Source organism: Eucalyptus grandis, chromosome 10 (assembly GCF_016545825.1).
Source record: "Eucalyptus grandis isolate ANBG69807.140 chromosome 10, ASM1654582v1, whole genome shotgun sequence".
Classification (NCBI taxonomy): Eukaryota; Viridiplantae; Streptophyta; class Magnoliopsida; order Myrtales; family Myrtaceae; genus Eucalyptus; species Eucalyptus grandis.
Window position 1 is genome coordinate 32,727,786 of NC_052621.1, and position 144,179 is coordinate 32,871,964.

Consider the following 144,179-nt stretch of genomic DNA (forward strand, 5'->3'; position numbering starts at 1 on the left):
ATGATGCTGCTTCTTTCCAAATAATCAACTGTGGGGTAGAGAGGAATAAAAAAATGGAAACATAACATGGAACATCACGGACTAATCAAGTTGATTCTCCAAACACGAGGGACGGTTTCTTTGTGCTCCGTGGAAGTTACTCGAGAACAAACAATGTTTACCATAACTTCACGTTCCGATCCATTGTCCATACAATCTACCATGCGAAACATGGAGAAAAGCTAATCAATCTGATGTGATCAAATTGGTGGGTTGTCATCGAGTTAGTGCTGATAAACTCATTTCAGTAATAGATCAGTCATAAAACTACTGAATGAATATAGTGACGTTTAATTCTATATCAATATGAACCGCTTGGTTGGCAAACTTAAGCATGGACAACATCGTAATATGAACTGTCATCCTAAAAGGAAAATTTGCTGTGAGTATCTACGTTTACAAAAAGAAAGAGACAAGCGTCACAAGAATCACGAAGAAACAAACACAAGCAATTTAATATAGGCGGAGCAAGCATAGTCTCAGTTATATCCTAGGCAGATGTCTCCTTGGATTTAGCTCCTAACAAGGTTTTTACCCTGTCTTTCTAATCCTTCCTTGCGTTGTTTTCCTCTTCTCTTCATCACATTCACACACATCTCTCTCTCATTATCATTGATCTTTCCATGCTCTCAACCTCTCCCTCCTCCACCCCCAACAATGGCTGACTCATCCTTCGACTTCGACTGCTCCTCCTTCTCCTCCCCCATCAACTCTCGTCGCCGACGCCATGTCACTCCAGCCACGTCGCGCCATGCATCCCGCACCTTCACGTCTCTCAGCTCGCGTCAGACGTCACACAGCCACACCCCGAGGCGGTTTCCCCACCCTTCGCCTGCCACACCGTTTGGGACGGATGACGACAGGTCATGGCAGGGCGAGCTGTCCTGGCAGTTTGAGCCGACAGGGTGGCGGGATGGCCAGAATCTTGGTGTGGCCCTAAGCCCCTGGGCTGCAACCACGCCGTCCCAAAGCCGAGTTTTTCGGCGGACGGCGAATGACTACTACCTCTCTCGCACAAGTGGTGGGTTTCGGAGCTTCACAAATCCTTACTTCGAGTATTCAGGGCACGGTGCTCTTGCTGGGGGGAGGCTTGAGCTGCAAAGTTTTGTGGACAGAGATACTAATGAGAGTGCATTCTTTGGAAGGAGTTATGCTGCTGGTGAGAATGCTAAGATCAAGAAGGGTCATTCAACCTTAGAAGTGATTAAGGAAGGAAGTAACGATGGCCGGTTTGGTCATAAGGATGAGCTCAAACTTATTGGCTACAACAAAAATGATGATTTTGAGAGGAAAGTGAGCTCTTTAAGTCCTCTTAGATATCATCGTCATGTGAATACTGATTACAACGATGACGCTGATAATGACAGTCGTGGTCATCGTCATCATAACATATTGCGTAGTGGACATGATTATGGTCACGGCACATCACATGGTCGACATGATCGTCGTGGACATGGACATTCAAGGTACAAGGAAGAAGACACGGATCATGGTCGTGATCGGCATGATCATGGCGAATGGGATTCAGGAATGCAATCTCACGGTCATGGAAATAGATATAATGTCATTGAAATATTACCTCCTGGTGACAATGAGTTCGATGAGGAAGAAGAGGATGAAGAAGAGCCAGTGAAGCCTATTGGGCTATTCGGCTTGTTCAAGTACTCGACCAAGTGGGATTTTGTTCTTGTGATCTTGGGGTGCTTGGGATCTCTGATTAATGGAGGTTCTCTTCCTTTGTATTCTTATCTTTTTGGAAAATTTGTGAACAAGATTGCTCTAGAATCGAAAACTGACAAACACCTGATGATGAAGCATGTCGACGAGGTATTAAAAATCTTCCCACTCTGTGGCCTTTCCTTCACCTTAACATGAATACCCAGGCTATGTTGGCGACCAGACCACAATTGTCCATCTCTTGTAGTTAGTGATGAAGCACGATAAATTGTCTCTGATTTCAGTATACTCTTCACCCGCAGTAAAGTGATTGATCCGGCACCTTATAGTCGATAGTGAATTAAAGTTCATATCATACATTGTGTGCGCATTTTGAGACTGCATTCTTTATGTGATTATTGCTACATGGTCAATAAATATGTTCAAATTTCTGGTGTTGATTTCATTTCAGGTATGTCTGCTTATGACTGGACTAGCAGCGGTAGTGGTGGTTGGAGCTTACATGCGTAAGAAAAAAATCTATATAAATGCATTTTCTGTTATTTTATTGGCGTCAAAATTTTAATATTAGGACCTTCTCTCCTATAGCTAAGTGGCGTCTGGTTCGTGTGCTGCCTTCATATTGTCTTCTATATTGCTTTGGAAAGAATTTAACCGCTTCAATTCTCTTTTTCTCCAAAGTTTGCAATTATACGTCCCTTGGCAATAGTTAAGTGAAGAGGCGTGGCAAAATTTTGCAGAAATAACGTGTTGGAGATTGGTAGGGGATAGAGCAGCTCAAAGGATAAGAACTAATTACCTGAGAGCAGTTCTGCGACAGGACATTGGCTTTTTCGACACACAAGTTAGCACCGGTGATATCATGCATGGAATCTCAAGTGATGTTGCGCAAACCAAGAAGTAATGGGTGAAAAGGTGCACTCTTTATGCTATTGCTCTCAGTTTCTCAATCTTTTGACACCCTTTTCCCATGTTATCAGGACCAGCCAAGCAGCGCATCTATTTCTTTTTCATAGACATCTCAATTCTTTTTTCTGTAATTTACAGATGGCGTACTTTGTTTATCATATTTTCGCTTTCATCTGTGGATATGCGGTTGGGTTCTTTCAATCGTGGAAAGTATCTCTAGCAGTATTTGCTGTCACCCCATTGACGATGTTCTGTGGCATTGCTTACAAGGCTGTCTATGTTGGTCTAGCTTCAAAGGAAGAGGTAATGAGGTACCAAATACGCTTGACATTGAAGGATCTTAATATGGGAGGTTTTCTAACTCCTTTCTTGTCCTTTTCTTCTTGATACAATATAGGTTTCTTATCGAAGAGCTGGCAGCGTTGCTGAGCAAGCTGTCAGCTCCATTAGAACGGTGTTTTCGTTTGTCGCGGAAGATAATTTGGCTGCAAGATATGCTGAATTGCTGTCAAGTTTAATTCCCATAGGAGCCAAGGTTGGGTTCGCAAGGGTGCAGGAATTGGAGTCATCTACTTGGTTACGTACTCAACATGGGCATTGGCCTTTTGGTACGGTTCTATATTGGTTGCTCGTGGCGAGCTCAGTGGAGGTCAAGCGATCGCTTGTTTCTTTGGTGTCAATCTCGGTGGAAGGTACTTAATTTCCATCATCATACATGTTGAATGACCTCAAGATGAATTATTCAATAAAAGAGAACTTAATGATTTTTTTAATGAACATTAGTAATACTATGCTACTCGGAGATGCATGAGGTTTCTGGTATGATGCATTGCAAATGCATATAAAGCTCTTGGCCAGAAGAAACTTGATTCACCTTCCTCATACTACAGGGGCTTGGCATTGTCGTTGTCCTACTTTGCTCAATTCGGGCAAGGCACTGTAGCAGCGACCCGGGTGTTCGAAGTAATAGACCGAGTCCCAGAAATAGATCCCTACGATCCTAGTGGGAGGATGCTCTCACATGTTCGAGGAAAGATAGAGTTCAGAGGAGTTAGTTTTGCATACCCAGCTCGTCCAGATGCTCCAATCCTCCGCTCCTTGAGCCTGGTGATTCCCTCTTCAAAGACTCTCGCATTGGTGGGTGTTAGTGGAGGTGGCAAATCCACCATATTCGCTCTGATAGAGAGGTTTTTTGATCCTATAAAGGGTAAGCTCATATGTACTTACAGTTATTTAAATGCAGATTGTTGCGCATTCTATTGACAGTCCCACAGGCAAATATAGTCGATAATGAGGGCTAATCTTAAGTGAAGCGTTGGATATTTATCTAGTTCTCCACTAACGTTTAGAAACGGCAGGCACAATTGCCTTGGACGGTCACGATATAAGGTCACTGCAGGTCAAGTGGCTAAGAAGTCAGATAGGCATGCTAGGCCAGGAGCCAGTTCTCTTTGCTGTAAGCATTATCGAAAATGTGATGATGGGCAAGGAGAACGCAACAAGGAAGGAAGCAATGGCTGCTTGTGTCGCAGCAAATGCCAGCAACTTCATCTTGGGCCTCCCACAAGGCTATGATACACAGGTGATACTGCTGAAATACTCGGTATTGGTATATACAAGGAACCAAACTGTCTATTTATATCTATTATGGAATTTAACAGTTTTTCTCAATTTGTGATCTCAAATTCTGGCTCTGACGCCTGACTAACTTCTGCCAGTCAATACTAGCCTCAAATGCATGAGTTGTCGCAAAACACTGACTCCTATGCAGGTCGGGGACAGAGGAACACTACTCTCAGGGAGGTCAAAAGCAACGGATTGCACTAGCCCGAGCCATGATCAAAGATCCTAGAATCCTTCTACTAGATGAGCCAACTAGTGCCTTAGACCCCGAGTCTGAAATTATAGTTCAAGAGGCAATCGACAAAATCTCCACTAACAGAACAGCCATTGTCATCGCCCACAGGCTTGCGACAGTAAGAAATGCTCATACAATTGCTGTGCTTGATCAAGGGTCTGTTGTTGAGATTGGTGACCATCGTCAGCTCATGGAAAAGGGCGGCGCCTACTATGACCTTGTCAAGCTAGCTTCTGAAGCAGTTTCCAAGCCTCCAGCAAAACAATTTGACATTGTTCAGAAGGTTGCTGACTCTGTCATAAATGATAAATCAGCGCACAATTTATCAGGTTCAAAGTATGACCATGAAGTCTCAAGATCAGACTACTATAAATCCCCGCATGACAACCAACTAGAGGATGGAGAACCACAAAAGCCAGTGCAAAGAAACTTTCAACTCTCTGAGATATGGAGCTTACAGAGGCCAGAGCTTTTTGTGCTGGTAGTAGGATTTCTCTTTGGTATGGTTGCGGGTGCAATTCTTTCAGTCTTCCCCTTGATACTTGGAGATGCCCTTGACATTTACTTTGATCCAGACAAGACAAACATAAAAAAAGGAGTCGGTCATCTTTGTTTGGTTCTAGTTGGTCTTGGCTTAGGGTGTATAATATCCATAACTGGGCAACAAGGTTTCTGCGGTTGGGCTGGAACAAAGCTCACGACAAGAGTTAGAAGCCTTCTATTCCATTCAATATTAAAGCAAGAACCAGGGTGGTTCGATTTCGAAGAGAATTCCACTGGAATACTTGTTTCAAGGTTGTCATCAGATTGTATCAGTTTTCGGTCAGTCCTAGGAGATCGATTTTCTGTCTTGTTCATGGGTCTAAGTGCAGCAGCCGCTGGGCTAGGTGTATCGTTCTACCTCCAATGGAGATTATCCCTAGTGGCAACAGCTGTTACCCCAATCACCCTTGGCGCAAGTTATTTGAGCTTGATCATAGGTATTGGACCGAAACTAGATAACCAGGCTTATGGCGTAGCAAGCAACATAGCTGCTGGGGCAATCTCAAACATTAGAACGGTAACGACATTCTCAGCTCAAGAACAGTTGATTGAATCCTTTGACCGTGCTTTATCTGAACCCAAGAAGAAGTCTGTGAGGAGGTCGCAGGTTTTAGGCTTAACCTCGGATTTGCTCAAGGTGCCATGTATGGTGCATATACTCTCACTCTCTGGTTCGGGAGCGTACCTTGTCAAAGAAGACAAGGCCAAGTTCGGTGACGTTTCCAAAATATTTCTCATTTTAGTACTCAGCTCATTCTCAGTCGGGCAACTAGCAGGTCTGGCCCCGGACACTTCAATGGCGGCGACAGCTGTTCCAGCTGTTCTTGAAATCATTAACAGGAGGCCTCAAATTGGCAATGACAAAGAGAGAGGAAGGAAACTCGAAAGGTCAAAACCTTGGGATATTGAGCTAAAAAAGGTAAATTTTGCATATCCATCGAGGCCGGAGGTGACTGTTCTGAGAGACTTCTATCTTAAGGTAAAAGCTGGCAGTAAGGTGGCTCTGGTGGGATCTAGCGGGTCAGGGAAATCAACGGTCATATGGTTGGTACAGAGATTTTATGACCCAAACCAGGGGAAGGTCCTGATGGGAGGGGTTGATCTGAGGGAGATGAATGTGAAATGGCTAAGGAGGCAGACGGCATTGGTAAGCCAAGAACCTGCACTTTTCGGAGGGAGTATCAGGGAGAACATAGCATTTGGAAATCCGAACGCTTCGTGGGCTGAGATCGAGGAAGCTGCAAAAGAAGCTTATATTCACAAGTTCATTAGTGCTCTTCCTCAAGGCTATGAAACCGAGGTACATTTTTTTTACATTGCTTTCCTCAGTTCTTTTACTGGCAAGCAAAGCGTTATACGTTGTCTGTTTGCCATGAGCTTAGTCCTATTCTATGATGGCTTTCTAAAACCTCATCTATTGGGTCCCTATGAATTAGTTTACTGTAAGTGATGGAGTACCGAAGTAGTTTAAGAGTAAGAGAAAAAATACAGTATAGCAAATAGGTTAACCTAAGAATTCTCTGCTGTTGCAGGTTGGCGAGAGTGGTGTCCAATTGTCTGGAGGTCAAAAGCAAAGGATTGCCATAGCAAGAGCCATGCTAAAAAATCGAGAGTGCTTCTACTAGACGAGGCCAGTAGTGCTTTGGACTTGGAATCTGAAAGACATGTTCAAGATGCGTTGAGGACGGCATCGAAACGAGCGACTACCATCGTTGTGGCGCATAGAATGTCTACCATTAGGGAAGCCGATATGATCGCTGTTGTCAAAGAAGGCAAGGTCACAGAGTACGGAAGCCATGATACGCTCATGGCCTCCCATGTTAATGGCCTCTACGCTAGTCTAGTTCGCGCCGAGAGCGAAGCTGTTGCATTCTCCTGAGCCTCTTTGTCTAACATTTACCAGTGGCTATAATAACTCCCTCTCCCTCTCCTGTCTCTGATACTGGCAAACAGAAACTGTGGTATCAATCTTTTTGTATAATAGACAGTTTGATGACCTCACAGAGCGGAAGTGTTGGTTCTTGGGATTGCTACAGGCATAGTGACTGAAACATTGTTAAAAGGATACGAAAATTAAAAAATTCAGAACATCATGCACCATTTCTGTATTTAACCTTTCTAGTCCTATATGCTAGGCCATGAAATCCGTCAATTCGTGTTATAGCACGGGTCAACTGATTCAAGGATGTCAGAATGACTAAGCGCAGGTATAAGAAAGTTGAGAGAGCTAATATACAAGCTGGCACAAATGTCCATATGTACGACATAAAAGATAATGGAAGAGTTGTATTACCTCTGATATTTCTGGTGCAGCTGACGCTGCTAAACACTAGCAAGTCGGCCAAAGATTAACACTAAGAGAGAGGAACCAAGATGGAGAGCCAGGGCACACGCTCAATTTGTGATCAACCTGCATAGGCATTACAAAACTAAATTCAGCATGTGCCCTGCTTCTCCAGCCTGGTTTTATCCTCTCCCTGACTTCCTTACACTTTCTGGTAATTAGCCTGCAAGAACTTACGGGGATGATTTCTTACCAAAAAAAAAAAAACTTACGGGGATGACTTTCAGGGACTAAGGCAAGCACAAGTTAGAATTCCGTTCCAACTAGTGGCAGACATAAGGGTCTTAAAAAAGATAAGGGATTTTGCATACGATTAACACTTGCAGTGATGGGACTAACGGGCCATTTTGTTGGTTGGTGGGTGGTTGATCTTTTCTGCAGGTTGGTTTAATGTGAATAAGCATTTACATGCATTGTTCTGTGAGCAAAATCCAGGAAGCATGTTGACCAACCAAGTTATGGTTTTCCGACTGTTGAGGTTTGGCTGCCAAAAGGTCAAGTTTGATGAAAATTGCTGTTCTGCTCTCAAATACTTTTCCTCGTCATACTCGAAGGCTAAAGCTTCATAAATTCTCTTATGCGATAAATTCAACTAATAGACAATATACACATTCTATCTTTTCTTTTCTTTTTCTTTGAAATTTAGCTTTCTTGGGTTCTCCATTTTACCCACAGAAGTCTTTGGTAAATCATAACCATGACCAATGCTAAAGAGGGCCTCGTATCATCACTTTAATAAGAGAAACTCGTTTAATGATTATATCAGGAATCTTTGTGCAGTTCTGACTTTACCCATGCTGACTAACCCTGAACAACTTCAAAACAAAAATAGCTCCAGCTAACCTATCACGGAAAAATCATCTACCACAATAACTAATTCAATGTACTCAAACAAATAGTAATAAGAAAAAAAAACTAAATAAAAATATAGCCTCAATTAGAAAGATCGAAACTTAAAAGTCATCCTCTTGGTTCTTACACCACATTCTGTCTTATGTATACCAGACAGGGAAAAGAGAACTGATATTTCTAAAATGAGAAGCTTAGCAACTGTCTTCCGATTCCAATCATGGTTAATATCGACAAAACCACTACAAACCAAATTTTTATATATGAAACCAATTAACAGCTTCTTGCACCTAATACTATGATATCAGTACTCTCGAAAAGTTAAATTCAGACGGCCACTTCGAAGCCTTGATTGTTCCAACAAAGTCTTGGGTGCAGAGTCCTGGACAATCGAAGGTACCCCATGAAAATATGTCTAGATTTTCCACCAAATATCAAGACGTCTCCTGATTCCAGTAAAACCTTTTCAGCTTTAACAATGTCTCTTTGATCTCCGTATAAAAATTCTGCCGAGTCTCCAATGGAGAAAGACACCACAGGTAATCCTTTGCGAAGACTTTCTTCACTCTCATCCCGATCCTGCATTTTGACAATGTCACAAAATTCTGTATCCAGCAAACCCAAACCTGACTGTCAATAGTGACGCTGTGTGAACCAAGACTCCTATTTCTATATACTATATAGAAAGACAGTAGAAATTTGCATCTACTCTGCAGCTCAAACAGACTAGAAGGGGTTAATGCTGTTTTTCCTTCGGAGGAGAGAGGTGATAGATCACATCTACCTCACAATTTACATGTTGCTTGGAGAAAAATAGCAGTAATAAAACCACGACTTTACTAGACTTGACTCCTTTAAGGAGCCATATCATATCAAAGACTTCAGTCAAAGAATTTCTGACAAAAGAATGTCGTACTTCGTCAGTACTCAAGGTAGAGGGGTTTCTACTGTTCAGAGGATAGATGAGCAGATAAGACATCCATCCTATAAAGATGGAACTTGAAAGTAAAGAGAATAATCAATTACAAAATATTAGCATCCAAGAAAGAACAATCTTCGATTAATGTATTTGGGCCTCCAAATTCAGCCTTACTACATCTGCCAGAACTATTCTGACAATGCAGTTCCTTGTGTAGGATATATCTACTCAGTAACAAATTTATATAAAACAGCCTAAATAAAGACCAACTAATTTATCCGATTAATTGCTACAAACCTGATGGAGACCAAGTCGGCCACTGGCAGTATAAAAGTTCACAATGCAAACGTTTGGGGTCATCAGTGGAAATTTTTCCTGCACATCGTTTTTCTTGACATTTTTACCCATAAGAGCATGAGAATCTTTGAGAGCTTTTGCAACCAAGTTACAAAATTCTTCCGGGATCCTTGGTGGTTTGGCTCCATCGATTGGCCGATGCTCTCCATACTTGCTTGTCTCAGGGTCCCAGTTTTTACCAAGGCACATCATTTTCAGATGCAACTTTGCACCATCCCGATAACCAGGTTGGTAGAAACCCCCAGCTCCAAGACCAAGGTCACGGCACAGCTTTACAATTTTAACCTAGCATCAGACAAGACAAGCATAAGATGCAGTTCCTAAACAGCTATAGATAGTAGGATTACACTGAGCAGACTCCATTCAAATACCACTGTAAGTAACTGAATATGCCAGTTATTATTTGTTGAAAAGCATATTTTAAGACAGCCAGGGAGAAGGTATCCATCATAATAGCAAACTGGTAACACCAAAATGGGGCTACTCATTCATACTGAGTAGTGCTAAGACTAACAAGTAATAGTCCTATGCTGCTTTCATTTTTATTTTTCTTTAATCATACCATGGGCTTGAACGTGATACAAATTTGCAAATCAATAGGCACAGATGTTACAAGTCAAAATTTTCAATCAAGAAGGACGCTTCTGTTCTTCTTCTCCCCCAAAATTTCCATTTCAAGAAAAGGTAGTGTTTGGAGAGGGATGTAACCGTATACCTGATCACCTACGGAGAGATAGCTTTTAAGAAGAACCATTCCAGGTCTCAATATCCTCCAATTATGTTCTTCCAGTGACCGTTTCTCTTCATTACGCTTTTCTCTATTCTTTACGAGCAACGACGGCTTCAGCATTACAGGTGTACCAACTTGGGGCACACAGATATCAAATCTTCCAGCCCCTGTGAACTCCTCAGCAGGCACCGAATCTTCAAAGCCAGCAATACTTTTCGTTTCCTCGCTTTTACCACTATTGGAATGTGAAGGTTGCTGAAGCTCACTTGGCGGAAAGTAACTATTTTTGTTGGGTGAAAGAGAATCATTCTCTGTTTCCTTGCTGTGAGTTTCATCAATTTGGATTCTGTTCATGCCCAAATTAAGTTCCGGGTCTGCAGGCTGAGAAGACAAGCAACATAATGGTTTCAATCTACTTAATACCTGAGCCACAGTGATTCAAGTCAAAGGCCCCCCGGAACTAAAATGGTTTCTAATTTGTTGCGAAAAAGAAGTCACATTGAGAGATAGATGATACCACGGACTTCAGTTTACTATAATAAACTAAAAGAACTTACAAGTGCATAAATACAGTAGACATGAAGCTGAATTGTTACATCAGCACTAATCTTTTACCGATGAAATAAACAAGCAGCGATGTCTGCTATCAATTTTGTCCATAGATTTCCATCATCCGTCTTACGCATAAATTAATAATGCTCATTCATCCCATATTAATCACACTTCCGATTTTCACCGACAGATAAATCCTTTTTTCACTTTCAGTCCAACAGTGAGGGGTCGGTTCTTTTTCTTGCAAACTTTCAAATTGCACAATTGTTTCTCCGTGTATTCTTCCATTAAGGGACATGCATCGGGCGGTGCATCATTTCTAGTTCACCTAAAAATAAACTCACTACCATAACGCCACAAACACCCCCATCATATCTACTAGCCAAAAAGCAGACTTTACAGAAACCCATTGCAACAAAGAGATGAACTTATCTACCCCCAACATCAAACCCAGAAAAACAAGAGCAAAACGACGCAGACCCACGAGAGGAGGGACAAAGATAAAACGATACAACGACCGGACAAATAACAAGTGCATAAGAGAAGAGAGAGGGGACACGAGGAGATTACAGAGGAGCGACGATGCGCAGGACCACCCACCGGACGCCAAGCTCGGCCTCCCGGCGGGGCGGAGCTCGATCCCACGTCGCGTGCTCTCCTGCCGCGGTTCATCTGCTCCGATTTTCGAAACTTGGGCCGTCGCAAAGGTCGGGTTTTTCCTCTTGTAGCGAGAGAAAGTCCGAGGACGAGAACGGCTTACATGCGTATATGTGTATGTGTGTACGGCTTTTCGTCTTCCGCCTGCGATGGAATTCGCTTCGAAAATCGAAACTGCTTTAAATGCTTCGCGAAGTCTCGCCTTTTCCGACGTCGAAGATTCAGGTTTCGAGGATGACGGTAGTAATAAGAGGGGAGTGATCGAAAATGTTGTTGTCGACCAGTGCCCAGGCATTTCTAGGCCGAAGCCCAAAAAGAAAATGAAAAAAAAAAAAAAAGAGCAAGCGCCGAGGAGTACATAATTGTCTAAATAATTATTAGGATAAAAATTGCAAAAATTTCCAAACTTTATCTATTGTAACACATTTATCATGATTTATTTATGTGATACATTTACTCTAGATTTATACAACGTAACACATTTATCTCAAGCTTATTTTTTGTAACACCAAAAGTCACGAACTTTTTTCAGTGACATCAAAAGATCCCAAATTTATATGTGTGTAACATATTTACATGAAAAATTTAGTGTTACAAAAAAAAATTGAGAATTTTTGATGTCACAAAAAATAAATTTAAAATATATGTCACGGTTTTTGGCATCAAAGAAGAAAATTGGATTGAATGTGTCAAAGTGAGCAAGGTTTGGGATTTTGGTGTCAAAAAATAATTTAGGGTGAATGTATCGCTTTAGATAAAGTATGAAATTTTTGTGTAGCTTTCTCCCTAATTATTAGAAAAACATGGGGGAGATAGTATATAATATAAAGTTTTCACTTATTCTACAGCAATATAAATCTGGCAACTTGTAAACTAATGAAAATCATACCTTCCAGACTCAATAAATTGAAATCACCTTCTTGAACAAATGAGCAGTAGCTTCGCAAATCGAGCAAGATATTTATGATCACGCGTCATGTCGCGCAAGACTTTCACAAGCCTACTTGGAACGAAGAACTGTCAAAATGCTAGTAACGAGGACACGAAATCGCTTTAAGAAGTTAAAAAATCAGTCTGGCCAGAGAATGAAGAAAGGATCTGGCAGGATCCACGGGGACATGTACATGATATCTTCATGAATATTTGACATGAACTTGTTTCTGATTATTATTTCTAACTACTATAGACTACATGATTACAGGGATTGCAGAGTAGATGTCTTCACCACAAAGTCAGCCAAAACAGAAAAACCCAGAAGGAAAATAAAATGGGAAAGGAAGTAGACAGTCTTGACATGCTCACTGCTCCGGCTCAACTGATTGAAAATTCACATACATCATTCCGTTTCATCCTTCAACCTTGTACATCGCAATTTTCGCATCTCAGAATCCAAGATCTCATTCTCCTCTGCAGTTTGCGAGTTTCTTTCTTTCCCCTTACTGTCCTCTTACGCCGCCGTGAGTTCCATGCTATTGTATGGGAAATCCACCTCGGACATCAAAACAAGAGACATATCACAGTGCAGGTGTCCTGCTTTTAATCAACTTATTGGTGATTTCCAGCATCGAGATCAATTGAGTCTAAAAAGCAGCCCTTTCCTAGAGAGCCAAGGGGAAAATTTGTGCCTTGCCCCCTCCTCAAAGCCCCGGTGTCGATTATACTGGCACTTTTATCAACAACTACCTCTTCCGCTCCATCTTATATAAACAAAAACCTCTAAAAAATTCCTTCGACTTCTCTGCTAAGTTAAGAAACGATTCAGAAGCGCATAGGACAGGACTTCATTATGCACTGCTCAAGTTGCTTTTATTAACACCTTGTAGCTCCATAGGAGAATTGTTTATACTGTCAACTGAGCCAAGGGTCTGAGAACTCAACTGTGGACTAGCGGGACAAGCTTCTGGATTACCAGCACTCATGCCATGCATAGTCCCAGAGCTGATCTGTTGTGGGCTTACTGGGGTTCTTTGGCTCATTTGCTGGGGACTAGACTGCTGTTGCTGCTGTTGGGATTGTGAACTCAATTGTGGAATTGCCATGTTTGAAGGTGAACTTATTTGTGGTGGTGACATAACAGCTTGCAAGGGTGAGGTTGTTTCAAGCTGCTGCTGCTGCTGCTGCATCTGTTGCTGCTGCATCTGTTGCTGCTGCAATTGGAGTTGCTGCTGTGGTTGCTGCTGCAATTGCATCTGCTGCTGCTGGTGCTGCAGCTGCATTGGCTGCTGCTGCTGCTGATTCATATACGGATTCATCCCTGTCAACTTTGGTGGGCCCATTGCCCCCATTGCTGCACGCTGCATGTTAGCTCGATTTGAGGCCAACATTTGCAGGCCAGCAGGGCCCGGAAGCATCGGTCGAGGTCCAGAGACACCACCCATGCCAGACTGAGTGCCCCCTAACACAGCTTGACTCTGCCTCGCCCCCTGAAATCTTGGCAAATTAGCAGGTTGCATCAGTCGCTGGTTGCCAATGTGAGAGGCCTGACCAATGTTTGGCATTTGGCCCATGGATGCTGAAATTCCAGGCCCTCCCATCCCCTTTGCGCCTGCCATATTTATGGTGTTACTGATGCTACTAAGCCCAGCCAAGTTACCACCCATGTTTCCCATGCCCATAGCAGCTCCTATCACCATTTGTCTTTGCAACATCGATTGTCGTTGCTGCTGCTGCTGCTGTTGCGCTTGCTGTGGCTGTTGCTGCTGTAAAATCTGAAGATGCGGAGGTGGTGGCTTATTTGCCATGTGATTGCCCAACTGAATACTGGCATTCAACTGTGAGAGGGGATTTGTAGCAAGCGTCATTGGGGATCTTGCAAACTGAGCAAGATGCTGTTGAACCATAGGATTTTGGTGGTGCTGCTGCAGCTGCTGAGCCTGTTGCTGCAGTGAGGACTGTGAATCTAGCTGTTGTGGCCGTCCAGGCACAGAGACTCCCGGAGCTATTTGTGAGGCATGAGGGTTTCCAGGAGGCAGCATCCTTGCATGTGGAGGAATATTCACAGATGAACTAAGAGATACATTGCCACTATTAGAGGTAGGCAACACTTCACTGGACAATTGACCTGAAACTCCTTCAGGACAGCGCGGGATATCGGCAATGGAATTATTATGAGGAATTCCAGGAGCATTAGGTTGATTGCTTGGAGCAAGATTCATGCGGGTCGGTTTTGGTTGGACCTGATCTTCCACATGAAATCCTTCGCGTGTCATCTGCAGAAACATTCAATATCATTTGATTGAAATGTAAATCGATATCGGATAGATTTAAGCACTTAAGCTTGACCTATTTTCATAAACCTACCAATGAGCATAACTGGGCTCCAAGCAAATCTGCCAAATGCTGTATCAGAAATTCAATCACAGATGTTAGCCATAATGTTGAAAGAAAAACATACTTTCTTGTGAGGCAAGGTAAGAATAAGGCCACATAGTGCATATGATAAACAGGAAACCACTTTTTGCAACTATGAAGTAGGTGAACACACTGAAATGCCATTTGACATAAGAAAGATTTATAGGTAAGACTCCTACGGTATTTGGTAGTGTCGGAAGATGCTCCTCTGAAGCCAGAATATCACCCTCTTCCAAATCTCCATAGTGCATAGCAACAGTACCATCGCTTGATTTCTCTGACATGATCATCTTGGTCTGAGGCCAGGAGACAACAGTCCCTATACAAACAGGAGAAAGCCCATGTTAATCGAAAGAAAGTTCATGCAAGTGATGTTGCTTTTGTCTTTCATTACATTATCCTCTCTACAACATTAAAATTAGCATCTCATCCTTCCAAAATCATTCAAGTTGGGTGTTGTTTATCAAACCAAAAGACATTCTTTTCTACGGGTGTCTTTTCTACAGGTGGTACCGTATGTGACAGACTTTTAACACATCAAGATTGGGCAAGTACAAGTAACAGGAATTTAACTCCACGCCACATGAGATTGGGTACTTTGCATTGTGGCCAATATAATGGTAAATACTGCAAAATTCTAGCAGCCAGCAGCAATTTTAAGTCAGCATAAAATGAGAAGGACAGTTGTAGCAAAGTCCAAGGTACGATTAATATCAGACCGGAGAAATCAATTTTATGCTGCCATAGATCATCTCCACATGAAAGATGCAACAAACCTTGAAGATTTTGCTCTAGCTGCGAAAACTTAAGGACTCTAGTCTTGCAAATATTCGTGCTGCCTCCTACCAGTGACTTCAAGAGTGGTCTGGCACATGAGTCATCCTTAAAATTCATATCGTTGGAAACATTGTGTAGACATACCAAAAGATTCTCAGTCAGGAAGGCACCGGGCTTTGTGGCTGGGTAACCTGCCTTGTTCTTTTTGTGGTCTATTTGGTGCCTGAAGCATCATTGGATGAGGGACAGTACTCAGAATGAAATGAATTATATATTTGATATTTATATCAGAAAACAGATGCCAATAATTGCTTGAGAAAAATAATGTAACAATGCTTCTGGATGCACATGTAAAGCACGTGGACTAAGAATATTTCAAGCTTACGTTTTCAAGATTTACTGTACTTCATATTACTTAACTCAATTACGAGTCAAAGTCAAGCAGCAAGCACAATAGCAACATATAAGTTGTCATGGTTGCAGCATGGTAATTAGAGCATCCTATGCTTTAAAGAAGGACAAAGCTTACTGATATAATCCACATCTAAATGCCATCTAGATCAGCCTCATGATCAAGAACGCAATTAGATCATTTTTCAAACTATTGTCTCACTGGGAGGTAGAAATTTAAAACTCATGACAACAAATAAATGTTGTAGACATCTATCCTTAATCTACATTTCCATCAGAGGTAGATGTTCGCTAAAAAGCTTTTAATTTAATAGGAATACATCCTGAAAACAGATCAAAGTTCCTGATTGCTCTGAAAATCATTAGCCAACCACCATAAATACTCCAACTGGCTTTGCCTATAATCATGTAAATTGGTGCTTTACATAGAAAAAATAAGATTGATATCCCGATTTTTCAAGTTCTAGACAACCAGCTTTGCTGCATTGCTGATGCGGCTAACTAAAATTTTTCTCATCCTCGATATTATCATTAAGACTCTGTATTAACAAACTCCGGGCAAGTAAATTACTGAAGAGAAAGTATAAACTATAAAACTGAAAAATGTCTGACTAGCAGAAATACAGGAGGGAAAACAAGACAGAGCAACAGGCTTCAGAGCTCAATCAACCTCATACCTCATCATAATTGTATCAATCTTTAAAAACCTCTTAAGCATTTTTTGATCAACCAGAGGTGGGGTTCCAACAGAAGGACTGCTTGCATTTAATGCAACACTAATGTTGCCCACGCTAGCAGGAGAGCCAACACCACTGATTACTGGCGTCTTTGGAAGTGAATTCAGTCTTTGTTTTGCAGCAGCCTGAGCCTGGTTCTGTCGTAGTGTTGAATCATTGGCACTAGATGTTAAAGATCCTGTCGCTCCAACAGGAGGAACTGAGGTTATTCCAGCCCTTTCCTTGGGCAACAATCCAGGCACAGGAGTTGCTGCAGCTGCCCCATACTGTGGTCCAACTGAACTGCTAGAAAATTCCCCTGATTTTGATGACAAGGGAGATTGAGCCAAGGTTCCACCAGATAGGCGTGGGCTTTGCACTGCTTTCCTTTTTTGTATCTGTTCCTCCTCTTTCAAATTACTATCAATCTGCTGATTGACGTTACTATCAAATCTTCCATCCCCTGTGAAGTCCTCAGCAGGCACCGAATCTTCAAAGCCAGCAATACTCTTCGTTTCCTCGCTTTTACCACTATTGGAATGTGAAGGTTGCTGAAGCTCACTTGGCAGAAAGTAACTATTTTTGTTGGGTGAAAGAGAATCATTCTCTGTTTCCTCGCTGTGAGTTTCGTCAATTTGGATTCTGTTCATGCCCAAATTAAGTTCCGGGTCTGCAGGCTGAGAAGACAAGCAACATAATGATTTCAATCTACTTAATACCTCAGCAGCAGTGATTCAAGTCAAAGGCCCCCCGGAACTAAAATGGTTTCTAATTTGTTGCGAAAAAGAAGTCACATTGAGAGATAGATGATACCACGGACTTCAGTTTACTATAATAAACTAAAGGAACTTACAAGTGCAGAAATACAGTAGACATGAAGCTGAATTGTTACATCAGCACTAATCTTTTACCGATGAAACAAACAAGCAGCGATGTCTGCTATCAATTTTGTCCATAGATTTCCATCATCTGTCTTACGCATGCATTAATAATGCTCATTCATCCCATGTTAATCACACTTCCGATTTTCGCCGACAGATAAATCCTTTTTTCTCTTTCAGTCCAACAGTGAGGGTTCGGTTCTTTTTCTTGCAAACTTTAAAATTATGCAATTGTTTCTCCATGTATTCTTTCATCAAGGGACGTGCATCGCGCGGTGCATCATTTCTAGTTCACCTAAAAATAAAAAGGTCATTGTCATTACCATAACGTCACAAACAGCCCCATCATATCTACTAGCCAAAAAGCAGACTTTACAGAAACCCATTGCAACAGAGAGATGAACTTATCTACTCCCAAAATCAAACCCAGAAAAACAAGAGCAAAACGACGCACACCCACGAGAGGAGGGACAAAGATAAAACGATACAACGACCGGACAAATAACAAGTGCATAAGAGAAGAGAGAGGGGACACGAGGAGATTACAGAGGAGCGACGATGCGCAGGATCACCCACCGGACGCCAAGCTCGACCTCCCGGCGGGGCGGAGCTCGATCCCACGTCGCTTGCTCTCCTGCCGCGATTCATCTGCTCCGGAATTCGGAACTTGGGCCGTCGCAAAGATCGGGTTTTTCCTCTTGTAGCGAGAGAAAGTCCGAGGACGAGAACGGCTTACATACGTATATGTGCATGCGTGTACGGCTTTTCGTCTTCCGCCTGCGATGGATTTCGCTGCGAAAATCGAAACTGCTTTAAATGCTTCGCGAAGTCTCGCTTTATCCGATGTCGAAGATTCAGGTTTCGAGGATGATGGTAGTAATGAGAGGGGAGTGATTGAAAATGTTGTTGTCGACCAGTGCCTAACCATTTCTAGGCGAATGCCCGAAAAAAAAAAAAAAAAAGAGCATGCGCCGAGGAGTACATATAATTGTCTAAATAATTATTAGGATAAAAACCGCAAAAAATTCTAAACTTTGCCCACCGGGTCATATGATATATTTACTCAATACTTATGACAAATTTATCTCAAATGTATTTTTTGTGACACCAAAAAATCATAATTTTTTTTCGGTAACATCAAAAGACCCCAAACTTGTATGTGTATGACATATTCACAAAAAAAGTTTGAGAATTTTGTGTAACAAAAAAAAAATTGAGATAAATAGGTCACAGTTTTTGACATCAAAGAAAAAAATTGTGTTAAATGTGTCAGCAAGATTTGAGATTTTTGATGTCAAAAAATAATTTAGGGTAAATGTATTACTATGGATAAAATTTGAAATTTTTGTGTAGCTTTCTCCCTCATTATTAGGAAAACATGGGCAAAGATAGTACACAATACAAGTTTTCACTTATTCTACAGCAATATAAATCTTGCATCTTGTAAACTAATGACAATTGTACCTTCCAGACTCAATAAATTGAAATCACCTTCTTGAACATATGAGCAGTAGCTTCGTCAATCGAGCAAGATATTTATGATCACGCGTCATGTCGCGCAAGACTTTCACAAGCCTACTTGGAACGAACAACTGTCAAAATGCTAGTAACGAGGACACGAAATCGCTTTAAGAAGTTAAAAAAACAGTCTGGCCAGAGAATGAAGAAAGGATCTGGCAGGATCCACGGGGTAATGTACATGTACATGATATCTCCATGAATATTTGGCATGGACTTTTTTCTGATTATTATTTCTAACTACTATAGACAACATGATTACAGGGATTGCAGAGTAAATGTCTTCACCACAAAGTCAGCCAAAACAGAAAAACCCAGAAGGAAAAGAAAAAGGGAAAGGAAGTAGACACTCTTGACATGCTCACTGCTCCGGCTCAACTGTTTGAAAATTCACATACATCATTCCGTTTCATCCTTCAACCTTGTACATCGCAAATTTCGCATCTCAGAATCCAAGATCTGATTCTCCTCTGCGGTTTGCGAGTTTCTTCCTTTCCCCTTACTGTCCTCTTATGCCGCCGTGAGTTCCATGCTATTGTATGCAAAATCCACCTCGGACATCAAAACAAGAGACGGATCACAGTGCAGGTGTCCTGCTTTTAATCAACTTATTGGTGATTTCCAGCATCGAGATCAATTGAGTCTAAAAAGCAGCCCTTTCCTAGAGAGCCAAGGTGAAAATTTGTGCCTTGCCCCGTCCTCAAAGCCCCGGTGTCGATTATACTGGCACTTTTATCAACAACTACCTCTTCCGCTCCATCTTATAAAAACAAAAACCTCTAAAAAATTCCTTCGACTTCTCTTCTAAGTTAAGAAACGATTCAGAAGCGCATAGGACAGGACTTCATTATGCACTGCTCAAGTTGCTTTTATTAACACCTTGTAGCTCCATAGGAGAATTGTTTATAGTGCCAACTGAGCCAAGGGTCTGAGAACTCAACTGTGGACTAGCGGGACAAGCTTCTGGATTACCAGCACTCATGCCATGCATTGTCCCAGAGCTGATCTGTTGTGGGCTCACTGGGGTTCTTTGGCTCATTTGCTGGGGACTAGACTGCTGTTGCTGCTGTTGGGATTGTGAACTCAATTGTGGAATTGCCATGTTTGAAGGTGAACTTATTTGTGGTGGTGACATAACAGCTTGCAAGGGTGAGGTTGTTTCAAGCTGATGCAGCTGCTGCTGCTGCTGCTGCTGCTGCATCTGTTGCTGCTGCAATTGGAGTTGCTGCTGTGGTTGCTGCTGCAATTGCTGTTGCTGTTGTTGCAATTGCATCTGCTGCTGCTGGTGCTGCAGCTGCATTGGCTGCTGCTGCTGCTGCTGATTCATATACTGATTCATCCCTGTCCACTTTGATGGGCCCATTGCCCCCATTGCTCCACGTGGCATGTTAGCTCGATTTGAGGCCAACATTTGCAGGCCAGCAGGGCCCGGAAGCATCGATCGAGGTCCAGAGACACCACCCATGCCAGACTGAGTGCCCCCTAACACAGCTTGACTCTGCCTCGCCCCCTGAAATCTTGGCAAATTAGCGGGTTGCATCAGTCGCTGGTTGCCAATGTGAGAGGCCTGACCAATGTTTGGCATTTGGCCCATGGATGCTGACATTCCAGGCCCTCCCATCCCCTTTGCGCCTGCCATATTTATGGTGTTACTGATGCTACTAAGCCCAGCCAAGTTACCACCCATGTTTCCCATGCCCATAGCAGCTCCTATCACCATTTGTCTTTGCAACATCGATTGTCGTTGCTGCTGCTGCTGCTGTTGCGCTTGCTGTGGCTGTTGCTGCTGTAAAATCTGAAGATGCGGAGGTGGTGGCTTATTTGCCATGTGATTGCCCAACTGAATACTAGTATTCTGGCTGGCATTCAAGTGCAAGAGGGGATTTGTACCAGGCATCGTTGTGGATCTTGGAAACTGAGCAAGATGTTGAACCATAGGATTTTGGTTATGTTGTTGCTGCAGCTGCTGAGTCTGTTGCTGCAATAAGGACTGTGAATCTAGCTGTTGTGACCGTCCAGGCACAGAGACTCCCGAAGCTATTTGTGAGGCATGAGAGCTTCCAGGAGGCAGCAGCCTTGCATGTGGAGAAATATTCACAGATGAACTAAGAGATACATTGCCACTATTAGAGGTAGGCAACACTTCACTGGACGATTGACCTGAAACTCCTTCAGGACAGCGCGGGATATCAGCACCGGAATTATTTTGAGGAGTTCCAGGAGCATTAGGTTGACTGCTTGGGGCAAAATTCATGCGGGTCAGTTTTGGTTGGACCTGATCTCCTTCCACATGAAATCCTTCGCGTGTCACCTGCAGAAACATTCAATATCATTTGATTGAAATGTAAATCGATATCGGATAGATTTAAGCACTTAAGCTTGACCTGTTTTCATAAACCTACCAATGAGCATAACTGGTCTGCAAGCAAATCTGCCAAATGCTGTATCAGAAATTCAATCACAGATGTTAGCCATAATGTTGAAAGAAAAACATACTTTCTTGTGAGGCAAGGTAAGAATAAGGCCACATAGTGCATATGATAAACAGGAAACCACATCTTCCAACTATGAAGTAGGTGAACACACTGAAATGCCATTTGACATTAGAAAGATTTATAGGCAAGACTCTTACGGTATTTGGTAGTGTCGGAAGATGCTCCTCTGAAGCCAGAATATCACCCTCTTCCAAATCTCCATAGTGCATAGCAATGGTACCATCACTTGATTTCTCTGACATGATCATCTTGGTCTGAGGCCGGGAGACAACAGTCCCTACACAAACAGGAGAAAGCCCATGTTAATCGAAAGAAAGTTCATGCAAGTGATGTTGCTTTTGTCTTTCATTACATTATCCTCTCTACAACATCAAAATTAGCATCTCATCCTTCCAAAATCATTCAAGTTGGGTGTTGTTTCTTAAACCAAAAGACATTCTTTTCTACGGGTGGTACCATATGATGGCAGACTTTAACCATCAAGATCGGGCAAGTACAAGTAACAGAAATTTAACTCCACGCCACATGTGATTGGATACTTTGCACTGTAGCCAATATAATGGTAAATACTGCAAAATTCTAGAGCCAGCAGCAATTTTAAGTCAGCATAAAATGAGAAGGAAAGGTGTAGCAAAGTCCAAGGTACAATTAATATCAGACTGGAGAAATCAATTTTATGCTGCCGTAGGCCATCTCCACATGAAAGATGTAACAAACCTTGAAGATTTCGCTCTAGCTGCGAAAACTTAAGGACTCTAGTCTTGCAAATATTTGTGCTGCCTCCAACCAGTGACTTCGAGAGTGATCTGGTACATGAGTCATCCTTAAAATTCACATCGTTGGAAACATTGTGTAGACATACTGAAAGATGCTCAGTGAGGAAGGCACCGGGCTTCATGGCTGGGTAATCTACCTTGTTCTTTTTGTGGCCTATTTGGTACCTGAAGCATCATTGGATGAGGGACAATACTCAGAATGTAATGAATTATATATTTGATATTTATATCAGAAAACAGATGCCAATAATTGCTTGAGAAAAATATGTAATATGCTTCTGGATGCCCATGTAAAGCAGGTGGACTAAGAATATTTCGAGCTCATGTTTTCAAGATTTACTGTACAGTCTGTACTTCATATTGCTTAACTCAATTACAAGTCAAAGTCAAGCAGCAAGCACAATAGCAACATATAAGTTGTCATGGTTGCAGCATGGTAATTAGAGCATCCTATGCTTTAAAGAAGGACAAAGCTTACTGATATAATCCACATCTAAATGCCATCTAGATCAGCCTCATGATCAAGAACGCAATTAGATCATTTTTCAAACTATTGTCTCACTGGGAGCTAGAAATTTAAACCTCATGACAACAGATAAATGTTGTAGACATCTATCCTTAATCTACATTTCCATCAGAGGTAGATGTTCGCTAAAAAGCTATTAATATAATAGGAATACATCCTGAAAACAGATCAAAGTTCCTGATTGCTCTGAAAATCATTAGCCAACCACCATAAATACTCCAACTGGCTTCGCCTATAATCATGTAAATTGGTGCTTTACATAGAAAAATAAGATTGGTATCCCAATTTTTCAAGTTCTAGACAACCAGCTTTGCTGCATTGCTGATGCGGCTAACTAAACTTTTTCTCATCCTAGATATTATTGTTAAGACTCTGTATTAACAAACTCCAGGCAAGTAAATTACTGAAGAGAAATTATAAACTATAAAACTGAAAATGTCTGACTAGCAGAAATACAGGAGGGAAAACAAGACAGAGCAACAGGCTTCAGAGCTCAATCAACCTCATACCTCGTCATAATTGTATCAATCTTTAAAAACCTCTCAAGCATTGTCTGATCAACCAGAGGTGGGGTTCCAACAGAAGGACTGCTCGCATTTAATGCAACACCAATGTTGCTCACGCTAGCAGGAGAGCCAACACCGCTGATTATTGGCGTCTTTGGAAGTGAATTCTGTCTTCGTTTTGCAGCAGCCTGGGCCTGGTTCTGTCGTAGTGTTGAATCATTGGCACTAGATGTTAAAGATCCTGTCGCTCCAACAGGAGGAACTGAGGTTATTCCAGCCCTTTCCTTGGGCAACAATCCAGGCACAGGAGTTGCTGCAGCTGCCCCATACTGTGGTCCAACTGAACCGCTAGAAAATTCCCCAGATTTTGATGACAAAGGAGATTGAGCCAAGGTTCCACCAGATACGCGTGGGCTTTGCACTGATTTCCTTTTTTGTATCTGTTCCTCCTTTTTCAAATTAGTATCAATCTGCTGATTGACATTACTCCAAGATGCCTGAGAGAAACCAGGTCTCAGGAATGGATGATGTGGCAACCTTTGTTGAAGTTGTGGTTGCTGAGGATCCATGCGGTCCTTTTCAGTCTCCGCCGTCTGGATGTCAGACTTACTCCGATTTACTTCTGTAGCCTCCATCTGTGTATCTAGTTGTTCTTCCTTTGCACGATGCCCCATGCCCAGTGGTAGGGATGCTGCTGCAACCTCCGGATTCTGGACACCTTCAAGTGTGTGCTGGGGGAACTTTTGCATGATTGCATTACCAAATTGAATTCCTCTAGATATTGCTTGCTGCTGCAAAGGGTATTCTTGAGATTTAAGTCTGATGTATGGAAGTTCTCCATCTGCTGCTGCTGATTGCCGTCAGGTCCATGTGCCAGTCTTGGCCTCTTATTAAAGCTAGACCTGGGCGATGATTGCCCATCTTGAGTCTCTCTCTTTCCCTGAAGGGAAATAGAAGAGTTATTATCCAAGTATGAAATCATCATGTCCTGCCCACCAGGGGAAGCTCCACGATCCTGCATGCCTCTAGCATTCCCAACCAACATTTGATACCTCGGGGACATCATTGGTAGTGTTGAAAAAGATGCATCTGCTATATAGCCTTTTGGTCTTAGAGGTGGTGTGTTGCCAGCTCCAGCACATTGGGCACTCAGATTCTCATGGACATGTTGCGGCAATAGATTCCCTTGGATAATTCCCGAATCAGACCTTTCTGGAACTCTGTCTATGCAGACTTTCTTCCCGTGGATTTTGTTACTAGAAGTCACAGAGGTTTCTGGCACATGTCTCAATCTCTTCTTTTGTAGACTAGATAAAGTCATATGTAGCTGAAAAAAAAAAAAACCAACAAAACCATAAAGTTAATGCTCAGGATCTACAAGATATAGATATGATGACCGTGAAATAACTACCTTTTCTGGAACTGGACTATTGGAGAGCCTATCCAGCTTGGGAGTAGGATCCAAACACAGTTGTGGCTGTAATGTCTTCAGTATCCTGGATTCTACTTCCTATTTTAAAAAATCAAACACAAACATTAAGCTCATGTCTCAAACACAAAATAAAGTTCACAGTTCATCCATGGAGATGCTGCAAGCCCCAGCCCCGACTCCCGAAAAAAAAAAATCTTTAGAAAGAAGAATAAAAGAAATGGAAAAAGAAAATGGCAGAGAATCTCCAACCCCTCAAGAAAGAGGGGCAAGAAACTCCATGTGCAGTGCCTTACCATCAGATCACCATAAGTCCAAGAACTACAAATAGGTGGTATATCCTTAACGATGTTCTCCAAGGAAATTTTCAGCCACACTTTAGTAACAACGGGCAAATCAACCACATCTGGAAGATTGGGCCCTCTATTAGATGCATATTTTTCGGTAGTCCCGCACCTGCATCATTTGTGAATAGTCAGCGATTAATGTTAATCATACTATCTGTGAAGAATAAGTAAGACGAAGAATGATAAAATAAAGTTAAAAAAAAAGTAATTTTGATTAAAGCTCAAATGTATATAGCTATGTGCTCGTTGCAGATTAATTTGTCTTGGTAAATGCAGACTAGATGGATGGAAGAGTGACTATAGTTACAATTAAGACTGGTCCATTTCATAAGAAAAGGCACATGAAAGCTGAGAATTTCTGAACACCGTCCATCCAAAGTATAAGCTAAAATGAGTACTAAATTTACCATTGCCACTGGTATCCTAGGGACACACCCACAAATGAAGAGCTGCTAAACTAAGCAAGTTGCATCAACATGCAACAATATGCAAAGCCAGAATGAAAAGAGTTGCCATAGAACTCTTGGGATAGTCATCAAAATGCAAAACCGAAATAACTTGAACAAAAGATTGGGAGGATGATGTTGTTTCATCATAAATGCGTGATATTAAAAATGATTTGAAACTTAAGCGAAAAGATCGTGACTTTTATCAAGTCAAAAATAGGATCTGAAGACTGCATTCATATAAACCTATTAATGGGACATTCACTCTGTCTCTCTCGGAGATCTGTTTCGTAAAAATTAAAAAAATTTAAAAAAAAAAAAAAAAAAAAAAAAAAAAAAAAAAGGAGAACACACACACACACACGAGAATTATCTCGAATACTCACCTCACAGATAAGTGAACCTTCAATGTATTTGCAAGGTAAATCGTCAAGGAGATCTCCAGGCAACCGACCACATTCAATTGCCTTCAAAGAACATGACATTTAAGAAATGTAAGAATTGAACATGTAATAGAGAGATTTGAGATAAATAGCAAGGACATCGAACATGAATCAAGATTTTGACGAAAAACTTAAGAACAAACAAGAGATATTATCCTCTTAAAATTCAGTGTATGAAGTTTCACCTCATAGTCCTAGATCGTTTGACATGTCCCAATGTAAAGACGGGCAAAATAGGAAGAAGAGTATCTCAAGTTCTCACACATATCAAATAAGTTCCACATTGCTAGCAATGGATGTTGACATGTAAAGTTTTCTGAGCAATTTTATAATTTATCTTCAAAATGTTGAACTTTTCCCTTTCAGTAGCATAACTAGTATAATACCAAAACGTTGATCTGGGGGGTTCACTGTTGACACCAAATACGAGTATGGATACCATAGCTATAACCATGTCATTCAGTAGAGTACAGGTAAATTAACCTTCAGAAGAGTCAAAGGTAAACAAGCAGATAGAATGTAAATGTCAAGTCCAATTGACTCAGTATATGTCATTTTCCTCTCACAAAGAATGGATAAAATGAGAAGGGATACTTGCAGAAAAGGAAGAGAAAAAATAGGGTCAGACGATCACCGAGAAGAGACTTTCAGATGTCCTGTTGTAGGGACGTAAGAACTTGAAGCATGCTGCAATGCGTCACTCTGGCAAGATAAAGAGAGAAAATTGGAAACAAGAGAAGGGATGTAAGTAAATGAGAAACTTTTGTTGATTAACTTCCTAAGGTCAAGAGTTCTTCATAACAAACCTCCAAAGGTTTTCCAATAGAGTATCCATCAGGGAAAAGGTTCAATGTGAAGGAAACTTCGTCCCCTGGCATTTCAACAATCACAGATGTACTTATTTAGTTATAGGAAAGCCAACATATTCAACATGCAATGGAAGCATAAGCAAGAATTACCTGCAGAAATAGGGTTTTCATCGGTAGAGAAGAATGATGCAGACCCCCCAGAAGCCTCTGTACCCACCTGAGTTTTATTATCCTAAGTCAACAGATAGTTCCCATCACCATAGAATCTTTCCAACAGCGCACATGTGAAATGCCCAGAAAAGCAAAAGAAACCACACACACACACACACACACACACACACACACACCCCAATGCTTCCCATCCTTTAGAAGCCAGAAACCCACTAGCTTAATCTCACTCACAGAAATACCCACATAATTATATTCCAACACAAACATCCCACTCTTTCTCTTTAGTTTCAATTCTCCCCCATCCCCGATATATTCTCGACGAGGTACAGCGCCAAGCATGACGAGCAGCACGACCGCGGCCACTAATAACCCTCATCAATTGCCAGGTCCCACCCATCCTAAAAGCAGCCAATGGCGAGGGCAGCAGAAATTCTGAGTCCCAGATCCAATGGTCCAGTCGAGATTTCCCAATTTCAGGCAAGCGACACGCGAGAATCAATTTCAACACAGTCCATCGAACGCGGTAAGCCAAGATAAAGCATCGAAGACCGAGCGCAATACAGCAACCCCCCCAGACGAAGAAGCCGATCAGAACTATCGGCGGCTCCGCCCACATCTAAAAAAGAAAACTTTTCCCCTCCACACTCACCTCCGCTCCGCCCCGTTCCAATCGCATCATGCCCAAAACACAGAAGAAGAAGAGTAAAAAAAAGCCACGCGGAGCAAAATCGCAAGCAACCGAGCTAAGCAACGCGCGACCAGGTAGCCGCTCAGCACCACACGCGCACGCACACGCACACGCACGGCGAGCGTTACCTCGGGGTTCCGACCGGTGGAGCGAGACGTGACCTTCGGATTTTGCGGCGCGTCGTCCTCCCCGGCGTCCGGCGGGATCGGGGGAGGTTTCGGGGAGAACCTCCGGCCGGTCTTCGAGAGCTTGAACGAGACGCCCATCGGCTAGGGCTTTCGGGGCGAATTGGGGTTGGGCGGGTTTTCTCTCCGGCGCTTGGATCATGAGAAAGTAGAGCTGAAGGAAAAAGTAGTTTTCCGGGAAAATTCCCGCAGAGAGGAAGAGGCTCTTTTAAGAGAACGATATGGAAAAAGCAGTCGAAGCAAGGGCGGTCTAGAACGGACGGGACGGGCCGCCCGAGTTGAAAATCGTCCAATTTGGTCCGATTCCTGAAAATGAGATTGGTATATGGATATTCTGATCCTCAACTCCAAAAGAATATCGGACCGGAGCGATTATATATATTTTTATTATTTTTTAAAAAATGAAAAGAAATTAGTTTTTTTTTTTTTTTTAATTTCTTCATAATATATAGCGGAAAAACGAAGTCCGGTCAACTCCCAGATCGAACCGGGAATCGGAATCGGAATCAACCGGTTGGACCGAACCGGACGAGGTGGACCGAACCCCTTTTAATGACTCATTGGGCGGACTCGGCTGGGGTTTTTGGGCCATTGGGCTGGCCTGGGAAAAATTTCCAGGCCCAGTAAGTGGTGGGCTAGGCCTGGAAAGGGCCTTTGAGGCTCCGCCGGTCCCGGGCCGGCCTGCTTATTCTTCGAAGGATGTAATGTGTGGTTCATTAGTTATTCAACCTCGGCAGCTAAAATTTATAAACATCGATAGAATATAATTAGTCCGAATTTCTAATACTGGATATCATAATACCTATAGGTAAGTAGCAGAACGATATAATATGATGTAATGCCTATATATTATTTTTGATATATTCTTCCTTTAAGATGAAACTTTCACACATAAAAAAAATAATATGGTGGCTTTGTGGGTGAGCCAAGCCGCCCATATCTTCCCTCGGGCGAGCCTAGGCAGTTGCCCACGCGTGATAGTTGGGCCTAATAAACTCATTTTAATCTATATTTCTTGGGTTAAGTCAATATATAGATTAGTTGTGTTCCGTGGATAGATTACAAATGGGTTTAAGATAGAAAAACTTGAAAAAAATACGAGTGTTACACTTTTATGACTCTCTTCACATTTTATGAGAAAATAATGAACTCCTTGAATTGTTCCAAGTTCATAAAAGTTTTAGTGGGCTGGACTTCACCCTTATTAAAATGTCAAGTTGGCTTCTTTTTTTTTCTCAATTATTTTATTTATCTTTATTAATCTTGTAAGTTTTATCTATTAGATATTGAAGTATATCTTTCTTGGTTGCATTAGACAATGTTATTTTACACAATATTTTAATCTTAGTTCTTATCATTGCAATCGATTGTCAGTATCTTCTTCATATCTTACCTTCCATTTAATTAACATTTTCTACGTTGATTGTTGTTGTGTGTGTGTGTGTGTGTTTTTATAGGTAAATTCAGTATCAAGTAGTTGCGTGAATTGAGTTCTAAATTTTTTGATAATTTGCTAATATGGTCAATTTGATTAATTTGGGCCAGCAGAGGCCAACTATCCCTACATGATGTGGCAATACCGATGTGACAAATTTTAAATTATTCATTATTTTATTTTATTTTTCTTCTTTTATTTCTCATTTATTTCCTTAACCTTTTCTTGGTTTAAGCAAAAGCGATGCATCCATCGCCAGCCAAAGGTGAGGGCGTTAGGTCCTTGCCTAGATCCAAGTGAGGGTCACGATGCCCTCACTTGCCACATGTGAGAGTTGCAAGCCCCTTGCTTGTGGTCAACAAGGGCACAAAGGCTGTTGCTCATGGTTGGAGAGGAGTTGAAAAAGAAAAAGAAAAGGAAAGAAAAGAAAAGGGAAAGGAAGAGAAAAGAAAAAAAAGATTTTTTTAACATATTAAAAAATATAAATTTTGTTTACATATGTGCTAGTCATGCTATATAGGACGGCCGGTATTCCATGTCAGTGATTTCCTACCAAAATTAGTTGGATTAACAATGTTGGCAAATTACCGACCAAAAAAAAAAAAAACTATGTTGGCAAATAATTAAAATGTTTAGAGCACAATTGGTATAATTAAAAAGTTTATGATTAAATTGTAACATGTGCAATAGATTGAGCACTTTTTTGATACCTTTCCCCTGTATAGGGCAATGCATAAGATACCTAACTCTTGAGTTCCAAAATTTGCAAATTGGTTTAAGCTCCAGGTGATTAGCAGGTCTTGTTTGCCACATTGAGTGATTAGTGTTTGCAATTAACGAAAGTTGAATGCAATGAAATTGTATACCATCATTCAACGTTCTACTCAATCTTTGATAACGCTTCATGATTAGTGTGATTTTTGGCAACTACATTCGTAAGACCGGTACGATTATCTTGATTTTGCATGTAAATAGGTAACGTGTATCTACATGTGGACATCCCTAGCTGCAAGGTCAATTTTTTTTTTTTTTGTTCACTTACTGACATAACGCAGGAGAGAGAAAACATTATAAAGAAAATATACATTGCTACGCTCTATTATCAAATCGAGAGAGTTAGCAAGATGACTTGATTATACAAATTCGAAAAATTTTAAAATTTGATGGCATTTTTTAAAAGTCTTAAGTCTCAATCATATTTTCGGGACAAGTTTTAGGATTTACGACACACTTATCTCTAAGTTAAATATCTATGGAATTCATCTAGGTTTTAATTTGCCTTGCGTTGAAATTCACAAGATCGCACACCCCTACCTTGGATTTTCTTCCTTTTTATCTTGTCCTTTTCATATAGCATGATAAATAAGAGATAGCATGCGGAAAATACCAATGCTCTACGCGCGGGTACGATCACTTTTGCTTTCTTCGAGAGTGTATAGATGAAGGATAAACATGTTGCCTCACGAACGATTATGTAGGGTTAATCGGTTGATCAAAGAGCACACGACGTAAGAGATAAATAGATGCCATATATGCTGCTAACCTCTCGGGGAAATGACTATGAACAGTCAATTAAGTAACCGGCAAAAGGTTGGGATTTTGGACCGACCATTGCCTTGCTCCATTTCATTTAACAAGACTCATGCAATACATAGAAAAACATATAAATAAGTGGATTTTGCAATATGAAAGATTGATGTTTGGAGCAACTTATCAAAGACAAAGCAAAAGGGGATGAACGTGCAGATGATGGAAGAAGAGCAGTGGAGTGGCAGAAGGTGGATAATTAAATTTTTCGATTTTGGATGATGTTTTTTATAGGTGAAAAACTTAGGTAATTTGCATTAAGTAAAGTGCATATAGAAATTCAGAACATTCCAAAAGAAGAGGTCCAGAGGCCCCTTTTTTTTTATAAATAAAATAATAAATAAATAAATTAAAATAAATATAATTAGATAAAAAAGAATAAACTATAAATAAATTCTAAAAAAATTGGTGAGGCCGACTCAGAGGTTTAAGGGATAAAGGTGCAATGCATCTAGAAGTCCAAGGCATGCCAAAAAGGGAGGCCTGGACGGCCTCACATTCTGCGGAATTCGGCATAATCCAACCGATACGAGACTCTGATTTTCATGAGTCTGTGTGTGCAGTGAAAATTGGTTGAGAAATTAATATGAAACTGAGCATGTATTTAAATATTCCTTTCTTTCGCTTTAGATCTTTCTTTAACTTGACCACAAGTTTGGAATGAAGTTTAATAAAAGCGAGGCCAAAACCCGGCTTCCAATATTGTATAGAAGATATGTCATTCGTATTGAACAATTTATCAAGCCACGTCAAATATTTAATCGATCTTTTTAGCTTATATGGAAAAAGCAGCCATGACTTCTATTTTTGACTTTTTATCTTTTGACATTCGAAATTTGACCGATCTAGAAACCTATACATAGGAATATTAAGGTCATTTGCAATTGTAATCATGCCATTTTGTTTATAAATTTTTGGAAATCAAATTATCAATATGATAGGAATTTTCGCTAGAATAACGGAATAATAAAGGGAAGGTTCAAGTATGCACTTGGCATTTTCTAAATAAAGTCAACCTAAATTTTGAAGGTTTGGCACGTAGGGGTAATGATGACATCAGTGTCATAATTATTATAAGGCGCTTATTTTAGTACTAATTTAATTGATCATTTAAGTACCGTATTTTTTAAAGAGCAATATTTAAATGAATTTGGTGATGAAAAAAATTGATGTGGCTCATTGAGGCTAACTGGACAATTTAAAAAGAAGTGACACTAAAATGATCATTCCTAAAATTTTGCACTAAAAGTAATCTTTCTTAAAGTTTTGGCATACGAAGTTTTAAAATTCTGTGATGCGTAATTTATAAACCAATCAACATTGCTTAATGCATTTATTTTTCACGAATTAAGAAATTTGGGTTAGATTGGTTTCCAAATGTTCTTTAGTATCGATCCTGGGAGTTGATAAAAAGAAGTGTGTTTGGTTCAGCTCAAGTGACTCTGGACCTCTAAAATCTCCTGGGAAAAGTTATGGCATTTGGTAAATTTTTACGGAGAGCATTGTACGAAAATTAGCATTGGCAAAACTGAAAGTTTAAGGCAGGTGAAGACTGCTTTGAACATTTTTGGAATGTTATATGGGGTTTAATTTAATGTTTTATATTCTTCCAATCTTGCCCTCAATTATAATTTTGTTTATCACTTTTGCCTCTAAAAACATTGTTCATTGTCTTCTCATGCACTCTTTTTGTGCTTGCTAGTTTCGACGTTTGCAAAGGTTGAGGCTCGCCTAAGGTTGTGCAACCTCAATAGTGGTTGCTTGTGGTCGCATGACCTTGGCGACAGGTTGTCATCTCTCTTTTAGGCTTCGCCTAAGGTGCCATCTTCATCTATCTATGCTTACATTTTTTTTTCTTAATTTACAAGTTTGTGGCAAATAGTGTTTTGCATTTTGTAAAACCCTTTTAATCTAAGATCCTTTCCGTCTATGCAAAGTTAATTCACAAAAGTGAAGCAAAGGTACTGTAATCCATTTCCACAATGCTTCAAGCTTTGTTGTTCAATCTAAGAATACAACAAGGTTAGAGAAGAAATAAAGACGAACTTGGTAGAGGTGTAGAAAAATTTGCTTATGTTCCCTTTTGTTAGGAAAATATGATTTTAAATGAAATTATTTTAAGAGAATGTTTGCTCAATGATTTTACTCTTGAGTCTAACAAAACAAAGAAAAATAGTGTCAAAGTTAGAATATTTGCTTTGTAATTTTTGCTTTTGGCTCACTATCTCGTTTTGTCCATTTCTAATTTATAAAACATTAGAGCCACCATTTTAATAATGATCAATTTAATCTCAAAACTTTTTGAATAATCACTTTAGCATCAAAACTTCGTAAAGCAACCATACAAGTGACTTTGGCGAGCCACACCGGATTTTTGACAAACTAAGTCACCGTACTCACCTAGGTGATCGTTCTCTAAAAGTTGTGGTAATTAAAATAATTGTTTGAAAATTTTTAATACTAAATTAAGTGCATTTTAAAAGTTATGGCACTAATGACACCCTTTCCATCGTTCGGAAAAAAACATAACTTATTTTGAGGTTATGCATTTTTGGACTTAGAGGTTTTCATAAGTTCTTAATCGATGTATCTAGCCTTGATTTGCAATGTTAAGGGTTTGATTAAGTTAAGCTAGAAGTGCATTAGTCGTGTGTCCTTTGCGGGACAGTATGTGGAGGATGAAAATGCGACCGTGATAAACCACGTGCCTTGGAGAAAATGTTCCGTGAGTGTCGCACACCACGTGCCAGTAGATTGGGCACGGATGACAAGTCGCGAACACGGTGGTCAAAGAACACATCGACTTACGGCAATGTGGTGCGCGACGTACGCTTTTGCGCAATGTTCTGTCACAGTGCCAACTTCATTCATGGATTTACTACAGAGATCAGTGTCCAAGGACTTATGCTGTCCAGGGATCGAAGCAATCACCTCAATGCATTGGAATCCCTTCAATTTGGAGTAAGCATTTAGCACCATCTTTTTGGTCATTTTGCGTATCTTTACTCCTTGTTATAGCAACCCAAACGGGTGATTTCGATATTCTACTCGAATCACGTTGGGTTGGTGGAGTGTGCTAGACAAAATGTTAAAATCACAATGATTATAGTGAAGTTCACATGATTCAAAACTATGAGAGGTGATTGAGAAATCTAACTTAAATTTAGGCCTATATGCTGATCTTCTCAATTAAAGCAGATTATGCTTATGCTAGTGCGAAAGTCAGAATCTGATTTTGTCACTTTACTTCCTCTCCAGGAAAATGTAGAGATTTGCTTGAAAATTATACATTCAAAAGTGGTGTTGCGAATGTTGTGTCACACAGGTATTTTGAAAAATGTATTACTTTTTCAGTCTTGTAATGTTTATGCGGGGCATAGAGGTGATCTGTATTTGTTCCTATATTCAAGCTCTTGGTTATAAATAGAGGCCATTCTGAGGATGTTGCTAAGGTAAATTCAAGGCTAACACTGTTTTGCCTTGCTTTCCCTCTCCATTTATAAACCTAAGTTTGATTGGTCTTTGAGACGGCGCCTGATCGTTGCGCCTTACGGTGCTGACATCGAGTTCAACCATGGGGTTTTCACTGCTCCCCCAAAACTATCGAGAATTGTGGAAAGAGTGGGAGCTGCGGTTTCTTGTCCTCCTCAGCTTGTTCCTCCAATTGACCCTTGCGACTCAGGGCTTCCGGAGGAAATCCATTTACAGGTACTGGATCCGAATCGTCGTCTGGACGACATACCTATCGGCCGACTCCATTGCGACCCTTACGCTCGGTGTCATCTCGAACCGCCTGGCCAACATCAAGGAAGAGAAGGGGATGATCGATCCGAGGAGCCAGATCACTGCTTTCTGGGCACCGTTTCTTCTCCTCCACTTGGGCGGGCCCGACGCAATCACCGCCTATGCCCTGGAGGACAATGAGCTATGGTTGAGGCAGTTGGCGCGACTTTGCGTCCAGGCAGGACTAGCTTGTTACATCTACTTCATGGCCTTGTCGGGGTCTACACTGTCGATATTAGCGGTTGGCGTGATCCTTGTGGGGTTCGTCAAATATGCGGAGAGGACATTGTGTCAGTACTTGGCAAGCGAAGGTCGACTTCGAGATTCGATGCTTTCGCTTTCCGATTTTGGTCCCATATACCCCAGGATAATGGAGCAATACAATCTGAAGAAAGAGGAGGGATACCGAGTCAGCATTGACGAGGTCGTGGAGGTTCCGGCTCCAGAGGATCTCTCAGCGATCGGCGGCCAAGGCAGGGACGGAGAGAATGCCATGACTCTGGCCAAAGCCTATGAGTTGTTCAAGATCTTCAAGCTTCTCTTCGTGGGCCTTATCCTCAACTTTAGCGACCTCGAGGCCAGTAAGCGCATGTTCTTGAACCCTGCCATGACCTCGGAGACGGCTTTTAAGATAGTGGAGATCGAGCTCGGGTTCATGTACGATCTGCTCTACACCAAGGCATTATTGCTGAACCGTGCTTGGGGCATCGTTCGTTGCGCCATCAGTCTCTCGGTGCCTTGTGCTGTGTTGGTATTCTTCCTCTTACAGGATAGGAAGGATTACCCCAAAGTCGACGTCTGTATCACCTTCTTGCTGATAAGCGCGGCTATACTTTTAGAGGTTTACTCGGTTCTTCTAGCAATTTCATCCGACTGGGTTGACCACTGGCGGCTTCAGAGACCCGAGAGATCCGCAATTTCATCAGCCGTGGCTTTTCTCCGGACCTGCCCGCAACAAAGATGGTCAAATTCCGTGGCCCAGTTCAGCCTCTTGGGATTATCTATCAAGAAAAGAAACAGGATCTTCAGCAAGTATCCAGGGCTCGCCAAGTTAGACGAGAAGTTGGAGAAGAACTTCTGCATCAATTACAAAGATTTCAAGAACAACATCAAAGATTGGATCTTCCGTCACTCTAGGGATACGGTCGAAAAGCTGGCAGGGGACAACAAATTGAAGAGTGGGCTGACGAGTCTTAAGGAGGAGGCTGACGAAGTACTGAAAAAGTCAAACCAGAGTCGCCTGGACTGGAGTGTGAAAGGCATGGACTTCGACCAGAGCATCCTCATCTGGCACATCGCCACTGAGCTCTGCCACTACAAGGACCTTGTCGAGAGGGAAGGAAAAGGCTCAGAAGAGGTCACAAACTTCAAGATGAGTAAGTTGGTCTCTCGGTACATGCTCTATCTTTTAGTACTCTATCCTTCCATGTTGCCAACAGGGATAGGGGTGCTCCGATATGAAGATACTTCCATCGACGCTCAGAAGTTTTTCGAGGACAAGCTAGCGGTGTCGTCAAAGAAAGACACCAGCATCGTGAAGTGGGCGCAGAAATTCAAGAAAGGGGAGCATGCCCACGCCAGTGGTCATAGCTGCAAAAAGAAGCACAAGTCAGCAGAGTCGCACGATCTGTGCGAAGTCTGCCATCTTCTACTCCAAGTGGGAACTCAGCTGCCCGCCATGAAAATACGCGGCGGCAAAAGTAGGTCGGTGCTGTTTGACGCGTGCCGTCTCGCATCTCAGTTGAATGACTCCGAGATGGGTAACTTCAGCTATAAATGGGAGTTGATCAGCAAGGTCTGGGCGAAGTTTCTGATATACGCAGCCTGCCAAAGCAAAGGCTACGAGCACTCCGAGAGCCTGAGCAGAGGCGGAGAGCTTCTAAGCCATGTTTGGCTTCTCATGGGGCATCTTGGCATAGCGGATCCGGTACAGACTTCTGAAGTACAATGCATTACCAAACTGATCATGAACTAGAACTTCCAGGTGGAATGTGTCTTTTTCTTAACCTACTGTCACTTGAGTAAAGTGAATAAGTTGAGCTCATCATCTTGAGATGGTGAGGGAGTTATTGCAATATTTGTTGTGCTTGAGGAGTCAGTAAATAAATTGAGACTATGCATCAGTTGCTATTGCCATTCACCAGAGGCATTACCCCGGCTAGAACACTTCTAACTATGGGGAAAGCGAGTGTTTACCTATATGCGTGACCAACTTTTTTAGAGTGATTCGTAAGTTTCATTGAAAAGAGAGAGGAGCTTTTAGCCTATTGTGAATTGGTAGCTAGCTTGCTTACGTGGTTAATAACGTTTTACTTGGAAAAATCCATCTTGGGGCCTGAATTGGTAGCTAGCTTGCTTACGTGGTTAATAACGTTTTACTTGGAAACATCCATCTTGGGGCCTGTTTTTGCCTATTTATCACTTGTAGGCATGACTTTCCCTAAAACATTTTAAAAAGGGAAAAAATAATTTAAGTTTCGAAAAAGTGATTAGAAACTCGTTTTATGTGGTTCTGCATGACGATATTCGAATATTTAGGACAGTTTCAAGTGTTTCATAATATATAAATGTCAAAGTACAAATTCATGGAAAATTAAAGAGTAACTCTTTATTCCTTAAAGTGGCTAGTAAATCTCACATTCAAATTTTAAAAGGTTTCATTTTTATTTTTATTTTTATTTTTATTTCCACAATATTATGCAGCAACTTCTCCATCTGCACTTACGTCATTAAAGATACGTTATGGTTCTCGCTCGCGACTGACAATTCCTTTCTAATTCTTATTTTACGAAATTTTAATTCAACGGTCGTTCATAATCCAATAGGAACCTGAAGACGCTAGGAATTTCTCAAATAATTCTTTTACATGATTTGAAAGTTGCCATAATAGTTTCGTCGAGCGAAATATTGTCCTTAACAATATTGTTATCTGACTTTGGTCAAATTTATTTTCTAGTTTCGATTTTTTAATAATTTCATATTTATTCCACATCATGTTTATAACAACTAAATGATCGTTTTAGTATCCGTGCAAAATCAACTGTTTTCTCTACCCTTTGATGATCTATAGATTGTTCCGAAAAACACATTTCATTACTTGACTCCTTTCAGGTTAGTCTTTCCTATCCATTTTTCACAGTAAAAGCATCGAGATTCACAGCTAATGCAATGTCACAACTAATTCCTTGAGTTTAATCTTTAATCCTTTTACTAGCCATACTTTTTTGGTTTGACAACTTTATAAAAGTTCCATGGAAACGAGCTTCACTTTCAATTTACTTAGGCATCGATACTTGACTTAGCAATAACAAAAGTTCAGCAGATAAGAAATCAATTATTTTGACGATTGTCATGAAATATTTTCTTATATACGGAATTTTGAAATAATACGTAATCGTTTATTTGATGACTATTTCATGCCTCTCCAAATAAAGGAAATAATTCAAGAAAGCATATGTCAGAATCGGAAGACAACTAAAAAATGTCTTATGAATACATTATTATGTTTTGCCATGTACCCAAACATATATTATTTACATGCGTTACTAAACTTCAATATACCACTGAATAGAATAATTTGTCAAAGATCTCCAAGATAATTTGCTAATCTTTAAAAAAGAAAAAAAAGGAAACCAGTGAGTACGGATCCAAAGGTTTAATACAACTAACCTAAATAAACTAACTAGTCTTCTGTTTATTTTATTTTTTCAACAACTCTTTTGTTTAAGTAAATATAAAATTAAAGAAATCTTTAAATCATTCTGGCATTCTCAGGATATCACTAAACAATAGTCAATCTCAATTCACTATACATTTAAGTAGTTTCCACTAAATCTAGAAAACATTATATTATAAAGGAATGAGCTTGCTTGCATAGTAAGTGATCCTCTACCTCTAGTAGTGATTAGACAGAGGCATTCACTAAAAGTTCAAGAGCACTTTAGGGTACAAATGAAAACTATTTTGTTTCTCTATTGCTTTGTTTTTATGTTCCCGGAACAAGTTTAGAACATAAATCAGTTTGATAACATGATTTTATTTTTCTATTTTTGAAATAGATTTCTATTTTAGAAATAAATTTGGAACATAAATCAGAAATTAAATTTTTTAGCTTTTCTTTTCTGAAACAAAAGTAAGAAATAAAAACTCTTTTCATCGTTTACTCTCTTCATCGTCCGCTACCCACCCACCGCTTGTTGGATGCCAACTGTTGGCCACCCACTTTCGGATGCCGGACACCGGACACTAGCCACTGGACGCGTGGCCGCCGGTTGCTAGATGCCGACACCTCTCAAAGATCACTCGGGAGGAGAAATTTTGTATCGTTATTGAACGGATTTCTATTTCAAGAACAAAATGCATATTTTTGTTCAGAAATTCGTTTGGAGAATAGAAATAGAAAAATCAATTTTTAACTAGAAATTAATTTTTGGAACAGAATGGTTATCATTTGTGCCCTTAACGTCCTAAGTTAATGAAAATAATTCTTGGGTTTTAGCAATACATATACATGAAATATTACGGTAGCCCACAGTTTAATCACCACATGGCAAGCATAATACACCAATTCGTCAATGCAGCCAGGCAGACATAATTTCCAGTCGCAAATTATGAAAATCTCAATAATGGACACAAGCTTGCAGGCATAACCTCAAAGAGAAATAGTGGTGTCACAGCACGATTGCGAGCAACTGTGGATAAACCAGTACAAGAACTAAATCCAAATTTATTAATTCACCAGTCATTAAAAAGCATCTCTGTCTGATCCAATGTTGATGCATAAAAACATGTTTTTGGCTGTAAATATGCTACTGTAGAAATTCCCAGCGGAGGCAGCATGCTACTTACTTGAAGTCCAGCTATCCTGAAGGCACATACTTTCATAAAGTAGTATCTCATACCACCGAGGAATGGTGCATTTGTTTTGTGAAAATAAAATGATTTGTAAAACATTTAAAAAAATTTAATAATCTATATTACTTATGAAAATGAATGAACGAAAATATTTTTATTGTCAATGATAATATTTAGATATAAATTGTTATCGAATGATAACAATATTTTTCATTGATTAAATATTTCAATCAATATAAATGATTATTTAAAAAAATATTTTTCAAATCATTCATATTCTACAAAATAAACGGAGTTAAGTGACATCTCTAATATTTCTAAGTAAAAAATTACTATAATACCCATAAGGGTTTCTAGGCCGACACAGACATTAGTGATCTAAAATCCACTAATCGGGCTCCGAAGTAAGTCGGTCGTGGTTTGAGTTGCAGCCTTCGCAATCAACGCTGTTGAACTCATTTCTCCTTGACCGTGCAGTCAAATCTCATGAAGTTAGCGGCTTTTGAACCGTAACTCAACAATGCATCAAAATACATAGACAGTTCTGTCAGAGACTACAAAAAATCGCGGTACTTGACCAAAGTTTTTGCTTCTCCTAGAACCGACATAATATAAAAACTAAAACATTTGTGATGTCGGAATCTTACCCGACGAATTTGCACGGTGTTTCTTGAGAACAATTGATCCAAACACTATCGCTTTTTCCTTTTTTTTTTTTTTTTTTTATGATACTAAATGTGAAGTGAATAAATAATACGCAAATGACATTTACATATAAAAATGGAAAAGTTTAAATCAAACTACGTTTGAGTTACAGTTTTATTTACTTCTCATGAACAGGTAGTAATCTAAGATAGATAGATAAATAGATTAACAAATAAATATCATGGATATGAGAACGACATCCGCAAATAGAAGGACATTCTTACACATGAGTGATCGAGTTTTCATTTATTTATTACTAGCTAAAAAAGGGCACACAAACATGCGCGCTTGACCATACACATGTATCACTATAGTCTATATTCACTTCCATCAAGGCAATTCCTCTGTAATTGCTCTTATTGTCTATATAACTGCTTGTGATCACACGGCCTTGATCTCAACGCACTTTATCACGACCCCTGTCCTCCATCTTCGGAGCAATTGCCCCATGGCAAATTCCATCTTGCCCACATTCTGCGCCGTCATGAAGAACCGTCCGACATCCAGTTCGTGTCACGAATCTTTGCCCGGCAAAGGGACTCCGGAGACTCCGCTTGCTTCTCTTGGTTGGTCCCCTTTGGGAGAGTAAGTCTTAGGCTCCCCCGTCTGTCCCGCGGTGCTGCTAGAGGGCATCGCCGTCCTTGTCTGAAACGACACTTTGTACCAAACGTTCAGCGAAAGATTCATTTTCCAAAACGAATCTCTGACTTCTAGCCACCTCGTCTTCACCACTTTTGCAATTTCGATGCCATCCCTGAAGTAAGGAGTAGCTTGGTTTAAACGATATTGATTAGGATAATTATTTTGTTTATTGTTAGTATACATTTTCTTTTTTTTTACACATTCATCGTTGAATAGGTGACATGTAGATAAATTTGATTATACAACTATGAGTATCTAGAAAGTACTGTGCATTGATGATAGACTTGATAAAAATCTCTACTATAACAATTTGGAGATTGATATTAGACAAACTCTATATGTTGATGATAAGCGGAAATCAAAAGTAAAAACAATATTAATAAATAAATAAATAAACTCGACCATTACTTATTAATTAGTTACCAGAAATTGACTAAAAATATAAAAATAAAAAATACGACTTCTCCTGATTAATGGAGTTTAGTAGGTATTTGGTAAGAAGGTAAGTTTGCAATTTACCATACACTATTTTTCTTTGGTATGTGTAATCAACACTTCGTAACTCAAAGTATTCCATATTTAGTATATTTAGCAAGTGCCTCGAAAGACTCATGAAAAAGACCTGTTTACTGATGATCCGTATTAGCTGTACAAAAAACCTTTAAAAAAAGTCAACTTGGATGCCACATCAATGAGGTACTTCGCGTGAAATTAAGAATTACTATAACAAAAAAGCATGTGATTATACTAAAAATGATAGATAGGAATAATGGCCAGGTCAGTATCTATCACTCCATAATAATAAATAATAAAAGGATATCCCCTATATAATGCGGATTCTTAGAGGGAAAAAGTATTAGGAAAGTTCTAAATCTATTGCATTTGTGCCAAATTTAATCATAAACCTTTTGACCTAAAATCAATTCAATCATTTTGATTAGTTTTGGCTGAATATTGTTAACATGCGTTTCGGTTGTCCTATGTGACATGATTTTACGACGCGGATATTTTAAAAATATTTTAATGATTTTTTTAAATTTTTTCCTTTTTTTTTTCCTCTTCTTTCCATTAGTGCTCGGTGAGGGTTGGCCTCGCCTGAGCGAGGGTTGTCCTCGTTGCCATAGGCAAGGATTAGCCTGGCCCGCGCTTGCCTTCACCTTGGTGTGGTCGACCCTTGCCAGCTTGGTCGTGCTAGATATTGACATAAGAGGAGGAAAAAAAGTAATGAAAAAAGAAAAAAAATTGAAAATTATTAAAATTTTATTAAAAAAATGTCTACATTAGCATTGGTTATGTTATGTAAGACGGTCGATATCTACGTTAGCAATCTCTGCTCAAAATTGCCCAAAATAACTGAATTAGCTATAGGTTAGGTCTAAGACTAAATTGACATAATTAAAAGATTTATGATTAAATTGACACAAATATAAGTTTAGAATTTTTTAACACTTTTCTCATTCTTAGAGATGCTCAACGGGCTTTTCTTCCTATTTACCTCCCAATCTCCTCTTCCTCCTTTGTCATTATTCTTAATTTGGCCAACTATATATAACTATGTGTACTTATTTATATATTTATTCACCAAAGACAAAATAGCATCTCCACTCTCTCAAAATTTTTCCAAACCACTGTAAAGCTTACCGCCTCTAGAAACTCATCATACTTTCTCCTTATTTTTCTTGGGAAATTGTTCAAAAAATCGTAAACCTATTGTACTATTATCAATTAAGTCCTACATTTTTCAATTTTGCTAATTGAGTTCTGAATCTTTTTATCTTTTGCCAATTAAGTTCATCGGGTCAATTTTAGCCAGAATTTGCTAACATGGATGGCCAGCGCCGATGTGACACTTTTTAAATAATATTTTAATAATATTTTTAATTTTTACATTTTTTCTTTATTCTTTATACTTTTCTTTGCCTTTTTTTTTTTTTGGGAGATAGGGCTGGCGAGGGTGGCTAGTTGACTTTTGCTAGCCATAGGACTCTTGCCCAAAATTGATGAGGGCTGCAACACTCTCACTAGATCTGGCTAGGCAAGGTTGCGCCCCTCGCCAAGACCAGCGAGGGCTCGCGTGCCCTCAATTTGGCGACAAGGGTTAGTTGGCTCTCACTTGTGGTTGGTAAAGCTCACCGGCCTTGCCAGTGGACGGAGAGGGTCAATTGGCCACCCTTGCCAACCCTATCTCCAAAGCCCCCCCCAAAAGGAATAAAAAGAGCAAAGTAAAAAAGAAGAAAAAATCATTAAAATATTATTAAAAAGTGCCACATTAGTGCTGGCTTCTCATGCCAACGAATTTCAAACAAAATTGGTTGGATGTACTCAATTGGATAAATGTGAAAATGTTTAGGACTTGATTAGCAAAATTGAAGGTTTAAAACTGAATTAACAAAAGTGCAACATATTTATGACTTTTTAGATAATTTTATCTATTTTTCATCAACTAAAAAAAAAAATTATAATGAAAAGCAGAAAATAGGAGAAAAGCTCCAGTAGATTGCAATTGCATTTCATGAAATTATAACTTGGTTGGGTTTTGATCAATTAAGTAAAAATGATAAAAGCGAGAACTACTACTACACTATTATGACGAATACATTGAAGTAAATAGTACAATTAAAATTTAATAAGATTAGAGAGATTAAAATAGGTTTGATTTTCTGATATTTAAGCAAGTCAAATAGGTCATAGTATATAGTTCTTAGTATATAATGAACTTACTAATTTTGACAGCGATATTTGAAGATGAAACTAAAATTTTATTCATTAAAAATATCTTGCGCTCTTAATTTAATGGCTCACCGCGCCCTTATGAAGGCAAAAATCAAAATTTAGATACCAAGACCGAAGAACGGTTCATTCTTTGCTAGGGATATTCATAAAATTTTCCCTAAATGGTGGAAATAAATCGAAGAGTTACAAATTTACCTCTACCTTGAAAGCACACGTATAAACCAATAGGGAGACTTCAATACCATAATTTGTTTGAGTTTGAAATTGTCTAATCATATTATAAAGTAATGATTCAATGATTTGGGACTATGATGGACATATCACTTTTGTATTTCGAGTTTACTATTCACATTTTTTCAATGGTTAATTCTTGATTCATCCATAATCTCGAAATATTTATGCAAATAAATAAGACGCATGGGTACAAATGGAACCAAATTATCCCGAGAAGGTGAAAAGAAACAGCCCTAACCATCTATGTAGCACAAGAGAGGCAAACATCAACAACATTATGCGAAAAAGAATAATTCCAAGAATGATCAATTATAAGAGAGGAGATAAAAATCAATATTATGTATACTTGCATTAATACCCTCAAAAAACAAATTTCTGTCTCTTGCTATGGTTTCTCCTTCTAGATTTTCCCTAAAGAAATCCCATGAAATGCCTTCCTTTATCACTTTTATATTCCCCGTTATCCAATGTCGTTCATTCTTCACCAATGGTCCATTCATTTTGTGGAAAATGTGACGTTTCTGGAAAATATTTTATAAGAAGTCATTTTCCGGGAAAATGTAATTATTTTACTATGTTCGGATGAAACCTGAAAATGAAGTGGAATATATTTTTCATTATTTGGTAAGGAAAATCTTTTCCTTCATATACTCTTTTTCATCTATTTTATTCTTTAAAATGGATTTTAAAAAATTTCGTTGTTCGGTGATGGCTTGGGATCGCCCATTGGCGAGCCTCGAGCTCGCCGACGAGCATGAGGCTTGCCACTCACCGATTGGAGAGCACAACGTTGAGCTCAAGGCTCGCTAGATTGATGAGAGCGAGCTTGATATTGACAAGCTTGAGGTTCACTTGGTGACGACGGACGACTAGCCAAGAAAGAAGAAGATGAGAAACAAAGAAAAGAAAAAAAAAAAAAGAAATAGAAAAGGAAAAGGAAATTAAAAATAATTCGAATTAAAAAAGAAAAAGAAAAATAAAAAATAATTTGAATAAAAAAATAAAAGAAGAAGAAGAAATAGGAGGAGGAAGTTAGGATTTGTAGAGGTGTAAGATAAGAGAGATCAAGTGAGGAAAATGTTTTACACTTTTGAAAAGTGGAATTCATTTTCCATGAAATGATCGCCGAAAAATCCGAAAAACGTTTTCTCAGAAATTATTTTCTGCAAAATGAACAGAGCATAAAATGCTAAAAACCTTTGTTAGACTCGAAGTGTAAGGCAAGGTGCGATTTATGATAAAAGATACCTACCCGTCAGGCTTCCACTGCCAATATATGCAATGTTGAGTCCCCCGGCATAGATTGCGAAGCAGTCCCGTTCTTCTTTGCCATCAACCCAATACCTCTGCCACAATCGGCATTTTGAAATATGAGCAGAGAAACATTAATCAATGCGTGCGTGCACTCAACATTATTAGGGTTTTGAAATATGAGTAGGAGGAGGAAAAACTTTATAAGCAAAGTTACTATTGACCCATTCGAATTGACATTTCAAGTGATATTATACATGTGCACACGTTTAACATTATTACCGAAACACAATACCGTTTTCTAGAGCAATGTTTTAAGTGAGTGAGAACGCTATTTGTGAATAGACCTATCACGTCCAATGGGTAAAATATAAGAAATTGGTGAAAAGTAATAAGAAAGAGAAGCCGATGCCATCGAGTTTGAATTAATCAACATCCACATCTTTTTGGCACGTAAATTACTCTCTTACATAGCAAATGAAGAAAAAGGGAACATACATGTATATACACATACGGACATTCAGATATAAAGAAGAATTTGCGCGTTTTTCTGATAGTGCTCTCTGCACTTTTCGCGAAAATGGACGTACACCTACAATACTCAACTCTATCGACATACAAGTATATCTTACCTGAGAGAGAGAGAGAGACAGAGAGACAGAGAGAGAGAGAGAGGAGGAGGAGGAGGAGGAGGAGGAGAAGGATTTGCCTTCTTCTTGCCTTCTTCTTATCTTTGTATATAACACTGTCGCAAAGAAGAACGCCGTCGTGGAGAAGTTTGTTGATCCTACCTGGGTTGGTTTGGCACTATTAGGATCGACGTCTACGCCAGCTTCCATCAAGAAGCCGATTTGCCTCTACTGGCTCATCGCCCAAGGCGCTGCTGCCATTTTGTTCTTCAGTAATGTTTGATGCCGATCAATCCATATGGAGAAAGGCTTATATATATACTGTATAGCTTTCACTCATCAGATTTAGTTCGGTCTTTTCATTGTTCATCACGGGAATGATTAACCCACCTTTCTTTTTTCCTTTCATTTTCTTTTCTTGTCTATGCAAACACGCCCCAGTCTAAATAAGTATTTATTACTTGTTTCATATCTGTCTAAATCCGAATCATCCAAAAAGTTCATAGATTAATGCCTTGTTTGGTAACCGACCAAACAGTGACTATTTTTGTTCTTTTGTTCTTGGGTACAAATTTATCCCGGGAATTCATTTAAAACATAATTAAGAAGAAAAAAGTTACTTCTTTATCTTCGTGAACAACTCAAGAACCAAACTCAAATTATTCTCTTTTTCTTTTCTTTCTTTTCCCTTCCTCTTCTTCTTCCTCTAGTTGGTCGTTGGCTATGTCGAAGGCCAACAACCGGCCAGACGAGGTCTAACAACCTTGCCATGGCTAGACAAGGCTGACCTTGTGGCGGCTAGGCAAGGTTCCCTTGAGGCCGACGGTATTGCCGGCTCTCGTTTGGCCAGCGATCGGCTAGAAAAAGAAGAAGAGGAGGAAAAAACAGAAAAGAAAAGAAAATTTTCATAAATCATTGAAAAATTAAAGAAATACTATGTCACAAAAAAATTTGATGTTCGTATCAATGCAATTATGTTTTTTTTTTCTATTTCAGAAATAAAAATTTTGTATAATTACCAAATGCCTTCGAATGCTTTAAAACTTGTTAAGGAAATAGAATTAGAAAAATCTATTTTTGAGCAGATTTTGTTTTTGAGAGTAGAATGATTATCAATTGCATCCTAAGTATGTTGGGGTCACACAAGGTTTGAAATACCAATCCAATTTGCCTATGCTTATGACAATACACTCATCTTGTCCAATTTGATCGTCTGCTTTGCTGGAGGAATATTGTACCAAGAACCACACACATGTTGTACGAGATCTTTTTATTCTTTATCTTAATTCAACACATGTCTCCTTTTAAATGTAAAGAATAAAGCTTTAGATTCCAAAGCTGACGGTGGAAGAAGAAGGTCACATGAGATAAGTATTAGATTTCTCGTAAATCTCTTGTGATCGTCAATTTCTTGTTAGAAGAATGATTATGCAGAGAAGAATTTAAATTTCATAGTTAGAAGGTCAAAACGAGACAATATGTGTGTGAAATCGACGAGGTCTCCACATACAAAATGATTGGTTGACAAATGGAGCAAAGAGAAAATGGCTCAAGACTCTGAACCCGTGATAGGGGATAGTCGATGCAAAAACTGAAATTACTGCGTGTAAAGAAGAAAAACATGTGTATAATACTTATTAAAATTACATATTTAGGCTCTATTTTTTTTTTTTTGCGGTAAATGTAACATTTAGAAAATATTTTCTTAAAATTGATCGCTTGTATCGCTTATAAATTGAATGAATGAAAAATTTAAAATATCATCCACGGAAATGTTTAAACATATATTATTGTCGATAATGAAAATATTTTTGATTAATTATTTCAAGCGATGTAATCATTTTTAGTAAAATATTCTTTAAATTATTCATTTTTGACAAAAAAATGGAGTTTTAAATCGGTAGTCTCATGAAATTTTCACTATAAGCAAAAGTACCTCTTTCACAGTGAAAGAGTTACTTTTGCTAAAATTGGTGTAGCTTATGAAGTCTTGTTAAATGTAGTTCGATCCATCCACTAGAGAACTCAATCATGAGATGTAAAGTTTGGATGGCGAAAATGAAAAATGATTTTTTCATGGTCGATGTACAACTCGAATTATTATGCTTCGCTGTCCAAATTACATCTTGAGGAAAAAAGAAAGATCCCAATTCTTTTATAAAAAAAGCATGCACGAAATGTTCCGATTTGATGCCATTTGACTATGCAAATGGTGTCGAAGTAGCAATCAAGCCTGGTTTTTTTTTTTTTTTTAATTGAAAGGGGATTGTATTCATTGCTCAAAATAATACATGAAAAGTACATAAACTTCATGACAAATCAAATCGAAGTAAAGTAAAACCTAGAATACTGCAAAAAAAGAAGAAGCCAAATCTAGAAAACAAAAAGTTTCAACGGGGTTAAATACACGCCCTGATCCACAAGGATGGATCTATCAAGCCAAATAATCTATGGCCAATAATGGATCTCGTATTTTCATCAATGATGAGCATACAGGAAGTTTCTTTTCCAGTAATTATGTCGTTACTTGTTGGCGGTGCACGTCTAGGTGTAGTGAGACATTATCTAACATTTGGGATAGTAAATTTTCGTGCTTCAGTGAGACATTAGAGCTCATACGATCATAATTGAAATTGGATGCAAATTACTCTCCATTTGTCACATGTGTACCAATTTATAGTTTTTTAATGGTATTGAACCAATTTAATGGAAACTAAGCATAGGTAAATTTATCACAAATGTATTAATTTAGGGTTTTTGGTGGTCACAAAATTAGTTTGGGATAAATTTTTCATAAGTATGCCAATTTGAGGTTTTTTAGTGGTAAATAAATTAGTTTGGGGTAAATTTATTACATGTGTACCGGTTTGAGATTTTTCATGATATTAACCCATTTATAAATATTTTTCGGTTTTATTTTCATCGAAAATAGAGGAATAAAAAACTTATGCTTTTATTTTTTTTTTTAAAGTCGTGTTTGATCAGTAGAAACAACTGCTCTCAATATATGAGAAAATATTATGAAAACTTGATATTAGAAGCAACTTTTAATATATCAAAAACATGTTCTCAGTGCAGCCTTTATTAGATAATTGGATTGGTCTTCTTAACAACGCTAAGGAACTGATTCCATTAGTTTAACAGAAAATTGAAAATATAAGTCGCTTGTTTCTAATAAGGTTCAAATTATTAATCGCCAAGAGAAGGAAGGAATTATTCCAAAAGTGTTATCTCACGTTAACTTATCATATACATGTAAAAGAAAGGATGAGAATAATATTTGGCCAACCGAAATAATATAAAGGCCTAGATATCATTTCTGATTTATTCTTTATTTTTTAAAGCTGAAATTTTCGCTCATTGAAATTAAAAACATGGCTCGGTGTCCCTAGGGCGAGCTTGCCTAGGTGCGCAAATTTGGGCCCGGCAATGCCATTTTTCATAAATTTTTGGAAATCAAATTATACATGAAATAACGAAAAAATAGAGGGACAGTTCAAATATGCACTTGCTATTTTCTATACAAGGTCGACCTAAATTTTGAAGTTTTGGCAGGTAGGGATAAAGATGACATCAATGCCATAATTATTGTAAGGATTTATTTTTGTGACGAAGTTTTTTTTAAACGATCCTTTTTTTTTTTTTGGGTGGAAAAACATCGTTTAAGAGCCGCATTTTTTAAGCAATATTTAAGTGACTTCGGTGATGTAAAAAACTAACGTGGCTCATTGAGGTCACTTAAATTGATACACCAAAATGGTTGTTCATAAAATTTCAGCACTATAAAAATTGTGGCATTGATGACGTCCTATCTGCCATAGGAAAAAAAAATTGAACTGATTTTGAGATTATGAAAATTTTGGGTCGAAAAACATCGTTTAGCCTTGATTTGCAATGTTAAGGGTTTAATTAAGCCAATCTAGAGGTTGGTGCATCGGCTGTATGTCACTCGCGGGACAGGTTTTTTTTTGGACCACGGAAATGTTCGGCGACCATCATACATCTCGTGCCTAGGAGAAAATTGTTCAGCGAGTGTCGCCCACCGCATGCCAATTTGTAGATGTGGATACAAGTTGCGATCATGGTGGTTATAAAGCACATTAGCAACCAGTGATGTGGTGCAAGATGCACCCTCGTGCGATGTTCTATTGTAGTGACGATTTCACTCGAGGATTTAATACGAAGATTGACAATAATATGCTGTCTGGGGATCGAAGCAATAACTTCAATGCATTGGAATTGCTTCAGCTTGGAGTTAGCATTTATCACCCTCTTTTCGGCCTTTTTTTGTGTGTCTTTACTTGTTATTGTAGCAACCTGTCGCAACCAATTTTTTTTCGGGGTTTAAACCACTTAGGGTTTGGCTAATGGATTGTTAAGCCTAGACTTAACTCGGGCTCTCCCAAGCCTATACCAATTCGCGACTTAGATTTAAGTTTTTAACATGCAATTGATTTTCAATTAGGAGTCGCCACTAATCTATTTTTGGTGGGTCGATTAGAAACCCAAGCAAAGTAACGGGAGATTTACTTTACTCCTACGAACCAGAGACTGAGGGTACGGGGACTTGGTTACACTAGATTTCTCTAATGCCCTTTCGGTACCATTTCTTTTTAATTTTTCAAAATGTTTTTGCAAGCAGCTGATTTATTTTAACCTATTTTCCTAACATATGAGGTGATCATGTGGGTGCGCAACTCACAAATTTAACACCCAGATAAACAATAAATAAATTGCAAAAACTTATCTCAAAGCAACGAAAGCATCTGCAATGTTAGGTTAAAAACCACATCGACAACCCTGGATATGGTTTCTAATTAACACGCAATTTCTTTTTGTTTTCACTTAATTAATGAAAATCATGCAATATGCAATGCAATATTAACTAAATGACCTAATTCTAATGCCATGCAATTTCTAATTAATTGGACCTAACAACAATATCTAAATGACATGCATTTCATGAATCTATTTTTAATTATACACAATGATATTTTTTCTTTTTCCTAAAAATGCAATCTATCCTAGAACTAATTTATTCTAAGACATTTTTGTATTTTTTTTTTATGAAAATTCGGAATTAGGGAAAATGCGAAAATTTATTTAACTAGATTAAGATTTAATTTGTATTAGGAATTAGGTTGAGCCAAATCCTAATTTAAACTAAAACATTATCTTAACCTGAATAATCCTAAAATGCAATATATCTAAAAATACCTAAACTTATAACGAATTAAGTAGGAATATTATCTAGAATTGAACTAAGTGCAATTTAATCCTAACATGCAATGACGTGTAAAATATGCTTTGACACTACATGACATGTGTATGATGATTTTTTTGTTGTTTTTGTTTAATTTCGAAATTAATAATTGTCAAATAATTAAACATGCAATCCAAACTAAAAATCTAGCAACCTAAATTGATTGATTTAATTTTTATTTATTTAAGATTGAAATAAGATTCCTATTTTAAATATGTAAACCCTAAACATGCAATATTATAATTCGAACACATTTCAAGATAAATAAAACAATCAAGACCATCCAAAATTACTAAAAAAATATCACGCATAACTTAGATCAAGAGATGATATTTCACTAGTAAAATCGATAAGTTGATCTTAAGCCTTAAATATCAAAATATCAATTTTATTCCCACTTGGTTAATTATTTCATCTAAAGCCTTATAGATGAAATAAAAAAAAAAAAAAAACCTGGTGTGGTTACGAATTAGGTGATAGGTTAAAATTCTCAATCACATATTAAAGACTAATTATACTAAAAAGGACGAGATAAAGTAAAATAACAAAAATAATGAAAATAAAATAAATAAATAGAAGAAAAAGCTACCTAAATTGATTCTTTTTCTTTTTCCTTTTTTTTTTTCAGGAGAAAATGATGGTTGCTCCGGTGAGGGGGATTCGCCGGCAACGGACTCCGGCGAGAGCAGCAAGGGTAGCTACCGGCGAGCAGCGGCAGGGGAGGCTCCGGTGGCGTCGGGTCGCGGCAGGGACAGCAGCGCGGCGGCGGCTGAGTGTTGGGCAGAGGCGAGTGGGTCGCGGAGGCGGCTGGTGTCGCGTTGGCGCGGGAGCAGTGCAAGTTTCGGGCGTCGGGTTGAAATGCGGACGGAGCGGCGAGACCGGTGGCGCAGCGTGGCGGAGGCGAGACGACCAGCGAGGTGGCGGTGCGGAGGCGCGGCGGAGCTCGGAGATCGACGGGCGGCGTCGCGGGTGGAGCAGAGGTGTTGCAACGGCGCGGCGTCGGCGAGGGCGGGAGCGCGGGCGAGGGTGCTCGCGGCTGTGGAGGCACGGCAGCAGCGGGCTGCTGCGGCGTCGGTTGAATTGCAGACGTCGAGCGTTGGTGCAGCGGCGGCAGGGGACAGCAGCGCGGTCGTCGGGCGAGCGGTGCTGGGCGATCAGCAGCGACGAGCAGGCTGCTGCTGGTGCTCGCGGGTGATGGCGAGCTGCGCAGGTAGTCACGGACGGAGGCCGGCGGTGGGAAGAACACCCGCACGAAGAAGAACAGTGTTCTTCTCTCTCTTTTTTTATTTCTTTCTCTCTCTTCTCACGTCTCCCTCACGTCCTCTCTGTACCTCTTCCTGACTTTTCCCTTTTCTTGTCAGAGAAAGAAAAGAGAAATGGCTTCTCCTTTGACCAAGACGGACGAAGGATTTTTCCTCGCACGAATTTTTCTCTCGAATTTTTTTGAATTCCCCCTCTTTATTTTTCCGAATCTGTAGCCCTTTTATAGTGAAAACCTCTATTGATCTTTAGAAAGTTGTGCTTCCTTGATTGCGGGAATTACAGAATTTCAGCCGATTTGCCATCGCAAATTTACATTTCGGTTTTTCACTCATTTACCAAAAAACGCATCTAGGTTCGTTTTGATTTTTGCAAACAGTTCATCTGATGAGTATAATTTTTTATACTTTCCTTTTGATTTATCAATCTGATCATTATCCTCACCGATTTTGGGTTTGGCTTCCATTTTATTAAAATCCTTGCCCTTTGTTCGTCAGATTTTTCAATTGTTTCTACATTTATCAAAATCTGAATACTCATCAGAATTTCAAACTTCCATGCATAATTAATCAAATCAATCTTCCCCATTTTTATTTTTTCTCATTTTATTTGTTCAAAATGCAATTTTATTTTTCCAAAATTAGGTGTCAACACAACCCCAACAGGTGATTTCGATATTCCACATGAAAAACGTTGGGTTGGTGGGGCGTGCTAGACAAAGTAAAATCACAATGATTAGGAGAAAAGTGATGCTTACTGAATTTGAAACCCTGATTTTGTTGTTACTTTCCTCTCGGGCAAATGCAAAGAATTGCTCGACAATTATACATTTAAAAGTGATGTTGTGACTTGTGAGTACCATGTTGAAAAGCGAACTGCTTTGGTGTTCCTTTAATGTTATGCAGGGTAAATAGGTGCTTCTGTATCTGATTCCTACATCAGTTATTGGTTATAAATGGTGGCCGTTCTGAAGGTGTTGCTGAGGAAAATTCAAGGCTAATGCTGTTTTGCACTGCTTGTCCTCTCCATTTATAATCCAAAATTTGACAGCTCTTCGAAACGGAGCTCGATCGTTGTGCCTTCGGTGCCGACATCGAGTTCAATCATGGCATTTTCGCTGGTCCCCCAAAACGCTCGTGAACTGTGGAAGGAGTGGGAGCTGCGGGTGCTCGTGCTCCTCAGCTTGTTCCTCCAATTGACCCTCGCGACTCAGGGCAGTCGGAGGAAATCCATCTACAAGTACTGGATCCAAGTCGTGGTCTGGACGACGTACCTATCAGCCGACTCCATTGCGACCCTCACGCTCGGTGTCCTCTCAAATTGTCTGGCCAACATCAAGGAAACGAGGGGAATGATCGATCCGAAGAGCCAGATCACAGCGTTCTGGGCACCGTTCCTTCTCCTTCACTTGGGCGGGCCCGACACGATCACCGCGTATGCCCTGGAGGACAATGAGCTATGGCTGAGGCAGTTGGCACGACTTTGTGTCCAGGTAGGACTAGCTTGTTACATTTACTTCATGGCATTGTCCGGGACAACACTGTCGATATTAGCGGCTGGTATGATCCTGGTGGGGTTCATCAAATATGCAGAGAGGACATTGTGTTTGTACTTGGCAAGCGAAGGTCGACTTCGAGATTCGATGCTTTCGCTTCCTGATTTTGGTCCCATATACCCCAGGATAATGGAACAGTACACTCTGAAGAAAGAGGAGGGTTACCGAGTCGGCATTGACGAGGTCACGGAAGTTCTGGCTCCGGAGGATCTCTCGGTGATCAGCGGTCAAGCCAGCAACAAAGAGAAAGACGCGACTCTGGTTTTGCTCAAAGCCTATGAGTTGTTCAAGATCTTCAAGCTTCTCTTCGTGGGCCTTATTCTCAACTCTGGCGACCTGGAGGCCAGTAAGCGCATGTTCAAGAACCCTGATGCCATGGACTCGGTGACGGCTTTTGGGATTGTGGAGATCGAGCTCGGGTTCATGTACGATCTGCTCTACACCAAGGCACTATTGATGAACCGTGCTTGGGGCATCATTCGTTGCGTTATTAATCTGCCGGTGCCGCTTGCCGTGTTGGTATTCTTCTCCTTACAGGATAGGAAGGATTACCCCAGAGTTGACATCTGTATCACCTTCTTGCTGATAAGTGTGGCTATACTATTAGAGATTTACTCGGTTCTTCTCGCAATTTCTTCTGATTGGGTTGACCACTGGCAGCTTCAGAGACCCGAGGGATCCACAGTTTCATCTGCTGTGGCTTTTCTCCAGATCTGTCGGAACAAAAGATGGTCGAATTCTGTGGCCCAGTTCAGCCTCTTGGGATTATCTATCAGGAAAAGAAATAGGATCTTCAGCAAGTGTCCAAGGCTCGCAAAATTAGATGAGAAGCTGGAGAAGAACTTCTGCATCGATTACAAAGTGTTCAAGACCAACATGAAAGAATGGATCTTAGGTCACATGAGAGATACAGTGAAATACATGGAAGATGATAGATCCAAGAGCGGGTTGACGAGTCTTAAGCTGGAAACTAGCGAAGTGCTGAAGTGGTCAAATCACAATCACCTGAACTGGAGTGTGAAAAATATGGAGTTTGACCAAAGCATCCTCGTCTGGCACATAGCCACAGAGCTCTGCCACTACAATGACCATGGCAGGAGGCAGGGCCAAAGGTCGGAAGACATCACCAACTTCAAGATGAGTAAGTTGGTCTCTCGGTACATGCTGTATCTTTTAGTACTCCATCCTTCCATGTTGCCAACAGGGATAGGGATGCTTCGATATGAAGATACTATGGTCGACGCTCAGAAGTTCTATGAGGACAAGCTAGCGGTTTTGTCAAAGAAATAAACCATCAACATCTCATCGGTTGTCAAGAAGTGGGCGCAGAAATTATTCAAGAAAGAGGAACACGTCCACACCGGCGTCAAGAGCTGTGATAAGGCGCACAAGTCAACAGAGTCACGCGATCTATGCGAAGTCTGCCATCTTCTGTTCCAAGTGGAGACTCAGCTGCCCTCCACGAAAATACGCGGTGGCCGAAGCAGGTCAGTGCTGCTTGATGCGTGCTGTCTCGCATCCCAGTTGAGTAGAATCGAGTCGAATGACTTCGGCAGTAAATGGGGCTTGATCAGCAGGGTCTGGGCGAAGTTTCTGATATATGCAGCTTACCAAAGCAAAGGCTACGAACACTCCGAGAGCCTGAGCAGAGGAGGAGAGCTTATCAGCCATGTCTGGCTTCTAATGGCGCATCTTGGTGTGGCGGATCCGGTACAAACTTCCGAAGCACAATGCATTACCAAACTGACCATGAACTAGAACTTTCAGGTGGAATGCGTCTTTTGCTTAACCTACCGTTACTGAGTAATATGAATAAGTTTAGCTCATCATCTTGAGATGTTGAGGGTGTTATTTCAATTTTTGTTGTACTCGAGCAGTTGGGAAATAATGAAACATTTTATCAGTTATTATTCATTAGTTGTTATTCGTTTTTTTCTAAGAGATTTCAGCCCACATTGGGACGGAGAATTTGAGTCCCCCAAAGTGGTTAGTAACTTTCCGCACATCAGCAATTAGCCACTCCTGACAATGAACTTTTTTTATGTTGATCTGCTTAGCAACTCCCCAAACGTCAGTAATTTTCACCCCGGTTGGTACACTTGGGAAAGCTGAGTATGTATTTGATATGCGAGACCGAGACGGGTAATGTTTTACCCATCATAAATTGGTAGCCAGCTTGTCTACGTCGTTAATAACATTTTATTTAGAAAAATCCAATTTGGGGCTGGTTTTTGCCCATTTATCACTTTTCTAGTTATGACTTTCTCTAAAAATATTTTAAGTTCCGAAAAATTAATCAAAAAATCGCTGTATATGGTTCTATGTGACGATATCTGAATACTTAGGAAAGTTTTAAGTGTTTCGTAATATTTGAAAGTAAAAAAAAATGAGCGCTGCAAAATTCATGGAAAATAAAAAAGCAACTCTTATTCCTTAAAGTGGTTAGTAAATCTCACGTTCAAATTTGAAACGGTTTGATTTTCTTTGTTTTTCTCTTTTCAATCTCCACAATATTATGCAGCAAATCCTCCATCTACACTTATATTATTAAAGATAAGTTATACTTATCTTTCGAAACTGTCATTTCCTTGCTAATTCTTATTTTACGAAAGTTTAATGCAACTCTCGTTTATAATCCAAGAGGAACCTGAAGACTCACTTGCTAGTTGTTCTCAATTAACTTTTTTACATGTTTTGAGAGTTGCCATAATGATTTCTTCAAGCGAAATATTATCCTTAACAGTACGGTTATTTGACTTCGGCCAAACCTGTATTCTAGTTTCAATTTTTTTTTATTAATGTCATATTTATTTCACACCATGTTTTTGAAAACTAAAGCTCCATTTTTTTCATGAAAAATGTGATGTTTTTGCAAAATATTTTCCAGGAAAATAATAATATTTTCCGGTGTTTAGTTGAAACTTGAAAATAAACTAGAAAATATTTTCTATCATTTAATATCTAATTTGATTATCTGAGGAAAATTACCAAATATTTCAAATTATTTTTCATTTGGGTTAATATCACAAAAACCTCAAACTGGTTACTTGTGACAAATTTATCCCAAACTAATTTTTACCACCAAAAAAATCCAAAATCGGTATACTTTGATAAATTTACCCATACCCTTAGTTAGTTTTTGTTTAATTTTACTATCAAATTTTTGAGTTGGATGATACGTGACAATTAACTAGTTTACGAGTTTGTGATTTATTCTCCGTTTATCATAATTGTGCTAGTTTCATGGTTTTATGTGATATTAATTCAATTTAACGGAGAATGTATTTATCACAAATGTGCAAATTTGGGGTTTTTGGGCCACAAGTGTATCAGTTTAGGTTTTTTTTTGTAGTCAAAAAATTAATTTGGGGTAAATTTGTCACAAATATACTAGTTTGGGATTTTTTTGTAGTATTAACTCTTCTTTTTTTTAAATTGTTTTTCTTTTCTTTTCCTTCTCCCTTTTTTCCTACGATGTTGAGCTTGGCTAGATTCAATGAGTTGGGTGATGCTCAAGCCTTGCCTGAGGTCACCAAAGCCTCACCAACCTTTAGCTATCTTGGGAGGGCTCGATCGCATCCTAGCTTGCCAGCCCATGGTGAGGCTTGAGGTTGTTTGGTGGCTAGTCGCCGATGAAAGTGCTAGTATGAATGCCTAGAGGGGGGTGAATAAGTGTAAAAATAGATTCTGCAAAATGCAGTGAAAACATTTACTTTTAACCTGAGTCTGAATAACAATAGACTTTTGAAACTGAGTCTGAAGAGTAGTAGATTTTGAGCGAGATCAGACTTTAGACTTTGAGCGAGATCAGACTTTAGCGGTTAAATAGAATTACGAACAAAATAAAGAGATTCGGGGAAGAGAATAAAAATACAAGATTTATAGTGGTTCAGCTTAATCCAAACCTACGTCCACTCTCCCACGCTAACAACTTTCTTGCATGGATTCCTCTATGCAATCAACAAAAGATTACAACTCTAAGTGCAAACACTTAGTAGTAGATCACACTATCTCACTAAGTCACTCTTTTGGTATTTCTCTCACGATCACAGAAGTTTAAGCTCACAAGAGACAAGTGTATGATCGAATATCACTCAGACTTTGGAATTATAAATTCTACGCTCCCTCTCTTACTTGTTCATTGGTCCTTTATCTCCTTAAATAATTCTCCACTTCTAAACTAGCCGTTGGACAGTATCTTGAGGATCATCTTCCAATCACCCATTGGACATATTTGTATTTAGAAGATTTGGTAGCCGTTGAGTAACAAAGGTAGAATCCCAAATTGATTCCGATCGCCCATACAAACAGAATCTTGGTTTCTATAAGTAGAGTTTTTTCGTATAGAAAGCACTTGTCTTTAATATCCAATTGTCAATCAATTAGATTGAGTCAATCAAATCAATCTTAATGTAGAATCCAAACTAGATCGCTAGCCGTTATATAATTGGGACTTGTGTTACGATCTGTCTCATTTTGGATGTAAAGTCTGAAAGCAATAGACTTTACAATCGAGTCCGAACATTTGCTTCGAACATATTTAGCTTTAAGGTCCGAACATAGTCTGAATAAGTTTAGCTTCAGCATAGAGTTTGTCTTACGGTTCTTTATTCACGTTCGAGTCTAGAATTTGTTAGAGTGAGCAGACTTTTGATGTAGAACAGACTTTGATACTAAAGTTTGGTAGTCTTCGGATTTTGACACGAAGTCTGGAAATCTTCAGAATAGATTTTGGATATGTGTTACATTCAGTCTTTTTGCGTCTTCGACATTGACAATATCCTTTACATGTTCTATCATTTGCATAGTCTGTTACTCAACCATTAAACACGTTAGTAGCCTTTGATTTATTTTGTCATCTTCAAAACAACATAAGGGATTTCCCTAACAGCCGACCCACATTGTGGCCAACAACTAACCGAAGAAGAAGGAAAGAAAAGAAAGGAAATTTTTAAATAAAAAAGATTAATTAACTCGAATTTAATTTTAAAAAAATTTAAAAAAAGAAAGGAAAATGTGTTTGGTAAAAGAAAGATGATGGAAAATGTTTTCCGCTTTATGATAAATGGAAAATATTTTCACCACTGTTGAAAGAGTTTTTTTCATTGACTAGCTTATTTTTTGTAAACCAGACGCCGAAAAATCTAGAAGACATTTTCCTGGAAGTTGTTTTCTATAAAACGAACGGATCCTAAATGATAATGTTGATATCCATGCAAAATCACAACCTTTTTTTTTTTCTACCCTTTGATAACATATAGACCGTTCCCAAAAACATATTTTATTTCTTGAACCCTATGAGTTTAGTCTTTCCTATCCATTTTTTCGCATTGGAATTACCGAGATTCTGAGCTAATGCAATATCACAACTAATTCTTTTGGTCTTTGATCCCTTGACTAGACATTACTTCTTTGGTTTGACAACTATATAAAAGTTCCACGGAAATGAACTTCGCTTTCAATTTACTTAGACTTTAATACTTGACTTAACTGACCAAAAAAAGAAAAAAATACTTGACTTACAACAACAAAAGTTCAGCAGATAAGAAATCACTTATTTTAACGATTAACATGAAATATTTTATTGTATACCGTAATATTTGGGTTTATTGACGAGGTCAAATGAAATGGCTGATAATAATAAACAAAGACCACTTTATTTAAACCAAAGAGAGATTGAGAGACAAAACATGGAGAAGGAAAAAGAGAGTAACCACAAACAGAGGGGAATATAAGAAGAAGAGAAAAGAAAAAATAAAGATTATATGCTGTGGAGACCTTGTAAAGCTAGATTAACTTTGTATTGCAATGTCTGGTAAGGGTTTAAATCTTTTGTTCATCTAATCAGGATAGTTTTTTAAATTAGTGCATTAATTAGAAGTCATGTGAGATTTGAACCAAAAGGTCTAATTTAGGAGTTGCTAAGATACGAGGGTTACATGGAAATGGTAAATTAAGGCATTGTGGAGTTGTGGGGTTCAACGAAAATTGATTTGGATTACTGATTTAGTTTGAGTGAAATGTAAAGTTTCTTGCTCTAACTTTGTGTTGTGGTTAATTTTGAATAATCGCTTTGAGCAAGCATTTTGTTAGCACGTGAGAGTCATTTTGTTAGCGATTAAACTTAGTTTAGTCAATTTGAAGTTGAAATAGTGTTTTACTCGATTTCGACATTATTTCTCGCTTATTTGATGGGATTTCGAGTTCGTCGATTTGAGTAAGTTTTGTTATTTGGTTTTAAACTTTTCAAGTGAATGATGTTGCCTCTTCTTCGAGTTTGTGAACTTATAGTTTGAAAGTGACATAGATAATATAAGTTACGAAAATTTTTACTGCATAAAATTTAGATTGAAATTTACTACTCATTGATTATTTATGAATGTTTTAAAAACGTGTTATGAAAGGTAGTTTGAAAGTTTATATATATCTATTGCATTATGAATTGATTTATGAAATGAATTTTGGAATTATTTGAGCAATATTTTTTTTTTTTTTGGGAAATGAGCTATGTTGCAAAAGGTTAATAAATTTCTTTGTGAAATATATTATGGTTCATAAGATTAATTCTGGATTTGATTTCTAATACTATAGGATGATTGTTTGATTCTCAATATCTTTGTGAATTCTAGCAGAAGTTTTTAGGTATGCATATGGTTTTAAGATATTCTTTTGGGTCAAACCACTAGCATATAATAAATATAGATATTGTATAATATAATGGCATAAACCCAGCTCATTAAAAAGACGTAAGCCTAGCTCATTAATCCACTCACAATTTTCTTTCAACGCAAGGGTTGAAGAAACCAAGCCATCAGCGGCAAAAAAACAAGGAAAAGAGGGAAAGAAGGAAGGAGAAATAAGTTTTTGAATTTTGATATTGCTTTTGATTATTGATAAGAACATGAGCTCGTCGATTTGACTAATCTTCGTATTTTAGTTTTCAACTTTCTTAGGTGAGTAGTACAATCTCTTTTATGAATTTACAAACTCATATCTTGAAAGTGATGGAGATTTAATCTAGTATGAGTTATGAAAGAACACAATTTTTTGCATAAATTGAAGCAAATTTTTACTACTTTTCATTCGGTTGGAAAGGCATTGGAAAGCCTTATTTGAAGTAGTTTAGAGTAATCATTTGTAAACTTCTTGATTAACATGCTTTGTGAAAGTAATTGTCAAAAGCTATTTGTATTGATTTATAAAATGCATTCTATTTGGTTGATGAAATTGAGAAAGATTATATGATGCAATGAAATCGGTTTATGAGATGGTTTTTGATTTTGTCATGAGTTATTGGAGATTAAGGTTGATTGATTGTGCTTATGTCACTATAATTAGGACTCATTGAGGGGGTTGAGTATATGTACTATAATCAAGACATCCTTTTAAGCTAAACTATCTGCTGATATAGGTGGAGACCTAGCCAAAGAGAGTGAACTTGATCATCTTTGTTACGAGCCTCGAGTGTGATCATAGTTAGATATTGAGCATTAAATTAGCCGATGGAATGGACTATTGACATTTGACTTGGTTGAGATTGATTAAACCATTGATGGTTGATTTGTTATTGTGAATTGATATTCTTATATGTAAAGTTTTGTTGGAGAGATATCATCAACTCTTAATATTTTACGTATAATGTATACTAGATTGAAAATGATGGTATCATTTTTATTAAGGTGTATCATAAATGTTTAATGTACTTAGAAGAAATAAACTACTTACTAAGTTGTAATTGTTCATTCCATTCATCTTACTTGCTTTTCAAGTTTTTTAGTGAGTTGAAAGTACGACGAGAGCTTTATCGTTATCATGAGGACTTTTTAATAATGGGGATTTTTGGGTTTGAGTTGTATATGGCTATGATGAATTTATGAGTTAGTCGTTGGAGATGTATACATTTATTTTTTTGGATTATAGTAACTTTGATATTTTAATTAAATGACTTTCATCAAATATATATGAATGTATATATTTTAATATTGGGTCGAGTTATTGTTATGTTCAAGGTTGCGTCTTTTTCGTGAAAGGACGGCCATGTCACTGCCCCTATTATTGTAGAGTTGGAAGTGGGATACCTTGCCATTGAGGGAATCTTGGTTGTCTTATAACTAGGTATTGTGTTATAACCTTAGTTGGATATTGAGCAATATATTAGTTAATATAATGTATCATTAATGTGTGATTTGATAGATATTGATCAATCAAAAATTTTTATTTGTGTAAGCTTTGTTGAAATCAAATAACATATATTTGATTTGATATGTATGTTATATCGCCGAGGCCTTTTGATAGATGGAATTTTGCATATAAGTTTTAGTTGGTTGTTTATTTCAGAGTTGAATTTGATTGAAATGAGTTTGCTAGCATAGTTGTTAGAAATGTACATATATATATATATATTTATGGATTATAGAAACTTTGATGTGGTGATCAATCCATCAGTTTATCAATATATATATATATATATATATATTAATAATATGTTGGTTATGTTTGAAATTAGATATTTCAAGTAAAATGACCATCGTGTTATTTATCCATTCTTGATGGATTCAAGATGTGACATGTATAATATTTATAAATAATGAGTAATAATTTATTTTATGATTATTTCATGCCTCTCCAAATAACGAAGGTAATTGAATAAAGCATGTCTTAGAATCGGAGGGTAACTGAAAAATGCCTTATGAACACATTTCCATGTTTTGTCATGCCCCAATTTATATTATTTACACACGTAACTAAACTTGAATATACTACTGAGTTGAAATTCGTATATAATTTGTCCAATATCTCTAATATGATTGCTAATCTCAAAAAATAATTTAAAAGGAAACTAGTGAATACGTATTCAAAGGTTTGACACATCTAGCATACATAAGACTAACAAATCTTCTATTTAAATAAACTCATAAGTAAAGAAATCTTCAAATCATTGCAGCCTCCTCAAGATATAATTAACCATTGGTGAATCTCAGTTCACTATTCATTCTCAGTTATTTCCACTAAGTCTGAAAAACATTATATGAAAGGAAATGAGCATGCTTGCTTTTGTTGTGTAGCAAGTGATCTTCTACCTCTATTACTGATTAGACATATAGGCATTCACTAAAAGTCCAAGAGTACTTTAACAAAGTAAGTTACTCAAAATAATTTTTGGGTATTATCTGTTGGAAAAAGTATTAGAATATATAAAATAATAATAATTGTTGGAAATACATTACAAAAGATTAGTAAATAAAATGAAATGCCTGAGGCGTGCAAACACTGTCCTTAAGGATAATTTCGCCTCTCGGAGTACGTAACTTGGTGTGTAAGGTTTCAGCGGCTATCCTCCCAAAATACAACAGACCTTCTTCTATACTCTGCACTAAATATTAGAAGGAAACAGAACAATTTTTGTGTGTAACCCAGCAAAAAGAAAAGGAAAGATGTGAGAACATATTGTATCTACTAAGATTTTGGTTTGAAGTTTAATTTATATTTAAACAAGGAAAAGAGAGAACCGTTAGGAGATCATCATAAATCAATTGGTAATTAAAAAGATAGCCATTATAAAATAATGAAGAGTTTATGAAGTAATAAATCAAAAGTTATAAAGCCATTAGACGACCGTTATATAACCATTAGAAAGCCGTTATATGACCGTTGAAAAAACCGTTACAAAAATAATGACTTTCATGACGATCATAATTTCTAATAAATATTTCAAAATTACTGAAATATCCAACAATTCCCCACATATTTCATAAAGTTTTGACAAGAAAATAAAATAATGCTTGGTTATTGGAGAGTAATGCATCGGAATTGGTGCTTGTTAGGCTATGAACCAACCCTAGAAAGAATGAAATATAATTTATGAAATCATTGGTGAAGTTTGAAACTTCTATGAACCAAGAATTTTTTTTTTTTTTTGTGAATTATAATTTTCACCAATCACATTACACTTCCACAAACTTTGTTTTTCAACGCGGTTTTGCGCTAACAGGCTATGCGTGTGCTTTGTTAGGCTATGAACCAACCCTAGAAAGAATAAAATATAATTCATGAAATCATTGGTGAAGTTTGAAACTTCTATGAACCATGAATTTTTTTTTTTTTTTTTTTGTGAATTATAATTTTCACTAATCACATTACACTCCCACAAACTTTGTTTTTCAACGCGGTTTTGCGCTAATAGGCCATGCGTGTGCTTGGTTTATTCATAAGTGTTTTAGAGATTTTTGCCAAAAATTCTCATAGGAGCGGCCTCACTCCACATTTATATAAGTGATTCCATCAAGTGTATTCTGCAGTTTAATATGCCACTAATAATGGCTATGGAATTTCATTAAGAGCTTAGCTCAACCTCTTTTTCCTTGCAATTTTGCACTATTTTCACCTTAGGATGGACAATAATTTTTAATAGTGCACTAGATCAACAAATGACTTATTATTACCCATATGAACCTAATTCATGGGATTGCCAATCACATAGGTTGGGTTACTATCATTGTTAATTTTCTTCAATTGGCTTGTCCATTCCCCTCGATGTATAGTCAAAGGATTGGCCAAAATCCATTTCTGACTTCATATAATTAATGGACATAATTCCATCATTAAGCAGTTAGTTTACCACATCATCCCTCAATCGGATGTATCAATATTTACCATATCTATGCATGGCTATTGCCTCTTGGCAATCATGATGTATAAACACAAAATGTGTCATTTTCCTAAAGGAATATTTGCTAAGAGTTTCTCAACTACTCAACCTCATTTTCATATATGAGTTTGAGAAGAATTCTTTTTTTTTTTTTTCAAGAACTTGAATAGTTCTCAATTTACTAAAGAATAGTAAATATTTTCTTCTCCTTCACCCATTAGAACTTAGGAGGATAAAGCATTTTGTTTACACATATATGCCTGGTAGCATTTGCGTCTACCACCAATTCCTTTCCATTTGCCAAAATATTGGCTTGAAAAATGATTACAATAATTTCATCATCAGATCATCTGCTTCAGCCAAGTCAAATTTTGGTTAGCAGGATTGTCATTTCCCCCACATTTTTTTTTGGCTAATTTCAAAGTTACATCATCTCCACCAAGGGTAAACACATATCTTATAGTGGATTTTGTCTCATCTGAATTCGAGATTTAGTTAACATCATTGTATCCTTTTAATACAACGGAAAATCCACTATGTATGATGCCACAATTTATGGTTTCCCTTAGATATATCATTATTGCTGTCAATAGTATATGTTTCTTCAAAAATGTTAACCAAAACTCAGAGGTTAGCATAAATCCAAAATGAATTAATAATTTCACAAAATAACTATAAGACTTCCTCTGAGTGTTATATATGAATCACCAAAAATGTCTCAACAATGCATACTCAATACAAAACATGTAATCAATTTAATTATGCAATAAAATAATATTTAATAATTCTGTCAAAAGTTATGCGTGAAAATTCGATCATTGCAAAAGAGAAATTATAATCTTTAACCCATAAATTTGTGGCTATTATAAAATATAAACCTCTTTGGTTGTTTCAAACATAAGTGTGAATCTAATAAATTCAGGAATAGAATCACAACAATTTTGACAAGAAAAATGTTTGGACTAAAACTTTAGTAGTCATAAATATAATGCCAACAATGTTTTACACATATAAAACTCAAAGTAGACTTTAACTCTTTAAGCAACATTTAAATGACTGAAATGTGAAATATAAAAAATATCACAAAAGGCGGGATGCAAAAAGCATACTCACTAAATTGTCGATTACGCTAATTTAGCCAGAAAAGTAATTAATGGAAAATATTGGAGTGTATCATTAGTCAATTGAATAGTTGTTGCCCAATTATTCTCTCAGCTTATGCTTGCTAAATTGGGCATCATTTCCTTTCTCTTTCTATCAAGCATAATTCCACGTCGTCAAGAAGGCAAGAATCTGCCACCATTCTAATGCAAGAGAAGATCTATATGCGCGCAGACAAGAGAGATTTATCATATCTTCATGTATTTATCAAACATACACATTGTCACGCAGCAAATACCAACACATGTATGAGCATTTACATAGATAGAGACCCACGTTGCACTCCCAAGCAAACATAAATAAAGATATGCTACCAAATACCAACACAAACTTGTGTCTACACTTACTTGAGCATATTGGCGTGGACATCACCAACCGACTAATGATTGTGTGCACTCTAGCATGACGGGACAACACTGTGAGGAATACTGAAGAATTTTGTTCCAAAGTCAAATGACACCTATTTTCAAAATCTATAAACACCATAATATAAGATAAAAAGAGAGTAATTTTAGTGGTAAAACACAAAAATCCCACATGACAACGTCCATTGTTTCGCTAAAAACAATTATATATAACCTGGTCTAACATGGGTGGTTCTGTAGAGATGGAGCCAAAGACAAATTAAATAGCAGATAAAAACAGTTATAAATTGGCTTCATGAATGTACATTAAACAAATTTTAGCAGGAGAATAGGAAGAATTAAGGACAAATGGAAACTATTTTGAGTAATAGAGGAGCGCCCCAATTTCCAATCCTAAATGAATGATTATTAAAATAATCACGAACTTGAGAGAGAAAACACCTACACACGTCCGACTTTCTATTGGAAAAACAAGTATAGGTATTGAAGCCCCAAAATAAAAATAAATATATATAAAAGAAATATTAGATTGATTTCTTTCCATTTCTTTTATGGTTTTCCTTTTCTATTTCTCTTTAAGTAGCCATACGGAATCACTATGCCATTTTTAAAGATTTTCTACATAGGTAATTTTGAAAATCTGTAAGCATCTTCCGTAAAAGTATAAGAGCACACATTCATGGAATATGTCTAACAAGATCAAATCAAATCTAAGAGAACAAACAAGCTCGTGATGCCAAATTTCAAATATTAGAATGAAAGGATCTCAAGTTACGTGATGATGATTCCTCAAAATGTGGAAATAGTGTGCCAAAATGGCAATTACGCCCTTCAATCATTAATTTAGAGTTTCCAAAAACGACTTTACTTGAAACTCACTAATCTTACCAAAACGATCAAAAGCTATTTTCTGTTAATGCTTGATACTGTCCCATAACAAACCACCCAAGAATATGTGATACTTGTCCTTCACCATCTCCAAATCCTTGTTCAATTCCATGGTCGGTGGAAGCACCAGCAGTTCCAATTTTGAAAGTTATAAGGCAATTATCCTTAAGATTGTTGGAAAAAGTATTAGAATACATAAAATAATAATTAATTGTTGGAAATACATTACAAAAGATTAGTAAATAAAATGAAATGCCTGAGGCGTGCAAACACCGTCCTTAAGGATAATTCCGCCCCTCGGAGTACGAAACTTGGTGCGTAAGGCTTCGGCGGCTATCCTCCCAAGATACAACAGACCTTCTTCTATACTCCGCACTGAATATTAGAAGGAAACATAACAACTTTTGTGTATAACCCAGCAAAAAGAAAAGGAAAGATGTGAGAACATATTGTATCTACTAAGATTGTGGTTTGAAGTTTAACTTATATTTAAACAAGGAAAAGAGAGAGCCGTTAGGAGATCATCATAAATCAATTGGTAATTAAAAAGATAGCCGTTATAAAATAATGAAGAGTTTATGAAGTAATAAATCAAAAGTTATAAAGCCATAAGACGACCGTTATACAACCATTAGAAAGCCATTATATGACCGTTGAAAAAACCGTTACAAAAATAATGACTTTCATGACGATCATAATTTCTAATAAATATTTCAAAACTACTGAAATATCCAACATTATCAACAAATGAACATGAAATATGAGTATAGCCGTCCACAATCTAATCACCCAATGACAAGCATAATACATAGACACGTCAATGCAGCCGGGCAGGCAAAATTTCCAGCAACAGATCATAAATATCTCGATAATGGACACAAACTCATAGGCTAACCCCAAAGGGAAACACTGGTATCATCACAACACAATTGCGAGCAACTGTTCCTCAAAATAAGATTAGATGACAGGATAAACCAATACAACACCAATGATGGATTCGACGGGCCAACTTTGAGGCCTCGTAACTCCTTTGTCCAAACTCCGTTTTGGACGAATTAGGCATGTACGACAACAATAGACAGCTTATTTTTAGAATTATGATAATTTTGAAGCAAGAAAATTACCAGAAGATAGACTAATTAGGCTCCAAAGTAGGCTGGTCGTGGTTCGAGCTGCAACTTGTGCGCTTGACGCTTTCGACCTCGTTTCTCCCTAATTGTGTTGTCAAATCGCACAAAATTAGTGGCTTTAGAACTGGAACTAAACAATGGATCATACACACGGTTTTGTTAGGGTCTCTCTAGAAAGGGATAATGACACAAATGGTCATTGAACTTTAATTCAATGTGTAATGTCGTCCTCGAATTTTAACTTATTGTTCAATATCATCCCTAAACTTTTAATTTGTTCATTATGGTCCATCAACTTTTGATACATGTTCAATCTAGTCCTTGGACTATATAAAAATATTCAATGTTGTCTCCAAACTTAAATTAATAGAAGGATAACATTAAATATGTTCATTTAGTCCATGGACTAATTTAAATATCTACTAAAAGTCTAGGGATCGCATTGAACAAATTAAAAGTTCAGAAATCACATCAAACAAATCGAAAATTCAATGATTGCATTGAACAAATAAAAATTTATGGATTACAATTGTATATTAGGTCAAAGTTCATGGACTATTTGTATCATTATCCCTACCAGAAAAATCACAGTACTTGACCAAAGGTCTGCTTCTCCAATAATAACTCAAAAATTGGTGATGTCGGAATCTTACCCAACGAATTTACACTGTTTTTCTTGACAACCGTTGATCCAAACACCAATTTTTATTTTATTTTATATGATACCAAATGTGAAGTGAATAATTAAATACGCAAATGACTTTTACATATTAAAATGGACAAGTTTAAATTAAACAATGTTTGAGTTACAGTTTGATTGACTTCTCATGAATGGTTAGTAATGTAATATAGATAGATAGGTAGACCAATAGATAAGAGAACGGGGTCCGGTAATAGAAATACATTCTTACACATGAGTGATCGAGTTTTCATTTATTTATTGCTTGCTAAGAAAAGCTCACACAAACACACATGCGCGGCCATACACACATATCACTATAGTCTCTTCCAAGAAGGCAATTCCTCCGCAATTGCTCATTATTGTGTATATAACTGCTTGTGATTACGCGGCCTTGATCTCAACGCTCTTGATGATGAGCCCGTCCCTCCATCTTCCGAACAATTGCTCCATGCCAAATTCCATCTTGCCCACATTCTGAGCTGTCATGGTGAATTGCCCGACCTCCAGCTCCTCCCATGAATCGTGGGAACCGGGCAAAATTGCCTGCTTCTCTTGGTAGGTCCCGTCAGGGAGACTCAGTTTCAGGTTCACCGTCTGCCCTCGCATGGTGCTCGAGGATGTCGCCATCTTCAGCTTGAACGCGACTTTGTACGGAACGTTCGGCGAAAGATTCATCGTCCAAAACGACCCCCTGACTTCTAGCCACCTCGTCTTCACCACTTTTGCCATTTCGTTGCCATCGCTGAAGTAGTTTTATTTGAGCGTTATTGATTGGGACAATTTTTACATCTATCGTTAGTATAAAAAAAAAAAAAATTAACACATTCGCTGTTGGATGAGCGACATGTAGATAAACTGGGTTACACAACTATGAATGAATATGTAGAAAGTGTTTTACATTGGCAGTAGACTTGATAAAAATCTTTACTATAACTATTTGGAGATCGATATATTAGACAAACTCTATATGATGACGGTAAGCGGAAATCAAAAGTACAAAGCATATAAAAAATTAAATATATAAACTTCACCGTTACTTATTAATTAATTAACTACTTTTTTTTTTTTAAAAAAAACTACGACCCTTCCAGATTAATGGAGTTTAGTAGGGACTTGGTAAGAAGGTAAGTTTTAATTTTCCATACACTATTTTTCTTTTGTATGTATAATCGACACTTTGAAAATCAAAGTTTTTCTTATTAAGTATGTTTAGCAAGTGTCTTAGGACCCTTGTTAACAAAACCCCTTTACAAATGTTCCGTATTAGCTAGACAAAAATCTCAAAAAAAAAAAAAAAAAGTCAACTTGGATGCCACATTAATGAGGTGTATTTATCGTGAAATTATTAATTACTGGAACAAAAAAGCGACTAATTTTACTTACAATGATAAATAGAAATAATGGCTAGGTCAGCATCCGTCACTCCGCAATAATACAGGGATATCTCAAAGAGTAACTCGTATTCTTAGAGAAGGTCAACAGGCTTTTCTTCCTATTTACCTCTCAACCTCCTCTTCCTCCTTTATCATTATTTTTAATTTGGCGAACTTTACATAACTATATATACTTATTTATATATTTATTCACCAAAGACAAAATAGCATCTCTACACTCTCCGTATTCCTCTAAAGCCACTGTAAAGCCCACCGCCTGAAAACCGATTACACTCTCTCCTTATTTTTCATCAACTCAAAAAGAAGAAAAATAAAATTTATAATGAAAAGCAGAAAATACGAGAAAATCTCAAGTAGTTTACAATTTGATAAAACTATAACTTTGTTAGGTTTGATGAATCGAGCAAAAAGGACAAAAGTGAGAACTAAACTACAGAATTATGACGAATAGATTGAAGTAAATAGTAAAATTAAAAAATAAGAGAAGATTAGAGAGGTTAAAATAGGTTTAATTTTATAGTTTATAGTTCTTAGTATATAATGAACTTACTAACTTCGACAGCAATATTTAAGGATGAAACTAAAATTTTATTCAAATAAAATATCTTGCGTTATGGCTCATCGCGCCCTTATGAAGGCAAAAAAGAAAATCTAGATACCAGGACTGAGGAACGGTCCTTCTTTTCTAGGGATATTCATATAGTTTTACCTAGATGGTGGGAATTAATCAAAGACAAAGAGTTATGAAATTACCTCTCCCATGAAAGTACATATAGAAAACAATAGGGAGACTTCAATAATTTGTTTGGGTTTTAAATGGTTTAATCATTCCATTATGGGTCTGAATAAAATAATGATTCAATGATTCGAGAACATAATGGAAGTATCTCTCTAGTTATTCAAGATATTTTGATGGTAAATTCTTGATTTATTCATAATATCGAAATATTTTTGTGAATTTAGAAGACTAGAACTGTACGCAACACTGGCACAAACATTAGTATACAAGTCAAAATCCCTATTCGAATTTAGTTGGCAAAATCACATGAAAGTTTAATGAGTTCACGAAGAGGAAAAATTTTATACGAGGAGGTGAAAAAGAAATAACCCCAGCCATCTATCTACGTAGCATAAGAGGGTGAAACATGAACAACATTATACCAAAAGAATAATTTCAAGAATAATCAACTATAAGAGAGAAGATAAAGACCAGTATTATGCAAACTTGCGTTGATACTCTCAAACAAATTTCCGTCTCTTGCTATCGTTTCCCATTTTAGATTTTCCCTAAAGAAATCCCGTGAAATGCCTTCCTTTATCATTTTTATCTTCCCCTTTATCCGATGTCATTCATTCTCCACAAAAATATGAAAAACCCTAACTACACTCATAGTGAAAGATAAGGTGCACTGTACGATAAAAGATACGTATATATTTTTGTTCTAAGGATTCGAAAGTACCTGTCAGTTAACCACTGCCAATATACAGGTCTATCGCTGTTGGTGATGTTGAGTCCCTTTGCATAGATTGCGAAGCAGTCTCGGTCTTGACCGTCAATCCAATACCTCTGCCACAGACAGCAGTTTGAAATACGAGCAGAGAAACTTCAATCAGTGCGTGTGTAGGTCAAAATAAATGGAGGAACTTCATTACCAAAGTTGCTATCCACCCATTCGAAATGAAATTTTCGAATCTTTTTACAAATTTATACACACACGAGCGCACTTAACATTGTCACCGAAACGCAATAATGTTTTCTTTAGTAACGTTCAAAACGAGTGAGAAAACACTAGTTGTGTAAAGATCTATCCAGTCCAACGGGTAAAATGTAAGAAATTAGTTAAACATACAGAGAAAGAGAAGCTAATGCCAACAAATTTGATTTAATCAACAATTAAATCTCAGATCATTGTCCAAAAAGTTCTTAATCTATTTTACTTTTATTACTTTAGTTTTAGACTTTTTAATTGTGCTAATTGATTATAATTTTTTTCATATTTTGCCAATTAATTTAATTTACCTGATTTTAATAGGAAGTAACCAACGTGGACACTGGTAGTGTCATATAGGACGATTAACGCCGATGTGTACAATTTTTAATTATATTATAAGAATTTTGAATTTTTTAATGTTATTTTCTTTAATTTTCTTTTTCCTTCTTCACTTTTTTTCCTTTTCCTTTTTTTTTTTTTTTTTTTGTTGATGAGGGTCGACAAAGGTTGTAGGCTAAGGCTCGGCGACCACAATCGGCGATTGAGTAAGGGCATGTGAACCCTCGCCAACCATGGGCGAGGGTCGAAAGCCCCTACTGGCCACTGAGTAAGGCCCTTACAATTCGGGGAGGGCCACGAGACCTCTTGCAATGACGGCTCTTACGACCCTTTGGGCGAGGATGCAAGCCTTGGCCAATTGCAGTTAGGGCTCATAGCCCTTGCTCAATGGCCGGCGGGGGTTGCCAAGTGTTAGCCGGTGGCCATTAACAATAAAAAAAAAATAAAAGAAAAAAAAAATAAAAAAGTTTAAAAACTTATTAGAAATTGTCTACGTCAATGATATATGTGTCATGTAATACGATTATCATTAACGTCAATGATTTATGGCAACTGGATTGACTCAATTGGTAAAATATAAAAAAGTTTAGGACTCCATTGACACAATCAAAATGTTTATAATTAAATTGACAAACATACAATAGGTTTAAGATTTTTTAGACAATTTTCCCCACATCTCTTTGGCGCATAAGTTACCCTCTTCCGTAAAGAAAAAGGAACGCGTACATGTATATAAACGTACACACATTAAAATACAGAGAAGAATTTGTGCGTTTTTCTAATAGTGCTCTATGAACTTTTCGTAGAAATGGACATACACCTTCAATACTTAACTCTAAAGACATCCAACTATGTCTTTCATAAAGATCCGTTATCAGTAAGAGAGAGAGAGAGAGAGAGAGAGAGGTGGGGGTGCTTGCCTTCTTCTTGTCTTTGTAATCAACACCTTGCCTGAGAAGATTGTTAATCCTAGTCGGGTTGGTTAGGTACTCATTGGGATCGACGTCTTGGCCAGCTTCCATCAAGAAGCCGATTTGCCTGTACTTGCTCATCGCCCAAGGCTGTGCCATTTTGTTCTTCAGTAATGTTTGATGCCAATCAATCCATTTGGAGAAAGGCTTATATATATATATATATATACTGAACAGCATGCACTCATCAGGGTTAGTTGGGTCTTTTCCCTGTTCAAGACGGGAATAATTATCCCACTTTATCTCTTCCTTTCCTTTTCTCTCTCTCTCTCTCTCTTTTTTCTACTCAATTTTTTTTTTCCTGAATTAAGGTTCCATGAAATTGATGATCTCTCGTATATAGATACTTAATGTCCATGCAAAACCACCCCGCCCGGGGGGTCTCTCTCTCCAAATGAGGATTCCTTAAAAGTTTCATATTTGTCTAAACCTGAATCACCTAAAAATCTCATAAATTAAGTGCGTTAGGTCACACGGATTCAAAATACCAATCCGATACACCTACGTTTATGACAAGTACACTTATCTTGTCCAATTTGATCTTGTCTCCTTTGCTAGAGAATATTGTGCCAAGAGCCACACACCATGTTGTGCGTGATCCTTTTTCTTTCGATTCAAAGCATATCTCCTTTAGAAGTAAAGAATAAAGTTTCAGATTCTAAGCTAATGGTGGAAGAAGAGGGTTGCTCGAGGTAAGTACTAGATTCTCTATTGGGTCCATTCATTACAAGTCATTCTAACTTTCGTGATTGTCAATTTTTTGTGAGAAGAATAATTATGCAAAGAAGAATCCAAACTCCACGGTTAGACGGTGAAATGAGACAATGTCCATGTTAGATCAACGAGATCCACATACAAAAAAGATCGATTGATAATTGGAGTAAAAAGAATATGGCTTGAGGATCTGGACCCATGCTAAGGGATAATCATTGCAAAAGCCGAAAATTGCTATGTGCGCAGAAGAAAAACATATAAATAAGCCTCATTGAAATTACATATTTAATTGGTCATTGGCGCTCTCAGCAAATTCATGCCGTATATGAAAGAGTTACTTTTGCTAAGATTGGTGTAGCTTCTGAAGTCATGTTAAATGCAATTTGATTCTTCTAGTAAAAGACTCAATCGTGCGATATGATGTTTGCATGGTGAAAATAAAAATGAGATTTGTCATGGTCAATGTACAATGCGATATGTTATGCTTCGCTATCCAAATTACAGCTTGAGGAGATAGAAAGATTCCAATTCTTTCAGAAAAGAAAGCATGCACGGAACATTTCGATCTGATGCCATTTGTCTATGCAAATGGCCTGGAGCTAGCAATCAAGGCTAGTTCAATTCGTGAAAGTGATTTCAAATTTTTATTTTCATGGAAAATATGAAAAAAAAAATAGAATCTTGTGCTTTCAAACTTCTGATTTCTTGAAAATGTCGTGTCCCATTCGTAAAAATAAATGTTAAAATATTATGAAAATTTTATTTTTAGAAGAAACTTTGACGTACGAAAAAACCGTGTTTTCAGTGCGACCTTTATTCGATAATTGAATTGGTCTACTTCCCAAACTTCCAAACACACCTGAGAAACTGATTCCATTAGGGTAATAAAAAGATGAACTAGCACATGTTTTCAGAAAAGATTTTTCTTTTAGGATTGAGAAAAAGGGAAAAAAAAGGGAATTATAAGTTGCTTGTCTATAATAAGGTTCAGATTACCAACAGCCGAAAGAAGGAAGGAATTAGTCCAAAAGCGTTCTCTCGCAATGACTTGTTACATACATGTAATGGAAAGGATGAGGATTATATTTTGCCAACCGAAAGATCAGATTCCTTACAACGCATAGAGCTTTCACAATGGAATAACTGATGCTTTTTAGGTTGCCGGAAACTGCCAAGATAGAAAAAAGAGGTTGTCTATTCTTGGTGCATCTTCTTCTTCAAATTATACTATTTACTACTTACTTAGCCCGCGCTTTATATAGACACGCATTGTTTATATGCTTATTTTAGTATTCCATTAATATGAGATGTCGTGTGAGAGAATTAGATGCACTTGTCTAATGGTAATATTTTATATTTCTATGGAAAAATATCATACTTTTGGAAGGCAGAAGATTGATATGGAGAAAATTGTCCAAAAAAGTGTGAACCTATTGTATTTTTGACAATTCAATTTTAAATCTTTCAATTTTACCAATTGAGTTTTAATTTTTTTTCGTATTTTATCAACTGAGCCCATTTGATCAATTTTGGCTGGAATTTGCTTAAGTAGATGATGGCTGTGCAACATGGCACAGCTGACATCGACGGAAATAATTTTTAATAAAAATTTAGTACATTTTAATTTTGCTTTTCCTTTTTCTTCCTTTTACTAGTGGCTCGTCACCACGCATGGCCAAGCCATCTCCCCTGCTTGGCCACCAACAAAAGCAAAAAGAAAAAAAAGTAGAAAAAATATTATTAAAAATTGTTTATGATAGTATCGACCATGCTGCGTAAGATGACTGGCGTCCACATTAATAATTTTCGGCCAAAATTGGCCAAGTGGACTTAATTGGTAAAATGTGACAATTGACAAAATTGAAAGATTTATAACTGAACCGACAAACGTGCAATAAGTTTTTGAATAATTTTCTGGATTAATATGTGGTATTCCATTGATTTAGCCCAATTCGAGGGGCTTAATGGCCTCATCCCCAATAAGATAGCATGATCTTTGACTCCTTTTCACGAATCATATAGGACCTTGAAGGTTTAGTTTCTAATTGAATATGGCTGCGGTCTTGATGACTCGAACATTTGGTGATTTGACGATTTGTCGCTGGGGTCTTGATGACAAAAACTTTCATTGGGGTCGTGATGACCTAAATCCGGCAGGTTTGTGCGTTTTTTAAGTTCTTTAATCAGTAGAACTTATTCATAGCAAATTTACAAAATTTATAGTCTCCATCTGTTCTTCCCATATTAAATTGAGAGCCCTCCTACTTATAGAGAATTTTAAGTAATATCCAATCCATCTTCAATTCGATATGTATAGAAGTCAATCAACCAATATATTAGCTCAAGTTCAATTTGTCTGCTCCTGAAAACCCACTCTGATTTGATTTGACAATCACAGTTGCAAAAAAGAATGGCTGAACAATAAAATATTAATGTAGAATTTGGTAATTGGCTCGTAATTCCGCTGCTTATAAGTAGACTTGAGAAACTACGTTCAAAATAAGCCACGTTAGTGAAGAGTATATAATATTAAACATTTTCGATAATATAAATATCCAGGTGTAAAATTAAAAACTGCTGCAATAATGATATACTTTCTTATTATCCAATTTCATATTCAACATGTATAAAATATAAAAATTGGGAGAAAATAGAGAATGATTAAATTTTTTTTCTCTAATTTATCTTTTTGTCAAGCTCCAACCCAATAAGAGATAGAACCTTCATATAATTTAATTTTATATAATTTCTAGAAATGTAAAATAAGATATATATATATATATAAATCCTATAAGAGATATATAGTTTATTGAGTACTTCTTCTCATTTGAAGCAATACCGGTCTACTCAAATACTTAAATGCTTGGTAAATCACTTGGCAATATAATGTTATTGAGCTTAGCCATTTATAGAGAAAGTATTGAAAAGATGCAATACTTGTTGAGAGGTTCCAAGTAAATATCGATCCCATATGATTTTTCTAATCAAACTATTAATCTTTCTTCTTGCCATTTTCTTGTTGGTACCTCTCTCTTCTCATTCTCGGTACTTATTTTTCTGCTTGACTATAGATATTTTTAATCTTTTTTTTTTTGTGCCTTTTGTTACCCATTTCCAATTATCCTCATGAAATGCTGTAAGAGGGTTTTTTTTCCCCTTTTCTCTTGAAAATTCAATCTTAGGTAATGCACATTTTGCTTTCGTTCTTCATTCCCTTTATTGCTCTGTGAAGTGAACACTCCTGAAAAAGTTTCCAAAGGAGTTTTTTTGGTAAAGTTTGCTCAAAGGAGTTGGTTTGGCCTTTCATGTAAAAGTTTTATTTTTTTTTAAAATTTAAAACAAATGATGAGTTATTTGACTATCTGAATAACTTCTTTTTTAATTTTTTTTCAGCCCCTATTTTTCATATATTAGTTTTCCAAGATAGATTTCAAAAGATTAAAAAGAAAAAGAAAAAAACAACAAGAAAGAAGATGGAGGACAGTCTTTCAACTGGCGCCATCATTTCCCTGTACCACGCCCCGAGTCTCCTTGGGGAAAGGCATCACGGGGATAAGATGTGGCTGCCCCCTTTCCCGAAAGGGAGTGGAACCAATGGGGTTGGAATCTTTATCCAGGCCCGGATCTTGGCTTGGGAGGAGTGTAAGGGGTCACTCTCTTCAGAAAGGTTCTCCCTACGTTTTCCTTATAAGCAGTTTAAGGACCTCCTCATGTCCTTTCGGTCCTATCTCTTATATATTAGTTTTCCAAGATAGATTTCAAAAGATTAAAAAAAAAAAAAAAAAAAACAACAACAAGAAAGAAGGTGGAGGACAGTTGTTACTGGAGCATTCATTCTTGAAAGAAACTCTTCCCAGTTTTGAGCCGCACACAAGTTGTACGGTGAGCCTTTTTCTTAAAACAAAAAATATTCAAAGTGTGTCTCTTTCGCGAAGTAAAGTTTAATATTCCAAAGTTAATGGAGAAGGAAGAGGATCTCACGAGATAAAGTGCTCGACTTTCTACTGGGCCCTTTACTATATAAGTTATTCTAAATCTTCCTTCATCGTCAATTCCTTGTGAAAAGAATAATTACACGTAGAAGAATCCAAACTTTATTGTTGGACGGTGAAAACGAAATAATGTGCGAAATGATCAATTGATAAATAGAGCAAGAGAAAAATGGCCTGAGACTTTCAACCCATTTTAAGAGATATTCGATGCAAAAGCTGAAATTGCTATGTATGAAGAAGAAAAAATGCACACACAAAACTCGTTGAAACTACATATTCAATCAGTCATCCGCACTGTTGGCAAATTCACACTCTATATGAAAGAGTTACTTTCGCTTAGACCAAATGTAGTTTATGAAGTCTCATTTGTTGAGGCCTAAATTTTGCTGACAATAAAAGAACACAGAAAATGAAAAAATAAAATAAAATGAATGGTAAAGCTCCAACTAAGCCCAATACTTTCTAATCCATTTAGCTAGATAGGCTGAGCTGGAGGCTGATGACGGGATCCGTTTTGTGTCATTGGAGATTTTCCTTCGTTCACAAGCGATCCCGGTCACCGTCGAACACCAGTCCGACGCCGTCCTCCTCCATTATGTTGCTGCCTCGAGTCTCCCCTGTTCTGCTCTGTTCTTCGGCCGAGAAACTCGAAGAGCCCCTCATTCCTAGCTGGAATCTCGTCGCCGGCTCGAATCTTCACAGGTGAAGCATCCTGAAATTCTCTCTGGTTGCTTCGACCGGAAATTGCTACCAGGAGCGGATCCTCCTCGTTATGCTCCTCCGCCACTGTGTTGGCGTACTTCGTTCGGCCCTGTTCTGTGGCTGAGAAGCACGAGGTGGTTAGTCCCTGATCGTATTTCCGCCTGCCGATTTCACTCGACAAAGATTAACGAAGTTGCCGTTGCTGCTTCCATCACTAATCCCAGCTCTGTCTCCGCTTGTTAGCCAGGTAACCTCAGCCCCTTTGTTCTTTCCAGTTCTGAGTCCGAGATCCGTGAATAGGCGTATTAGAAAATCACTTAGAATCATGCCCAACTTCCGAAGATTTAGCCTGTTAATCGTCGTTGACGTGTCGATTTTGGATGTGAAAATCACATTACATCCGTGTCTATTCTTGGTACTCTCATAACGCACACGGTTTGCTCGACAAAATGCTTCAGAGATATTAAACATTCTGATGTGATTTGTGCGAGATAGATTGATTGGTTTGATATTAAAACTGACTCGATGCACAGTGAAGTTGCGGAGAGCTTTAATGAGCTTTGTGTTCTTCCTTTTTTTTTGTTTCATGTACTGTATCTTCGATGACGGCCTTCTGATGGTGATCATCGGCAAGGAGAATGAGCGAGGTTCGCTGATATGCGCAGTATCTAATCTCCGGTAATGTACTCAAATGCCTGGAATTCCCTTGGTAGTTCTTTGCATTCTGTGTACGTTCTGCAATATGGAGACTGTCGTCGGAAGGCCGACGGATGGAGACGGTGGTTGAAATTTCAATCGAGAAGGGCTTGATTAACAAGCCCATCTTCAGCTTATTTTTATGTGGCCGAAATCTCAATATTTGCCCCGTGTACAGACCGGGCCCAAGGGCCCCGCCTGTGTCCCCTTCTATCAGAATTAAAAAACTAAATTTTAAAATAAATGAAATAATTCGAAAATGAAAAATTTGAATAATGGTTAGAAAAAAAATCGTTAGATTTTAGCATTAGAATTAGTTTAGTTTCATTCAGTTGGCATACATATAGTGTAGGTGTAGGGTTTTTTTTTTTTTTTTTGTAAGTTTAGGATTAGGCAATTTAATCTTTTAGAAGACAAATTTGCTTCGAATTGATTGTGACTCTTTAATAACAAGGCCTTGTTATAATCCTTGTCTGAATTGTGTCGGGTTACTTTACTATACTTGTCTTTTTACTCTCTTTTTTTAAATTACTATCTTTAATGAATTGATTGTGATTCCTTTATATTAGTTTTTTGAGTTGTGATTTGTTTGTTTTAGTTAAATGGTTAGGTTCGATTTTTGGACCATAATAAAAAATTGAAAAAAAAAACATTGCATGGACACTTACTGGACGAGAACCTTAGGATTCATAATTTAATAATAATAAAAAAGACTATGTAGACTCTTTAGTTGACAAATAATCAAGTCGATGTATCGAAAGGAGATTGTTTAGATAATTAATATAATCAAGTCCCTCATTGTAAATTTTTGGTTGCATAAGAAGTGAAGTGCTTTTCCATATCTCATTTGGTTGGTTTCTAGCTAACCTCAATAGGTTAACAGCAACTTCCCCATATAGATTTTTAATAGGTTAATCAAATCAAATGAATTTTCTAACATCGTGAGAGGTATGACCCTATGGGTTCGAGAAAATTCACACCAATTGAAGACCGTTAGTACTCAACTCAGCATTACTTCTAATCTTGTCATCTCCTGAGCCGTTGGGAGGATCATGGCATTGTTAAATGTAATTTGATCTGTCAAGTAGAGAACTCAATCATGCGATATGATGTTTGCATGGTGAAAATGAAAAATGAGATTTTCCACGGTTGGTGTACAACCCAAAATAATATGCTTCGCCATCCAAATTACAGCTTGACGAAAAAGAAAGATTCCAATTCTTTTGGAAAAGAAAGTGTGTACCGAAAGTTCCGATTTGATGCCATTTGATTGTGCAAATGTTGTGAAGGTAGCAATCAAGGCCGGTTAAATTTGTGAAAATGTTTTCCAATTTTTATTTTCATTGAAAAACGAGAAAATAAATTCTTGTGCCTTTGGATTTTTTTGTTTTCTTGTAAATGTCGTGCTTGATTCGTAGAAATAAATGTTCTCAATATATGTGAAAATATGGTGAAATTGTTGATTTTAGAAGCAACTTTTAACATTCGAAAAGCATTGTTTTCACTTTTCAGTGGGGTCTTTATTCGATCCTGAATTGGTCTTCTTTACCAAACAGCCAAACAAACCTGAGGAACTGATTCCCTTAATGGAACAAAAAAGTCAACTAATATGCGTTTTCAGAAATGATTTTTCTTTTTTTTGGACTCAGTAAAAGGAAAAGAAATTGGAAATAGAAGTTGCTTGTTTCCAATAAGGTTCAAATATCAATAGCCAAAAGAAGGAAGGAATTGTTCCGAAAGAGTTATCTCACGATGACTTTCCACATACAAGTAAAGGAAAGGATGAGAACTATATTTTGCCACACGAAAGGTCAGATTCTTTTCTAGTGGAGTTACATCAAAGTTCATATGGAGCTTTCACAATGGAATAACTAATGCTTTTCAGGTTGCTGGAAAAGACAAAGCGGGAACAAAAGACATTGTCTACTCTATGTGCATCTTCTCCTTCAAGGTATAGTACATACTAGTTACTTTGCCCTGCGGATATGCATAATTTTGAATTGTTAGTATTCCATTAAAACGAGACATTATGGAAGAGAAATTAGATGAGATTCGCCTAGTGACAATATTTTATATTTTTATAGAAAAATGTCGTACTTTTTGAAGGTGTAAGATTAAATTGTGGTATTTATTAATATGAGCACAATTTAAGGGTCTTAATGATTTCATATCTAATGGAAGATGGTCGACGTCTTGATGACCTGAATATCTGGTGATGTCTTAACAACTTGTTGCCGAGGTCTTGATGACAAAGATTTTGATTGAGGTCATGACGACCTAAATCAGACAGGTTTTTGCGTTTTCGAAGTTCATACTTCATTAACATCTTAATAGCAAATCTACAAAATTTAAGGTCTCCCTCTATTCTTCCCAGAATGAATTGAGACGCTTTTATTTATAGGGAAGTTTGATCAATATTTACTTAATTTAAATATATATCCAATCTATCTTGAATTTGATTGGATAAATGTCAATCAACTAATATCTTAACTCAAGAATGACTTTTCTGCTTATGAATACATATCCTAACTTGATTGGACAATTACACTTACAATCTTTTTTTGTTGAACATTAATATATTTATGCAGAATTTTGTAATTGGGTCATAGTTTCTCTGTTGATAAATTCATTTAAGAAACAACATTCAAGATAAGCCATGTTAGTGAAGAGTCTTTAGTATGTAATATAAAATGCTTTCCCTATAATATGTATATATATATATTTTTTTTTTCAAGTTTAAAATTAACAACGGATACTTTCTCTTTATCCAGCATTTATATTCAATAAATGAAAGGTAGCAAGAGCTTTTTTTTCCCCTCTTTTCTCTTGAAAATATAGTCTTTAGTCAAGCATATGTTTGCTCTTTGAAATGAAAGCACCTGAAAGAGGATGCGTTTGGTTTGGCTTTGTCAAAGCCCATTGAGGCCCCAAAGTCCCTTGACAAAATGTAAATGGCATTTGACAAATTTTTTGGACAGTTTTGGGGAAATGCAAGTGTATTTCCAAAAACATCTAAAAGCCTTCAGCCCAAGAAAAGTCTAGAGATGCTTTGGAATGTCGCATTTCTAGAATGCATTGAGAATATCTTGCCTTCATTAGGAAAGTATCTTGCCTTTGGGTTGAGTCTCAATCAATCAAGACATCTCACGTGATTATATATCGTGAAATTAATCTTTAAGATTAATCAATACAAATCTTCCAAGTTAGAAATCCATATCATATCACAAGCTATCAAGGGATGAGGTAAAATATCTCAAATTAATAAGTGTAAGTGCTCCACTTATATCAATAGCTGCTAGTTATATCCAATATCCCATTATTTTAGTGATATCAAACTTCTCCTTATATCAAGCTTTTGCAGGCTTTTGCTTATATAAGGCTTCCTAGCTATATCCAAATACTTCTCTGTAAACACTTTGATAGTGATTTAGATCTTATAAGCTATTCACCTTAGTACTTCTACGTCTTTACGGACTTCTCATTCTTTTGGACTTGTTCACATTGGTTCTTCTAGCTATTTACTTTTCACTCATCATATCAAAGGTCCTTTCTAAATGGATTTTACCTAAAACACAGACAACTTCTTGCATATATCACGGTCTCAATAAATGATGGATTATTTTTTCACTTCAAAATATATTGGAGGTTTTCTTAATAAAAAGCACCAAACCATGCAGGTGAATAGAATACTTACGGCACGGAGAGTAAAGCCCCATGGATTGAAGATCGCCATTGCCCCAGCGTAGAGCCAATAGTGCACGAGTCCCAGTTCAATCAGTGCACGACTCCCAGTTCAATCGCAATTACTCTGAATACCACGTGAACATGTTTATCCTTGAGTGTTGAAAGGCTAGTGTCGCGGTCCCGGAAGCTAAGCACATGATCTGCAAAAAGTGCCGGAAAATGTTGATTTAGTCTTCGGCTACAGCCGACTCGGCCCGGTTGCACTTCCTCATATCTTTAGGTGAGAGCGCATCATCAGGAGACAAAAGATCTCCGCCCACCGTCAAATTGTGTCACTTCGAGTACCTCAGTCACCTTGTACAGCATGGCCTCATGGTCCTCGGGCTCCTTTAACTTAGGCTCCGTTCGTTTCGCGGAAAACAACTTTCAGGAAAATATTTTCCGAAATTTCCGGTGTTCGGATGGACGGAAAATACACGGTCAAGGAAAACATTTTCCGGTCAACGGAAAATCCTCTCTTGACATTGTGGAAAATGATTTCCTCCTTTGAAAAGAGGAAATCATTTTCCTGGCTTCTCTCTCTCGCTCTCCCTGCTGCAATGGCTTGACGACGTCCTTCTCCGGGATCAGCCTCTGCCCTCCCCGGCCGCTCCTGCCGCCGCTCCTGCCCGCCTGCTCCGGCCAGGCGCCACTGCCGCCACCGCCACCGCCACCGCCGCCGCCACGCTTCGCTTCCCCTGCAGCTCGAACCCGCTCGGGAGGATCCGGCTCAAGAGGGAGCACCGCGGCGGCGCCAGGAGGTTCGCGGGGAGCCCGCCGTCCAGGCCGCTCGTCGTGCGGTGCATTGGATTTTTCTTGCCAAGTTGTTGTTTTTCGCCAAGCTTTGGCGAGCCGTGAGCTCGTCGGATCTGGCGGCGAAGCTCGCGGCTCGCCGGATCTAGCGGTAGAGCTCGGGCTCCCGATCCAGGCGAGCTCGAGCTCTATTGCCAGATCCGGTGAGCTCGGGTGAGATTGGCCGAGCCTCGAGCTCGCCGAATTTGGCGGCGGAGCTCGCGGCTTGTCGGATCTAGCGGTAGAGCTCGGGCTCCCGATCCAGGCGAGCTCGAGCTCTATCGCCAGATCCGGCGAGCTCGGGTGAGATCGGCCGAGCCTCGAGCTCGCCAGATCTAGCCACCGGGTCTTGGTTGGCCGCTGGGCAGCCGGCCATCGTCAGGTAGGAAGGAGGTGGAGGTGGCAGCAACGGAAGGAGGAGGAAGGAGGCGACGGCGGAGGAAGGAGGAAGAAGGAGGAACGAGGAAGGAGGAAGGAAAAGAAAAAGAAATAATAAATAATAAAAATTTCGATTTTTAAAAATATAAATAATTAAAAAAATCATTTTAAAAAATATAAATAAATAAAATAAATTTTTTGGTCAATTAATAATATTAAAATTCAATTTTTGATAATTTTTCCCAAATAATTAAATAAGCTAACGAACGGCGGAAAATATTTTCCACTCAAATTTTAGATTTTGGCCGAACACCGGAAAATAGTCATTTTCCTGGAAAATGACTTCCAGGAAAATGTTTTCCGGAAACATGATATTTTCCGCGAAACGAACGAAGCATTATATTGCTCTAGGATCTTCGAGTAATGGAGAAGAGCATCTGGGATTGGGGCTGGGTTTGATTGAAATTTTGGGGATAATCTTGGGGAAAGTGCAAAGAATTTTAGGTTAAAGGAGCTTTCCAAAATGCAAATTGTGTTTAGTAAATTATAATCTAAAGATTTATTGTGAAGTACTTTAGGGCAAAATAAAGTTTGGAGAAATTTATATTTTCGAAGGACTTTTGTTATAAAAAAATTATTAAAACATTTAGCTGGCGAAGGGTAGGTGGCTACCGGCAATTGAAATCTATTGCGGGCGATTGACATCTGAGGTTGCAAGACCTTAGGTGGCCACTGGAGACCACCTGTGAAGGCCGCTTGGGGGGGGGGTTGAGGGTCGCGTGACCCAAGCGAAGGCTGCTTGAGGTCGCGTAACCTCAGCGAGGGTTGCCTAGTTGCATGACTCTCACAACCCCTCACGGAGGTCATACGACCCAAATTGGTTGCCCCTTGCGAAGGTTGCATGACTTAGATTTGGATTGCTACGACTTGGGGGCAATCATGAGACCCAGATCGCACAATGCTGTGATTCGCAAAGGTAGTGGCCACCCAGATTGGCGGCCCCCCTTGGAGGTTGCGCGACTCAGATCCCATAACCCATCACTACGGTAGCGACGACCTAGATTGGTGACCTCAACGGAAAAGATGAACGGTGTTATATAATGAGGGCAAAAAAAGAAAAAAAAAAAAAGAGGTAGTGAGGATAGTTTCAAAAGAAAAAATTATACTATCCTAGCCTTGGGCATGTCAAGAAAGTTGAAAATTCAATCCAGTCTAGGACCTACCTCAGGCTTTCAGCCTTTTGAAGACTGGCCTTTGCAAAATGGGGTTTCAAAAAAATTTACCAAATACCCGCAACTAGTCCAAGGGACTTTGGACGCTCAAAGTGACTTAGGAAAGCCATTCCCAATCGCACCTGGTCCTTGAGTTGCTACTACTTGCAGCCTGGAGGACGTGAACTCCTCGCCGTACTTTATGAGGCTGGAGACAATCATGAGAAGAAAGCACCAAGGGCCCAGAGCCTGTCAACGCCTCCAAGACATGCCCACCGTTTGGACGACGAGTCTGAGAAAATGCCTCAACCAGAGCTCGGTGTCCTCGAGGGCGTAGGCCGTGATGGTGTCTGGACCCCTCAGGCGCAGCAGCAGAAACGGGCCCAGAACGCGGTCATCTAGGTGTTCAGGTCCAGCCCCTTGGCAGCAGCACCGAGGTCGCACTGCAGTTGCTTGAGCCGGGCCACAATCTTGCTGAGTGCCTAGATTGCGACCATGTGCGTAGTGAAGTCGCATAGCAATTTTAATTGAAAATCATTAACATGGACACTTATATTTCTATAGTATAGACAATAATTTTTGATAATATTTTAATTTTTTTTATTTCTTATTTTTTTTTTATTTCTTTGTTTTTTTGTTTTTTGTTATTTTTAAACAACTCTAGCCAAAGAGGGCCAGCAACCCTTGCTTGGACTAGACAAGGGCCTTAATGCTCTTGCTTACTAGAGGTGAGGGCCATACTTAAGTTCCATATTCTTGGATCAGCTAGACAATCATTTTCAATGCCCGATAAGATAATTAATTCAACTTTATTTTAAAGTTATATTTTGGTCTGTGTTAGTTGACAGATAAAGTACACACATGTTCCCTCCTAAATGGGGTCGAATGATAAATAAATATTGTTGGAGATGATTAGTATAGATTCTTTGTATCTCCTTGGATCCTTATCGTCTTTAACAAAATATTTGTGGCATTAAAAGTCAAGCTTGAAGGGTCCACATCACCTCATGCTTCGTTTCAGTGATCCAAACGGGGGGAATGGTCCAGCCTAAGGACCTTAAAGAAAGGCCCCGGAATTGGAACTCCCTCCGGGTTATCAAGGGTATAGTTCCCGCTGGAGTTCCCGCGCACAACACCTAGGAAACTAAGTGGGGAACTCCGCCAGTGATCCCGTGAAGCCCACGCGGTAACCAACCCGTTCACGGTTCAGGGAAATGACCTTTCCTCAGCTTATTAACCACGTTTTCGTATGCGCGTGTTACACGCTTTGCTTTGTCATTTTATGGCCCTTTTTGTTCGTAATCGTTGACGGCCAAGGACACATGTTTCCTACCTAAATGGGGTTGAACAGTTAATCATTCCGTAAATGATAATTAGGAGATTTTGTCAATATCTCCTCTTGTGTTGCTTTGTCATTTTGTGCCCCCTTTTTTTTCGCTTTTGTTGACAGACAAGGACGTTCTCCTCCTAGATGGTTTTGAATGGTTAATTAAGATAATTACAGAAAATCTAGAGATTTTCCGCATCATTGTTCTTTATACTATGAGGAAATGAGGACTGTCATGATTATCTCTGATAACAAATTTAGCATCAAAAGTCCAGCTTTTATGGGATTAGGATTTTCTTTTATCTGTCCTACTTTAAATCTTTTTTCTCGAATTTTAGTCCGTCTCTTTGCAAACCATATAAGTCAAACCTAAAACTAGACATTCTTACTCCACCTGATTTCTTTACCATCGGGTCTCGTGTTACGAACCATTAAGGTTTGCTCTAGTGGTCATCCTTCCTGTATATAAAGGAGAGGTAGGGAGTTAAATTCTCCACATATTTCAATAGGGATATTTGGTTTTAGGTATGAGATTCGATTATCATGCTTCATAAAAAAGATAGGGCAAAAATTTGAAAGTGACTTAAGAATTAAAATATGACTGATAAAAAAAAAGAAAAAGAAGAAACAATCTCGTGCCCTATAGATGGGGTTAGTTGAGTGGGTATTATGCTTTCCTTTTCAACATGCATATGCTTTACGTGAGTATCACTAGTCTCACTAGTCTTTTCAGCAATTTAATTGTAAAGTCAAGGTTTAAGGGTCCATGCGAGTAGGTACTTTGTTTCCTTTCCCAAATGCAAATTCTCCACCTAACTTTGTCTTCACATGTGCTTGTAAAGGAGACACAAAATATGTCAGGATTATCTCTAACAACAAATTTACAAGGCAAACCAGAAAAATCACAGGTGGAACAATAAAATCGAATATATTTTTTTAGGGAAAACCTAGATATATAAGATAAGTTTCATATTCAAAAGTTCACTAATTATTTTGGTGCATGTTTATTTTAAAATATAAAAAATTAAATATTTCCATAGACCCTAAATTTTATTTCTAAATGCGCATGAAAATGCTTTAGTAATATATTTTCACTTCGGTATTATACCATTTGTTGCTTCATGAAATCAACTACTAATCAATCGTAGAAGAATTTTACAACATTTCATTTGAGCTATTCATTGCATTAGTGCTCATAACATGACTCCCAATTTAGGCACAGTATAAAGGTTTTGGTCTTATAAAATGGAAGTTTAATTCTCTATGATCAATATACTTTCGATTAAGTCACGTGTGTTGGAGAAATCCTCATGAAAAGTTTTGAAGTTGACAAAACGTATCCTTCAGTCTAGTCTGAAAGTCTGCAGACTCTGTCAGTTAAAGTCTGAAGACTTCCGGACAGCCAGACTCAAGACTCAAAGTCTATCCTCATTGACAGTCTCTAATCCGTTGAAGAAAGGTTATCCAGAACTGAATGATTTGTTCAGGATTTAACCTTATCATCTGGAGAAGATCTCGTGGCTGGAGAAGACGTATCAGAATCCTTTGATTGATCAAGATTGATTCAATGACTGAAGATTCGATGATTGTCTAAGTATTATTGGAAGGTTCTACTTATGGAAACCGAGATCCTGATTGTATGGGCGAACAGATTGATGGGCTATCAACACGTTCCTTTAATAGCTTGAACAATCTTCCTAATTGATTCGTCCAACGGGTAGATTGGAGGAATTCCTTTGGTAAGTGCCAACGGGTATGATGGCATAAAGGAGTATATAAGGAAGTCGTTCTTATTTGTTTGAGGTGTGCGCGATAGAAGAATTCCAAAGTCCGAAGCTCCTATTTGTTTAGATAAATCTCTTGAGCGAATACTTGTATACAAAAGAGAGTCTATATTTGTGAGAGACCTTGAGGAGGTGTGGTAGAACATCTACTTTGTGGAATCAAGGCAAAGCTGTGCTGTAACTTCTCTTTTGATCATAGTGAAATCCAGCCGATGGGGTCGGTGCGGAAGAGTGGACGTAGGCTTGGAATAAGCCGAACCACTATAAATCCTGTGTTTAATTTTCTCTTCCTTACTCTCTTTACCTCGATCGTATTTCAATTTGTTAAGAATTGCTTCTGTATTCAAGAAAAATTGTTTGTGCGCCTATTCACCCCCCCTCTAGGTGTTTATACTAGTTATATCAATTGGTATCAGAGCCTGTGTACTTACTTTATTTGAAGTGTTTTACTTCATAGTAAAAGATCCATGGCTAGTATGCTAGCACCAGGGCTGATGGAAGGGCAAAGCAATACCAGACCACCTTACTTTGATGGAAAGGATTACAACATCGGAAGAACAAGATGAAAGCTTTCCTACGATCAAAGGATCCTCGGAATGGGACGTTGTAGAAAAGGAATTACTCCTACCTTTGCATCGTCTCGAAAGAGGAAAAGATACTTGAAGAATCCAAAGTGGAATGTCTCGGGAAGAAATAACCAAGAGACAAACACTCGATGCAAAAGCAATTTACTCCTTATATTGTGCTTTATCACCAACGAGTATAATAGAATATCTTCTTGTGGTACAGCAAAAGAAGTTTGGGACAGATTGCATATCACCTATGAAGGAACAGATCGAGTGAAGGAATCAAGAATCAACATTCTTCTTGGTCAATATGAAGCCTTTAGAATGAAACCAGGAGAATCAATATCTGACATATTTAGTCGTTTTACATATATTGTGAATGGTCTTGAAAATCAAGGTCAACCAACTTCTGATCCCATGAAGGTAAACAAGCTACTGCGTGGACTCTCCAAGGATTGGAATCACATAAAGACTTCGATAAGAGAGACGCAGAGAATTATGCCACTATCTGTTGATGAGCTGATTGGAACTCTTCAGTCCTATGAAGTGGAAATGATCAGTGAAGATGAAGATCCAAGAGGTAAGAAATCCATTGCATTAAAATCAAATGATGATTCTGATGTTACAGATTCTGAAGATGATATGGACGATGAGGAGCTTGCTCTCATGATAAGAAGATTCAGAAAACTAAATAGAAAAGGAAGAAGGTTCAACTCAAAGAAACAAGGCTTTCAAAGACAGCGAGACCAAGTCTCGTTGATGATGAGGAACCAAATAAAGATGTAGTCTGCTTTGAATGCAAGAAAAAGGGACACATCGGACCAAACTGTCCTCTTCGAAGAAGAAGAGAGGAAAAGCTGAAAAATTTCGAAAAGCTCTCAAAGCTGAAACCGGAGTGATGCGAGTGTGAAGAAAGTGATAATGAATATGCAAATCTATGTCGATGGCACGATCGACTCGGACTGGATCGGACTCGGGATCGGACTCGACAGTGAATTTGAGGCAAGTAATTTTAAAATTCCTGTCAAGGTTTCTAAATATATTGATGAACTATGCTTTAGTCTTAAGACTTCTCTCAAAAGTATTTCCAAACTGAAAAAAGAAAACTCCGCTCTAAAACAAAAGGAAAATGTTTTAACAGAAAGAGTTAAAAGTCTAGACTCGTATGTTTCCAATCTTAGAGAAAATGAAGGAAATCTTTTAAAAGAAAATGCTTTCTTAAAAACAGACTTATCAAATATATCAAAGAAATTTTCTATAGGGTCTGAAAAACTTGAGAAAATTCTTTCAAAGACAAAGACCTTACTTCAATAAGTCCGGTCTAGGTATGATAGAAGAAACAATTCCATTGATTGATTTTCCTAAAGTAAAAGAAAGAATTAAGAAAAGGCTTTCGAGTGAGGTTTACAAAAATCACTTCAAGAAAGTCTTTGTAAAACCTGTAGGTAGAAATGCTCTCAGATGTTCTAAGTGCAACAAGAAGGATCACTTTGAAAAAGAGTGTCCTATGGTATGGAAACCTATTAAGAGAGTATGGGCTAATACTGTTTATCTTACTAACACCAAAGGACCCAAGAAAATTTGGGTACCAAAAAAAGCTTGAGACTCTTTATTAAATGCAGGTCTCCATCAAGAAACAGGTAAAGTGGTATCTTGACAGCGGATGCTCAAGACACATGACAGGAGACTCAAATTGCTTTATAAAGCTTGCTCAAGTAAATGGTGGAAAAGTTTCATTCGGAGGAAACAACAAAGGAAGTATTGTGGGATTTGGAACCGTGAAAATTGGAACTCTCACAATAAGTAATGTTTCCTTAGTGGAAGGACTCAATTACAATCTTCTCATCATTAGTCAATTGTGTGATACTGGTTTCAAGATCTTCTTTCAAGAAGGAACATGTTCTGGAATCAGTAAAGACTCTACTCAATCTTTTCTGGGTCGAAGACATGGAAACATCTATCTTCTGGATGTGAAACCAAATGAATCGCAATGTCTTATCTCAATTCAAGACGAAGCAAGCTTATGGCACAAAAAGCTTGGTCATGTCAACATGAAGCAATTAGCCAAAATCTCATCAAAGCAGCTTGTTCGAGGTCTACCCAAATTGCCATACCAAAAGACTGATTCATGCACTCCATGTATTCTGGGAAAGCAGGTAAGAAATTCATTTAAACCAATAAATTATGTCTCTACTAATCATGTACTACAGTTGTTGCATATGGATCTCTTCGGACCAACCAGAACTCAGAGTATTGGGGGTAAGAAGTATTGCCTAGTAATTGTTGATGATTACTCCCGTTTTACTTGGGTATATTTCCTTTCAAGTAAGTCCGAAACCTTTTCGTATTTTGAAAAATTTGCTAAAAAGGTTCAAAATGAAAAGGGATGTATAATCTCTTGTATAAAAACAGATCATGGAAGTGAATTTGAAAATCAAGATTTTACAAAATTCTGTGATGAATCTGGCTGTAAACATGTGTTTTCCTCTCCATATACTCCTCAGCAAAATGGAGTTGTGGAAAGAAAGAACAGATCTCTTCAAGAAATGGCTAGAACTCTTCTTGAAAGTAAAATTTCTTCTCGATTTTGGGCTGAAGCTGTTTCAACAGCTTGCTATATCATCAATAGAGTCTTCTTAAGATCTATTCTTCAGAAAACCCCTCATGAGTTATTCAAAGAAAAGAAGCCTATTGTTTCATACTTTCATGTATTTGGTTGCAAATGTTTTATATTGAAAAATGCAAAAGATCGAGTTGGTAAGTTTGAAGAAAGATCAGATGAAGGTATCTTCCTTGGATATTCTACTTCAAGCAAAGCTTACAGAGTCTATAACAAGAAGAGTCGATCGTAGAGGAGTCAATGAATGTCAAATTTCAAGACTCAACGCAAGATGAATCAAGTCGAGACTCATCAAGAAGAGTCCGAACTCGCTCCCTGCACCCTCCAAAGTCTACAACTCAAGAAGCATCTCGGACTCACGGAAAACCAGCATCGGGTTGTTAGTGAAGATCCAAATAAAGAAAGAAATCATCAACCGAGACAAATCAACAAGTAAGCTGGAAGCATAAGTCCGGTCATCCCAAAGATCTTATAATCGGCGAAATGAATGAAGGAATTCGCACAGATCCAAAAGGCGAGAAGAGTCTAGTCTTTGTGGCTCTTGTTTATGAAATTGAACCAAAGAGCATAGAAGAAGCTTTATCTGATGAAAGCTGGATTGAAGCTATGCAAGAAGAGCTCAGACAGTTCAGCGTAAATGATGTCTGGGAATTGACATCCAAACCAAAAGGTAAAACTGTTATTGGAGCCAAATGGGTGTTCAGGAACAAGATGAACGAGAAAGGGAAAGTCGTACGAAATAAAGCAAGACTCGTGGCCAAGGGATATACGCAAGAAGAAGGAATAGACTATGATGAGACTTACGCTCCAGTGGCAAGGTTAGAAGCTATTCGACTATTACTTGCGTTTGCTTGTTATAAGAATTTCAGGTTATTCCAAATGGACGTCAAAAGCGCCTTCCTAAATGGATTTATCCATGAGGAAGTTTATGTGGAACAACCGCCAAGGTTTGAAGACCCAAAGAAGCCAAACTCAGTCTTCAGACTGAAAAAGGCTTTGTATGGTTTAAAGCAAGCACCTCGGGCTTGGTACGACAGGTTAAGTAATTTCCTATTACAAAATGGTTTTGTCAAAGGTAAAGTAGATACGACTTTATTTATCAAGAAGGAAAACAAAAGTTTCTTACTTGTTCAAATATATGTGGATGATATCATTTTTGGATCTTCTAATGAAAGTCTCAGGCAAGAAATTTTCAAAGTCTATGCGGGATGAGTTTGAAATGAGTATGATGGGAGAATTAACATTCTTTCTTGGTCTTCAAATAAAACAATTGAAGGAAGGAACTTTTATTTTTCAAGAAAAATATGTTAATGATCTTGTCAAAAGGTTTGGACTGGAAAATTGCAAAAAGATCGACATACCAATGTCAAGTTCTTTAAAGATAGACAAAGATGAAGAAGGGAAGAAAGTTGATCAAAAGCTGTACAGGAGCATTATTGGATCACTTCTTTATCTTACTGCTTCTAGACCTGATATTTTGTTGAGTGTTTGCATCTCGTGCTAGGTTTCAATCGGATCCTAGAGAATCTCATCTCGGTGCTGCGAAACGCATCATCAAATACGTCGCTTCATCATCAAGCATCGGTCTTTGGTATCCTAAGAAGGAGACTTTAAACTTCTGGGATATTCGAGACACGATCTGGGCGGTTGCGAGTTGATAGAAAGAGCACTTCGAGGAACTTGCCGTTGCTTGGAAGCGAACAGTGTCTTGGTTTTCAAGGAAACAAAAATCTTGTGTCTCTTTCAACAACGAAGCGAGTATGTAGCTCTTGGAAGCTGTTGTTCGCAAATTCTATGGATAAAACAACAGCTAAGAGATTTTAAAATTGAAGACTCATGCACGGAGATTAATTGCGACAACACCAGCGCTATCAACCTCACCAAAAATCCAATTCTCCACTCAAGAGCAAAGCATATAGAGATTCGACATCACTTTATTAGAGATCATGTTCAAAATGGAGATGTTTCAATTCAATTTGTTGACTCAAAGAATCAACTGGCTGATATACTCACAAAGCCTTTGGAGAAAAATCAATTTGAGTCTATACGGACCAGACTCAACATTTTGAGGTATGAGGATATCAAAGTCTAAAGACCTTCAGACTTAGGCTTACAAGACTTTATCTACAGTCTTGGCTCGACCTTCAGATTGTAAGTCTTTCTCTCTCCAATCTTATCTTGAAAATGTACGATCATCAGACTTTGTTTAAATTGTTGCTATATTTAATTACCGTAAATATTGCAACGATTCATTTTCAAAAGGGAAGTTATTTTTGAAATAGCTATTTTTACGGATAAAGACAGTTATTTTGAAAAGGCATATTTTTATTTCCTTTGTGACGATTCGTTTACTCTTCTTTTTAACCGAACGAGCACTATCGATTTCTCTTCACTTTTCTATTCACTTTACTCTAAAAAACCCTAGAAAGCATCGATCCTCCACTTCCGTTTGTCTCTTTCGCTCAATCTTCAAAAAGTTGTCATCTTTTCTGGGAAAGTCAAGCAAGGACTCTTCCATTCACTGAGAAAGATGTCGTCTTCGCAAAAGTCCTCAAGAATCGCAAGCAGGGGACCACAGAGAATGAGTGAAGGGCCTACTCACTTCGATCTTACGGAAGATGAAGTTTCTCCAGATCAGCAACCGAGCCCACAACATTCTCAGCGGCGTCATTCTTCACCATCTAGTCCTCAAGGCGTTGTTCAACGGGAAGAAATCATCGAGGAAGCGGACCCGTAAGAACTCAAAAGCACGCTTTTATCTACAAGCTATATCGTGCTTTAAAAGGAATTCGTACTCCTTTGAAATATGTTGATGATTTTGTTAAAGAAAAAGGATATAGGAACGAATATATCTTTTCGAAAAGAATGGAAAGTTTGGGAATCGCTCGTAAATGGGTGGCCGAGGAAACCCTTGCGAATATCCCAAGTGATCCTCGTGATGGGGGCCAAATCGTAGATGGGAATGATGATGACAACTGTTCAGTCTATTTCAACCGAAAATGGGTATTGCGGCTGAAATTCAAGGAAAAATGGGTGATTTGTTCAGATCAAAGGAACAAAAGGATCTGTACTCGAAATTGCTTAAGCGTGGGGTAATAAACCATAGGAGTGTGGACTTTGATTTTCTGGATGCTGTGAAAGTGAACTTGAGGGAAAAGTTCAGTTATCTTCAACTTGAAAAGTTCTGTTCCGACTCAACTGAGGCTTATGCTGAATTGACTGCATATTTCTATTCAAATCTTAGCTTTTTAGATGCGAACAGATTTTCTTTCAGCGTCAAAGAACAAGACTATGTTGTGGATATGAATATGCTGGCAGATGTGTTAGAAGTTGAGAGAGGGAGATATCAACCGATTAAGGTTTCCATTGCTCGGGCCACACTTGAACTGGTGAAAGACAGGAGAACAGAAGAGAAGATCACCTACTCAAGGATGAATGCATTCAACATCTTGCTTCACAAAACTGTGATTAATTGCCTTCGGCCGAAATCAACTTCCAAAACGATGTTTCAAGCTCGAGGCAAAGCGATGTATGCCATCCTCTCGTTGGAAGAAGTTTTCTCTCCTCATACTTGTCATGTTTCACATGTATAGAGCATGATGAAGGACAGAGGTCAACTCCCTTACCCAAGCCTTGTTACGAAGTTATTCGGACATCGAATATTCAGCCTCCGCAAATCTTTTGTGTTCGATCATGCGATCATATGGTGGTAGGACTGAAAATGGTGACCAAAATGCGTCCGAAGGAACCGAGCAAGGAATTGTAGAAATTCAAGGAGAAGACTCTGCCAAGTCTCATCAACTCTCTTCTGCTGCTAAGAGAAAAGGGAAGGAGCCCATGGCTGCTCCATCAAAGAAAAGAAGAGCTCTCCTCGTTGAGGATGAAGATGATGACGACGACATCACCATCTCTGCAATGGCATTGAAGAACTTAAGTCGTCTGTTCCACGTAAAGATTCGAAACAAAAGACGAAAGAAGCGAGGAGAAAGAAGAAGAAGAAAGAGAAGCAAAGGAGAAGGAAGATGAAGAAAGAGAAACAGAGCAAGAAGCAGAGCAAGAAAGACCTGAAGAAGAAAGAAGAGAAGGAGAACCTGAAGGAATCTCTTCTCCACCTGTAGGCATAGAAACAGGGGGAGATCAGGAGAAAGGAGTGACATCCTCATATCGAGATGAAAGTGAAGGAGTCAGTCACTCGCCTGCAGACCCAGAAGATGTTTATGCATCTCAATTTCCAGAGGAAGGTCATGAAGCTTCATCGCCAAACCTGCGAGATTATGCTGATCCACCATCGTTTGCTTTTACTCCATCGAACGAGCGAAGCAAGTACTCGGGACCGATAATGGAGCAGATTTTCGCAGAATCATGGATATTCTCTTGGAGATGAAAGGTCAGATTTATGCCTTGGGATGCGAAGTTCAAAGCTTGAAGAATGAAAGTCAAGCTTCTTCCTGTTCATTGAATGATAAGATGCAAGCCCTCTCTATTCAGAATCAGGCCAATGCCAAGAGTGAGGAGGTTGTACAGTTTGAAGGAAGACTTTAAGAGGCTGGAAGGCATCGTTCAGTCTATGGAAGATATCCAGCTTGTCCGTGTTCCCAAGCATTCTTAAACTTCATCTCATCCTTTTTAATGATGACAAAAAGGGGGAGAGATGCAAGATTTGATTCAAAAACTCTTTTCATTCATTAAACTTTTTGTTGGACTAATTTGAGGTTTATGGTTTGAACTCGTTTGACCGTGTTTTGTGTCTCGGATAAGAACCGCCTAGACTTGGATTTGACTTGACTGCTTCTATTTATCAATATTTATATCTTATGAATGGCTTAATCATATATTGGACTAACTTATTTTCTGTGGTTGCAGAATCTAGTGTTATTCTATTAGCCATTTATTTCAATAAGATATGCATATGTGTTTGAGAAATGTTTTGTAGGTCAAAGTTATCCAAATCTGCAGGAAGGTTTTGTCACCATCAAAAATGGGGAGATTGTTGGAGAAATCCTCATGAAAAGTTTTGAAGTTGACAAAACGTATCCTTCGATCTAGTCGAAAGTCTGCGGACTCGTCGCTAAAGTCGAAGACTTCCGGACAGCCGACTCAAGACTCAAAGTCTATCCTCATTGTGAGTCTCTAATCCGTTGAAGAAAGGTTATCCCGTAACTGAATGATTTGTTCAGGATTTAACCTTATCATCCGGAGAAGATCTCGTGGCTGGAGAAGACGTATCGAATCCTTTGATTGATCAAGATTGATTCAATGACTGAAGATTCGATGATTGTCTAAGTATTATTGGAAGGTTCTACTTATGGAAACCGAGATCCTGATTGTATGGGCGAACAGGATTGATGGGCTATCAACACGTTCCTTTAATAGCTCGAACAATCTTCCTAATTGATTCTGTCCAACGGGTAGATTGGAGGAATTCCTTTGGTAAGTGCCAACGGGTATGATGGCATAAAGGAGTATATAAGGAAGTCGTTCTTAGCTGTTTGAGGTGTGCACGATAGAAGAATTCCAAAGTCTGAAGCTCCTATTTGTTTAGATAAATCTCTTGAGCGAATACTTGTATACAAAAGAGAGTCTATATTTGTGAGAGACCTTGAGGAGGTGTGGTAGAACATCTACACTGTGGAATCAAGGCAAAGCTGTGCTGTAACTTCTCTTTTGATCATAGTGAAATCCAGCCGATGGGCTATCAGTGCGGAAGAGTGGACGTAGGCTTGGAATAAGCCGAACCACTATAAATCCTGTGTTTAATTTTCTCTTCCTTACTCTCTTTACCTCGATCGTATTTCAATCTGTTAAGAATTGCTTCCGTATTCAAGAAAAATTGTTTGTGCGCCTATTCACCCCCCCTCTAGGTGTTTATACTAGTTATATCAACGTGGCCGAACAGAAAAATTATCAAAAAATTTATAAACTTATTGAATTTTTATTAATTCAGTCATAAGCCTTCCTAAATTCTTTCACGTTTTGCCAATTGACTCAATCTAGCCAATTTTAGTTAGAAATCGTTGATATGGTGCTAGTCATCCTATGTGACATTGGCGGCGTTATTGTAAACAATTTTTAATAATATTTTAGTAGTTTTTTGAATGGTTATTACTTCTTCTTCTTTTTAATGTTTCTAGCTTATGAGGGCCATGACGCCCTTGCCAAGCCTAGGCGAGGGCCCAAGGCCCTTGTCCAAATCCTAAATAGAATATTAACAAATATGATGACATCCACAATGACCGTGAGTACTAAAAGACTTAATTAGAAATTTCACGTTAGTTGACGGACAATGACACATATGTTCCCGCCAGAATGGGGTTGCATGATTATTTAATATTGTTCGAGATGATTAGGATAGATTTGTCTTATCTCCTTGGATCCTAATTATCTCTAACAAAAGATTTGGGTGGCGTTGAAAGTCAGGTTTGAAAGGACCATATCACCTCACGGTTCATTCATTGATCCCCCTGGAGGAAGACCTTTCCTCAGCTTATTAACCACGTTCTTGTATGTGCGTGTTACACATTTTGCTTTGTCATTTTATGGCCCTTTCTGTTCGTAATCGTTGACGGCCGAGGACACCTGTTTCCTCCTAAATGGGGTTGAAATAGTTAGTCATTCTGTAAATAATAATTAGGAGATATTCTTAATATCTCATCTTCCGTTGCTTTGTCAGTTTGTGCCCCTTTTTTTCGCATTTGTTGACGGACAAGGACGTTTTCCTCCTAAATGGTTTTGAATAGTTAATAGATATAATTACCGATAGTCTGGAGATTTTCCGCATCATTGCACTTTATCCTATAAGGAAATGAGGACCGTCATGATTTTCTCTAATAACAAATTTGGCACTGGAAGTCGAGCTTTTAAGGGAGTAGGATTTTCTTTGATTTGTCTAGTTTTAGCTCTTCTCTTTTGAAATTTTACTCAAATCTCTTTATAGAGTGAACTTGAAATTATACATTCTCATCCCACCCATTTTCTTTATCACTAAAAAAAAAAAAATCTTCATCATTAAGCCTCATGCCTAGTGGATGGCATTAGTTGAGTGGGTACCTTCTTCTTCTTTTCTTTTCAACATGCATGTGCTTCACGTGACTATCACTAGTCTTTTCAGCGATTTAATTATAAAGGAGATACAAAATATATCAAGATTATCTCTAATAATAAATTTGGTGGCATTAAAAGTCAAGCTTTAACGGTCCATGCGAGTGGGTACTTCATTTCCTTTCCAAAATGCAAATTCTCCACCTAACTTTGTCTTCACATGTGCCTGTAAACAATGTATTTCCCTTTTGGACATGGACAACATAGAGTAAAACCACGTTCAATAATTCATTTATTCATTTATTTATCAACTTTCTTGGGGCCACATTTGGACCTTCTTTATGTCTTGGTAATTATCTCATTGCGATGGGACAAGAAGACTATACGTTGATCTCAAGAGCTTTAATTGAGTATTTCAAGAGGCTAACACATCACTCCAATAAGTGTTGATAATTTCATATAGTAGTTTGCAAATTTAAGATGTTTGTAAGAAGGTAAATAGAAGTCTATAAAAGATATAAGAACTTGTTTTTGTTAGTGATGAGGGAAGTTTGTAATTTTGAAATAACATTAGGAAACTAAGTCAAATAAGAGTCGGTATATGCAAAACTAGTAAGTAACTTAATCCGAGAAAAGTTAGTAATTAGTGTAGGATTGTGTAGGTTGCTTCTTTTTCAGCATGCAAATGCTCTATGTAACTTTGTTTCACGTGTGCCTGAACCCATTTATCACTAGCCTTCTTCAGTGATTCAATTTTATTCAGTTTTATCTGATTTTACGGTGCAATCAATGAGCTCTAACGTAGGATCAATGTCTCCTGATCTGAAGAAGTTTAGTTGGGGAACACAAACATTATCTTCAAGATAATGACATTGACGCTTGTTTTAGAAAAAGTAGATGGGTTCTCGATTTAGTGGAACTACAATTGCGTTCAATAATTTTTTTATTTTTTATTTCCTATCGGATCAGTTAATTAAGAGATGTTCTTTGAAAACATCACGAGTTAGGTATAAGGCGCTCACTCACTAGACTAAAGCAACTTTCATGGGATCATCATGTCGGGTACCTTCTGTGCATTTTGATGATTATTCAGTTGCGATGGGACAGAAAGGTTATGGATTGATTTCGAGATGATTATTCGAAAGTCAGTAGTCAACAGCTTTTTTTTTGTTCTTCATAGGATAAAAAAATCTTCATTCTACAATGCCCGAAACTCCAGTACGAATAGATGAAAGCTCCAGCTTTCGGAATCTTAGCTCTATGGCATCACTAAATTCTATCTAGACATGCATGCACGTGCTTTATTGCTTTGGTTATTAAGAAGCATAATGATAAAATCTGATTTGGTGAATATATGCTCTTTTTTTCCCTATTTTCCCTTCGGTGAAGTTAAAACATTATAATGGGCATTCATTTATCTTCTTGGTTGTTGTCTTTGACGGTTATTCAGAGGATTACATGTCCAGGGTGTTTCTTTCTTATATTTACATGCTGAAAATATGGTTCCAGTATAATGATTGAAGCTCAATCTTTTTCACGTAATATATGCAGAACACCCAAATAAACATAGTTTAAACAAAGTGGGAGCTGATTATACAGTTTGACACATGGGTCACCATTTTTTACCCGTTTGGATTAGATTTAATTTGAACCTTCTTCAGACCGAACTCCTAGTTTCGAATTGTAGATACACCAGATACAGAGATGCAAGATCCTCGTCTGCAAATGATATTGTTTATTCTGTAGAACACGATGAAAAACTTAAATTGATGAATCTTCTTATATAGTTTGACAGAACAGTTCAAAGTGATTGACAAAATACACTGTGGAAATCTTGGGATATCATGCAATTTGTGTACTATGGGGTGAAAAATCTCCGGTCTTACGTAAATTCTGACTTGTTTGATATAGCTGCGCTTAAACATTAGTTATTCTATAGAGAGTCGTAACTTACATATTTCGTGATACATCATATATGTTTTCAGTTGAAACACGAGTTGGGTAAGGTAGTTTCTTAAAAACTACTATAAGGTGTTCATTAAACATGTTATAAAAGTTGTGTCTTTTTTTTTATAGCTGATGCCGTTGTGGGAAAGTAACAAGATACTACCTTGTGCCACATTCAAGCATGTAGCCAGCCACACTATATTTGGCCTGGGCGAGGTGACTATCGCTTGGCCAAGCCTCGCTTGTGGTGGATGAGGGCAACCCTTGTCCAAGTGATGCTAGCGGCCCAACCATGGTTGATGGCCAGTTATTGGTAAAAGAAAGAAAAATGAAAAAAAAAAATCGAAAAAAGAAAATACTAATATTTTTTTAAAATTTGTCCATGTTAGCGAATTCCAACTGAATCGACTGAATGGAATCACTCAGTTGTCAAAATGTGAAAAAGTTTACAACACAATTAGTAAAATTGAAAGGTTTATGATTGAATTGGTAAAAATGCAATAAATTTATAACTTTTTTGACAATTTTCCCTATGTAGAGGAGCGGTGCCCTTAGGATTGTTCGAGAGAGGTGACCTAGTCAAAATACGGGAAATCTAGTGTGGATACCATACTGGACCACTAAAACGTAAAAGGAAAAAAAAAATAACATACAACAATTGCTGCGAAATAAAGGAGGAAAAAAAAAAAAAACAGATTCCACCAGGATACTTTGTAGTTGTGAGCCGATTTCAAGATAAGGTAAGGTCAATCTCAGAGACAAACTGCAATTTATAAATTTTCGTTAAATATACTAAGCTAGCTCTTAACATTTTCCACTCACAATCCCAAAAGAGGAAAGTCATGAGACTCTGGCTGAAGTAGCATTTGCCATGAATTACAATGTAGAAAATACACACAGAGAGAGACAGGAAAGGAAGTAAATGAAGCACATAGGAGCATATGAATGCTCTTGTTTATGAGCATGAAAACATTCATTGCGGGAAGCTGATGAATCCGGGCCGACGTCAATGCTCGTCTGTTTCTCGCTGGCTCTCTTCCTGCAATGAGCAAAAAAAATTGTAATTGGCCAGCAAAGGTTAAAATTTGTTTAAAAAAGACGAGAAACTTAGAAAACTGCGGTATGCAACATCCGTGGAATTTTCATCCATTGGTTGTTTATTTCCTCTAAAATGGCATGATCTTAAATTGGACGTGGAAAAACTAATATCTATATGTGAAGATAAAATGCATGTTAATATATGAGATACAAATATAGTACTAGTAACACACATCTTTCTGTAGGTTAAAACCAGTTTTTGTTTATCAAATCTATCAATGAACAATATAAGCCTTCATTTTGCTTTGTTCTTACAGATAGGGTACGCAAGCTATGTACCATACAAAGGTCCCTTCTTCATTACTCGAGGGTTGTGAGAAATAATGTGTATCCCTCTCTAAGATGTTTTCTCTTGTTTAGCCTAAAGGACAATTAATTTTTCTCATATATTACATAGTAAAATTGCACTTTCGTTGATAAAAACAATGATGATAACAACAACAGTAATATTACTAAGACATTTTACCTCGGGTATTAACTCCTTTGCATTGACAATGTCTCTGGAAACTCCAAGACTATCATCATTGGCAAGCTTTTCCTTAACTCCCGTAAGACTGACAGTTTCCAGGCTGCCGATGGGTCGTAAGCCAGCAACTTTCGCTAGATTCTTGCATTGCCTGATTTCCAGCTCTTTGAGTTCACACATGGCGCCTTCCTCGACTACCAATTCATTTAATTCCTCGAGCATCCATAGTTTTAGGACGCAGAGTTTTGGAAAATATTCTCCGGGGCAGCACAACCTTGTGCCAGTGAACGATCGAGCCAATAACCTGAGAACAATCAAATTTTCCAGGTCCTTTAGGGCCTCCATCTGATTGCCTTCCAGTCTCGACGTCGACAAGGTAAGCGCTTTCAGATTCCTGCAACAGATTGACAAGGAGTCCGGTACAGACTGCAATGATCCGAGCAAATACAAGTTTGAAAGAGAATCGGGCCAGTTCATGTCACTCAAATCGAGCCTTGCAGGCTGGCCTAACAGGTCCCTCGATCTCAATCTCAGGGACTTGAGCCCGGTCAGTGTCGAAACAATTTCTTTCATCACCTGCACTGCTCCGGGACGGCACGTCACGCCCAGCTTCTTCAGGCCTTGCAGATTCTTCAACGCACTTATCATGGGGCTCTTATCAGTTTTTATGGACAGACCCCATAGTGTCTCGAGTTTAGTGTTTGGAGAGCATCCTGATATAATATGGAGTGGGATGGACTCATCGAACGATGCTTCACTCAGGTACAGATGTTGGAGATTCTTCGCATTCCAAATGGCGCTCGTCACTTTGGTTATGTTGGTGTGCTTCAGATCTAAGGTTTCCAGGAGCAACAGATTCCCGACTGATTCCGGAATCGAATCCAGAACCGTCCATCTCAATCCCAAGTATCTTAGGTTACACAGTATATTTCCAAAGTTCTCTGGGAGCACAGGCTTGTAAACACCCTCCAGATCAAGTACCCTCAGCAAACATGGGCCCCAGGCTAATTTAATTGATTTAAGAAGATCTTCGATCTCTCTTGCTTGCGTTCCTAGCTTACGGGTGTTAAACGATGCAAAAGACCGAAGGAATTGGACCTGGTAACCATAATGTCCTGCCGCTTTGTTTTGTGCTTGCTTCTGTTGATTCTGGGCGCTCTGCTCGGCAACGGGGTCCATGCCCCTCGATTCTTCCTCTGAGTCAGAGTCAGAGCTGGGACGGATCCGAGGAAGTCCCAATTCTTTTGCTTTTGCTAAAAAAAATTCGTGAAGAAAAGCAGGCATGCGACATGATCGGGCACTTCCATCCAGTTTCCACCGTACCGCGTGAATCAAGTTCCTGCTCTTTAATTCGTGAAAACAGTCCGCTGCGGACCGCATCTGGACCGAACCATCAGCAGCCACCTCTGCCAACAACCCCTCAGCAGCCCATTGCCCGAAAAGCCTCCTTGTGGGGACCTCAGACTCCTTAGGAAAGAGAGCCATATTGAGAACACATAGCTTCATCATGTAAGACAATTCGTCGAAGCTCAAGCGCATGACATCATCGAGGGTGGGACGTTCTCCAAGCCGATCGATGAGAGCCACCCAATTGCTCTCTTTGACAGCAGACAAAAGTCCTCCTAGCAGTGAGATCACTGGAGGAGATCGATTGCATTTGCTCAGAATTCTCTGCTCGAGGGTGGTCATCTCCGATGCTGAGTTGTCATCTCCCGGGATGCTTACCCGCAGCAATTTCTTGCACTCTTCATTGGTCATGTCGGGGAGTAATTGGAGATGAAGCGTCCAAGGGTCTGCAAACTTTTGCAATTCTGCATTCGGAGTAGTGAAAATGACTCTGCTTCCATTCATAGAGTCCACGAATGGGACCAAGAGCTTGTTGATGAGACTGCCCTCGCACAAATTATCCAAAACTATCAAGTACTTAATGTCCATCAACGATTTATGAAGCATCTCGAACAGTTGCTCCTCTTGCTTGTGTTCCAAGTCTTTCACCTGACCTTGGAGTGGTGTCAGTTTCAGTATGTCCACCAGGAGGCTCTTCATCCGGTCAGACTCCTCCCCATGGTCCGGGACACGGACCCAAGCGCGACAATCAAAGTGATGCTTGATTTTTGGCTCGCTGAAGACACTCCTCACCAGTGCGGTCTTGCCACAGGCTTGTTGGCCAACCACCGAGATCACCCGTAGGTTGGAGTCGTCATCTTTGACCAACCAGACCCGAAGACGTTCTACGTACTTGTCACGGCCCACGATATCGAACTCGACCCTCTGCCTCTTATTTTCTTGATTCCTCTTGCTCGATGACGAAGATGATGCCCTTTCAGTGCCCAGCAGGCCTTTAGCAGGAGGCCGGGATGATGTGAACTCGCTGAATAACGATCGGACTTTTGTCATGAAATCCTCAGCCATCTTTTTCCTGGCACTTCCTCGGTTCATTACCAAGAAGAACCGAACTAAACCAAACAACTTGGTGAATCGACCCTTTTGCAATTTCGACATCTGATGTCGGGACAATTTCACAAGGAATTCTTCTGCAATCTGCTCAGCTCTACGAGCCTGAAGCAGAAGCTGTTCCTCACATCTCCGAGTTTCTTGGTTGCGGTCATCGTTGACCTCAGCGTGTTTCAGGATCTCCTGGAGTTTGCTTATGGAGTCAGAGATTTGATCGGTTAATCTTTTAGAGACGATGGTGTCTTCGGGCTTGGAGAGAAGATCACGAAGTCCAAGAATCGCCGGGGAAACGGCCACCTCAGCGGCAGCCATGGGTCTGAACAGAGAAGATGCTGAAAATGAGGGACAGGTTAGTGATCTAGAAAGGCTGAGTCTCTCTCTCTCTCTCTCTCTCTGAGTCTCAAGGTTCGATATAGAGGAACAAGCAATTAGAACGTATGTGGTCCGAGACCTTTTATAAGCGTAAGAATACAAGTGAAAAAGACAAAATAAGCAATTTACTTTCCGAAAGCAAAATTGCCTAAGACTTTCATATTCATCTTTCAATTTGCTTGATTTCTTCAAAATTTGCTGAAAATCATGAATAAAAGATGTGTGGATCTATATGTCGATACAAGAATTTTTGTAAGTTTTAAGCACATTGCATTAAACAACAGTTAAGATGTGTGTGCCCCGAAATTTGAAAAAAAAGAAGGAAGTGAAAACGAAAAGTAAAAGTGATTTCAAAGAAACAAATGTCTTTGTGCATTTGGGCAGAATAATAAAGTTGATGGCCAAATAAAATTATTGTAAGTTGAAGACACAAAAGTTTGGTTAAAACCATCGAATGGGTGATACGTTGATGAATTCGGTTACATAATTATCTTTAACTACATATATCTATATATCAAAATATAAATATGTAGTGAATATATTATAACAGCGGACTTTATAGTAATTCTAAATAAGACAATTGAAGGCCCCATCCATCTACCAACGCCAATCTGGCTGTCCTTTTATTGACTACCAGCAGATATGACTGGAGCGGGACGTGGAAAAGGACGATTACCACGGGGAAAAACGTGAGTCTTTAACAAAGTCAGTATTTGTCAGCTAATTTCAAACATTTCAGGATGAGAAATGCTTAGGTAACTGTCAATTTGAGTCATAAAATTAAATAATAAATAAAAATTATTATGGGGTTTATTTCTTAAAAAAATTATGATTCACAATATGTTGTTATTCTAACAACAGTTCAAAGACTCTCATGCAGAGAAAACGCTTTTAAGATGTCAATCTCTAATTCTTTAGGGTTTAGTCAAATACTAATTTTTAAGTGTTGGAATTATTCACACTAAGGTGAAACTACATGCTCCTCTGCCAAACCAACCGTGTCATATGCATGGGGAGTGACGTGTGTGGTTCAGGGATTCTCATTTTTCACCAAGTACATATATACAATGGTGAAAAGGGATAATTTGAGCCCTTTTTAAGTTAGTGCTTTCTTTTTTTCAATAATATCCTTCGACTTTCATTTTATTGAATCAAGTACTTGAACATACATAATTATTTTAATGATGAGTTGGCACTCACTTGTCTGTTTGAGACGAGTTGTGACGCAAAAAGCTTGAGGGTCACGTTTGTTTTGAAGAATGTTATTACTCGAGGTTCAGTTGCGGCCTTCATCTTTTGGGGTTTTTTCAGACCGGAGTGGCAGAGAATTTTTCCTCTTGAAGTCAGAGGAACTTGATAAATGGAGCGACGCACGAGTACAAGGACTTGATCGGAAAAAATACGCAAGATCGGGGATGCAAAGTAGGATTTCTACCTTGTAGAATTCTAAGTACTACAGACGCAACGATGTCCAGATTTGAGTTGTAGTTATGCGTAATCCAAAAACTAGGAACAAAGATTAACTTCATCTTAAAAAATTAGATCATTTATTCACCTGTAACATGCTTTCATCTGATTTGATCTAGCAGAATTCTTCTAGTAATTCATCACCATCTTGGCCTTCTAATTTGTTCAAACAATGTAACCCGAATAGAGAACAGATTTCCCTGATTGGCAAAACTTAAGAAGTCAGCATGATTTGAGTCTGAAAATATTTCAGGCTGGGGAATATTTATTGTTTGCCAGTGGATGCGAGTTCGGAGAATTATCATTACGACGATGCATTGGCATACAGAGAGAGGATATTAATACAAACACTTGAGCCACAATTCACGCATTATTTTGGCTGTTCATCCTCTGCTGTAGGAGTGAAAACGACGCCTTTGACGCGGAGGCCGGACTTCCAATGTCCGTCAGTTTGTGTGAGGGAAAAGCTTATCTCGCCGATGGTTTTTGGTGTCGTCTCGAATTTACCGATGCTAATATGTTTCCATGTTTCCTTTTTCAATATGTCCAATCTTTCCATGCGTACTTGCCTGTTTCCATCCGGTCGTTCGAGACTGAGGTTCACCGGAATTTCCCATCCGCGGTTCTGACTGCTCATCTTCACGACGATTGTGACTTCGTACATCGTCCTAGGAGAGAGCACGATCGTTTTGCATTTCCCTTTGATCTCTAGCCAGCAAATGCGTTTTACCTCGGCAACAGGCAGATTTTCATTGCCCAGATAGCTGGAACTCAGATATATTCAAAAAAGCAAAAGGTTAGTTTACTAGCGGTAATGATGATTAGCAATAATCTCATTTTCATGTAAGCAATTCAAAGTTTTTGCGGTAGACATTACTATTCCTGTGCCGCCAAATGAACAACTTGCAGCTGAAAAAACGAGGCATATTCAGCAGCATTTTTTCAGCGGCATCAGAAAATATGCAACGCTAAAATAAATTTAGTGATATGCCAACACAAAGGTAACCATTTAGCGGCAACAAAACGTTTTTAGTCACCTACAAGTCATTTTTGTTGAGGCAAATTCATACGTCGTACCCAGACCAACCTAGATTCTTAAGCATCACGTGAAAGTTCGACTTAAAATGTAACTTGTTTAGGATAGAAGAAGCAACCATACCATGATTCCTCCTCTTTTGGCCATGTCCATTGTCTGCTATTGTCTCCAAAAGTGATCGACAAGCCCGAAGCCAGAATCATCAAGCAGTTCTTGTTGAGCTTCCTGTCCACCCAATACTTGTGCGTGTATGGCTGTGCCTGTTAGCACAAGGCTGTAATCATTGAGTGAGACATTAACAAAATCACAACAAAACTCGGCTCTCATCCAATCAGGAGCTACCGAGCTCCCATCCGGTCCCTGATGGCCTCTTTATAGATGAACTTATCATCTGCAAATATTTCCCCATTGCACAGGACATGATCTTACCTAATAATGACAAGAAACCTTTATAGCAAGATGATTGCAATTATACAAAACTTAATTTTCCTTGCGAATATTTTTTTGTCCGGTACATAACTAAGCTTATCAACTTTCGTTTAGATGCTCGAATTAGACAATTACAGAAATCAATGTACTAGAAACCTCTTGTGAGGTGTAGTTTGCTAATTTTATAGTGATAGTTTTTTCTTTGTTTTTTCTCTACTTCAGCTAAAACACGGTATCGAGCCTATCCGAAACCTAAAGCTTATTTAGGTTCATGACTTGCGAGGACACAAAATTGTCCTTAGTCTGTTACATCTCGACAGTCAAAGTGATGCTTGATCTAGAGCCCGCTGAAGACGCTTCTCACCAGTGTGCGATCTCGCCACAGCGTGTTGGACAACCCCCGAGATCTCCCGATTGGAGTTCTCATCGAGGATCAACCAGGCCATAAGCCCCTTTTACATATTCATCAAGGCCCCCGACATTGAACTCGACCCTTCGCCTCGTATTTTCTCTATTCCTCTTGCCGGACGATGAAGATGATGCCCTTTCATCGTCTGGCGGGCCTGCTCTAGCAGGAGGCCAGGATGATGCGAACTCGCTGGATAACAATCCGACAATCGTCATGAAATCCTTGGTCATCTTTATCCAGGCACGTGCTCTGTTCGCTGCACAGAAGAACTGAACTTGATTGATCGCCCTGGTGAAACGACCATTTGGCGATTCCGACATCTGATCTCGGATTAATTTAAGAGGGAATGCTTCTGCAATCTCATCAGCGCTATAGGCCAAAATGATGAAGACCATTCGTCAACTTCCAAAATTTCTTGGCTGTGATAATTGTTGAGCTTGATTGCTTACGTGGATAATATTACAATTTTTTAAAATTATTATTATTATTATTATTATTATTATTATTATTATTATTATTATTATTATTATTATTATTATTATTATTATTATTATTATTTTCTGTTTTTTCATTGCGGGCAGCAAGCCCTTATCAAAAGCTACGAGATTGGCCCTCGCGGCCTTTGGCAAAGGCCACCCTCCCTTGGGCCGGCGAGGCGAGCAAGGGTCGGCCTCGTTGGTGTCAAGCGAGGGTTGCCCTCACCAGATCTAGCGAGGGTCATCCTCGTCCTACCCAACCTAGGCGAGGCAACACTCACTTGACCTTGGCAAGGGTGCTTGGGTTGGCAAGGGCCACCCTTGCTCGAGACCAAGGGCCACCCTTGTCTCGAGATGGGTGACCTCCACCGGCCATCGATGGTGATGGATGGGGAAGGGAAGAAAAAAAAAAAGACAAGAAAAAGAAAAAAATATATAGTGACAATTTTTTTTTTTTTTATCAAAATATCATTTCTCGATGATCGAATAGTCATCAGCTAGCCAAAGGTCTTTATTTGAGATGGTTTGGCCATTTCATGCTCTTATTTGAAATTATATGGCAACTTCAGACTTTTATTTAAAACAAAGTTCCCTTCGGACCTTTATTTGAGAAAACAATAGCACTTCAAGCTTTTATTTGAATTTTCCTTTTTTTTTTCAATGGATCCTTTAATTTTTAATTTGTTTAAACTCGATTAACAAAATAAAAAAATATTTAAGACTGAATTGACATAATTATAATAAATTTAAAACTTCTTTGATAATTTTTCTTGGACGGTAGTGTTTGTTTTGAACGAGGTTCGAGTGCAGTCTGTTGGAAATTATATCCAGAGAAAGCACAATGTTTGTTGTAATCATAATATCAATGTAAAGAAGACAATAACAGCTATATAACATTCTTCGTTTTATGTAAACTTACAACTCTTGGAGAAGAAGAAAATAAGATATAACATAAAATTGGAGGTGAGGTACGGATAACCGAATCTCCTTAAGGCGATTAGTTCCTGCCAATGGTGCTCCGCAGATTCACGAACTATGCCTCCCAAGATACAACACCTCCAACCTGTTTGGATTAGCACTATGCAAACAGGACTCAGTCGAACCGTTCAATTGAACCAGCACACCCAGAAAAAACAGGAGAGTAGAAAAGTATATCAAAGCTTTTTGGAATCGAGTCGAAAGACCGAAAACCAACAACCTTCATGAAGCTCTATGTTCATATCTATTTATAGATAATTTTAGTTCATGTACTAAGGAAATACATGAATTAAATAGACGCGTGTATCCACGAGATTCATGAATAAAGAGACACATGAATCCAAGAGATTCATGTATCCAAAGATACATGAATTCAAGAGATTCATGTATCCAAAGATACATGAATTCAAGAGATTCATGAACTCAATAAATACATGGACTAAAAAATACATGAATCTAGAAAATTCATGAATTTAATAGATACGTGAACATAAAACTATAGGAAATTCATGAATCCAAAAAGAGATATGTGAACAGAAAAAAACGTATCTTAATTTATTGGTTTTCGTTGATCCATTAACCATAATTATAACCATAATTAGAACAATCCCCCACATTAATGGATCAACAAAACATTTTTGACTCGAAGGAATCTGAGCATGCCTGTTGAAATACACCGCATCAAGATAGGTAGCTTTCGCTTTGAACCTTCTTTAGTGAAAGCTTATCGGACTTACTTAACTAGTCGATGGACTAAGCCTTGAATCGCCAGTTGTTTGTGTAAGCCTAGACAATAAACTTCACACAGAGTATTTCCAATTCAAGATTGGTTCTCGGTTATGTTCGTTCTTTCGGCCCTAAACCTCTTGGGATTCATGCGTGCTTTAGAAAATCTAGCCTTTAAAGATTTTCATAGAGTCGGCCAGCTCCACGCATATAGGTGTATTCCTATTAAAGATATCCTACCATATCTTACTTGGATGTTATATTCCAAGTTATAGGAATCATTAAACGCATAGCGTACCCTTAATAACGCTGTAGGAAAGCACTGTTGCATCATAGGAATGGGAGACAGTGCTTACGCTAGAGTTTCCAAAATTTGCATTGTCCTATTGAACCTAGTCCATGGGATCTCCAATCGCATAGGTTAGGTTTCCACCCTGAAATCTCTTTATTGGGTTAAGGCTATTAAACCCATTCCCCTCGATGCACAGTTTATCTGCTCTTTTGACAAACCTTTTGTCAGTGGATCCGCAATATTTTCCTTTGACTTTACAAAGTCTAAAAAATGATTCTATTTAGAGCAACTGCCTTACGGTATTGTGTCTACGACGAATGTGTCTAGATTTACCGTTATAAATCATATTATGCACCCCCCACACTTTTAGAAAATTGTAGGATAGCAACTTTCCATTCCATAACTCGTATGGAGTTTTACCTGTCTCTTTGTGGGGTATTTTATTAAGAATATAATTTGCAGTTAAAACTGCCTCCCCCCACAAGTTCTGAGGTAAACTTGAACTCAAAAGCATGTCGTTAGCCATCTCCTTTAGTGTCATGTTCAATTGTTCGGCAACTCCATTTTGTTGTGAAGTATAAGGTACAGTCTTTTGGAGAATTATTCCAAAGCTAGCACAAAACTCCTTGAAATTGATTGAACTATATTCTCCTCCTCTATTCTGAGGTACAGAATGAGATCTTCAAGGCTCATCTCCTTCCATTTGTGCTTCAAATAATTTTGAAGTCTAACCAGCCCGGAGGTAGTTTCTCAATCATGGCTGCCACTTGGAATGATTCACTAAGCATCATTCTCTTAGCTGAGATGTCACTCAGAATTAATTGTAATTCTTGGACCTGACTCATGACAGATTTAGAATCCACCATCTTGTAATCCAAGAATTTGGCAACCACAAATTTCTTGGTGCCAGCATCCTTAGTTTTGTATTTTTTTTTCTCTAAGGACTCCCATAACTGTTTAACATATTCAATATTACAATAAACGTTATATAGAGAATTCACTAAACAGTTAAGAATATAATTTCGGCATAAGAAGTCCCCATGCTTCCAAGCCTCCAACGCACCAAGCATCGTGACATCTTGCTCATTTGGACTAATTATCGGGCACACCTCCGATAAATATTTCGTCAGATTGAGCATGGTCAGATAAAAGAACATCTTCTGCTGCCACTGTTTAAAGCCCACCCCGGTGAATTTCTCCGGTTTCTCATTAGCTATAACTAGAGGTGTTGCCATCACAGTAGGCAAAGTTCGTTGAACTATCCCTCCAGAAACGGAGCCAAAAGCCATTTGGCTTGTACTGTTCTGAAAAACAGTCCCGGGCTTACCAGTCGTATGACTTGTACCCGCACCACCAAAATTGGTGTTGGCCCAAGGGCCCGTAGCATTAGCCGTTATAAATTCAGACCCTGAGGGTTGAACATCTTCCATAGCAACAGTCGAATCAACCATAGGAATGTCTCTTGAAACATTATTAACATTGAATGGCACTTGATTGTTATCAACCATCTCAATAATCTGACAAGAACAACAAATAGTGAGTAACATAATTGCCTTAAGATTGTTGGAAATTATATCCAGAGAAAGCACACTGTTTGTTGTAATCATAATATCAATGTAAAGAAGACAATAACAGCTATATAACATTCTTCGTTTTATGTAAACTTACAACTCTTGGAGAAGAAGAAAATAAGATATAACATAAAATCGGAGGTGAGGTACGGATAACCGAATCTCCTTAAGGCGATTAGTTCCTACCAATGGTGCTCCGCAGATTCACGAACTATGCCTCCCAAGATACAACACCTTGAACCTGTTTGGATTAGCACTATGCAAACAGGACTCAGTCGAACCGTTCAATTGAACCAGCACACCCAGAAAAAACAGGAGAGTAGAAAGTAGTATATCAAAGCTTTTTGGAATCGAGTCGAAAGACCGAAAACCAACAACCTTCATGAAGCTCTATGCTCATATCTATTTATAGAGAATTTTAGTTCATGTACTAAGGAAATACATGAATTAAATAGACGCGTGTATTTACGAGATTCATGAATAAAGAGACACGTGAATCCAAGAGATTCATGTATCCAAAGATACATGAATTCAAGAGATTCATGAACTCAATAAATACATGGACTAAAAGATACATGAATTTAGGAAATTCATGAATTCAATAGATGCGTGAACATAAAACTATAGGAAATTCATGAATCCAAAAAGAGATACGTGAACAGAAAAAAAAACGTATCTTAATTTATTGGCTTTCGTTGATCCATTAACCATAATTATAACCATAATTAGAACATAGCCTTTATGGCTTTTAGTCTGGTGTGGCGATTTTTTTTCTTTGCTAGGCTCTTTAAGGCCCCGTTTGGTTGGGCTTTCCCAAGGGGCTTTCGGCCCCGAAAGCCCCTTGGGGAAAATATTTGGTGTTTGGCAACCATTTTCGAAAGCTACTTGGCTAAATGCCAGCATTCCCGATGCTGAAAGCCCAATGCTGGGGAGGACCAGCTTTGAGCATTGGGCATTTTGGAAATGCCCATTTACTGTTCATCGATTACTATTCATCTTCTTCCTCCTCCTTCCCTCTTCGTCGACTACTGTTCTTCGTCTTCCCCGCCGGCCGAGAGTTCGGCTTCCTCGGCAGCCGCCACCGCCGCGTGGGGGTCCCGCGTCCCCGGTGACCACCGCCCGGGGTGGCGGGACCCGCGACCCAGGCGGCGTCGCCTGGGTCGCGCGAACCCAAGCGATGCCGCGGGTCGCGTGAACCCGGCGACGCCGCCCGAGGTCACGCGGCGTGCGACCCAGCGGGCGTCCCCAGGTTCGCCGCGCGACCTCGGGCGGCGCGCGACCTCGGGCGGCGTCGCCGAGGTCGCGCGGTGAACCCAGGCGACGCCTGCCTGGGTCGTGCGGACCCAGATCTGGCCGTCGGCGAGGCCTAGGCGGCGCCGCCTGAGGTCGCGCGACCTCAGGCAGCCTGGCCGGCGGCCAGATCTAGGTTCTCTAGACCTTGGCCAGCCTCGCCGGCGGTCAAATCTGGTCGCCGGTGGTTGGCCCGCCGTTGAATTGAGTTTCAATGGATTTAAAAAAAAAAAAATTGAAAGCCCTTTGAAAATGTTGGGTTTACCAAACGGTATTTACACCAAAGTCACTTTCCAATGCTCAATTTGCCAAACGTCCAAGCATTCCCGAAAACTCCTTTACCTCAAAGATATTTGCATTTGGCCAAGGGCATTCCCACAAAGCTGAACCAAACGGGGCCTAAGTTGGAGGGACTCGATCAGTAAAGCAATGCAAGTACAAGGACTTGAATGGCAAAAAGGCACAAGTTCGGAGATTAATACTTTATAGTATTCTAAGTTACTACCAACTCAGTAATATACAGATTCGGGTCATACTTATGTATAATTTAAAACAAATTACCTTAAAATTGACTTCATCTTGAAAGATTAGATCCAATATCTGCCTGAAACTTTCAGATAGGCGAAACTTTTGACACATATTTTCTTTTTCAATCTGTCAAACCTTGCAATCGATATGAATTTGCTAAAAGCACCTTTACAACGATGAATCGGCATACATAGAGAAGAAATAAATACAGACAATTGAATCACACAATCGACGCATTATTTTGGCTGCTTATTCTCTGTTGGTTGGCTGGAAAACAACGCCTTTGACACAGAGGCTGGACCTGCAATGCTCGTGAGGGTAAAGCTCATCTCGCCGATGGTCATGCGTGTTGTCTCAAACTTGCCAATTCTAATTTCAATCCATTCCTCCTGTTTCAATCTGTCCAACCTTTTCATACACCCCTGTTTGTTTCCATCCGGTAGAGGAAGATTGAAGTTCACTGGAATTTGCAATCCAAAGCTTTGCTGGCTCATCGTCACAACGATTGTGATTTCATACATAGTCCTCGGACCAAGCATGATTTAGCGTTCCTCACTGATTTCTAGCCAACAGACGCATCTTAGTTTGGCAATCGGCAGATTTGTGCTGCCTAAATAGCTGAAACTTTGGAATATTCAAGAAGCAAAGGGTTGGTTCATGTTAATTATGTTGAAAAAACTCCTACCAAATTTTGAAGTCGATAAAACTTTCTAATTCTTATTCTTATTTTGAAGAACATAATACTTTTGAAATTATATCACAGACTTTTGCCAAAGTATATTCATTCCAGAAGTCTTTCCCATTCTGATGCAATCTAGAACGAGGATAAAATCAGACTTAGATTTATTGATCTTGCGACAAGGATTCAGAATGAACACGTTATGAATTTATTCTTCAACATTTGGCTCTCTGGCGAAGAATCTCACTTTCATTCTTCAACATTTGTGCTGCCTAAATAGCTAAAACCATGTCCAGAACGAGGATAAAATCATACTCAGATTTATTGATCTTGCGACAAGGATTCAGAATGAACACGTTATGAATTTATTCTTCAACATTTGGCTCTTTGGCGAAGAATCTCACTTTCCTTCTATAGATAAGTTGATGGAATCAATTACAAATTGATGAAATCAATCTTGAAGATAAATTCCTTTTTGGGAAGCATCTACTTATGGAAACCTAGATTCTTATTATATGGGTGACCATAATTAATAGATTTTCAGATTAATTCAATGGATTTTCATTTCAATCTTCAAACGGCTATAAAATTTCCTTAGTCGATTCTATCCAACAGATTGATTGGAGGAAATTCCTTTGAAAAATGCTATCGGCTAATGAGGCATGGATGAGTATTTAAGAAGATCATTCAGTCTATTTGAGGTCGAGACGTGAAAATTGAAATTTAAAAGTCTAAAGTCTTTCCAGCTACTTGTTCTTCATCGGCAGTGCTTAGAAATTGTATTCAAGAGAGCAAATCACAATAATAATGACTTAGTGAGAGAAAATGGATCTCCCATTGAGTGTTTGCACTAAAAAATTGTACTTCTCTATTGATACTTTAGTGAATTCCAGCCAAAAGGCTGTCAGCGTAGAGAGTAGACATAAACTTGATCTAAGCCAAATTACTATGAATTTCGTGCGCAATCTTCTTTTCGCTTAACTTTATTTATTTACATTTGTTGCATTCTTTTAAGTATTGCAAAAAGCAATTCCATCTCTTATATGATTTTGAACATTCATCAGCAGTCGGGTGACTCGTCGTATCACACTTTGTTTGGTTTTCAGACTTTGTTCGAAATTTATTTTATTAATCAATTTTTTTTTAAACACCTATTCACCCCTCCTAGTGTTCGTATTAGCATTATCACATAAATGTCGAGTGATGATGATGATGATTAGCAATGATCTGATTTTCCTATAAGAAATCGAAAGTTTTTTTGTGGCAGCTAAAATTCTTTTCAAGTGCCCCCAAATGAACAACTTGCAGATGAAAAAAGGTGCAGATCAGCGGCATCAGGAAATACGCAACGCCAAAGACTGAAATCCATCCGTGAAGTCCAGCTGCTCTTGGGAGCTATACGATTATAAAATTGACCCATTTAAACAGAGAGTCAAATAAAGTAGCTGATTGGAGGAAGAATACCCTGCGGGCCGTATAATTACAAATTGAAGAAAGGAGCTTGAAGTATGTGTCCGAAGAGATTAGCGAGCATCGTACGTTTGTATTACAGGTTTAGCTTCCAAACAAAGAAAACAAATTGAAGAAGAAACTTGATATATGATCATAAAAGTATTAAGTAAATTAATTATTATTGAGTCAAAAAATTAGTGATCAAATCATACAATGAATGATATAAAGTATAACTTTTTAAATTATGGAATGATAGATGTAATATCGTCATACTAAAGGGCAAGACATCACTTAACTTTAAACTACCTAATTCAAGGGAAATAACTAAGGCCGTTTCAATCTTCGAAGGGGCTGTCTAAGTTCTGAAGTAAATCACTTAGTGACTTAGAAGAATAGGGCTTTCTAGCTAGTAATTAATTTTTAGAATTTCATGCGGACATTAAAGTGTTTTTTAAATATATGTTGTCTTATATTAACTTGTGTATCTAAAAAGGAATAAAAAGTTTTAATCATGGGATACTTGTGTTCTTAGTTGTATTGATTTTGCCTTTTTTTTGAAAGGAAGCAACCCACTAAAGTGACAAACTATAAATAATTAAGGACTCTCATTCATTTTTTGATCTATCACATCACGGCAACTTGAGGAAAATGGGATTCCCAAAATTCTCTCTAAGACGGGAAAATCTTTTTAGTTTTCTTCATTGATTAATCAGTTAAAAGTACAATATGTCTTAGAGGAATTGGGTTGGTGAAGACGAGATTGGCTTCTCAATTTGCAGACAAATCATGCCGTGTGTAAGTGTGGTGGAGTTTCTATGTGAGATATGAGAGACAAGTGCATTTGGGTCGTCGACCTTGTGAATCTGTTGTGATCGGAAGACATTTTGTACCGTGATAGCTCTGATTTGATTTGTGTGATTATATTCGGTTTTGCAGATGTTCGGGTTAAGAACGTCTGATCAAAAGGACTTTTCAACATTGAACATATCTAGCTGTTGTATTTTGCCGAAAGATAAACATGGAAGAATTTGATCCAACGATGGAGGTGGCTTCTAAGCACTAGATAAACAAAGGCAAAACCTCGTCCTGAGCAGATTTTGATTGCTCAAAAGGCCGCAGATGGATAGAGAAGATTACAACCGTACACGTTCAAGGAGTTCAAACGTGGCACAAAAACTCACGGTTTTCCCATCAGATTGGTAAATGAACTAAATATTACCATAGAGTAACCCATTCGTGAGGATCCAGTTCAACAGAGATTAATTTTAGGACAAATTTGCTCATGCTGCTAACGCAAGTTACATATAGAAGTGACTGGTTAAAGCCGAAATGAGCCATGAAGAGGTCACACATGTCCCACATGAAGAGGTCACACATGGTTCGCCGGGAGTCAGTGCATGATGAATCACTCCTCCTTCACCAGCAGCTCGGCGATTGCTGGGGCCTCCGGTATTTGGAAGTGATCAGTCAAGCCGAAATGAGCCATGAGGAGCCAGACATGAGTGAGGAACTCGCCGCCTTGTCGTAGTTGCTGGGCATGGTGAAGCCCCTTGCACTTCACCGCTGCGTAAGCCAGCATCTCCACCCACACACGACTTATTGTGTGCCATTTCTTCTCTTCATCGGGAATTTCCTTGTCCAGCTGCCACGCAAGCCGGCGCCCGTGGTACAGGGCGAACTTGCTCTTATCTCCTTCTGCCACAATCGGAGCTACTTGCGGGTCCACACATTCGTGCAGCGCCTCGCAAGCTTTGTGTATTTTGGATTTGCTCTTTTCAGGCCGTCTTTTGACTCCGCCAGACTCGGCTTTCGACTGCTCGTTTTTCTTGATTGCCTCCGCCTCAATGATGAAATTCCTCGCCTCTAAGTACGTGTCTCGGAATTTGATGCGACCAACTCCGATTGGCAAGAGAAAGGGGTACATGACCGAAAGATACACCATGTACCGAGAAAGTTGCTTGCTCATTTCGACATACAAATGGATTTTATCAAGAGTAGGATCATCTAGGTAGCGATGGGTTTTCCGAGCTTCCCGGGGGCATAGAAGTTCTGTTGCAATGTGCTAGGCAAGGATGCTCTGGTCGAAGCCCAACTCGATGCTCCATTTGAATTGGTCCCATTTGTCGCCTTTGAGTTTGAGATGTCCACGGTGGTCCCATACGGACGGGCCTTGAAACGTCCGATGCTGAATGACCTGTTCTTTCAGAAAGTTCGTTACCTTCACATTACCCCAGTACAAGAACATCAGAACCTTCTGGTCGACGTGCAGTAACTGTAGGATTTGATGGCACGCAAGGTGCTTCTCTTTGATGGCGAAGCTTAGCAGGTTGTACTGCCCCATAGAACCTGACCACCTGCGCCTCTTATACAGCGGTTGTAACCGTTCGACGAAATCCAGAATGGCGGGATTGCGGTCCTTCAGTCAACACGCAGCTTCGTCGGAGAAGAGTGTTGGAGAAATCTTCTTGAAGTGTTTTGAAGTTGACAAAACATTTCTATCAGTCTAGTCTGAAGGCTTGCAAACTCTGCTGTTTAAAGTCTGAAGACTTCCGGACAGCCAGACTCAAGACTCAAAGTCTAATCCTCATTGACAGTCTCTAATCCGTTGAAGAAAGGTTATCTAGAACCGGATGTTTCGTTAAGGATTTAACCTTATCAACTGGAGAAGATCTCGTGGCTGGAGAAGACATAACGGAGTCCTTTGATTGATCGAAGATTGACTCGATAATTGAAGATCCGGTGATTGTCTAAATATTATTGGAAGGTTACGCTTATGGAAACCGAGATCCTGATTGTATGGGCGAACAAGATTGATGGGCTATCAACACGTTCCTTTAATAGCTTGAACAATCTTCCTAATTGATTACGTCCAACGGGTAGATTGGAGGAATTCCTTTGGTAAGTGCCAACGGGTATGATGGCATAAATGAGTATATAAGGAAGACGGTCTTAGTTGTTCAAGGTGTGCGCGATAGAAGAATTCCAAAGTCTGAAGCTCCTTTTGTTTAGACAATTCCTTTGAGCGAATACTTGTATACAAAAGAGAGTCTATATTTGTGAGAAATCTTGAGGAGGTGTGGTAGAACATCTACTTTGTGGAATCAAGGCAAAGCTGTGCTGTAACTTCTCTTTTGTTCATAGTGGAATCCAGCCAATAGGCTGTCGGTGAAGAAGAGTGGACGTAGGCTTGATATAAGCCGAACCACTATAAACCGCGTGTTCAATTTTCTCTTCTCTCGTCTTACTTTGATTATCGTTTGTCTCAAATCCTTCAACTGTCTAGTATTGTGCAATTGTTGAAGAAAAATCTTTTATATACCTATTCACCCCCCTCTAGGTACTCATACTAGCAACATCAATTGGTATCAGAGCCTGTGTACTTACTTTATTTGAAGTGTTTTACTTCGTAGTAAAAGATCCATGGCTAGTATGCTAGCACCAGGGCTGATGGAAGGGCAAAGTAATACCAGACCACCATACTTTGATGGAAAGGATTACAACATCTGGAAGAACAAGATGAAAGCCTTCCTACGATCAAAGGATCCTCGGAATGGGACATTGTAGAAAAGGAATTACTCCTACCCTTTGCATCGAGTCTCGAAAGAGGAAAAGAAACTGATGAGACCAGCGGAATGACTCAGGAAGAGATAATCAAGAGACAAGCACTCGATGCAAAAGCAATTTACTCCTTATATTGTGCTTTGTCACCAACTAAATATAATAGAATATCTTATTGTGTTAACACAGCAAAAGAAGTTTGGGACAGATTGCATATCACCTATGAAGGAACAGATCGAGTGAAGGAAACAAGAATCAACATTCTTCTCGGTCAATACGAAGCCTTCAGAATGAAACCGGGAGAATCTATAACCGACATGTTTAGTTGTTTACAGATATTGTGAATGGTCTTGAAAATCAAGGTCAACCAACTTCGATCCCATGAAGGTAAACAAGCTCTTGCGTGGACTCTCCAAGGATTGGAATCACATAAAGACTTCGATAAGAGAGATGCAAAGAATTATGCCACTATCTGTCGACGAGCTGATTGGAACTCTTCAGTCTTATGAAGTGGAACAGATCAATGAAGATGAACATCCAAAAGGTAAGAAATCCATTGCATTAAAATCAATTGATGATTCGATGATCTGATTCGAAGATGATATGGACGATGAGGAGCTTGCTCTCATGATAAGAAGATTCAGAAAACTGAATAGAAAAGGAAGAAGGTTCAACTCAAATAAACAAAGCTTTCAAAGACAGCAGACCAAGTCTGTTGATGATGAGGAACCAAACAAAGATGTAGTCTGCTTTGAATGTAAGAAAAATGGACACATCGGACCCAACTGTTCTCTTCGAAGAAGAAGAGAGGAAAAGCTGAAAAATTTCGAAAAGCTCTCAAAGCCGAAACACTGGGTGATACGAGTGTGAAGAAAGTGATAATGAATATGCCAATCAATGTCTGATGGCACAATCAGACTCAGACAGTGAATTTGAGGCAAGTAATTTTAAAATTTCTGTCAAAGTTTCTAAATACATTGATGAACTGTGTTTAGTCTTAAGACTTCTCTCAAAAGAATTTCCGAACTGAAAAAGGAAAACTCAGCTCTAAAACAAAAGGAAAATGTTTTAGTAGAAAGAGTTAAAAGTCTAGACTTGACTGTTTCCACTCTTAAAGAAAATGAAGATAATCTTTTAAAAGAAAATGCTCTTTTAAAAACAGACTTATCAAATATTTCAAAGAAATTTTCAATAGGGTCCGAAAAACTTGAAAAAATTCTTTCAGCTCAAAGACCTTACTTCAATAAGTCCGGTCTAGGTATGACAGCGAAACAATTCCCTTGATTGATTTTCCTAAAGTAAAAGAAAGAATTAAGAAGAGACTCTCGAGAGAGGCTTACAAAAATCACTTCAAGAAAGTTTTTGTAAAATCTGTAGGTAGAAATGCTCTCGGATGTTCAAAATGCAACAGATCAGGATCACTTTGAAAAAGAGTGTCCTAAGGTTTGGAAACCTGTTAAGAAAATATGGGCTAATACGCTTATGTTACTAACACCAAAGGACCCAAGAAAGTTTGGGTACCAAAGAAAGCTTGAGACTTTATTTTAAATGCAGGTCACCGTCAAGAAAAAGGTAAAGTGGTATCTTGACAGTGGATGCTCAAGACACATGACAGGAGACTCAAATTGTTTTATAAAGCTTGCTCAAGTAAATGGTGGAAAAGTTTCATTTGGAGGAAACATCAAAGGAAGTATTGTGGGATTTGGAACTGTGAAAATTAGAAATCTCACAATAAGTAATGTTTCCTTAGTGGAAGGACTCAATTACAATCTTCTCAGCATTAGTCAATTGTGTGATACTGGTTTCAAGATCTTCTTTCAAGAAGGAATATGTTACGGAATCGGTAAAGACTCTACTCGAGTCTTTCATGGGTCGAAGACATGGAAACATCTATCTTCTGGATGTGAAACCAAATGAATCACAATGTTTTATCTCAATTCAAGACGAAGCAAGCTTATGGCACAAAAAGCTTGGTCATGTCAACATGAAGCAATTAGCCAAAATCTCATCAAAGCAGCTTGTTCGAGGACTACCCAAATTACCTTATCAAAAGACAGATCCATGCACTCCATGTATTATGGGAAAGCAGGTAAGAAATTCATTTAAGCCAATAAATCATGTCTCTACTAATCATGTACTACAGTTGCTGCATATGGATCTCTTCGGACCAACTAGAACACAGAGTATTGGAGGTAAGAAATATTGCCTAGTAATTGTGGACGATTACTCCCATTTTACTTGGGTATATTTCCTTGCAAGTAAGTCCAAAACCTTCTCGTATTTTGAAAAATTTGCTAAAAAGGTTCAAAATGAAAAATGATGTGTTATCTCAAGTATAAGAACAAATCATGGAGGTGAATTTGAAAATCAAGATTTTACAAAATTTTGTGATGAATCTGGCTTTAATCATGTGTTCTCCTCTCCATATACTCCTCAGCAAAATGGAGTTGTGGAAAGAAAGAACAGATCTCTTCAAGAAATGGCTAGAACTCTTTTAATTGAAAGCAAGATTTCTTCACGATTTTGGGCTGAAGCTGTTTCAACAGCATGCTATATTATCAATAGAGTCTTCTTAAGACCTATTCTAGAGAAAACCCCTTATGAGTTATTCAAAGATAAGAAGCCTATTGTTTCATACTTTCATGTATTCGGTTGCAAATGTTTTATATTGAAAAATGCAAAAGATCGAGTTGGTAAGTTTGAAGAAAGATCAGATGAAGGTATCTTCCTTGGATATTCTACATCAAGCAAAGCCTTCAAAGTCTATAACAAGAAGAGCCCACGTAGAGGAGTCAATGAATGTCAAATTTCAAGACTCAACGCAAGATGAATCAAGTTAGACTCATCAAGAAGAGTTTGAACCTGCTCCAGACCTTCCAAAGCTTACAACTCAAGAAGCATCTCAGACTCTGGAAAACCAGCATCGGGTTGTTCGTGAAGATCCAAACAAAAGAGAGATCATCAACCAGAAAAATCAACAAGTAACTGGAAGCATAAGTCCAGTCATCCCAAAGATCTTATTATCGGCGAAATTAATGAAGGAATTCGCACCAGATCAAAAATGGGAGAAGAGTCTAGTGTTGTAGCTCTCGTTTCTGAAATTGAACCAAAGAGCATAGAAGAAGCTTTATCTGATGAAAGCTGGATTGAAGCTATGCAAGAAGAGCTCAGACAGTTCAACATTAATGATGTCTGGGAATTGACATCCAAACCAAAAAGTAAAACTGTTATTGGAGCTAAATGGGTGTTCAGAAACAAGATGAATGAGAAAGGAAAAGTCGTACGAAACAAAGCAAGACTCGTAGCCAAGGGATATACGCAAGAAGAAGGAATAGACTATGATGAGACTTACGCTCCAGTAGCAAGGTTAGAAGCTATTCGACTATTACTTGCGTTTGCTTGTTATAAGAATTTCAAGTTATTCCAAATGGACGTCAAAAGCGCTTTCCTAAATGGATTTATCCATGAGGAAGTTTATGTGGAACAACCACCAGGGTTTGAAGACCCAAAGAAGCCAGACTCAGTCTTCAGACTGAAAAAGGCTTTGTATGGTTTAAAGCAAGCACCTCGAGCTTGGTACGACAGATTAAGTAAGTTCTTAATACAAAATGGTTTTGTCAAAGGTAAAGTAGATACGACTTTATTTATCAAAAAGGATAACAAAAGTTTCATACTTGTTCAAATATATGTGGATGACATTATTTTCGGATCCTCTAATGAAAATCTGTGCAAGAAATTTTCTAAGACTATGCAGGATGAGTTTGAAATGAGTATGATGGGAGAGTTAACATTCTTTCTTAGTCTTCAAGTAAAACAATTGAAGGAAGGAACTTTTATTTATCAAGAAAAATATGTTAATGATCTTGTCAAAAGGTTTGGACTGAAAAAATGCAAAAAGACCGACATACCGATGTCAAGTTCTTTGAAGATAGACAAAGATGAAGAAGGGAAGAAAGTTGATCAAAAGCTGTACATGAGCATCATTGGTTCACTTCTTTATCTTATTGCTTCTAGACCTGACATTTTGTTGAGTGTTTGCATCTGTGCTAGGTTTCAATAAGATCCTAGAGAATCCCATCTCAGTGCTGCGAAACGTATCATTAAATGCGTTGCTTCATCATCAAGCATCGGTCTTTGGTATCCTAAGAAGGAGACTTTAATCTTCCGGGGATATTCGAGACGCAGATCTGGCGGTTGCGAGTTGATAGAAAGAGCACTTCGGGAACTTGCCGTTGCTTGGAAGCGAGGACAATGTCTTGGTTTTCAAGGAAACAAAGCACTTGTGTCTCTTTCAACAACGAAGCGAGTATGTAGCCCTTGGAAGCTGCTGTTCGCAAATTCTATGGATAAAACAACAGCTAAGAGACTTTGAAATTGAAGACTCATGCACGGATATTAATTGCGACAACACCAGTGCTATCAACCTCACCAAAAATCCAATTCTCCATTCAAGAGCAAAGCATATAGAGATTCGACATCACTTTATTAGAGACCATGTTCAAAATGGAGATGTTTCAATTCAATTTGTTGACTCAAAGAACCAACTAGTGGATATATTCACAAAGCCTTTGGAGAAAAATCAATTTGAATCTATCCGTTCCAGACTCAACATTTTGAGGTATGAGGATATCAAAGTCTAAAGACTTTCAGACTCAGACTTACAAGACTTTATCTTTAAGATAGTCTTGGTACAACCGTCAGACTGTAAGTCTTTCTCTCTTGAATCTCATCTTGAAAAGGTACGATCGTCAGACTTTGTTTAAATTGTTGCTATATTTAATTGGCGTAATTATTGCATCGTTTCATTTTCAAAAAGGAAATTTTTTGAAATAGCTATTTTTACGGAAAAAGACAGTTATTTTGAAAAGGCATTTTTTTATTTCCTTTGTGACGGTTCGTGTATCCCTCTTTTTAACCGATCGTGCACTGTCGATTCCTCTTCACTTTTCTCTCAAAAACCCTAGAAAGCATCGATCCTCCATTCCCGTTTGTCTTCTTTGTTTAATCTTCAAAAAGTTGTCATCTTTCCTAGGAAAGTCAAGCAAGGAATCTTCCAAAAAGGCGAGAAAGATGTCATCTTCAAGAAAGTCTTCGAGAATCGCAAGCGGGGACCACGGCGAATGAGTGAGGGGCCTACGCACTTCGATCTTGCTGAAGAAGAAGTGACTCCCGGAACAGCAAGCGAGCCCACAACATTCTCGGCGGCGTCATTCTCCTCCATCTAGTCCTCAAGGCGTTGATCATCAACAACAGGAAGAAATCATCGAGGATGCAGACCCTGTAAGAGTTCAAAAGCCCGCTTATATTTACCAGTTATATCGTGCTTTAAAAGGAATTCGTACCCCTTTGAACTACATTGATGATTTTCTTAAAGACAAAGGACATGGGAACGAATATATCTTTCTGCGAAAAATGGAAAGTTTGGGAATTGCTCGAAAAGGGGTGGCTGAGGAAACCCTTGCAAATATCCCAAGTGATTCTCGTGACTGGGGACCGAATCCTGTAGATGGGAATGATGATGACAAATTATACAGTCAATTTCAACCGAAAATGGGTGTTGCGGTTGAAAATCAAGGAAAAATGGGAGATTTGTTTAGATCAAATGAGCAAAAGGATCTGTACTCGAAATTGCTGAAATGTGGGGTAATAAACCTTAGGAGTGTGGATTTTGATTTTCTGGATCTTTGTGAATATGAACTTGAGGGAAAAGTTCAATTATCTTCAACTTGAAAAGTTACGCTCGACACTACTGAGAGGCTTATGCTGAATTAACTGCATATTTCTATTCAAATCTTAGCTTTTTGGATGCGAATAGATTCTCCTTCAGCGTTAAAGACCAAGACTATGTTGTGGATATGAATATGCGAGATGTGTTAGAAGTTGAAAGAGGAAGATATCAACCAATCAAAGTTTCCATTGCTCGGGCCACACTTGAACCGGTGAAGGACGGGAGAACGGATGAAAAGATCACCTACTTAAGGATGGGTGCATTCAACATCTTGCTTCACAAGATTGTGATTAATTGCCTCCGACCGAAATCAACTTCCAAGACCGATGTTTCAAGTTCGAGGCCAAGCGATGTATGCCATTCTCTTTGGAAAAAGGTTTTCTCTCCCTCACATTGTTATGTTTCACATGTATAGAGCAATGATGAAGGACAGAGGTCAACTCCCTTACCCAAGCCTTGTTACGAAGTTATTCAGACATCTGAATATTCAGCCTCCACAAATCTTTTGTGTTCGACCATGCGATCATATGGTGGTAGGACTGAAAATGGTGACCAAAATGCGTCTGAAGGAACTGAGCAAGGAGTTGGAGAAATTCAAGGAGAAGACTCTTGCCAAATCTCATCAAATCTCTTCTACAGCTAAAAGAAAATGGAAGGAGCCCATGGTTGCTCCATCCAAGAGAAGAAGAGCTCTCCTTGTTGAGGATGAAGATGATGAGGAAGACATCACCATCTCTCGCATTGGCTTTGAAGAATTTAAGTCGTCTGTTCCACGAAAGAATCGGAACAAATGACAAAAGAAGCAGAGGAGAAGGAAGAAGAAGAAAGATAAGCTGAAAAAGAAGCAGAGGAGGAAAGACCTAAAGAAGAAAGAAGAGAAGAAGGAGAACCCGAGGAGCACTCTTCTCCACATGAAGGCATGGAAACAGGGGGAGATTAGGAGAAAGGAGTGAAGTCTTCATATCCTGATGCAAGTGAAGGAGTCAGTTGCTCACCTGCAGACCCAGAGGATGTTTATGCCTCTCAATTTCCAGAGGAAGGTCATGAAGTTTCATCGCCAAACCTCCGAGATTATGCTGATCTACCATCGTCTGCATTTACTCCATCAGATCGAGCCGAAGCAAGTACTCGGACCGATAATGGAGCAGATTTTCGCAGAATCATGGATATTCTCTTGGAGATGCGAGGTCAAATTTATGCCTTGGGATGCGAAGTTCAAAGCTTGAAGAATGAAGGTCAAGCTTCTTCCTGTTCATTGAATGATAAGATGCAAGCCCTCTCTGTTCAGAATCAGGCCAATGCCAAGAGTGAAGAGATTGCACAACTAAAGGAAGACTTTAAAAGGCTGGAAGGTATCGTTCAGTCTATGGAAGATTTCCAGCTTGTCCGCGTTCCCAAGCAATCTTGACTTCATCTAATCCTTTTTAATGATGACAAAAAGGGGGAGAGATGCAATATTTGAACAAAAACTTTCAATCATTAAACTTGTAACTGTTTGTTGGATTGTTTTGTTGTTTGAACTCGTTTGACTTTGTTTTGTGTACGGATGAGAACCGAACTAGACTTGGACTTGACTGCTTCTATTAACTAATATTGATATCTTATGGATGGCTTCATCATATACTAGACTAACCTATTTTCTGTGGTTGCAGATTCTAGTGTTATTCTTTTAGCCATAAGATATGCAGAAATGTTTTGCAGGTCAAATATATCCAAATCTGCAGGAAAGTTTTGTCACCATAAAAAATGGGGAGATTGTTGGAGAAATCTTCTTGAAGTGTTTTGAAGTTGACAAAACATTTCTATCAATCTAGTCCGAAGGCTTGCGGACTCTGCTTTGTTTAAAGTCGAAGACCTCTGGACAGCCAGACTCAAGACTCAAAGTCTAATCCTCATTGACAGTCTTTAATCCGTTGAAGAAAGGTTATCCAGAACCGGATGTTTCGTTAAGGATTTAACCTTATCAACTGGAGAAGATCTCGTGGATGGAGAAGACATAACGGAGTCCTTTGATTGATCGAAGATTGACTCGATAATTGAAGATCCGGTGATTGTCTAAATATTATTGGAAGGTTCTGCCTATGGAAACCGAGATCCTGATTGTATGGGCGAACATGATTGATGGGCTATCAACACGTTCCTTTAATAGCTTGAACAATCTTCCTAATTGATTCCGTCCAACGGGTAGATTGGAGGAATTCCTTTGGTAAGTGCCAACGGGTATGATGGCATAAATGAGTATATAAGGAAGACGGTCTTAGTTGTTCAAGGTGTGCGCGATAGAAGAATTCCAAAGTCGAAGCTCCTTTTTGTTTAGACAATTCCTTTGAGCGAATACTTGTATACAAAAGAGAGTCTATATTTGTGAGAAATCTTGAGGAGGTGTGGTAGAACATCTACACTTTGTGGAATCAAGGCAAAGCTGTGCTGTAACTTCTCTTTTGTTCATAGTGGAATCCAGCCAATAGGCTGTCGGTGAAGAAGAGTGGACGTAGGCTTGATATAAGCCGAACCACTATAAACCGCGTGTTCAATTTTCTCTTCTCTCGGTCTTACTTTGATTATCGTTTGTCTCAAATCCTTCAACTGTCTAGTATTGTGCAATTGTTGAAGAAAAATCTTTTATATACCTATTCACCCCCCTCTAGGTACTCATACTAGCAACATCAAAGAGAAGATAGAATAACACATAAATCTCAAGGAAAATGGCGACCGAGAGCAACAAGAAGGTCACACAGATATTGAACGTGGAGTATTTGTCCTTGTCTGACAAGGAAAAAAGCACCAAGACCATTACGGTGAGGAGTATACTCACGGTGCGAAGAGTAAAGCCCCATCGTTTCTGGAACACTATCGCCTTAGTGTAGAGCAAATCGTACATGAGTCCCAGTTCAATCTCGATAACTCTGAATACCACGTGAAAACTTTTATCCTTGAGTATTGAAAGGCTAGTGTCACGTTCCTCAATGCTAAGCACGAGATCCATGAAAAGGCGCCGGAAAGTGTCGAGCAGGTCTTTGGCTAATGTTAACTCGGCCCGGTTGTTGCGCATGCTCATATCGTTTTTGTTTGCACGATTATCTTGCTCGCCCTGTTCGCGCTTCTCCTCCAATTCATTGCGGCAGTTACTCTGTTCCCCATCCTGTTCGTCCTGCCTCTTCTTCTTCAATTTACTGGGTAAGAGCGTTTCATCACAAGACGTAAGATTTCCGTCTGCCTCCGAATTGTGTCCAGCGTTCACTTCGTACACCTCGATTACCACGTGCGGCGTGACGTCATAGCCCTCGGCCTTCTTCAACATATATTCCTCCAGGATCCTCGGGCGATGGAGAGGAGGGTCTGGGGTTGAGTCCCTGAACTGTTCACTGCTCGCGGCCCGGAGGGCCTAAACCCCTCGCCGTACTTTATGAGGCCAGAGACCATTATCAGAAGCGAAAGCACAGAGAGTTCGGAGCCTGTCAACGCCTGGAAGAAAATGAGCAGTGTCCCAACCATTTGGACGACGAGTCTGAGAAAATGCCTCAACCAGAGCTCGTTGTCCTCAAGGGAGTAGGCCGTGATGGTGTCTGGACCGCCCAGGTGTAGCAGCAGGAATGGCGTCCAGAATGCAATCATCTGGGCGTCTGGGTTCAGCCCAGCAGTGGCAGCGGCGGCACCAAGGTCGCGCCGCATTTGTGCTAGCCGGGTCGCAATCTTCCCAAGCGTGTAGATCGCAACCGCATCTGCCGACAAGTAGAGTGACCAGACCAACGCCTGCAACCACAAGTTGGGCCGGTACTTCCGGTGACGCCCGAGGACGATGAGCACAATTTGAACAGTGAGGCTGAGGAGTACCAGGACTCGCAGTTCCCATTCCTCCCATAGTTCCTTTAGATGTGAAGACAACCCCTCCATTCCCTCTGTTTATTAGTTTTTCCCGGAAAGAAGGAAATCTGAAAATGGTATGCTTTGTCACAAATAGAGTTCCACACGAGACGACAGATACTGATGACAAATTCGAAGTTCATTACATACCAACTTGCGTCAAAGTACAATTTTGAGCAAATTTGCTGATTTTTCTGAGGTTGCAGTACTGTCTCCTCTCCTTCTACGGATGAATTTTTTCTGGGGTTGAGAGAGAGAGAGAGAGAGAGAGAGAGAGAGAGAGGAGGAGGAGGAGGAGGTGAGCCTGAGAATATGTCCTCTCACAGGAGACGGAAGCATTTTATACACAGATGTGGGTCCATCCACTAAGAAAATACTGGGTACTTGAGACATACCACATCAAATGTACTTGAAGCCACCCATTAATTGCCACGTGTACACCAGTGGCCCCACGTCAGACTTCGTCTTCCCTCTCTCTCACTTTCTTTCTTTTTCCTCCTCTGTCCCAAAATCTAGGGGTGTGCATGATCCGGGCGGATGATTCCCAACCTAAAATCGAGAACCGCCCACTAAGAATCAGTTCCGAGGGATCCACCCGTTAGTTGTATGGATCAAGTCTCATAATAATAATAATAATAACATTTTCTAAATCCCACAATGAGAACTCTTCATATCGAGTAATATACTAGAAACCAAAAGTTACAACAACTATAAATCAAAACATAATATTGAATCAATGTCATTGCCATTTCGAGATTGTTATATAACAAAAGTACAAAAATCAAAAGATGAGTCAACCATGACCACTTGAAGATAATAAATTCTACAAAAGATTAAAATAAAATTTTATCCATTAACGGTTAGGCAGTGAACTCAGTGGATTATTAACATGTTCCAATTAATGCTGTAATGGGTGTCCAGATGTTAGACCAAAAACAAGAGCAAAGTTAAAGTACAAGATTTAGAAGATTGAAAAGAGAAATTTGAGAGATTAATTGACTGAACTAAAAATTATCATTTCTTTTCTTCCATAAAGGTTCAGGGAATAACTTCAATTCTATATGCTCTTCACCAGTCTTGGATGCAGAAAACATGATTGCTTTTGAAAGAGAGGTCATATAAGAAATTTAGAACAGCAATCTAATAAACTAACCAACCTCTACAGCTGCTTTTTAATGTGAGAAAACTTGCAAAAAGGAAAGAGCAAAAACGGATCATTTTTCTCTTATTATAGAATCGCATTAGGAAACTTCTTCAGTCATGGAAGGAGCATCCTACATTAAGGAACAGTCACTAATCACAGTAACTCATCAACCAAGTATAATTTAGTCTTGAACAGTGTTAGACCTTTTTCAAATAATACTCCAAAATATTGAAGATCAAGACTAGAGCACTTCAATCATTGACAAGTCACAAAGGTAATAACTACATGCAACTATAGATAAATAACACATATAACCAAATTTTCATAATCATCTCAATGTTGTCGGAAAAAATAAGTTTTGGGATGTCATATATTAGAAACTACACTAGCTTTTATATTAGGACCTCTCCATTTGGTTTGATTGGAGATTACCCAATTTAATTGATTTTTTTAGTTATTTGATTTGGGTTAGTTAATTAGTAATTTCAATTTTTTTAATATTAAAAATTAATATTTAATATAATCAGTTCGGTCCGGGTGGACGGATTCGCTCATGGAACCGGGAATCGGACTAGTACCCACTGGTTTCCATAAATTGGAACCAGGAATCGGACCGGTTCCCTCAAGAACCACTGGTTCCGGGCGGTTTCAGTCTGGTTCCCGGTTCTTTTGCACACCCCTACCAAAATCTATCTTTAGCAGGTTAGCGACGTCCTCGATACCTTTCTTGGCTCCATCCTCTCCGCCATCAACATCCTCGATGCTTCCCATCTCTGCACCCTCTTCGTCCCTGCTGGCACCGATGCTGCCGTCTCCACTACCGGGACCTACTCTCTCTTCTCTACCAGACTACCACGTCATCATTTATTATTGTAGATTAAGGAAAGGGTGAACGATGGAGGATGATATAGAAGCAAGTCAAGTCATTAGTCATCTTCTTTGATTGGTCATCAATCATATATCATACTGTGTACATAGAACTGTCAAATCGATAGGTTGAGTCAGTTCAGGATCGAGTTATAAATGGTCCCATTTAAATTGACCAATTTAACCCACTTATGACATATTTATTGTAATGCAAAATTTTTAATCCATGCACGATCCGATTCAATCCATTCAACAAAATTTAGAAAATCTTGTTTCTTATATATTTTTAAAATATATTACTAAAATACTTTCATACTATACAAATTTAGTGGAAATTTTTTATAATTTTTCTAAAAAAATTGAAACTTCGTTTTTTTTTTTAGTAGAAATGGTTTTCCAAGAAATCATTTCTTAGGGAAAAAAATATTTTTGGTATTTGCCTGAAATTTGAAAATAAATTAAAAATATTTTTCATTGTTTGGTATGAAAAATTTGATTTGATTTTATTCCAGGCACTCCTTTTAATATTCTTTTTACTTTTTAAAAAATTGATTTTTCTTTTCTTTTCTACTAAAGATCCATTTTGACAAGTGTACCTAAACACTTATTCATCGCCCGCCTTCCTTCACCTCAGAGTCTATTATTCCGTTTCACCTCAGGGTCTATTATTCCGTGGCCAAAAGCCTGATTGCCTTCCGTCACATCTTCATCACGGTCCTTGACTTTTTTTTTTTTTTTTTTCATTACTCGTCAGCACTTTTGTAGAATTACTTGTCGGCACTCTTATCCATGGATAAGGCATGTGCTGCAAACATTTCTATGTCAATACAAGCGCCGTCATTTTGGGTACGAAATCGATAGCAAAGTGGTGACTTTCTACAGTTCGGTCCCCTCAAAATGGAGTTTTCTTCTCTAGGGTCTACCTTTTCCAAGTTGGATTTGCAAGAAATCCTGGAAAAATAACAGGTGGAACAATACAATCGAATATTTCTTTTTAGGGAAAATCTAGATATATATAAGCTAAATTCCACCTTCCAAAGTTCACCAATTACTTTGGTGTATTTGGTAGACCCTAAATTTTATTTCTGAATGCGCATGAAAATGCTTTACTAATTTACTCTCACTTTGATTTTATACCAATCGCTGTTTCATGAAATCAATCGTTGATCAATCATGAAATTTTTTCACAACATTTTTAAAGCTGTACATTGCATTAATGGTCATAATGTGACCCTTGTTTTAGATATAATATATAGTTTTCGGTCTCATAAAATGGAAGTTTAACTCTCTATAATCAGTATACTTTCGATAAGTTTCGTGTAGTTAAATAGGAAAATTGTCCAAAAAGTGACATATCTATTATACTTTTGTCAATTCAGTTCTAAATTTTTTATTTGTGTCAATTAAATTCTAAACCTTTTTGCGTTTTGCTAATTAACTAAATCAGACAATTTTTACTATAAATTGTTGACGTGAACACTAATCGTCCTACATGGTATGAACATCAATTTTTAATAATATTTTAATATTTTTTTGGATTTTTTCATTATGTTTTATATTTTCCTTTCTTTGGTTTTTTTTTTTTTTGACAACTCTAGCTGAAGAGGGCTAGCAACCCTTGCTTGGACTGGGCAAGGGTCTCAATGCTCTTGCCAACCAGAGACGAGGGCCATACCTAAGGTTCATATTCTTGTGTCTACTAGACAATCCTTTTCAAATGCCCAACAAGATAATTAATTCAACCTTATTCTAAAGTTATATTTTGGCCCGCGTTAGTTGACAGATGAGGACACACATGTTCTCTCCTAAATGGGGTTGAATGATAAATAAATATTGTTGGAGATGATCAGTATAGATTCTTTATATCTCCTTGGATCCTAATTGTCTCTAACGAAATATTTGGCATTAAAAGTCAAGCTTGAAGGGTCCACATCACCTCATGCTTCATTTCAGTGATCCAAACTGGGGGAGATCTTTCCTCAGCTTATTAACCACGTTTTCGTATGCGCGTGCTACACGTTTAGCTTTGTCGTTTTGTGGCCCTTTTTGTTCTGAATCGTTGACGGCCAAGGACATATGTTTCCCACCTAAATGGGGTTGAACAGTTAATCATTCTGCAAATGATAATTAGGATATTTTGTCAATATCCCCTCTTGTGTTGCTTTGTCATTTTGTGCCCTTTTTTTTCCGCATATGTTGACAGACAAGGACGTTTTCCTCCTAAATGGTTTGAATGGTTAATTAATATAATTACAGGCAGTCCGAAGTTCCGCATCATTGTTCTTTATACCATGATGAAATGAGGACCGTCATGATTATCTCTAATAACAAATTTAGCATCAAAAGTCCAGTTTTTAAGGGATTAGGATTTTCTTTTATTTGTCTTACTTTAAATTTTCTTTATCGAATTTTTACTCCGTCTCTTTGCAAAGTATATAAATCAAACCTAAAACTAGATGTTCCCATCCCACTTGATTTCTTTACCATTGATCCTCATGTCACAAATTAGTAGGGTTTGCTTCAGTAACTATCCTTCTCATATAAAAAAAGAGATATAAGAAGTTCGATTTCCACGTTTGATTTTAGGTAGGAGGTCCGATTATCATGTTTTATAAAGAGGTAGGGTAAATTTTTTAAAGTAAGTTAATAATTAAAATATGATTGATTAAAAAAAAAACAACCTCAATGCTCATAGATGGGGTTAGCTGAGTGTGTACGTTGTTTCCTTTTCAACATACATATGCTTCACGTGACTATCACTGGTCTTTTCAGCAATTTAATTGTAAAGCCAAGCTTTAAGAGTCCATGCGAGTAGGTACTTTATTTCCTTTCCCAAATGCAAATTCTCCACCTAACTTTGTCTTCACATGTTCTTGTAAAGGAGACACAAAATATGTCAGGATTGTCTCTAACAACAAATTTGCAAGGAAAACTGGAAAAATCACAAGTGAAACAACAAAAATTGAATATATATAAGGGAAAACCAAGCCGCTGATTGGCTGGTACGCGCACATCGCTTAAAGCAACTTCCTTTAGATTGGGTGCATAGACCCCCTCTATCCTTCTGGAATATTTTAATTTCCGAATGTAACACCCCGTCGTATTCCAAGACTTCTTAAGCTAATACATCGGTAGCTTTTTCGACCAATATATATATATATATATATATATATATATATATATATAAAAAGGGAAAACCTAGATATATCATATAGGTTCCATGTTTCAAAGTTCACCAATCATTTTGGTGCATGTCTATTCTAAAATATACAAAATTAAATATTTCCAAAGACTCTAAATTTTATTTCTAAATGCACATTAAAATGCTTTAGTAATATATTTTCACTTCAGTTTTATACCATTTGTTGATTCATGAAATCATCATAGAAGAATTTTACAACATTTCATTTGACCTATATATTGCATTAATGGTCATAATATGACTCTCGTTTCAGACACAATATAAAGTTTTTGGTCTTATAAAATAGAAGTTTAACTCTCTATAAACAATATACTTTCGATTAAGTTATGTGTAGCCAAATAGAAAAATTGTCCAAAAATTTATAAACCTATTGAAATTTTGTCAATTCAGTTATAAACTTTTTTACTGCATCAATTGAGTTCTAAAACATTTTACTTCTTGTCAATTGACTCAATCTAGCCAATTTTGGCTAGAAATCGCTGTTATAGATGTCGTTCGTCTTATGTGACATGGGTGGTGTTATAGTGAATAATTTTTAGTAATATTTTAATATTTTTTTCGATTTATCATTGCTATTTCTTCTTCTTCTTCTTCTTCTTCTTCTTCTTCTTCTTTTCTTAACATTTCTAGCCAGCGAGGGTGTATTCGAGGGCCCAACACCCTTGCCCAACTCTTAAATAGAATGTTAAAAAATATGATGACATTCACAATGACTATAAGTACTAAAAGACTTAATTAGAAGTTCCTTTACAAATGCCAAGTGCGATAATTAATTCAACCTCATTCAAAGCTATATTTTGGTTTGCGTTAGTTGGCGGATAAGGACACACAGACAAGGACACACACGTTCCTACTAAAATGGGGTTGCATGATTAATTAATATTGTTGGAGATGATTAGGATAGATTTTTCTTATCTCCTTGGATCCTAACTATCCCTAACAAAAGATTAGTGCGGTGTTAAAAGTCAAGTTTGAAGGGTCCATATCATCTCACGGTTCATTTCATTGATCCTGAAGACCTTTCCTCAGCTTATTAACCACGTTCTTGTATGTGCGTGTTACACGTTTTGCTTTGTCATTTTATTGCCCTTTCTGTTCGTAATTGTTGACGGCCGAGGACACCTGTTTCCTCCTCAACGGGGTTGAAATAGTTAATCATTCTGTAAATAATAATTAGGAGATATTCTTAATATCTTACCTTCCGTTGCTTTGTCAGTTTGTGCCTCTTTTTATGGCATTTGTTGACGGACGAGGACGTTTTCCTACTAAATGGTTTTGAATAGTTAATCGATATAATTACAGATAGTCTGGAGATTTTCTGCATCATTGCACTTTATACTATAACGGAAATGAGGACCGTCATGATCATCTCTAATAACAAACTTGGCATCGAAAGTCGAGCTTTTAAGGGAGTAGGATTTTCCTTTATTTGTCTTGCTTTAACTCTTCTTTTTTATTTTTTATTCCATCTCTTTGCAAGCATAAAGTCGAATTCGAAACTATTCATTCTCATCCCACTCAATTTCTTTAGCACTAAAAAAGAGAAAATTCTTTATCGTTAAGCCTAGTGGATGGCATCAGTTAAGTAGATACCTTCTTTTCTTTCAAATATGCATATGCTTCACGTGACTATCACTAGTCTTTTCAGCAATTTAATTGTAAAGGAGATACAAAATATGTCGGGATTATCTCTAATAACAAATTTGATGGAATTAAAAGTCAAGCTTTAATAGTCCATGCGAGTAGGTACTTTGTTTCCTTTCCAAAATGCAAATTCTCCACCTAACTTTGTCTTCACATGTGCATGAAAACAGTGTATCATTATTAGTAATCTCTTTTGGAGATGGACAACATAGAGTAAAACCGCGTTCAATAATTCATTCATTCATTTATTTATCATTTTTCTTGGGGCCACATTTGGACCTTCTTTACGTCTTGGTAATTATCTCATTGGGACAAGAAGCCTATACATTGATCTCAAGAGCATTGAGTATTTCAAGATGCTAGCACGTCACTCAAATAAGTGTTGATAATTTCAGATGTTTGTAAGAAGGTAAATAGAAGCCGGTAAAAGATATAAGAATTTGTTTCTGTTAGTGATGAGGGTAGTTTGTAATTTTGAGACAAATGTTAAGAAACTAAGTCAAATAAGAGTTTTTTTTTTTTTTTTTTTGGTAAGGTAAGAATATATTGATAGACAAAGGACAAATGTACACAAACGGCACCAAAACTTACACTCTCACTGCGTGCAAAAGAGTGGAAGGGAACCGCGCAAAAGCCTCAAGAGGCAAAGAAAGGAAGAACACAACAAACAACAACACAACAAAAGACACAACACAACCACCGGAAACAGCCACCGGACTCAAAGGAGGCCTGGGAATCCGGGAGCGTAACACCCGCTTTGGAGACGACCGAGCAAGATCAAAAGATAACACCCAAGGGGTTACGTGAAGATACTAGGGTCGAGATTCCAACCCCTTTGAAGACGCCGATTCCTTGGATTGTCGGGACATCCTTGTAGGTAATTGCTTTATCTTTAACCATCTTTATCAAATGATTCTTCAAAGCGGGAATATCAAGAGATTCCCCACGGAAAATCATAGCATTTCTCTTCTTCCAAATTAGATAGCAAAGAGCTCCAAAGGAATAGCGGGATACCCTATGAAAGAAGTCCTTACCCGCAAGGAATTTCATAGCCCAAGCAAGGTTTTCCGCCCAAGTACCGTTCCTCCACGGCAAATTGCACCTAGTTGCCCAAAAGTAGATAATGGTAGTTGAGATATTGCAATCAAAGTACAAATGGTTGGTCGAGTCTGGCTGAGTATTACAAAAAGTGCAAGCTGAGTACTCAATCCTTCCATATGAGAGGAGAAGAGACTGCGTAGGCAAGCGGTCTTTAGTAATAAGCCACAAAAGGAATTGAAACCGAGGGGCAACATCCTTATCCCACACAAAAGGAGTCCAAGGTGCTTTGGCTTTAGAAGTTCGATGACGTTCCAAGCAGAAGCTACGGAGAAGGCCCCCGAGGAATCTTGACGCCACACAAAACGATCGTTATCAACCGAAAGAGGAGGAAGTGAGAAACCATAATCCTCTAAACGGGACTTACAGGATCTACCAGCATAAGAATATAAAAAAGCCACAGTAGCCTTTGTAGGAACGTCTGGGTCCAACAAAAACGATTGAGGAACTTGGATGAAGAGGGCCACAAGGCAACCAGCTATCGAACCACAATGATGTAGATCGGCTGTCGCCGACCTTCCATTCAAAGGATTGTCTACAACAGCCCCGAAGATGAAGGATCTTCTTCCAACTCCAGGAACAAACCGAAGGCTGAGGGGCAACCCAGAAGTTATGCTTCTTTAAAAAGTTGGAGTGTATCCATCGGCACCACAGCGATTCCTTATCCGTAAAGAGGATCCAAATAAATTTCAGCATTGAGGCTTTGTTACAGTCCTTGATAGACCGAATCCCCAGGCCCCCTTCCTCTTTAGGCAAACAAACATCCGCCCATGAGACTTTGGCACCTCCCTTATCCAAGGAGGTGCCTTTCCAAAGAAATCTACGAAGAATGCTTTCAATACCCAAGATAACCGAAGAGGGCAAAGTGAATACACTAGCCTAAAAAGTCTGAATAGCATGAAGCACTGACCTTATGAGCTGAAGTCTCCCAGCAAAAGAGAGGAACCTGTGGGACCAGGAGCGGGCTCTCGCGGTAATGCGATCAATTAACTGAGTACAATCAGCCTTAGTCAATCTCTTAGAGATGATCGGCACTCCAAGATATCGAATCGGAAGTTTACCTTCCTGAAAGCCAAATTCTTGGAGGATTCTATTGCACAAAGCAGGATCACCTCCCGAAAGAAAGATGTCACTCTTGTTTTTGTTGGGGATAAGACCACTCCATGAAGAGAAAATGTCGAGGCTTCTTTTAAGGATCACAGCCGATTTCCAATCTGCTTGGCAAAAAAGGAACACATCGTCTGCAAAAAACAGATGAGTGAGCTTGGGAGACCACATCTCCAATAATATTTGAACTCTTTAGCCGAAGACCTTTGGTTCAAAATTCTGAGAAGATTTCCATGATCGGCGTGAATAGATAAGGTGACATTGGGTCGCCCGCCTAAGGCCTCGCCTCCGGGGAAGAAACCATGAAGCTCCCCATTAATAGAGATAGAGAATCTGGGTGTGCGTACACAAGCCATGATCCGGCGAATAATCCACGAGAGGAAACCGGAAGGCGTAAGGGTAAGCTCTAGGAAATCCCAGTCAACGGTGTCATAGGCCTTGCGAAAATCCACTTTGACTGCACATCTTGGGAGGTATGGGTCTAAGTGGAAGCACCGCAAATAGCTCTTGAGCCAATAAGATATTATCCCTTATTCTTCTACCCTTCACAAACGCATGCAGGATGGACTAACAATATCCCGAGGTACGGGCGCAATTCTATTGGCCAAAATCTTGGTGATAAGTTTGTAAATAGTGTTGCAGCAAGCGATCGGTCGAAGTCGTTAACTTCACAAGCATTCGGCACCTTGGGAATTAAAGTTAGGATGGTCGCATTGACTTCTTTAAGAAGAGAACCTACCGAGAAGAAATCTTTCACAGCCTCGTAACTAAAGAGCCCCGATACCCCAGTTACTTTTAAAGAATTCTACTGTAAAACCATCTGGACCGGGGGCTTTTCCCTTTGCAAGTGAGAACAAGGTCTTCTTGATTTCCAAATCAGAGACAGGCGAAGCTAGGGCACATACCTAACTATCAGATAACGGCTTTCGAATGAGAGAAGTAAGCTCTTGAAGATCTGGCTTTGCTAAGCCAACTCTAGGAGCAAGTAGATCCGAAAATAAAGATAGAAAAACTTGAGGCACCAAATTAGGATCCGAAATCACCGTACCTGCAGTGTCCTTGACAGAGAGGATACGGTTATTGAGATGTCTAGCTTTAACACAGTTGTGGAAGAATTTTGTGTTGCGATCTCCTTCCTTCAGCCATCTAATCCTTGATTTTTGCTTAAAGAACGATTCCTCTTGACCACGAAGGTCTATAAAAGCACGGCGCTGCCCTCTTTCAAGATCAGCTAGTGGAACATTTTCAGGATCCAACTGAAGGAGATTCTGAGTAGAACGTAAGGCTTCCCTCGCTTCAAGAGTTCTTAGAGAAATATCCGAGAAAGCCTCTAGATTAAGATCCTTGAGGCGAGATTTCAACAATTTCAGCTTTGAGACTAGTTTAAACATAGGATATCCCCACACTTGACTATCCCACACCTGCAAAACCGTAGAATGGAAGTCCGGGTGATCAGCCCAGAAATCAAAGTACTTAAACGGCTTCCTCCTTGGACGCGGATCCACCACCCTGACAACCATAGGGGTATGGTCAGAAATTCCAGGATTAAGAAAAGACGCCTCCGAGTATGAAAAGTCCATTCTCCATTTAGAGTTGACAAGAACTCTGTCAATTTTCCGCATCTTCCTATTCGCACCCGCCGAAGTCGACCAAGTAAATCGAAGGCCAGAGTACCTGAGATCCTCAAGTTCCGTTTGATCCAGACAAAGCTTGAATTCATCAAAACAGGGGATCCAGGCATTAGTGCTACCAACGCGATCAGAAGGGTCCTTGATTGCATTGAAATCTCCCGCAACTATCCAAGCATAGTCTTGAAAAAGATCGTCACAATGGATCAGATCAGACCAAAGAGGCCTCCGCCGCACAAAAGAATGCTCGCCATAAATAGCAGAAATACAACAATTAAAATTTGAAGATAACCCCTTCACACACCCATGGATGGCTTGGTCATTTGAAGAGATCAACTCAAAGCGACGGTAGCTGGATCCCATCCAATCCGGACTCGCCGAGGAGCAAAATCATAGTTCGCAATCCAATTCCAGCCTCTCAAAATATTGGAAGAAATGGAACCAAACAAAGGCTCAGGAACTTTAGTTTCAAAAAGCCCCATAAGGCACAGCTTATTTGCAACAGCAAACTTCCTAATCTCCGCCCTTCTGACAGGGTTCATAATACCTCTAACATTCCAAAAACCAAAAAACATAGAAGCAAAAGGGGAGGATTATTTCCGCTTGGCGTTCCTACGCCTACCTTTAGTTGGTTTCGAGTCCTCCGCAGTCGAAGGTCCCGGCGGGTCAGGCAGCAAAAGGAGAAGCTGATCTTGGCTCGAACCAACTCCAGAAGGTTCCGAAAGACCACTCATAGGAGCGGGTCTAGGCGTGTGGCCACCGTCTTCATTAGATAAGTTGTTGGTATCATCTTCCTGGTCTCCAGGCGGCAATACAAATTCCGGTACCAATTCAGAAGCCTCAAGTGGCTTAGCAGGGACTTTAGGAGGCTTTTGGCCCGGCACAGCTTCCTTTAGGTTGCGAGTCTGCCCCTCCTCCGAGAATGGTATCAGCGGATCGTTCAAATTCTGCAGATTCTGCTCCTTCTCTTTATCTTTAACCTGATTCCCATGCTGCGCAAGGTCGCTTTGGTGCGATGGGAGAGGTTCCTCCAGATCCACCACCAGCTGAACGAGCGGAAAGGAACCACCAGGGGAGCTCCTGTTCTGTCCAGCATCAATTGGAGATTCCGGAAGAGAGGCCAAAGGCATACCCGAAGACATTCCCCTTTGATCCTCATACGCCACCGAGGGTGGTCTGGTTTGCTGAGAGCTGCCATTTGCGGGCTTGCTAAGAGGTTCAGACTCCTCTGAAGGACGACCAGCATAAGCACGCTCTACTCCAGGTCTACTAGGCCTAATAGCCATTGCACAATTGTGGCCAAAAATGCCACATTCAGCACAAGCAGTGGGTCGCCACTCAAACTCCACTCCTATTTCACACTTCGTACCATTATGGGTTGTCTCAATCATTTTACACTCGGGTTGATCAGCAGTAATTTCAATGCAGACCCTAGCAAAGGTAAGGCAGTTCACTTGCTCTGTTCTCTTATCCACATATAGAGGTTTACCAAGCGCACTTGCAACCCTCCCGATGAAGTGGGCGGACCAGCACGAAAAGGGAATATTCGATAGTCTAACCCAAACCGGAACCGTACGGAGGGTCTCTCTTCTCAGCTCAAGACCAGGGAACCATTGCTGCAGGACAAGTGGTATTCTAGCAACCGTCATCCGACCACTTTCAAGCACACTTCGACGGAATTCCCTATCAGGAATGCGAAACATGAAAAGCCCTTTTCCATTTGACATGACTTCAACAAGGTTCGGCCCCCACACTTTTTTCATAGCTTCCTCAACTACCTTAAAAGGCATTCGGCGACCAATGAATTGGCCCATTAAACATTCGGTTACGATCTTGATCAGTGATCTCAATCACAGGTCTATTGTTAACCATATTCGGTGGGGTATACACCAGATCGTAACCCTTGGCCACGGTTCTTGCCACCGCAACCCACGATTTTCCTGATGGATTCTTAGAGGTGTCCCTGCCCTGAGGCTTGGCTGAGCGAGACCTTCCTCGTTGGACAGGTCGCGTGCCACCATTTACGTGAGGACCTCGCGCTTCGTTTGGACCAGCAATGGTGTCCGAACTCGATTTCCCTCTCATCACAGACACCAACGAAGGTTCCTCAGTCAGAATGGGAGGCCCACCATGGGAACTCGTCCCTTTCTCCTCATTTCGAGCCCTCATCGACTCCGATTCCATCTCTACTAACGACTCACAGCAGCAAGCAGGCGGGCGGAACCCTAGCCATAGGAAGCCATGCGAAGCAAGGAGAGGAGACGTACCAGGAGACGATGCCAAGGGGTTGAAGGAGAGGCAAGAGGCGCGCCTTTCCCCCAAAAAAGCGGCCCAAACGAACGGCCAAAATGCCTGGAAACAGTAGCTCGAATTGCAGAAGGAACAGTGTTCAGTCGCCCAAGAAGGGAGAAGCGTGAACAGTACCCGCGATACCAATTGCCCTTCGTCTTATATGTCAATAAGAGTTGGTATATGCAAAACTAGGAAGTAACTTAATCGGAGAAAAGTTAGTAATTAGTGTAGGAGCGCGTAGGTTGTTTCTTTTTCAACATGCAAATGCTCTACGTAACTTTGTTTCACACGTGCCTGAGCCCCATGCATTTATCACTAGTCTTCATCAGCGATTTAATTGCATACAATCTTATTAGCTTTACAGCGCAGTCAATGAGCTCAAACCCAGGATCGGTGTCTCCTGATGTGAAGACGTTTAGCTGGGGAACACATACATTATCTTCACGGTGATGACATTGATGCTTGTTTTAGAAAAGTAAATGGGTTCCCAATTTAGTGAAACTACAAATTCGTTCAATAATGTTTTTTTTTTTTGCCCTCATCGTATCAGTTAATTAAGAGATGTTCTTTTAAAACATCATGAGTTAGGTATAATGCGCTCAGTCACTAGACTAATGCAACTCTCATGGGATCATCACGTCGGGGACCTTTTGTGCATCTTGATAATTATTCAGTTGCGATAGGACAAAAAGGTTATAGATTGATTTCAACATGATTAATCGAAAGTCAGTAGTCAATAGCTTTTCTATTGGTCTTCATAGGATCGAAATCTTCATTCTACAATGCCCGAAACTCCAGTACGAATAGATGAAAGCTCAATCTTTTGGAATCTTAGTTCTATGGCATCGCCAAATTCTATCTAGACATGCATGCATGTGCTTTATAGCTTTGGTTATTAAGAAGCATAATGATGATATCTGATTTGGTGGATAAATGTTTATATTTTCCCTATTTTCCCTATTTTCCCTTCAGTGAAGTTAAAATATATAATGGGCAATCATTAATCTTCTTGATTGTCGTCTTTGATGGTTATTTAGAGAATTACATGTCCAGGGTGTTTCTTTCTTATATTTACGCTGAAAATATAGTTCCAGTATAATGATTGAAGCTTAATCATTTCACGTAATATATGTGAAACACCCGAATAAAAATATTTAAACAAAGTGGGGGCTGATTATAAAGTTTGACGCATGGGTCACCATTTTCACCCTTTTGGATTAGATTTAGATTGAACCTTCTTCAGACCGACTCCTAGTTTCGAATTGTAGATATACCAAATACTGAGCCGCAAAATCCTAGTCTGCTAATGGTATTTTTCATTCCGTATAACATGATGAAAAACTTAGGTTGATGAATCTTCTTCTATGGTTTGACAGAGCGGTTCAAAGTGATTGACAAAATACATTTTGTGGAAATCTTAGGACGTCATGTAATTTGTGTATTATTTGATATAACTACAACTGAACTTTAGTTGTATTGTGGAGTGTTATAACTTACATATTCCGTGATACATCATATATGTTTTTAGCTAAAACACGAGTTGGGTGAGATAGCTTCTTAAAAACTACCATAAGGTGTCCGTCAGACATCTTATAAAAGTTGCGTCATCTTTTTCATAGTTGATGTTGCTGTAGGAAAGTAATAGGATACTGCCTTGTGCTACATTTAGACATGTAGCCAACCTCACTATTTCTAGCTTGGACG

At 38.7% G+C, this 144,179-nt stretch overlaps 7 protein-coding genes across 7 annotated transcripts; 1 reads left to right on the forward strand and 6 right to left on the reverse strand.

Moving 5' to 3' along the window:
* Nucleotides 1-696: 696 nt before the first annotated feature.
* On the forward strand, nucleotides 697-7,027 carry LOC120288840 (ABC transporter B family member 19-like). Its single transcript, XM_039303001.1, is given in 15 exon segments — nucleotides 697-1,866; nucleotides 2,168-2,222; nucleotides 2,457-2,606; nucleotides 2,609-2,631; nucleotides 2,764-2,928; nucleotides 3,023-3,167; nucleotides 3,170-3,317; nucleotides 3,516-3,832; nucleotides 3,984-4,207; nucleotides 4,397-4,423; nucleotides 4,425-5,646; nucleotides 5,649-5,701; nucleotides 5,703-6,326; nucleotides 6,559-6,622; nucleotides 6,625-7,027. Coding segments are annotated over 15 exon segments (4,668 nt in total). The 3' UTR covers nucleotides 6,906-7,027.
* Nucleotides 7,028-8,291: 1,264 nt separating this feature from the next.
* On the reverse strand, nucleotides 8,292-11,716 carry LOC104422912. Its single transcript, XM_010035374.3, has 4 exons — nucleotides 11,348-11,716; nucleotides 10,211-10,606; nucleotides 9,436-9,780; nucleotides 8,292-8,798 (listed from the first exon to the last, which is right to left on the reverse strand). The coding sequence occupies exons 1-4, from the start codon at nucleotides 11,447-11,449 to the stop codon at nucleotides 8,547-8,549; spliced, it is 1,095 nt and encodes a 364-aa protein (XP_010033676.2). The 5' UTR covers nucleotides 11,450-11,716; the 3' UTR covers nucleotides 8,292-8,546.
* Nucleotides 11,717-12,568: 852 nt separating this feature from the next.
* LOC120288841 (protein PHYTOCHROME-DEPENDENT LATE-FLOWERING-like) lies at nucleotides 12,569-27,227 on the reverse strand. The gene is given in 14 exon segments (XM_039303002.1): nucleotides 12,569-14,643; nucleotides 21,491-21,529; nucleotides 21,721-21,860; nucleotides 22,301-22,524; nucleotides 23,395-24,190; nucleotides 24,193-24,718; nucleotides 24,803-24,901; nucleotides 25,117-25,249; nucleotides 25,251-25,276; nucleotides 26,000-26,080; nucleotides 26,691-26,753; nucleotides 26,863-26,927; nucleotides 27,016-27,097; nucleotides 27,213-27,227. Coding segments are annotated over 14 exon segments (3,714 nt in total). The 3' UTR covers nucleotides 12,569-13,218.
* Nucleotides 27,228-68,893: 41,666 nt separating this feature from the next.
* On the reverse strand, nucleotides 68,894-73,274 carry LOC104422959 (protein PHLOEM PROTEIN 2-LIKE A1). The gene is made up of 3 exons (XM_010035414.3): nucleotides 73,080-73,274; nucleotides 71,569-71,675; nucleotides 68,894-69,456 (listed from the first exon to the last, which is right to left on the reverse strand). Exons 1-3 carry the CDS (start codon nucleotides 73,227-73,229, stop codon nucleotides 69,096-69,098), a joined length of 618 nt encoding a protein of 205 aa, XP_010033716.2. The 5' UTR covers nucleotides 73,230-73,274; the 3' UTR covers nucleotides 68,894-69,095.
* A 28,107-nt stretch (nucleotides 73,275-101,381) lies between these two features.
* LOC104422915 (putative inactive disease susceptibility protein LOV1) lies at nucleotides 101,382-105,020 on the reverse strand. Its single transcript, XM_039303376.1, has 2 exons — nucleotides 102,185-105,020; nucleotides 101,382-101,659 (listed from the first exon to the last, which is right to left on the reverse strand). Exons 1-2 carry the CDS (start codon nucleotides 104,948-104,950, stop codon nucleotides 101,627-101,629), a joined length of 2,799 nt encoding a protein of 932 aa, XP_039159310.1. The 5' UTR covers nucleotides 104,951-105,020; the 3' UTR covers nucleotides 101,382-101,626.
* A 1,647-nt stretch (nucleotides 105,021-106,667) lies between these two features.
* On the reverse strand, nucleotides 106,668-107,884 carry LOC108955661 (protein PHLOEM PROTEIN 2-LIKE A1). The gene is made up of 2 exons (XM_018863757.2): nucleotides 107,637-107,884; nucleotides 106,668-107,241 (listed from the first exon to the last, which is right to left on the reverse strand). Exons 1-2 carry the CDS (start codon nucleotides 107,714-107,716, stop codon nucleotides 106,848-106,850), a joined length of 474 nt encoding a protein of 157 aa, XP_018719302.2. The 5' UTR covers nucleotides 107,717-107,884; the 3' UTR covers nucleotides 106,668-106,847.
* Nucleotides 107,885-128,273: 20,389 nt separating this feature from the next.
* LOC104424021 lies at nucleotides 128,274-129,523 on the reverse strand. Its single transcript, XM_039303003.1, has 2 exons — nucleotides 129,122-129,523; nucleotides 128,274-129,014 (listed from the first exon to the last, which is right to left on the reverse strand). Exons 1-2 carry the CDS (start codon nucleotides 129,521-129,523, stop codon nucleotides 128,274-128,276), a joined length of 1,143 nt encoding a protein of 380 aa, XP_039158937.1.
* Nucleotides 129,524-144,179: the final 14,656 nt, after the last annotated feature.

Bases quoted from the DNA above. Each gene is read 5' to 3' on its own strand.
- LOC104424021 (XM_039303003.1), bottom strand. From the start codon at position 129,523: ATGGAGGGGTTGTCTTCACATCTAAAGGAACTATGGGAGGAATGGGAA. The intron at 129,015-129,121 runs GTTGGGACACTG...CGAGGGGTTTAG, and splicing joins TCAGACTCGTCGTCCAAATG to GCCCTCCGGGCCGCGAGCAG.
- LOC104422959 (XM_010035414.3), bottom strand. From the start codon at position 73,229: ATGGCACAGCCTTGGGCGATGAGCAAGTACAGGCAAATCGGCTTCTTG. The intron at 71,676-73,079 runs GCAAGCACCCCC...TGTCTGTGGCAG, and splicing joins ATTACAAAGACAAGAAGAAG to AGGTATTGGATTGACGGTCA. The intron at 69,457-71,568 runs GTACTTTCGAAT...AAACTACTTCAG, and splicing joins TGGCAGTGGTTAACTGACAG to CGATGGCAACGAAATGGCAA.
- LOC108955661 (XM_018863757.2), bottom strand. From the start codon at position 107,716: ATGATTCTGGCTTCGGGCTTGTCGATCACTTTTGGAGACAATAGCAGA. The intron at 107,242-107,636 runs GTATGGTTGCTT...TCTGAGTTCCAG, and splicing joins CCAAAAGAGGAGGAATCATG to CTATCTGGGCAATGAAAATC.
- LOC104422915 (XM_039303376.1), bottom strand. From the start codon at position 104,950: ATGGCTGCCGCTGAGGTGGCCGTTTCCCCGGCGATTCTTGGACTTCGT. The intron at 101,660-102,184 runs GTAAAATGTCTT...TGCTCATTGCAG, and splicing joins CAAAGGAGTTAATACCCGAG to GAAGAGAGCCAGCGAGAAAC.
- LOC104422912 (XM_010035374.3), bottom strand. From the start codon at position 11,449: ATGAACCGCGGCAGGAGAGCACGCGACGTGGGATCGAGCTCCGCCCCG. The intron at 10,607-11,347 runs GTAATCTCCTCG...TTGTCTTCTCAG, and splicing joins CTGCGCATCGTCGCTCCTCT to CCTGCAGACCCGGAACTTAA. The intron at 8,799-9,435 runs GTTTGTAGCAAT...GTCAAAATGCAG, and splicing joins GCCGACTTGGTCTCCATCAG to GATCGGGATGAGAGTGAAGA.